The following is a 101,888-nucleotide window of genomic DNA, read 5'->3' as shown; positions in this document are numbered from 1 at the left end:
TAATCTGAATTGGCATGTCTGACCAAATTCTTGCCTTTGTACTATATCTAAAATCCTAAGAGATGAGAACATCAGACTCTATTTATTATCTTTGGGGGAGGGGAAGGATATTTTCAATTCAGAATGAGGCAGATCTATATTGTCTGATATAAAGCAACTTCCAAGATACACTATTAAACATTTAAAAAATGAAAGTTTCAGAATGGCATGTATACTGTGCCATTTGTACTAGTATATAACACACAGAGAAGATATGTGTGCATACATGGTTGTTCTAGATTCTAGAAGAATTCATTAAAAAGAGGTAAAGATAGCTGCCAGGTGGCTCAGTTGTCAGTTGGTTGGAGCGTCATCCCATACACCAAAAGGTTTCAGGTTCAATTCCCAGTCAGGGCACATACTTAGGTTGCAGATTTCATCCCTGGTTGGGGTGTATATAGGAAGCAACCAATTGATGTTTCTCTCCCTCTCTCTTTCTCCCTTCCCCTCTCTATAAAAAAAAAATCAATAAAAAAACATACCCTTGGGAGATGTGCCCCTACATTTACACCTTGAAATTTTACATGGTCGGAGTACTGTGCAGAAATAAAGTCACCCAATGATGTTTTACACAGATAGTCAAGCTTACCACAAGAAGATTTGAAAAGTGCAAATGTCAGTTTATTTTTATTAAATCTGCTCTTTTTGGGGGGAGCTGCTGAATTAATTTGGGTGACATTGGTTAATAGAATTATACAGATTTCAGGGGCACAATTCTGTAACACATCATCTCTATACTGTATTGTGTGTTCACCACCCCAAGTCAGGTCTCCTTCCATCACTATTTATTCCCCCTTTAGCCTCGTTGGCTGCTGTTTGAGTCTTTTATTTCCTCCTCAGATTTTCTGAAAATTAAAATCTTCATAGTAGTGAAAGACAAATTACAAAAACTTTTAAAGAAAAAATGTGTTATTGTGTTAGTTATTAAATAAAATTGCTCTTTTAACTCTCTGGAGAGAAAGTTACAAAGAAAAGCTGACTGAAGTTAATATAAAATTTTTGTTGCATAACTACTTGTGAATATGGATCAAGATTGACACCCAGTGGCCAAATTTAATCCTTTTTTTCTTCATTGAAATTCATTTTCTATGTGATTATTCATTTTCTAAAATTTTTCTTCACCTGTCTTTGATTAAAAATTTATTTAGCCCTGGCCAGGTAGCTCAGTTGGTTAGAACATCATCCCAAAATCCCAAGTTTAATCCCTGGTCAGCATGCATACAAGAATCAATCAATGACTGCATAAATATGTAAGTGGATATAATGAATCAATATTTCTCTCTCTAAAAGCAATAAATAAAATTTAAATCTGATAATTGCTTTAAAATATATATGTATATAATTTAAATCTATGACTTGTTCACTGAAAGTAAATTATCCTATATAATAAAAGGCTAATATGCTAAGTGTCTAGTCGTCTGGTCAGCCCTTCAACCAATCAAAGTGTAATATGCTAATAACATGCTAAGGCTGCTCAACTGTTCGCTATGACGTGCACTGACCACCAGGGGGAAGATGCTCCAACTGGTAGGTGAGCTTGCTGCTGGGGTCTGGCTGATTGGACTGAGTGAGAAGGGCTGGACGCACCCTGGAACCCTCCTGCAGTCCCTCCCCAGCTGGCCAACCTTCCCCATCCCTTCCCAGCCCCAATAGTGCACCAGTGGGGTCCCTTGACCTGGCCTATGACCTCTCACAATCTGGAACCCCTCGGGGAATGTCGGAGTGCTGGTTTTGACCCCACGGTGGAACGACCAGTTGCTATGATGCACACTGACCACCAGGGGGCAGATGCACAATGCAGGAGCTGCCCCCTGGTGCTCAGTGTGCCCCCAGAGGGGGAGCGCTGCTCAGCCAGAAGCTGGGCTCAGAGGGAGCCTCTCCCACCTCCATGGCAGCGCTAAGAATGTCTAACTGACATCCCCTGAGGGCTTCCAGACTGCAAGAGGGCTCAGGCCGGGCTGAGGGACCACCCCCCAAGTGCACAAATTTTGTGCACCGGGCCTCTAGTATTTTATAAAGCCAGAAAACATTAGTAAGTCTTGTTTCACACATAATTAATATATTTATTTCTGTGTCCTATTTGTCTGCATTTCTTTTTAAAGCAAAGCATGGGAGAATCCCAGGAATTTTCTCTCTCTCTCTCTCTCTCTCTCTCTCTCTCTCTCTCATCAATAATAATAAAATAAAATGTTTATCACAGTACCTGGCAGATAAACATATAATGGTAGCTATTATTACTTCCATAATACCAGAAAAAGCAAGGTTACAAAAGTCATACCCACACAAAGCAGACATCTCTTCTTGAATCACCTGCCCGGTACCTGTTTCAAGGCAGGAGAACAGTGGCCCCAGAAAATCTAAAAGAATAAATAATCCAAATGTTCAAATAATCCTAATAAGAACATTTACAAGTGGGTTTTTGTGCAATATTTTTATGGCTTATTTAATTTCACAATTATTTTTATATATTTAAAATTAGATTGAAATACAGAATTCTCCAAACTTTTTTCCTTTCAGGGAAAAAGAAAAGTCTAGTGCACTCCCCACAAGTCTTTATATATGATATATGTAAATTAACTTATTGATGATTGGGCACAAGAGACAAACAAGGACTCTGAGGACCCCAACCCTGCACTGAGCACTGCTGGTGTGGCCATGGCATGCCTCTTCATCTCTTTCAGCTTCGGGGTCCTCTTCGATCCAAAGCAGGTGATTATACCTACGCAGGGTACTGTCCACAAAGCACAGTGCTTAGAGTGCAGTACTATTATGACTTAGCGTTGAAAGAAGCTTTCAAGGATCACTTAGGATAGTAGGCTAGAAGGACAGTCTCCAAATTCTTAAGTCTGGGACATCTGCCAAAAGCCACACAGCTGACAACTGGCAAACCCAGAAACATCTTGTTCTCTTTACTGACCTCAAAAATTATCCTGTCAGACATGGTCTCCCTGGGACTGGAAATTTAAATTCTGCCATAAAATGTCCCATAAATTTCACTCCATATGTAAATAACATGGAGGTACAATTAACAGTTACCCATATATTGTTGTTATTACATTGTTTTAAAAAAAATTCCATAAGGTCGGTGCAGGGTGGAGGAGGTCATTGGGGGGAAAAACAACAAAGGGAAGATCTTTACTACTTTAAACAATAAAGATAATATTTTTTAATATAATTTTTTTAAAAAAAGAATCCCACAAGCCCTGGTCAGTGTGGCTCACTTGGCTGGAGCGTCATCCAATGCACCAGAAGGTCATGGGTTTGACTCCCAGTCAGAGTACATACCTAGGTTGAGGGTTTGATTACCAGTCAGGGTACATACAAGAATCAACCAGTGAATGCATAAATGAGTGGAACAGCAAATCAATGTTTCTCCCTCCCTCTCCCTTTCTCTCTCTCTCAAATCATTTTTTTTTAAAAAGAAAAAAGATGGAGCATCTGCTTTGGCTCACCTGTTTGGAGCCCTCATCCTTTACTAGACCTGATGTCTTAACCAATTAAAGAATAGATGCCATAATACAGGCCTACTACTGTGCTGGGTATTTTACATAAGGTATTTCCAATCCTTACAACAACATATGAAGTGGTGATTATTATTCCACTTTGCAGTTATGGAAACTGAGACTCAGAGAGGTTAAGTAACTTACTAAAGTCAGACAGCTAGGATGAGGACATAGCCTGATAACCATTTCAGTCTGGCTCCAAATCACATACTTTTTCTAAAACATTTCAGCCCTAGCAGGGTTGGCTCAGTGGATAGAGCATTGGCCTGCAGACTGGAAGGTCCTGGGTTTGATTCCAGTCAAGGGCACATGCCCAGGTTGTGGACTCGATCTCCCATGCGTGCGTTCAGGAGGCAGCCAATCAATGATTCTCTCTCATCATTGATGCTTCTATTTCTCTCTCCCTCCCCTTTCTCTCTGAAATCAATAGAAATATATATTTTTTTAATTTCACATCCTGATTCCCTGTCTAGTTGCTGCCTGATCTACCCCTAGATTCTGGTTCTTATTTCTTATACCTTTGCAGGTGTCCTGGCAGGAATCACTGCATGGCATACACTACAATATCCTGCTTTTAGACTTACCTACAAAGTGGAAGATATATATTGGAGCCCACAGAAGCCTACTCCTACACATGTATGTACCTTGATTTACTAATTGTCCAACAAGCTCATACTGCTATACCCTTTAGGCCCAGGGCATTGTGTTGCATGGCCTTCCCATTTATACACTTCCATTTCTCTCTCAACTCAGTCCCAGCTTTCTCCTATTTCATGCCAGCTGATGTTCTTGAGATTCCAGCATGCTTCACATCTGAGCCTGCTGTAGTTACATACAGTGCCTTATTATCTCCCTAAAATGATGACTTCAGGAACTGACAAATTTTTCACTACCTTAGAAAATACCATATTTCATTTGGATGGGCTCAGTGGTTGAACATCAACCTATGAACCAGGAGATCACAGTTCAATTCCCGGTCAGGCCACATGCCTGGGTTGTGGGCTCAATTCCCTAGTAGAGGCCCTTCAGGAGGCAGCTGATCAATGATATGATTCTCTCTCATCATTGATGTTTCTATCTCTCTCTCTCCCTCTCGTTTCCTCTCTCTGAAGTCAATAAAAAAAAAAAAAGTATACTTTTTAAAAAAGAAAGAAAAGCAGCAGACATTTAGGCTTGCCTTTAAATACAAAATAAACATTTGAATTAAAAACATTTGTGAGTATCAAAAAAGCAAAAATCTTTGTAATCTCTATAGATACACAGGGATCAGACTGGGATGGGCCCACCAACACCACCCTTTTTTAAACTCAGGGACATATCAAGTGTCAGTAAGGGCAATAATCCACATGAAATTTTAATTAGTTCATCCTAATTCTCCAAGAATGGAGAAATGGAAAAGGCAACGCAATCACATTGTTACTGGCATTTGGAAAAAAATATTTAGAAAGCATAAGTTAACTATGATGTCCTAAAAATGAGCCTTGCAGATCTTGTACAATGGAATGATGCCATGCATTTGCTCCAGGTCACTTTACTGTAGACTTAAAGTCCTGATTTAAAAGAAATGTCCTGCACTTTCTTATGCTCTAGTGAACAAAGCTATCTTCAAAGTTGGAAATCAACTTAGCAAAATTCAGACCAATAGCAGAAGGTACGCACAGGGCTCTTGCAAAGTGCATTCAACTCCTAGATTAAAAATAAAATGTGAATATATTTTACATGAGGCAACTGTGCAACAATTACTTAACTATTATTGATGTTAGATGGGGGTAATTCTATTTTGATCCCTAAGAAAGTGTCCAGAGAAATGTGCCAAGGTCATTTGATACTTTGCTCTAATTAGATTTCAAGATCACACACAACACTTTCTCCCTTCCTGTTAGGGACTGAGGCAGAATGACTCAGTCAGATTAGGGGAGAACATCTTCTCTTAAAGAACGTTTATACTTCAACAAGTAACTGTGCTTCTCTTCAGTTGACATTGTTTTCTTCTGTGTCAGAAACTATAAAGCCAAGTACTCTACCATATTTGAAACACAGAGTTTATTCCCATATTATTATTCATTTAATAATTATTGTATTTATTTATATTATTGTTATTGCTATTGTTATTTCATATCATTACTGGTAATTTATATTTTAGGTAATGATGGCTGGTAATTTAACCTACTTTTGCCCACCCCTGTATTTGTGAGAAATGGTAGTACATGCCCCTGGCAGCACTTGTACAACAGCCAAATTGCTAAGAGAATCTCAAAGAGTAGAGATCAGAACTAATCAGTGTCAGGGCCCTAGCAAAGAACTAGAGTCTATTCAAAACTTCAGACTTCAAAGAGGACAAAAGTTGGTTTCCACACAAGTTCCCATCAATGTTGACAGGGTCATGGATGTCAACCTATGTCAGGTCTTTTCATGATTTGCTGCTACAGTAATATTGTGTCTTTAGAGAAGATTTTCATGTCAAGGAAACACTCTGATTCTTCTTTTCTTCTTTTAAGTTAAAAATGCATTTTATTTTTAAACAACCTATATGACATGTTTTTCTAAAAAAAAAAAAAAAAAAAAAAGACTGCCTCTGCTCCAAATAAATCCTGGTCAAAATAAAATGAAGAGCTCAAGATAACATCAGTGCCATTGTCCTGGTGTGTGGGTGACAAGCAGTAGCCAGTTATGATGACAGGTGGTAGATCCAAACTGCCAAATTTGTGAACATTTTCCCATTTCTAAACCATCTTTAAAGAAGATCGTAAATGGGTTACACCATCCTCATGGTCATCCAGCAGAGCAAACATGCCATCTGGATTCATGTTTTCACCAATAAGGAACTGATAGATTTGAAATTACCAAGGATGTGCAAGATCTGCAGCGCCTGTCATAAAAGGCTTTTTGTTTGTTTTTTCATTTTAATTCTTTTCTTTCTTTTTTACCTTTTTAAAAAACATTTTTATTGATGTTTAGAGGGAGAGGAAGGGAGAAGGATAGAGAGATAGAAACATCGATGAGAGACAATCATTGATCTGCTGCCTCTTGCACGCCCCGTACTGGGGATCGAGCCAGCAACTTGGGCATGTGCTCTGACGGGAATCGAACAGCGACCTCCTGGGCAGACACTGAGCCACACTGACCAGTCTGTCATAAAAGGTCTTAATCTTTCTAATCTCTGTACTCCAAGTGTCCTTTTGATTGATTTCATGTAATCCTTGATGTACTCCTTGTAGACTTCTTTTGTGAAAATGATGGTTCATGACAATACCAACACCATTGATACTGAAACCTTTACTCTTTAGCCTTCAGCGAGTTATCAATGTTACCCCTGTCCTACTGATTACCGTGCTCTCCACCTCCAGGCACAGCCCATCAGCAATCTCCCAGAACTTGCAGATGCTGGAGAACATCTCATCATGGCTAATGAGGTCCCAGTAGATGATCATGAGGGAGGGAGGGAAGGAAGGAAGGAAGGAAAGGAGGAAAGAAGAAAAAAAAATTAACCTAGCATGTGGCAGACTTCATATCCTCCAGGTGTCACCTGCTGTCCAGGAATCTCAAAATCCTCATAGCTGCACCATCTCCCACTCTGATCTTTTTTGTCCTCAGTCATGTTCAGAAAAGTTCTAATCTCAGCTTGAGTGGGGGGGAAAAAAGAGATAGATATTCCTTTTTAATAAAGACTCAATTTTTCCTCTCAGAACTTAAAACAAGTGAGAGGCAGCAGTCAAGATTTTGTTTTTAAATCATTCCTTTGCCTCTGTGTCTGAAACTGAAAAGGTAAAAACTCGGGAGATCCATGCAAGTCTCAGTCTTCGCTGTGATGTGCCCCTTGGTGACCCACATCGAGGCAACACAGGGCTGTGGGCTCCCATTGTTAAAGTAAATGGGACCTTTCTTACACAGGGGGATTGTGGTTTTGATCAATTGAAAGGGCCTTGTGGGCAGCCAGGGATCAGCATAAAAGGTGAAAAGGTGAGCAATAAATATGCCAGTGCATTAACACAATTAGTTTATAAAAAAGTCACGGAGGCAAAATGGAACATCGGGGGTTTACAAAAGCAGCTGACATGTTCTATGTTTTAGAGATGGATTTATGGGTAATTAACTGTCCAGAACCATTCTAACTCCTGTACATAGGAAAACATGAGCTGAGACAAAGAGTGATTGATTTTAGTGGGAAAATCCTGTATTGTGAAGTGAAAGAAAAAAAGGACAGTATAAGGCAATTAATTATTTGGAAATGGAGTTGGCACAGCTTACATGTGGAATCAGTATTTTGTAAGAGACCAGGTTTTGTTGCTGCTGTTATTATTCTTATTGCTGTTGTTTGTACTATTAAGTATCTTGTGGTAAGGTGGTAGCTATATCTGCCATGGAAAGGTGGCTGGATCACAAAATTAAACAGAATTTTTAAGTTACTGGCATTGGAATCCAACAAGAAAAGCTATTAATCAATTCTCATTGTTTACAGATTATCACGCTATCATTACAAGAGAAAAATGAAAAATGTTTGGCATTAACAGTAATTATTTTTTTCCATAATGAAAATTTAGCGTTTCATTTGGATTTTAGGGGCACTGAGAAATTCCTCTTAATAATATCATATTTTTTAAATGTGAATAATTTCTGTTCAAATTATTCTGTGTCCTGAAATAATTTTTTTCTGCCTGTGGTCCCATATGCATCCATTTCCCTAGCCTTGAAACACAGTCAAACCAAGAGTGTGTATGCCACTCATAAATATCAGTCTAATACCAAACATCTACATTCAGAGTAAGACCTAAGCCTAGATAATAGCAACAGGATTAGGATTCATCATCTCTCTGCTTCTCTCTTGCCTCTAAAAATCAATTGCTCTGGCTGTGGTTACCCACTTCCTCCCTCTAAAAGAACTCCTAAGAGATGCAAAAATATAACCAAAGGAAAAGAAAGAGTTAACGTCTAACAACAGAGAAGACATGGAAAATAGAAGACAGGGGGGATCCACCAAGAGGGAAAATGGTTGGAAGAAGTTTAAGTTGGTAGAGGGTATTTAAAATTAAAGATAAACAAATAACTTGCTTTTTTTAAAAAAAAAATAATTATATATTTTTATTGATTTCAGAGACGGAGAGGGATAGAAACACCAATGATGAGAGAGAATCATTGACCAGCTGCCTCCTGCATGCCCCCCACTGGGGATTGGACCAGGAATCCAACTGTGACCTGGTTCATAGGTGGACACTCAGCCACTGAGCCACACCTCATTTTTAATTCAGGAAAGGAATCCAGTATCTTGCTTTTTTGAAACAGAAAATCTGGATCTTAGATTCTATCAAGTAGCTGATATCAAGCTCTAAAAAACATAAACTGGTTCAAACATAGAGTGAATTAGCACTTAGAAAAGAAACTGGAGATAAATCAGAGCAAGTTTCGCAAATTAACCTCCGGGGATATATTTTCTGCTAGGGTGTCTACATTGGTAGATCAGGGATAGATTATTGATGTAGTTAGGGATGTCATAAAGTCATGTGACAAAACCTTTCATTATGGCCTGGTAGGCAAAGTTAGAGAATCAAGGCAATGTGATAGTACAGATAAGACTGACAACTTTATGACAGGGATTGTCACTGACTTGTTCACTGGCGCATCTTCTATAGGCCTCACAGAGCCTGACCCAGGGTCATTTGTTTTGGGTTAGTAAAGTTAAGTGCATTCACGGATGATTGAAGAGCACTAACTAAAGTGCATTGTTTTTTGGATCTTTGTCAACAGATTTTATTCTATTTGCTTCCATACTCCAGGGCATTAGAAAGTACCAGGCATATAGTAGGCACTTAATAAAGTGGATAAATTAATGAATAAACCTATAGATATTTTATAACGTTCTTCCAAAGTTCTTTTCTTAGTCTTAACCTAGCCAATGTTTTAATCAAAGACTTGGCTGAAGATATATTAAAAGAAGGAATTATTAGTTATTGTAATTGTACACATTAAAACAATGAGTAGATGAAAAACAATGAATCAAAAGGATCATAGTCAATACCAATATAACACAATTTAATATCACTAAATGTATATTCAAAAAAAGCACAAATGAAGGATAAGAGTGTTCCCAGAATGAAATCATTTACCTTTTTAAAAGATATGACAGTCTCCATCATCTACTAGTACCTGAGCCACACAGCTATAAAACCTAAACAGAATGCATAGAGCACCTTTGTGAGACCACTGAAAAATAAATAATGGCAGAAAGATTTGGGAAGGAGACCAGAATTGGAAATGTCACTAACCAATATTGATTTTCCTTGTTATTCCTTCTAGTGTCTCTGGCCTGGACTCAAGGCAGCCTGAAACTCAGGATTGGGCACCTAGGGGGACAGACAGAGTTCTCTAGGAGAAGCTTTCTAGTTTTTGTTTTTTGTGGGGAGATATATATATATATATATATATATATATATATATATACACATTTTAGAGAGGAAGGGAGAAGGGGAGAGAGACAGAAACATCAACGATGAGAGAGAATCATTGATTGGCTGCCTCCCGCACGCCCCCGACTGGAGATCGAGCCCACAATCCAGGCATGTGCCCTTGACTGAAATCGAACCCAGGACCCCTCAGTCCGCAGGCCTGCACTCCATCCACTGAGCCAAACCGGCTAGGGCCCACTAGCCATTCTTTTAACCTCCATGAAGCCCACTTCCATGCATTGAACCAAATGAAACAATAAAGCTTTTTGCAGGGTGGGGGGGGGGGGGGAGAAAGAAAAAAAGAACTAGAATAGCCACAACAACTTTGAAAAAGAAGTATCAGGTTGGAGGGATCACACCACTCTATTTTAAGATTTACTACAAAGTTACAATAATCCAGAGAGAGTATTATTGGCAAAGGAAAAGAACAGAATAGAGTCCAAAAATAAAAATCACACATACGTATATTGACTTTGACGAAGATGCAAAAGAATTTTCTGGAAGAAATAGTTGGTTTTTTTGTAGTTTTGTGTTTTTGTTTTTGGTTTGTTTTGTTTTTTCAATAAATGATGTTGGAACAACTGGGCATCTGTATGCAAAACAAAAATCAAAATGAAAACCCTCCAACCCATATGTTGAAGTATGTTACAAGATTAACTCAAAATGGGTTGTAGATCTAAATGTAAATCATAAAACTAAACAATGCCATATATATATAAAGAGATTTGTGGTCTGAGGTTAGGCAGACTTCTTGGACATGACACTAACAACTCAATCTATAAAAGAAAAAATTGATTAGGCTTCATGCAATTAAAATACTGTAGATGTCTAGTGTCCTATTTGAGACATTGATAAAAATTAACACTAGAGGAAGGAGTCCGGGCTAGTTAGGGAATGGTGAAAAGAATTGCGTTATTTAGCCTGGAGAAGAGAGGAATAACATGGTAACTTTCTTACTGTATATGAAAATTTGCCAATAGTTTATTAAGTCTTATCTGTATTACTCCTGAGGAAAGAATTTGGTTCCCTGGAAAGTAGTCACAGAAAGGCAGACCTCAAATCATTATAAAGGAGAGTATTATGATCATTCAAACTGGGAATAAATAAAATGACCTGCCTAGATAAGCAGTGAGTTTCCCATCACTGGAAATTATTGAAAATTTTCAAGCAGATGTTAAAAATCCATCTATCAAGGTTATTGTCAAAAGGATTACTTCACTGAGTAGGAGATTGATCTCTTTAACCTCAAAGGTCTCTTCCAACGCCACCTCCTGTATTCTAAATTGTAAAGGATGTTGTAAATCACACTCACCCTATGTGTGTCTTCAACTCCCTGCAACTCATTATGTTGTACATTACATATAAAACCCTACAAAATCCTCTAGGACTCCTCCTAACATTGGCTGTCCCAAAACAGCATTCTAGGCTGTCTTAAAGATTTCCAACCAGCAACAGGGGAGATGTGCAGAACATGTGAAAAAATTAAAATTGTGCACAGAAAGATAAATAACTTCTAACAAGAATGTATAGGGAATTTTTGACTCTGATTTAAGTGTGAGGAGTTAGTATATCATCTTAAAAAATAGACTAATATGAAGTTTGAGACATATTTTGACTTCCCTGATTTGGTTTTTGCTCTAGTCTAGACAAGGTAACTGGGAAGTTCCATGTCTTAAAAATTATCAAAAGAAAAAAGAAAAACACCTATACATTCCTATCCTTTTCAATTATTTGACTTTTCCATCTTATATTTTATTCTCTAGTTTTCTAAAGTCTTACCACAAATGAGGAGCAATAGTGCCTAGTTAAGGTCATAGTGGGCAGGATCAGGGCAGGCAGCAACTTAGCAGTCATCAAGCAGACAAGGATTGGGACAAGGAGCAGGCTATGGAGATTAATTCTGACTGGCAGGATGTGAATTAAAGCAACTGATCAGTGTTGGTATATTGAAGCTGGACGGGCAAGATTTAAAGCAGTAGATCAGGGCCCTGGCCAGGCAGCTTAGTCGGTTAAAGCATTGTCCCAATATGCCAAGATTGCAGGTTACACCCCCATCAGGGCACATACAAGAATCAAGTAATGAGTGCATAAATAAGTGGAACAACAAATCGATGTTTCTCTCTCCTTTCCTCTCTCTCTCTCTCTCTCTCTCTCTCTCTCTCTCTTAAAAATCAATAAATAAAACTTTAAAAAAAAATTACAATAATAAAAGAAAGCAGTAGATCAGGCATGGGTTGGACAGGACTTCAATCAGAGGTCATGTGACATCCCGATGAAGCCAAGAGAGCCAACTTGCAATACCAAAAGCTACGGCTGTAATGATGCCTTTCCACGTCAGTCCACAGGCCTCATCCCCTTGGTGGAACTCAGTGGATTCTCGACATTTTAAATACAAATCCTTTATCAGACATGTGTTTTGCAGATATTTTCTGTCTGTGGCTTGTCTTTATTCTCTTAATGGTCTCTTTTGCATAGCAGGAGTTTTTAACTTCAATAAAGTCTAACTTTTTTTTCTTTCATGGATCGCACTTTTGGTTGTATCTAAAAACTCATCACCATCATTCAATTCTTATAACAATTCTTTGATATCAGTATTTCCATTTCACAGATGAGGAAACTGAGATTCAAAGGTCAGCTAACTTGAGTAAGCTCAGATGGGCAGAAGGAATGGATTTGGACTTATTGATATTCCAATATTCTCTCCACTGTGCAATGTTACCTAACTCTATTCATCTTGCCTTTTTGTTTTGTTTACCTTTCTTTCCTTTTTTCATTCAAGTCATTTAAAGTTTTTTTAACCTAAGGTGAATGTGGTTTGCCAGAAGAAATGGCAACTTCCAGAGAAAAAGAGATTGATGAAGCTAGTCCAAAGTATATCATAGCAGCATTGTTAGAAACATACAGTTAGGTAGCAATGTCAAGTGTCATGGGAGCATGGAACCCATGTGAGCATATTATAAAAGCTAAGGACCCATTTCCCTAAAGACACACATTTTGCATATAATTTTAGGGGTTTGGATGCCATAGCTGCTCTATGACATTAGTACATGCAGAATTAATTTAGTGCCTAGTCATGTGGGGGAAATATAAAATAACATAGAGAAATAATATCTATGAAAGTACTATCATAGTTCCAGTGCATAGTAGGTACTCAGTAAATTCTTATTTAATCAGGTCTGGCCCTGACCGGTTTGGCTCAGTGGATAGAGCGTCAGCCTGCGGACTCAAGGGTCCCAGGTCCGATTCCTGTCAAGGGCATGTACCTTGGTTGTGGGCACATACCCAGTGGGGAGTGTGCAGGAGGCAGCTGATAGAGATTTCTCTTTCATCTATGTTTCTGACTCTCTCTATCCCTCTCCCTTCCTCTCTGTAAAAAATCAATAAAATATTTTTTAAAAAATCAGGTCTGATTAATGGTTAACAGTACTTTTTGCCTTCAAATAGGGAATCCACACCCACCGTTTAATGTAGTCGAGTACAAGAATTTGCCACCAGATGTCACTATTGTTCTAGAGAAACGCTTACACATTCTCCACCCACTCCAACTTCACCCCAACCTTCATAGTCCCCATATGCCAAGGTTGTGGGTTTGATTCCTGATCAGGGTATAAACAAAAATTAATCAATGAATGCATAAATAAGTGGAAAAACAAATAGATGTCTCCCTCTCCCTCTCTTTTCCTCTCTCTCTAAAATAAAAATTAAAAAAAAACATTAAAAGGCGGAGGGGAGGCCAATTGAAAGGTAAAAAGGATCCACTGGCATATAACAATTCTGACATCCATCTGGGCTAATGTTGGATTAGACCCTTGATGGGTCAGAAAACACAGCTAGGCCCTGCTGGCATGGCTCATTGGTTGAGCGTCAACCTAAGAACCAGGAGGTCACAGTTTGATTCCCGTAAAGGCATGTTCCCAGGTTACAGGTTCAATCGCCCCTGTGGGGCATACCAGAGGCAGCTGATCAGTAATTCTCTCTCATCGCTGATGTTTCTCTCTCTCTCTCCCTCTCCCTTCTTCTCTGAAATCGATGGAAATTATATATATATTTTTAAAAACAAACAACTAGCAAGCAAACAAGATGGGGTAGAAACCCAGGGTGGGAAAATAGGCTCATGTTCCATTCTTTGGAATTCATGTAAAAGGAATATGCATAATTAAATGTCTAAACTCAAAAAAAAAAAAAAGGAAAAGAAAAAAATCATGAATTGAGGGAAGGAAAGCACATTGATTTATTCAAAAAGTATTTCTTGAGTGCCTGCATTGGGCTGGGCACTGTGCAGAGTAACTAGATGGGTCAGGCCGGGTCCTCAGGATGCTCACAGTAAGTGGAGGGAGGATCAGGGGCCCCTCAGTGGACATTTGAGCTGAGGCCTAGGCGACAGAGGGCGGGCCATGCTGAGATCTGAGGAAAGTGAGTTCCAGACAGAAAGGGGGCCTCCAAAGGCTCTGAGCCCTGCCTGGCTGGAGGGCAGGCACAAGGAGCGAAAGTGGCATGAGGTCCTAGAGCAGTGGTTCTCAACCTTGGCTGCACATTAGAATCACCTGGGAATCTTTTTAAAATCCTGATTTCTGGGCCTCCTCCTCCGGAAATTCTGTTTCTTTGTTACTAATGTTGTGAAGGAGGCCCAGAAATCAGGATTTTAAAAAGATTCCCAGGTGATTCTAATGTGCAGCCAAGGTTGAGAACCCCTGCCCTAGAGGTTGGCAGGGCCGGATCCCAGCGGGGCCAGGAAGGGAACTTAGAGTTTTAAGGCTACACTTTTGACAGTGTAGAGAAACGGGGGTGAGGGGGAAGGCCTAAGCATGTGTGTTCGGAAGCCAGGACGATCATTCCGAGGCCAACCACACGCTGCTGGGTCCGGGGCCAGCTTGGCGAGCCTGAGCCCGGAACCCTGCCTGGAGCCTCCAATCCGCTTAAGGACGCGACGGGGCGGGGAAAGCGCGCGCCCGCCTCAGCGAAGCTTGGGCCTCGGGGCCCGCCGTAGACGTAGCGACAGAGGCGTCCCGTTGCCTTGGAGCCGGCGAGACGCCGCTCGGCCTCCACCTCGGGGGAGCGGGCCCGCCGCGGGCCTCGGTCACCATGTCGGTGCTGGACGCGCTTTGGGAGGACCGGGACGTCCGCTTCGACGTGTCCCCGCAGTGAGTCGCGGATATTCCACAGCGGCGTGGGGCCCAGAGGGCGCCGCGGCGCGTTCCGGGCCAGCGGGCGGAGCCTGCACCCCCACAGCTGCGGCCCGGGCGAGGGTGCCCGGGGTGTGAGCCTGTGGTGGGCACCTCGGGGAACCCTGGATCGGCCGGACACGGCGGCGCTGCCGGGGCCGGCGTGACAGCCAAACGCGTCTAAACGACACGGTTTCGGGCCCGCGCGATGTCTGGCCCGGGGACCTAGGGCGCCTGAGCCCCAGCCCCGCGGGCACCACGCAGGACCCGGCGTCCAGCACCCCCGCGCGAGCCTGGGGTGGCCGTTTGGGGTGGTGGGAGGAAGAGGGCAGGGACGCGGGAAACGGGTTCTGAAACTAGGCCTAGAATAACGACACACGCTGCGAACCCTTGGATAAATGACTGCCGTCCAGTGCTTGAGGCTTCTGTCAGTACAATGAGGGGGTGGGCGTAAGTAAGCATCCCCCAAAACTCCTCACCGCGCAAACCTTATTTCCGGGGTAAGCCCCCGTCTAACTATTCATCTAAATCGCCAATAGGAAGAAGGAGCCGCTTTCGGAGCCTCTCAAACGGAAGTTTTTGGAAGATGCCATGCTTTAAAGAGAGAAGAGTTAGAAATCTCTTGCCCACAAAAGCCCAGGAAAAATGCCCATTTGGATATTAAATGTTGGAAAACAGTAAAGCTAAGGTTCTTGGGTTAATGACGTGGGACTTATTAGCCACTTATGATTCCTTACCATGAACAGAACCTAATTAGATGGAAAAATGAAATGTTAACTTTGAAGACTTACCGTATTCGTGACTAAATATGTAATACTAGCATGATCTTAGAACCTTTAAGGAGTTAAAAGGGAAGAGAATTTATGAAATTATAAACCATAGTTACATATTACACACATTCTATGACTTTTTCTGTTATTCTTGGGGGATTCCTGATCCAAGAAAACATCCATTTTGTGAATATTTTTAGTTATTAAACATTTAACAAATGCTTGCTATGTTCTGGTTACTGTGCTAATAGCTAGATACAAAATAATAGGAAATTATTTCCCATCCCTACCCCCATTCTAGTGCAGGAGATATACATTGACAATTATTTTTTTAAATGTGATAAAAACTATCAAAAGTGGTCAGAGCCTAGTCAAGGAAAACAGGAGGAAAGTATTGGGGGTGGGGGGAGGCAGAGTCTTGGAAGTATAAGCTTCATTGGCGAGAAGGCAATGTCTGGCAGGTAGAGGGTGGAGGTTAGTACAAATAGAAAAATAGGTTAGTCCGATTGTGAAATGTTCAACTGGGGATTTTGGACTTCATTTTCCAGGCAGTCGGGTGACAGGGAAGACTGAAGCAGGGAAGTGACATGATCATATCTGTGTTTTCAATATGTAATTGAGTTGGTTCTATGGAGAATGTCTTAGAAGACTCTCCTACATATTTTGCTAGGTTTTGTTTTTGCTGTTTTCTTTGATATACTGGAGTGCGTTCTATCGGCAAACCATTCTTCATTACTTTCTTTTGTCTCCTGTTTCTAATTGTTTACAAAGTCTTGATGATGCTTTGCTTTCCTTCCATACTTTCCTCTATTCAGAAACCTCTGGGGGTTCTCCACTGCCCACAGGATAAGGCGCATTCCTATCTGACTAGCATTTAGGGTTCTCCGGTTCTCCGTAATCTAGTTCTTACCTCCTAACCCAACTATATTTCTCACCACCTCTCAGTATGGACCTTCTTCTCCAGCCAGACCAGTTTCCTCACATTCCTTATCATTTCTTATTCCTGTGCCTCTCTCCCTCTCTTCCTTCTCTCTCTTTCCCCTTTCCTTCCCCTCCAAGTCCTACCTCTCTTTCTAGTTTTGGCTGCTCTACATGTCCTGGTCATTCCAGTCACACATCTCCCGGTTCTTGGAGTTTTGATTGCATGAGCATTTGGTACTGTATCCTTTATACTATTGGCTGTTTTATAGGTATATATATGTCTTTTTTCTCCCTAACTAGATTTAAGTGGGTGTATTGTAGCTTTAAAATTAAAGTATTTATATTTATTTTAGACAAATGAAAACAAGACCTGGAGAAGTCCTTATTGATTGTTTAGATTCAATTGAAGACACCAAAGGAAATAATGGGGATAGAGGTGAGTATATTATCTAATACATTTTATATTTCTGGTTTATATTAGCTGGAGAATAAGATATGAAAAGCATTGTATGTAATTCTGAGAGTGGGAGCCTTAAACCCACATAAGACTTTTCTTAGACTGAAATGGAAGAAAGGGTAGGTATTAAACCTGTAGCCAGGGAATACAGGTTCTTCCCTCAGAACTCTGGTCGTTCGGTAAGCCCTGATTCTGACATCAGCTTCATCCAATGTAGCTGTTAAAAGTCCAGGAGCTCTGTTTGCAAGGGTCATGGGATAGTTCTGACTTTTGGATCTGCCTCCCCCCAAAAAAAAATATGGGGTAGTGGAACACAATAGGTCATAGCTGTGCTACATGGAGCTATGCTTCCTTTTAAGAAACCCAAGAGTAATGCACAGTCCCTAATGACACTTAGAGACGGACACGTGGAGAGCAAATTCAATGCCGTATTATGAAGTCTAGTTATAGGTTAAGGACAGAAAATACTGTGAGACATCTGTGCATGTCACTGAGGAGCAGCAGGGCTGGACTCTTGAGTCCCTCCAAAACAAATTTTCCCAAGCAGCTGTATGGAGCCAATGACCGGTGGTCAGCAGGTGTTAGATGCATCACTTACTGTTCTTCAAGATAAAAATAGGAAATAAGGAGTGGGAAGCTTAGTGTATCTAAAAAGATCTTTGGGGGGAGAGGAGATTTAGTAGGGTGGGACATAAACCTCTTATTGAAGAGAAAAAGTGAGGAAAAGGAGCAGACCTCATTCACGTAAGAAGGATCAGTAAATCCTAGAGATAGAACAGTAGCCCTTACTGGCATAACATGCTCACTGCAGCATTTGAGTGGCTGATTCCTCTCTGAGACTTTCTTCTGGTCTGTTCTGGGATGGGATGTGAACAGCAGGTTCATTTATGAGCCTTTCTTCTCTGTGAGAACCTAGCATCATCACCAGCTACAGGTGGATCCTGTCAATAGCTAGAGCCCATCATTAAAGGAATCTTAGATCACATTTCTGAAATGCTTCCTAGTAAATGCCAAGACCAGGTAAGAATGAGTATCAAGACCTAGTAGCAAACAAGAAGTCTTAGTGTGTGCCTTTGGGGATGGAATAATAATCTCTAGAATCTGGAGTCTAGATGGTCAGATCTTGAAAACACCTGAATTAACTTAAGGAAGCCAAGAGAAAGTTTTGGTCTCATTCAGATTGGCAGGAGTTCTGATATGACATTCCATTCACTAGTCCAAACAAAGACTAAGGGTACTCACTGAGTGCAGTAACCTACACTAGCACTTTGAGGTAGGGAGGAAAAAACATCTTCCTGGCCAGAAATCTTACTATTAATAAAAATAACACACCTCAGAAACAATTGCTCAGAAAATGGAATTTTACAGGAGTGTACAGAGCTTCTGGCTAATAAGAAGGTAAAAAAAAGGAAGGGGCCCTGGCCAGGTAGCTCAGTTGTTCGGGCATCATCCTGTACACCAAGAGGATGAGGGTTTGATGCCAGGTCAGGACACATACTAGTATCTAGGTTGTGGGTTTGATCCCCTGTTGGAGTGAGTACAGGAGGCAACCAATCGATGTTTCTCTCTCTCTCCTCCTTCCTCCTTCAGTAAAATCAATTTTTAAAAAAACATATTTTCGAGTGGGGATTTTTTAAAAGGGGGGAGGGGAGAAGAATCCTGCCTTCTAGCTATCTCTTTCTCCTCCTTTCCAGAAGTGAGAAAATGACCAAGCTAAGTCACTCTCAAGTTCAGAAGCCCCATGTTAAAACTATAAATATCCCAAAAGATTAGCACATTTAATCCACTTCAACTGTAAGTGTTCTAACATGGAATTATCAGATTAGCTTTACGCACTGAAGCTATATGAGGATGAAACAGCCATATTTCAGTGTTTGGGAGATTAAGAGAAATAGGGAGAATTCTATTTTGGTGTTTGGGAAGACAGGGAGAAAAGTCCATACTTGGAATACTGGGTTTGGATTTGTACGATGGGGTCCTTTAGCAGGACAAAGGCAACATAAGAATGCTGGAGACTTGTAGGCGATATACCAAGAACAGAAAAACAGATGATCAGAGTTGGTCAGTGGTTTTATAAGGCAAATTCTTTGTCTGCAAACAACCTTTCTTGCATGCGCTACTGTCCTCCATTTGTCCCTCCAGACTCAGCACCTTCTCCACCCTTTCTCTTTTCTCCTGAGAAACTGTATAGACTACATCAAAGGCCTCCTGTGCACTCTAGCTTCTGGTGGAAGAGCCACGGCAGAAGATCAAAGGGAGGCAGGAGAGTGCAGTCTGGGTGTTTATTCCCCACATTCTTTCCTCTCAACATTTGGCTCTTTAACACCTTGTTCCTTCATTTGGTAAACTGCTCCCTATCCTTGTCCCTCTGGGCCTGGGTGGTACAGATCTGCTATTTCACTTATGGTTCCTGACAACCCACCCGTACCTTTGTAATAAATCCTTTGTATAGAAACCTCAATTATTCTAATTTGAGTGTGCCATCTGTTTTCTGTTTGACCCCGACTGATAGATGCAATGTCTACTCTTCCATGATCTTGTGTGAACCTTCCACTCTAGCCAGGCTGGGTTACTTATCATTTGTCAAGCATACCATGTAATGTTCTGCAGCTTCTCTTGAGGACACCTTCCTTTATTTTTGGAATCTCCTATCCCCTCTCACCCCAACATTCATACAGGTTTAGTCTGATTTTAGATATTCTAGGGGTTTTCAGGGAGGAAGGAGTATGACCTAGCTATAGATTACTCATAGAAGAGTTCTATGGTTATAATTTGTTGAAGAAATGTTGTGTTAAACAAAGTTAAGAGAGTTTTATTATTTTAGGGTTTCTCAAAGCTATCATAATATGCTAATTGTATTATAAATCTCTAAGATAGTTTACCATGCTCAGATTTACTTGACTTTTTTTTTCCCTTGGAGCTGCTGATACTGAGCCATTAGTTTCATGTCTACCTTATTTTGTATTGCAAAAATAAGCTCTTACTTAAGGTAACCTATTTTTTTGTTTGCTTTTAGGTAGACTCTTAGTAACAAATTTAAGAATTATTTGGCATTCTTTGGCATTACCAAGAGTCAATCTTTGTAAGTATCTTCATTAGATAACACTAGACAACAACAAAAAAATACTTTGTCAAGTGAACTTGCACAGTGACTTTTGATACCGAAAAAGCTATACTATAAAATATGTGGAAAACTTTATTTATTTATTTATTTATTTATTTATTTATTTATTTGATCCTCAACCCAAGGATATGTTTGTGTGTTTTTTAAATATATTTTATTGATTTTACTGAGAGGAAGGGAGAGGGATAGAGAGTTAGAAACATCAGTGAGAGAGAAAGATTGATCAGCTGCCTCCTGCACACCCCCACTGGAGATGATCCCTCAACCAAGGTACATGCCATGCCCTTGACCAGAATCAAATCAGAACCCTTCAGTCTGAGGGCTAACACTCTAACCAAACTGATTAGGGCCCAAGGAAATGTTTTTATTGACTTTTGGAGAGAGAGGACCTGGGAGGGAGGCGGGAGGGAAGAAGAGAGAGAGAGGGAGAGAGAGAGAGAGAAGCATCAATGTGAGAAAGAAACATCGATTGGTTGCCTCCTGTACTCACCCCAGCCAGGGATTGAACACACAACTATGTATGTGCCCTGACCAGGAATCGAACCCACAACCTTTTTGGTGCACCCCAATCCAGCACTCCAATCAACTGAGCCACCTGGCCAGGGCAAAAACTTTAAACTGATAAAAGTTTCAGAAATCCTTGACTAACCACTGACTGCATCAAAATTTAAAAGAAATGTTTTTTCAGTCCAGTTTATCTCCTGGACATAGGAGATTAGTACTCTTACATTGAATGATTTTGTTTGTTTTTTGTTTATCTTTAACAACTTGTTAATGACCTGTTTCAAATAATCCCTAAAAAGGGAAATCTAAATTGTAATAGAAAAGTACAAACTTTCATTGTGTTAAATTTTGTTTAACTTACTTTAAAAAACTATTTTAGCCCTAGCTGGTTTGGCTCAGTGGATGGAGCATCAGCCTGTGGACTGAAGGGTCCCGGGTCTGATTCGGATCAAGGGCACATGCCCAGGTTGCAGGCTTGATCCCCAGAAGGAGGCATGCAGGAAGCAGCCAATCAATGATTCTCTCTCATCATTGATGTTTCTCTTTCTCCCTCTCCCTTTCTCTCTCTGAAATCAATTTTTTAAAAAACAAACCAAAAAAAAACCACCTATTTTAGATTATCCAGCTAGACATTTTTTCTTAATGTAGTTATGCTAAGATTTTCAGTAAACCAATACTGTGTACATTTTAGAGAAGTAAATTTTCTTTGTCCCATGTTATGAATGTGTTTGTTCAAAGAGGCAGAATTGACTTTCGATTTCTTTTCATTATTTAACTTAAATTTATAGTTGTTTCATGGAAATGTTTAAAAGCTATATTTTTACATTTAATTTTTTAAAACTTAAAAGTTCTGAAGACTGTCAAACTACGGCGGGAAGGCTGGGGGGCGGGAGTGGGGGATAAGAGATCAACCAAAGGACTTGTATGCATGCATATAAGCATAACCAATGGACATAAGACACTGGGGGGTAGGGGAGGCTGGGGGAATGTCGAGGGGTGGGGGGTGGGGGTGAGGAAAGGAGACATATGTAACACTCTTTCTAATACTTTAAGCAATAAAAATTTAAAAAAACGTAAAATTTCTGTATATAAATTTTTTCTCAGTTTACTGTTATTCCATTCTTTAAATTCGTTGCTTTTGAATTTTAGCTATCGGCTACAACTGCATACTGAATATTACAACAAGGACTGCTAACTCTGTAAGTCTGAAAAACCTTATTGAAATATATATATAGTGAAGAAACATGAGATATTTGAGGTTGGTGTTTGTTTTCACTGTGAGAAATTGCTTTTAAAATCTGAACTTTTGAATAAATTTGTCCTTACAGAAATTACGAGGCCAAACTGAAGCTCTTTATATACTAACAAAATGTAACAGTACTCGTTTTGAGTTTATATTTACAAATTTGATTCCTGGAAGTCCTAGACTTTTTACTTCTGTGATTGCAGTACACAGGTATGGTAATACTTTGTGGATTATTGAATATTTTTATAATAATTCTATGATATAAAGGTTTAGAGAATAAAGTTTAGAAGTGTGGTGCTATCTTCCTCCAAGCTCTATTGCAAATATCCTGAAGGTCTTTAGAACACATTGTATTATCATTTAATAAACACTTTGAAGGTATTTATAAAGCACATATGACTATTGAAGATTCATAAAAAAAATTTACTGAAGATTCTATTAGCTACAAAGGTCGTTACAAGGAAATAGAAAATTCATTCAATGTAAATAACAAGGTTATATAATTTAATTAATGATTTTAAAAGATTATTCTTCTAATAATAGAAAATATGTCTGGGTGTTTTCCACAAAGAGTTTTGTTGTTGTTTTGCTTTGTGGTTGTTTTGGGCTTTTTATTTGTTTGCCAAATTCTTCTCTTTTCACTATTTCAGCTCTTTTTTTCTTTTTTTTTGATAAATCACTTATTCTTAAACATTTATCTCATGCTCTTTATTGATTTCAGAGAGGAAGGGAAAGGGGGAGAGAGATAGAAACATCAATGATGAGAGAGAACCATTGATCGAGCCCATAACTTGGACATGTGCCCCTGACCAGAATCAAATCCAGGACCCTTAAGTCCGCAGGCCGACACTCTATCCACTGAGCCAAACTGGCCAGGGCACCTCTTTTTTTTTTTTTTTTTTTATCCTAAGTGCTATTATTTTTTTTAAAAGCTTGACTATGATGACAGCAAAATAAATATATATACAAATTTATACACACATAAATACCATTGTTTTAATTTGCGCTTCTTTTATTACTAGTGATGCTGAAATTTTTCTTTTTTTGCTTATAGCTTTCTATTGTAAATTTCTTAATTATGTTTCTATCAGCCATATTATTGCAAATGTATTTCTTAGTTTCCTAGTTTGTTAGTTTTTAATTTTGTTGATTGTTTAAATCTACACAGTGTTTTAGTGTTTTGTTTTTTGTGTGTGTGTTTTACATATATAATTCATATAACATAAAATGTATTACTTTAAAGATCACACTTTGGTAGTTTTGGTATATTCACAAGATATCATCACTGCCCAATTCCAGAATATTTCTATCACCCCAAAAAGAAACTGCCAGGGCAACCACTGATTTACATTATATCTCTATGGATTTGCCTATTCTTGACATTACATATAAATGGAATCATATAATGTGGTCTTTTATATCTGACTTCTTTTTTTTATTTTATTGATTGACTTTTAGAGAGAGAGAGAGAGAGTTTTGTTGTTCCACTTATTTATGCATTCATTGGTTGATTCTTGTATGTGCCCTGACTGGGGATCAAACTCGCAAGGAAGCTACCCTGCCAGGGCCAACTTCTTTTTTTTTAATAAGTCAATTGACCCTTTTTTTTTTTTTTTAAGAGGGAGAGGAAGGGAGAAGGAGAGAGAGAAACATCAATGTGAGAGTGAAACATTGATTAGCTCCCTCCTACACACCCCCTACTGGGGATTGAGCCCAAAACCCTGGCCTATGCCCTGACCTGGCATTGAACTAGCAATCTTTCAGTGCCTGGGACGACGCCCAACCAATTGAGCCACACCGGCCAGAGCTATGTGTGACTTCTTTCACTTACATAATGTTTTCAAGGTCTATCATGTTGTAGCATATATCAGCATTTTACTCATTTTTATAGCTAAATGATACTCCATTGCATGGACGCATTTTGTTTATTCATCAGTTAATAGACATTTTTGTCTATTATGAATAATGCTGCTGTGAACATTCATATATAAGTTTTATGTGAAAACATATTTTAGTTTTCTTGGGTATATATCTAAACCTTAGCTTTTTATTTCACTTAACCTAGAGAAGTAATGTAAAATCAAGTTTGAAGGGAGCATGGAAGCTGCTTTTCTTTAATAGTATAAAAATGTTATGTGTTTCCCCAAAAATAATTTACAGCATAGATTCCATTTCTCCCCTGATTAAATATTGATAATTACAGCATTGAAGGAAATTAAAATTTATAAGCAAATGTTTGTATCCTACTTTCACAATTTATATGTTAGAAGGTTAGAGTAAACTGAGAAAATTAACATTGAGTACTATAATTTATATGAGCGACTTCTAAAGTTATTTAGGCTAAGAAAACCTTTTAGTTTCATTATAAGGGTAAATTAGCCTATATTTTTGTGGAGAAAAATTAGAATTAATTAATCAAAAGTTAAGAATTTTCTTACAGTAGCCAAGATATGAAGCAACCCAAGTGCCCATCAATGGATCAGTAGATTATAAAAAAGTTGTGATACATATGTACAATGGAATATTACTTGGCCATAAAAAAAGTGAAATCTGCCCTGGTCAGATAGCTCAGTTGGTTAGTATCATCCCAATATGCCAAGGTTGTAGGTCCAGTCCCCAGTCAGGGCACATACAAGAATCAACCAATGAGTGCATAAATAAGTGGAATAACAAATCTCTCTCTCTCTCTCTCTCTCTCTCTCTCTCTCTCTCTCTCTCTTTCTCTCTCTCCCCCATCCTCTCTAAAATCAATAAATGGAATTTAAAAAAAAAAAGAGTGAAATCTTTTTTTTTTTTTAAATATATTTTATTGATTTTTGACAGAGAGGAAGGGAGAGAGACAGAGAGTTAGAAACATCGATGAGAGAGAAACATCGATCAGCTGCCTCTTGCACACCTCCTACTGGGGATGTGCCCGCAACCAAGGTACATGCCCTTGACCGGAATCGAACCTGGGACCTTTCAGTCCGCAGGCCGACGCTCTATCCACTGAGCCAAACCGGTTACGGCAAGAGTGAAATCTTAACCATTTGTGACAATGTGGATGGACCTAGAGGGTATGCTAAGTGAAATCAGTCAAAGACAAATACCTTATGTTTTCACTTATATATAAAAAATAAATAAATGAACTAAGAAAATAGAAACAGACTCATAGCTACAGAGAACAGACTAATGGTTGCCAGAGGGGAGGGGGGTTGGGGAACTGGTGAAAAAGGCGAAGGAATTAAGAAGTACAAATCAATAGTTACAAATAGTCATGGGGATATAAAGTACAGCATAGGGAATATAGTCAATAACGTTGTAATAACTATGTTTGGTGCCAGGTGGGTACTGGAAATATCAGGGAATTACTTTGTAAAGTATGTGATGAACCACTATGCTGTACACTTGAGACTGATAGAAAGTAATATTAAATGTAAACTGTAATTGAAAAATAAAATTTTAAAAAGTTACAAATTTTCTTCTGTATTTATTATTTATTAATATAGAGACATGGAAAGAAAACAAAATTATAGAGATTTTATACACACACACAGATACACACACTGTCTGTCCTAGACTCTGTCCTAGGGTTACTTTTGGAATTGGTACAGATTCATTCTAATTCTCTATGTAGAGGTAAATGTGAGCATAATTTCTTCAGGTTGTAGTGAGAAAAAGAATAATGGTGCCTTTTGACTAAAACAAATGAAGGGGAGCATTTTGATAGAAAAAATAATTTTCATGTCTACTATATAGAAGCCTTGTTTCTCAGTTTGAGAGAAAATCTGTGCCCTCTCATTGTGCTGTGTGATAAGTAGTGCCTTAAAATTAGACATCTAAAAAATAGTTTACTGAGATAAAATATGTAAGTGCTACACTAAAATGACAAAATCTACAAAAGACTATAATCACCAAAACTTGCTGAAAAGAAAAAAATTTCAATTTACTGTAATAATTACTTGAGTGATGTATATAAGTACTAACAATTGTATATTTTAACATAAAGAAAGAAAACTGCATTTTCAGTTTGGGTTAGCCTCTTGTTTGTTCTCTTTTATAGAGCATATGAAACTTCTAAAATGTATCGTGATTTTAAATTGAGAAGTGCACTAATTCAAAATAAGGAATTAAGGTTATTACCACAAGAACATGTATATGATAAAATCAATGGAGTATGGAATTTATCCAGTGATCAGGTATTGTACAAAAAACTAATGAATCTTTTGGATCAGTACCTTGATAATCATTTTTCCATTTATCATTAGGTTTATATATTCATTTAACTGTTAAAATTAGCATCATACCTCTTAATAAGTTAACATTATAACTCTTCATATAAAATAATATAATTTTCATATTTTTATGGTTTTGTCCTGTTTAACATTTGCCCTGCATTGCATTTAGAGCTGGAATGGACCTCAGATCATCTCTAGTTTAGCCTCTCTTCACTTATCGTTGTAAAACTCAGGCCCTTAAGAATCAAGTGACCTCACATACCTTGTTCAGCCCAGAGCCATGATCTTCCCCCAATGCTACTACCCTGCACTCCGCATCTTGATAACCTGTACTAATGGAGGAGAGCTAGGGGTTGGACCATCACAGAAGTTTTTAAATCTGGTCTTTATGGAATTAAATATATAATTCATTTGGTGACTCCTGTATCCATTATTGTACTCTTGAAATTATTACTAGTTGAAACATGTAAGCAACTGATAGTTGGAATAAATAACATTAATTTCTAGAGAAAAATTTGTCTCTTACTAAGAATAGTTTCCAGTTTATGGTGTGTTACAACCTAGATTACACTGACAACCACTGTGGTAAAGCTATAGCATTTGAATGACGAGCATCTTGCTAAAATAAACATTGAATCATAAACTTAAATTGTAAATAAACTTTGCTCATTTGAAAAGTTGTAGTTTTAAACTATGATAAATGTTCTATAGGAGATACACATTCCCCATCTGACTAACTACTTTTCACCAGGAGTCAGCAAAGTTTAGTATTGTTTAATGAGACTTGGTCTGGGAATAATGGTGAATAAATTTTTTTGTACGATAATTTTTTACAAGATAAGAGTGGAGAGGAGAATATATGTACTTCTATATATTCTTATTAATTTCATTATAATTGGGAAATAGGTGATCTTTTTTGCTGTTTCAAACTTGGTCATTCCAGGAAAAGGCTTTTTAAGTTTTGGGTTTGTTAGTTAATGTTTTATGTGCAACCTCAAAGTATAAAGTAAAGAAAATTCTTCTAGTGCAGTGATGGCGAACCTTTTGAGCTCGTCGTGTCAGCATTTTGAAAAACCCTAACTTAACTCTGGTGCCGTGTCACATATAGAAATTTTTTGATATTTGCAACCATAGTAAAACAAAGACTTTTATTTTTGATATTTATTTTATATATTTAAATGCCATTTAACAAAGAAAAGTCAACCAAAAAAATGAGTTCGCGTGTCACCTCTGACACGCATGTCATCGGTTCGCCATCATTGTTCTAGTGTATGTGGTGGGGAGGAGGTGGAAAATGATAGATAAGTGATAGAGGCAGATAATTTTGGTGCCATGTTATTAGGTCTTGCAGATTTTTTAGGGCACTTAGCTACTATATTAGGATAATTATGAAAGATGTTGAGGGACCCTGCAACTAGAGTTTGATCTGTAGTTAGTGTGGAAGAGCCACAGTATAGCTCTTGTGGACTAATGAGGGTTAGCACCTGTGTTTTGTCTCTTTGGCATCACAACTCCCTTGCCTTGACTTATCCCAGGTTTTGAATAATAGTCAGAATAAGATCCAGCACTTGATAACACTTACTATGTGCCGGACACTGTGCTATGGGCTTTATTTACATAGGTTATTTAATCAGATATTCATTTTACATTTCATACAATGCATCAAAAAGAAATTTGCCCCTGGGTGAGACAGCTGGTAAGTACCGATGATGTAATGATTAACTCCAGAGCCATGATCTCAGTAATCTAACTGTACTCCATAATTCCTGTACTCAGTTCTGGTATTTGCAGTTGCTCTGATCATTAGAATTATTCTGGTGTTTAGAAAATAAAGAATAAGTATTCAACCAAATGATCATTGATGTATCTCTCATTACTCTCCTTTATAGGGAAATTTAGGAACCTTTTTTATTACCAATGTGAGAATTGTGTGGCATGCAAATATGAATGACAGTTTTAACGTCAGTATACCATATCTGCAAATTGTAAGTGCATGATGCATTTTGATGACCTCATTTTAATGCAGAATAATTAATTTTTGTTCAACAGTTAAGAGGATTTTTGGGATTAGATGAGTTATCTTTCTGCCTTTTTAAGTGGCAGCAGTTTAACTGAGAGCATACTTTTAAAATGTTAATAATTTACTATTTCAACATAGAAAAGATCCAATTGTACTTATAGTCAAGGGAAACAGCACCATTACAACTTGCTATTAAGAAAGAAATATACTGGATTCTAAAACTTAGTTTTCATACAGATTAAGATGTTCGTTTCTTAGATTCCATTCAAAGGGGTTTGGCTACTAAAGTTTTCCATAACCTTTCTGTGATGCAGGTATATGGTTGTTCCTTGGCATGGGTTCAGCATACTAATCCATACACTTTATTTTGGCTTTCTTCCTACTTTTTGCTTAAACAGAAAGGATATTTTTTTTTAAATCCTCTCCCAAGGGTATGTCTAGAGAGAGGAAGGGATAGAGAGAGGGAGAGAGAAAAACATCAATGTGAGAAAGAAACATCAATCAGTTGCCTCCCGTATACACTCCGGCTGAGGATTAAACCTGCCATCTTTTGGTGTGCAGGATGACACTCCAACCAACTGAGCCACCCAGCCAGGGCTCTGCTCAAACCCTTTTTTTTTTCTTTTTCTTTTTTTTTTTAAAGAAAAGCAAGCAAGAATTTATTGACCAAAGCAAAAACACACTTAGGACAGTGAAACTAGGGAAGAATTAGCAAGAGAGCCTAGACTGGGCTGCTTTGGCTCACTGAGAAGTCAGAGAAAAGGAAGGCTTGGAGACAGGTTCAGGGTTAGCCCAGGACAAGCTGCCGCTGCCCATTGCTCCCCTGGTTGCAAGTCTCAGGGGTCCCTTAGAGGTTAGGGGATTCGTGCCTATGGGGGAAGGAGAAGGGAAAGAGGAGAGGGAAGGGCATGGGAGTGTTCCCTGGAGGGAGAGTGCTGTTCAAACTCTTTTAAAGACAGAATAAAATCATTCATTCTGTGAATGAATTGTATTCTGATACAGCTTTGGTGAAAGAATTCAATATGGTTTTTAATGATAATGGTTTTAACTTAAGTTGAAGCTGTTAAAATCCAAAATAAGTAACTACATCTAAGACCAATTTGTTTTGGGAAAATATAAAAGTGGTTCTTTTTACTCTGCTGTTGCTGTTATGATAAGTATGTGGTATGGTGGAACAAATAATAAACAATAAACTGAAAAATTTCATTTTATATACAATCTAGTGCAAACTAGATGGAACATAAAAATACTTAATGAAAATCCTGTGAAGTTATTCTATGATAATTGCCTTTAATGTAGTATAAGAGTAGTCTTAAGACTAAGCAGTTTCATTAATAAATATTTATGGAGGAGATACAATGTATGTATATTTGGAAAATGTCATTTTTAAGAGACTGCTTGGCCTATGAGAAGGATGATTCTTTGGAAAATATTCTCAAGCCTATCTTTTGCTAAATTGTTTGATTTCTGAGTTACTTTAAAATATCTAATCATTCATTTGCCTGATATTGAGAAGCTGCTCTGTGCTAGATGCTAGAGATACAATCAGAAAAATCATGAACCAGAACTTCACTGTTCCTGCCATCAAGGAGCTTTCTGTCAGGTGGTGAAAAGCAACACATTAAACAGAAAATCATAAATTCTGATAGGAAGAAAATTATTTCTGGCCATCTAACGAAATACAAGAATTTATAATCATGGCTGGGAAGATGTGACAGAGGCCACATAGGTATTTGATAAATTGGTGCTTCTGGTGTTCATTGCTGTTCTATATTGTATTTACATGTGTTTTGGCTTGCCTAACCTAAACTCTATTATGCTGAATAATTATATGAGTAGTAAATAACCTGTGCTTTCTGCTCTTCAAATACGGTACTTTTTGTTCTTTAAGAAAACAGTTGCCAGTATGGCTTCTGGATGAATTCAGCCAGGCCCAAACAGCTTGCAATCTGATATCATCACAGTCTGTCACTAAGGCAGTCATAGTCTAACTTCAGCTCATTTAACACCTCTGCCATTGCCCTGACCCCATTCCTATGTATATATCCTTGCCAGTTTCCATCTTAGCAGCCTATGTCACCCACAGTTACCTGGTTAGTTTACCTACTGACAATCCAGGTGCCAGTGTTTCATGGTTCTAAACCAGGACTGTGTGCACTACTGGTGGGGTGTGAAGTAGTCTAGATAGAAGGCCAGGTTTTCATAACAATTACCATTTAATCAGTCTCCCTTCCCCCTCTAGTCTCCTATCCTCCCCCCTCTCCAGGCATTTCACCTCTTGCTCCCTCTTCCTCTCTTTCTTCTCTCTCTCTGTTTCAACCTCAAATGTCTGTCTGGAAGTATAATATTCCATCACCTACCACAGACTACCCTTCTCTGTCTGTCGGTCTGCTGGTCATAATGGTAGACCCTCCACTTTTTCTCTCTAACCCCACCCAAGTACCTTTTGTGTCACTCTCCACAGGTCCTACCTGCCTCTTCCCTTCTCCTAGGCCACTGATGTCACTGCTCATCACCTGCTAGGCAAGCTTAGCCTTCATGTTCCGCTTACCTGTGGGTGTTAGCTACATTTGACCTATCCCAGCCTTCCTAGATGCCCAGTGATGAATGCCCTCAACTTGTTTTTTTCTTTTAACAAATGGAACGGAGATTCTTTAAGAAAGTAGCCACCTGTGATGTAAGAAACAGAAGGCACATGTAACTTTTAAAAACTAAAGCAGCCATAGGAGCCACAAAAGACTCTCCCTCTGCATAACTAAAAGTTTGCTGGCCTTTGGTTCAAATTATCCAGAAAGATTTTCTGACTTCCAAGGAAATCAGGGAAATTTGTACATATTTCAGAGATGTCATCCTTATATTGCTTTATAAGTTTGCCACTTATTTCAAATGTGCAAGTTTTTTTTTTACTAGATTTCTGTGGGAGTATAATGAAGGAAAGAAGAAGAATTCTTTTATTTAGACTATGAAAAGTGGTATATTTTGTGAAAGTTGAAAAAATATGCTAAAAATTCACTGCTATCAGATAATAAAAACAGCATCTTTTTTCTTTTTCATTTTACATCTAGCGTTCAATAAAGATTAGAGATTCAAAATTTGGGCTAGCTCTTGTCATAGAAAGCTCTCAGCAGGTAAGATACTTAATATTTTTATTAATCTTCAATAGATTTTTAAAACTATGTAACAGTCTACTTTTAATTTTATTTATACTGTAACCAGTTTACATCCAAGAAGAACTTTAGCTATAACAAGAAGTTATATGAAGAGTGTGAAGTCACTCAGTAATTGTCCCCATAGGAAGAATCCTGGTTATGTTTCTTTGTTGGACAAGCATACTCATTACTATCATTATGATTATTATGTTTAATGAAAGAGTCAAGTCACTGTACTTTTCGTGCATTACTTCAATCTTTACACAACTCTATGATACGGTTACTATTCTTTCCCCATTTCACAGTCAAGGAAACTGGGGCCTGGAGAATTTAGGAGCCTTGCCCATGTTCTCACTAGTAAATGGTAGGGCTAGGTTTCAATTCAGATCTGATTGATTCACAAGACTATGTTTGAGAAACACAGATATTTACAGATATACACACATACACACTTGAGACTTTATTCTCTCACAAGATTATATTGTATCTAATTATAAATTGCTATGTTCATTATACCAGATTTTTTAAGAAATACATTTAAATAAAACATTTATTATTTGTAAAATCACTCCTCTTCTCATTTCTAAGTTTAAATATGAATGTCTACTCACTCCTTTCCTGTGGCCTGTTGGTCAGCTGCCATTTATTGAGTGCCTACTGTGTTCTAGGAATTGTACAAAATGTCATATATATATCATTTTATTTAATACAACTTGTTAACCATTTTATGGTTAGAAAATTGAAGCTTAGAAAGATAATAAAAGTTTCCCAGTATCATACAGCTAGCAAATTTTTTAACAATATTTTTTATTGATTTCAGAGAGGAAAGAAGAGGGAGAGAGAGAGAGAAACGTCAAGGATGAGAGAGAATCATTGATTGGCTGCCTCCTGCATGCCCCACACTGGGGATCGAACCCACAACCTGGGCATGTGCCCTGACCAGGAATTGAACTGTGACCTCTTGGTTCATAGGTTGACGATCAACCACTGAGCCACACTGGCCGGGCCAGCTAGTAAATTTTTCATTCTTCAAGGTGATAGCCTCAGGTAGATCATCCCCTTACCTCTTTTAATATATAGTATATTCCTTTTCAAGGTCTAGCGTAAGAAAAACTTAGTTCCCTTGGCCATCACAATCTACAGTGTATCTTTAAACTTGAAATATCAAGTTTGATATTTACAGATGAAATGATGTGATATCTGGATAGGCTTTAAAATAATCCTGAGTGTGTGAGGGGAGGAGATCTGGGGGAGGGTACGGTTACAGATAGAAGAATTGGCCATGCCTTGTTACTTGTGTACACTGGATGATGGCTGCATGGACGCTTACTGTACTCTTTCTATTTTTGTTTATGTTTGAAGTTTTTCATAATAAAATTTTTATTTTAAAAAATCAGCTTACATATTATGCTCTGAAATAAGACAATTAGAGCTAAAATTTATCATATGTATATCCTGAAATAACATTTCTCTGGCTTGTTTCTTTTTTTTTCATTATTTTTCCTTGTAGAGTGGAGGATATGTTCTTGGCTTTAAAATAGATCCTGTGGAAAAACTACAAGCATCAGTTAAGGAAATAAATTCACTTCACAAAGTCTATTCTGCCAGTCCTATATTTGGAGTAGATTATGAGATGGAAGAAAAGGTAATTTGTTCACTGTGTAAAATACGGTGTTTGCTGAATTGTTTTCACACAATCTATAAAATTCAGATATAAATACATTATGTACAACTTAATTTTAAACTATGTTTAAAAGGTTGACTACAGACTCTGCTCTGTGCTCACCACCTGTCTTCTCACGGGCTGCTTCATCTTTAATTCCTGCCCTTCTCGGTGAGCAGCCTATCCAGAGAAGTCTCCATATGCAAGGCTCCTTGATGTAGACAGACTAGAATCTCTCACTCTGTAAGCTTTGTTTTTATTCTACTTCAGCCTCCCATTAGCACAGGCAAACCTTACAGACACCATTTTCTTCCTCCAAGGCCCTACAGCATAGCAACTGCAGGAGTTTACTCCACTAATATGGTCTGTGTCCACCCCTATTCCTCAGTTCCTGTGCAAGCCCAGTTATGAAATATTTTGAATATTATCCCCACATGTTCACTCTTTGTCTCCCCATGATATCTGGTTTCTCACCAGTTCGACTCTCCAGGTACATCAGTTCTCTTTTGGCTTTACTTTCAGCCTCTCCAGCAAGGACCCTTGTCATCTGACTTATCACTGTGCACTCACCAGCCACTGCATTAGAGACACCCTCTCTGTATTCTATCAGTACCCTTGCCAGAGGCTCTCTCACTGGTACCCTCGCTGACCACTCCATCACAGGTTCCCTTGCTGTCTGTTTTATTGGTCCCTCACTGTATATCTATTGTTGGTGTCCTTGCTATCCACTCTTTCATCAGTGTCCCTACTGGTACTCAGCATGTTGACCCATGTCACATATCACATATATTATCTATATTAATTTCTCATTTAAAAGTTTATCTTAGCCCTAGCCGGCTTGGCTCAGTGGATAAAGCGTCAGCCTATGGACTGAAGGGTCCCAGGTTCGATTCCGGCCAAGGGCACATGCCTGGGTTGCGGGCTCGATCCCCAGTGGGGGGCATGCAGGAGGCGGCCGATCAATGGTACTCTCTCATCATTGATGTTTCTGTCTCTCTCTCCTTCTCCCTTCCTCCCTCTGAAATCAATAAAGAAATATATTTTTTAAAAATGTTTATCTTAGTAATTAAATTAGGTAAATAATTTTCCAAGTCAGTAAAATACACTAAGACTTGGTAGAGTATCTCAAATTCGGCATACCTATAATGGCAGCGTTTTTCTCAAAAGCAGCATCCTGCCGATTTACCTATTTATTTACTACTTACTTATTTTTAGCATTGTCAAAGTTGGCTATACTCAAAACCATGGAGTTCCCCCCCCCCTTTATTTATTTGTTTATATGTTTGTTTATTTTAGAGAAAAACATTGAGTTGTTCCACTCATTTATACATTCATTGGTTGATTCTTATATGTGCTCTGACTGGGGATCAAACTCACAACCTTGGCATATCGGGACAACACTCTAACCAACTAAGCTACTCAGCCAGGGCTTTTCCCCATTATCTTATTTTATACATTCAGTCGAGTATACCAGTCTCTTCCCTGTTCCTATCTCCTTTTTTCCATACAAACCCAACTTCAATCCTAACTTCACTATTTATTTTTGATCCTAGGCAAATTGAGTTTCAGTTTTCTCATTATAAAATGAAGATAATACCCCGGCCAGTTTGGCTCAGAGGAAAGAACATTGGCTTGTGGACTGAAGGGTCCGGGTTCTATTCCAGTCAAGGGCACATACCTCAGTTGCAGGCTCAATCCCTGGCCCCAGGTGGGGCACATGCAGGAGGCAACAGTCGATGTGTCTCTCTTACATCAAAGTTTCTCTCTCTGTCTCCTCCTCTCCCACTCTCTCTAAAAAAAATTAATGGAAAATTAATAAATTAATCCTTGGGTGAGGATTAACAAAAAACAAACAAATAAAATTTTAATAAAATAATAAAATGAAGATAATCTCTCTTAAAAAGTTACTGATTACCTAAACAACAAAAAAAGGTATTGATAGCCTGGCAGGCATGGCTCAGTGGTTGAGTATCTATCGACCTGTGAACCAGGAGGTCACAGTTCAATTCAATCTCTAGTATGGGGCGAGCATGAGGCAGCAGATCAATGATTCTCTCTCATCATTAATGTTTCTCTCTCCCTCTCCCTTCCTCACTGAAATCAATAATATATATATACTTTTTAAAGTTATTGATAAAAATGTTATTGATCATATCTATAAAATGTTTGGCACCTGGGAGATACTTGGCTTGTTAGTTCTACCCATTCTTTCTCTCTTTCCCCCTTCTTTGGCCCCAGTACATATAATAGCCAACCATAATAGCTCACTCTGTCACCTCATATAAATCCCTACTCGAACAGCCACCACTCCAGGGAGGTCTTCCCTGACTATCCATCTAAAATGGCAACTCCACCCTAGCCAGTTTGGTTCAGTGATCAAAGGGTCCCGGGTTCGATTCCAGTCAAGGGCACATACCTTGGTTGCAGGCTCCTCCCCAGCCTGGGCCTTGATCAGGGCTCATGCAGGGGGCAACCAATTGATATGTTTCTCGCACATCGATGTTTCTCTCTGTCTTTCCCTCTCTCTTCCACTCTCCCTAAAAGTCAGTGGAAAAAATACCCTCAGGTGAGGATTAACATTAAATAAATAAGCAAACAAATAAATAAAATGGCAACTCCCGTCACTTTTTTGTCCCTCATTCTGCTTACTTACTTTATTTTTGGTAACACTAATCAGTCTCTTCTGCTTCTGCTATAAATAAACTCCATGAAGTCAAGATTTTTATCTGTTTTCTTTAACCATTATATCTCCAGCAGTCTCAACTGGTACATAACAGATTCTTAGTGAATATTCAGTTGTTGAACACATGTTTGCCATTCACTGCTCTAAGAACTTTATATGTATCATCTCATTTAATCCTCTCAACAATACTATGAAGTATATTATCACCTGCATCCACAGTTAAGGAGACCTTAGGTTAAATTACTTGTAACAGTCACACAGCTCTGAACATAACTTCAAACACTGAGGCTAACCTCAGAATATGAAATCAGTTCACTCTCTTATCAAGCAATACCCTTCTACTCTCAGCCCTCCCCCACCAAATACTTACCAATAAAGTCCAAATTTTTTGAGCTAATATTAAAGAATTTCAGTAGACTTCAGTCTACCTTTCTCACCTTATCTGCACAGCCACAGTATCTGGTTGTACATGCACACTGTTAACTCTAGAGAACATTGTTCACATGAACTTTAGTGTGAATGATGCTCCCTAGTGTTTTTCTCCAGCCACATCCTGTGATTTTTCACCTTTGCTGATGCTGATCCCCTCTGCCAGAAATACCCTTTCCCCTAATCTCCTTATGAATATCATCCTCATCCTAAAAGCCCTAGATCAAGACCTCTATATCATGAAAATTTCTGGGATTCACAATTCAGAAGTTGTGCTTTCTCCAAACTCTTTGATTATAATAGATATTGCTTTTGTTACAGCTCCTTTTGTATGTTAAACCAATGATATTAGTAACATTTTACCATTTTCAGCTAATAAAAATGGCAATTTCAAATGGTTCAACCTAATATTTAGTTATTTGTAATTATATTTTATCCTTTGCCCCACCTTCCACTATATTAAAAGCCTTTCGTGGTTAAGGTCAGGGACTTTAAACCCTTGGTAGCACTAGCATAGTACCTAATACACCAAGGATACTCCAGTATTTGAAAAATAAGTTCATAAGTAAAAGTATTATATTATGTTTTACCTTTTATAATATTCCCTACAAAGCTTAGTTCTTTTACTTTTCACAGGTTCTACTTAATGATTATTTTGGGGGAAACTTTGTTTTGTTTAACTGTATGAAAGAAAATCAGATAAAGTTCAATGAGAGTTTTTTCTTTTAGAATATCTGTATTATTTTAGAATTCTATCTGTAAGATTTCTTTTAGAATATCATATTGAGGATGTGTAAATTTGTCATTTTAATTCTTTTGATGATATCAATTTCAGATTTAAAAGCTTAGGTTTAACTGACTCATTTTATTACCCAAGTTAGTTTTAATAGAATATGTTATACAATGAATTTTATAAGACTTGAATAGTTTACAATTATGTTATCCATTTATAAATTTATAATTCTCAGTAAATTTTACTAAAATTATTTGTTTAATTAACATTGTCTCTTTAATGCATTTTTTTGTTTGTTTAATGCATTTTAACACCTGATTTTCAGCCACAGCCTCTTGAAGCTCTGACAGTTGAACAGATTCAAGATGATGTAGAAATAGACTCTGATGATCACCCAGACGCTTTTGTGGTAAGCATCCCAAAGGAGGTTACTCAATTTCTTGTGATTCTGAGTCACGTTTTATTAAATAATAGATTAAGTATATAAATACCATTGAACTTGAGACTTTTGAGAGTATTTTAAACATGAGTTGGAGTGTAATTTTTTTTTTAAGTTAGGGGTTTTGTGTGTGTGTGAAAATATTTTTTCAGATCGCAGGCCGGCGCTCTATCCACTGAGCCAAACCAGTTAGGGCCTGAAAATATTTTTTAATTACCAAACTGGGAAATAGTTTGAGAACACAATTATTCAGATTTCAGATATGTGAAAAGTTTTCCATACTTTTAGAATAATAGAAAATGCTAAATATAGTTAAATAAATTAATTTAATATCTGTACTTTCTATTTATAGGTATTACTTTCAATTTATAGGTATTTTATCTTAAAATGAATATCTATTTTAACAATAAACTTTCCTGTTTCTAAATTTGTATTATGTAATTAATAGTCAAAATAATAATAATGCTTACTTTATATTGTGGTCTAAGAATCTGACCAGAATACCTCTCTGAGAACATATATTTCTAAACAAAAATGTGAAATTAGTATAAAATATTTAATTATAAACTTCTACTATTACCTTAAACTCTATGCGTTTTCTGACTGATTACTTTGTTTTGTTTTGCCAGCATCTTCTTGTAAACAAAAATTAGGGATGATATTTCACTACTCTCTAAGTCATACTTTTTATCTTTTAACAAAGCACAATTTTTAGAGTTTAAAGCACAACTCTTGAAGATCTTAATAATGACGGACTGAAAAAGCAAATTCTGCTACCAGCATTGTAAAGATAATTAAGAAAATCGTTAGACACATAGTAACAGAATATAAAATATATTGTCATAGAATTGTTCTGTAAATTAATTACCTGTTCCTTAGCTCACTGACCCATTATAATATTATGTCACATATGTGAAATATAATTTTCTTTATCTTATAGGCTTATTTTGCTGATGGCAATAAGGTAAGGATATTTTATCTATAGCATATGAAAAAAATACTTTCTATTTTCTAACATTTAGTATTCACAAACTTATGTGAAACCTATTTTTTGTTTTTTCCCTCTTCTATGCCTACCTTCTCTATTCCCATCTCATCCTCTTATCTCCCAAAAAGCAACAAGATCGTGAACCTGTATTTTCAGAAGAACTGGGGCTTGCAATAGAGAAATTGAAGGATGGATTCACCCTACAGGGACTTTGGGAAGTAATGAGTTGATCTTGAGTTGAGCTGGATTTTTATTTAAAGATATCTCAAGATTAAAGATACTAGTTGTCTTCTATAAGGCATGGAATAGTTTTTACGTTTACAGAAAAAGCTTTTAAGAAAGAGTTTTTTAATGATTGAAGAAAATTTCATTTAGGCTTTTACTATCAGTTTTTTAAAAAATTATATTTGAAACTGTAATCAAAATGTATTTGGTTTGTAAATATGTCTATTTTGTTCCTAATACTTGTAAACTATTAGTCTGTGGATAGTAAATGAATGTATCACATTGGGTTTAATAAAAAGTTTATGCAGCACCACTTAATGTTTTGAAAGTATTATTTAAAAGAATAAGACTATTCTTATGGAGGAATCAAATTACAACTGTTAATTATAAAAATCTGCTTTAAATATATTATCATATAGCTCCAATGTAAGCCAACTCTAATATAAATTATAACCCTTAAATTTGTCATTTTTAAGTAATCATGTCTATAAAAATTGTAGCTAACTCTGGAATATATCAACTCCTATGTAAAGTTTTGAGCAATTTTATAAATAATTTCAATATAGTTTAGGCAAGAACACATTTTATTTTGTAAGTAAATCATTTTAAATAATTTATAAATAAATAGTTCATTTATTGACTTCATCCTTGTTTGTATTAATTGAAATTTCTTTGAAGTTTTCAAAAATCAGTTTTCTGATTTCTTGGTTAGGTAAGATGTGGTGACTTCTCTGGCCTCAATGCTTTTTGCCACTGCTTTGTATAAAGAAACGTCATAAGGAACCTTTGTCAAATCATTGAAATTAGCCAAAGGAACCCTCTTTAGTCTAGAGCAGTGGTTCTCAACCTTCTGGCCCTTTAAATACAGTTCCTTATGTTGTGACCCAACCATAAAATTAGTTTCGTTGCTACTTCATAACTGTAATGTTGCTACTGTTTTGAATCGTAATGTAAATATCTGATATGCAGGATGGTCTTAGGCGACCCCTGTGAAAGGGTCATTCGACCACCGAAGGGGTCTCGACCCACAGGTTGAGAACCGCCGGTCTAGAGGGAAAGGAATAAGCATGTAAAAACATTTAAGATAAGGTTCGAGCAAGTGCTGATTTGCATCTAATAAACAACAATGACTAAAAGCTATAAAATACTTTATTTAAATAGGAAAGGATTTCTACATTTTATGGGGTGGGGTTATATGATAACCTATATTAAGGGAAAAAATGGTTGTTGGAAAAATTTATAAGGTCACCAAATGATACCAGGAATATTGTTTAAGTAGTTTTTCAAGCAAAAGTGACTATAAAATTGTCAGCTAGTAAGGAATAATCTCAAATAACATTATCATGGTGTTTGTATCTGACTCAATCTTTTCAAATGTTAGGTGTTATGTGTAGAGAGAAATGAGTCACTTATTGTTTAAATAAGGGAGCAGCTGTGAGTTTTTCCTAGTGTGTTAAACCGTAGTGCCGTCTATAAATGGAAAAAGAGTCAATGAGCTCTTCTTTCAGCTGTTGTTTTAGCAGCTGACGGTACCACTGACTTCACTATGATGTAAATAAGAGAAAAAACCTTTACTCATGGATAGAGATCTTGAAGTTTAAAAATACATAATTCTCTAATCTGAAGGCATAGCACTGAACAAAACAACACCCCCCTGTCTCCCCCCCAAAAAAATTCCCTATCTTCATGGAGCTTATGTTCTTTTGAGCATGTTTAAGAATATCAAGAAGTGGTACATATATGCAATGGAATATGAAAAAAAAATCTTGCCATCTGCAACAACATGGATGGACCTAGGGTGTATTGTGCTAGTGAAATAAGTCAGAGAAAGTCAAATGTCAGATGATTTCACTTAGAAAACAAAATAAATAAGCAGAACAGAAAGAGACTCATAGAGAACATTTTGATGATTGGCAGATGGGAGGGGAGTTGGCAGGTTGAGTGAAAAAGGTGAAGGGATTAGGAAATACAAATTGGTAGTTCCAGAATAGTCATGGGGATGTCAAGTACAGCATAGGGAATATAGTCAATAATATTATAACAACTATAGTGTCAGGCAGGTACTAGATTTATCGGAGTGATCACTTTGTAAGTTATATAAATGTCTAATCACAGGGTTGTACACCTGATATTAATATAATATTCTACATCAACTGTAATTGAAAAATAAAATATTATTTAAAGAAAAAGATACTAACCATTGATATTACAGTATTTCTACAGCCCCACTGAGTTCAGAAAATGTGACAATATAATTTTGTAATAAAATATTTCATAAGTATACGATGCTATCTGTATATAAAAAAATCAATTTTCTTTCAAATCATGCTTTCTGAATTCCATAATTAATATGGTGTTCTATTATAATAAACTTAAATTATGGTTCCACTTATACATTCTTTTTTTTCTTTTTCATGTATTAGACCTGTTTTCCAAATTTATACAGGTGATGTAGCATTTCATCCTGATTTTGCTATGTTCTGTTGATAACATTGTTCTCATGGGGTTACATCTGTTCTTAACTTTTTCTTTAATGAAAAATCATCTTAAACACTTTACATCATAGGATATCTTTAGTGATCAAATTGTTTGTGTATGGGTTTATTTCTCTAGTATTGACTTTAAACTATTTCTTTTTCTTTTTGGTCTTGATGACAGCTTTTATTTTACTTATTTTATTGCTATTGTTTGCCACACCAAATACTATGTAGAGTGAGGCAGAGTGTGAATAAAATAATTTTATAATGTAATTCAATACCAATTATACTTTTTCCATTTAACAAAGATAATTTAGAATGTCTTAGAAAATTAGCAGTTTCTCTATACTTATTATTTCAGTTATGATGAGGGTATTATTTTTAATGTTTTTGTAAAACCACTATAATTATAGAACATAAGTAGAAGTCTTTTGGTGTCCTGTTTCTAAAAGAAAAGTATATACCTCACTGTTGTAAGTTGAAAATAAAGCTTTGTAACAGTTTTTGGAAAGGGGATCTTGCTTGAGTATTCAAATGAACTCACCCCATATTCTTGACCTTTGCATGATTAATCAGATAGCCAAGTAGCTTGCCACCAGGCCATTTTTAGTGGACTGACTCATTTTTATGATTCAGTTTTCTGTTAATTCAATAAACATTTTCTTGTAATAGCCTTTATTAGCTGACCTCCTAATGCTTTATGTATTTTAAAGCTTTCCACTTCATTTAAATCTCTTGTTTCTGAGCTATTTCCTTCGTGATAAAAAGTTTCAGTTGTTCCTTTCCATCTATAACAGCTGCAAGAACCACTCTTCTTTCCAAACCAGCTCTCCTGAATTCCCGTCGTTGGAGTTGGTATCTATATTTAGCCGGTGGGATTAAATTGCAAAGGCTTCAGGCTGGGCAAAGCACACTGCTCTGCCTCTGCACAGCTAGACCTGTGTGCTGCGCGGAGCTACGGCCTTCAGTGTCCCCTTCCTCACCCAGGTGACTCCCAAAATGGAATCGCAGCGGGAACTCGCCGAGGAACTGCGGCTTTACCAATCCACCCTTCTTCAGGATGGTCTAAGAGATCTCCTGGATGAGAAGAAATTCATCGACTGCACCCTAAAAGCTGGCGACAAAAGTATTCCGTGCCACAGATTGATTTTGTCAGCGTGTAGTCCTTACTTCCGTGAGTATTTTTTATCTGACATTGATGAGGCGAAAAAAAAGGAGGTAGTACTAGATAATGTGGATTCTGCCATGCTGGATTTAATCATCAAGTACCTCTACTCCGCCAGTATTGATCTCAACGATGGAAACGTGCAAGATATTTTTGCACTGGCCAGCCGCTTTCAGATCCCCTCCGTGTTCACTGTCTGTGTCTCTTATCTTCAGAAAAGACTGGCTCCTGGTAACTGTCTAGCCATCCTAAGATTAGGACTTCTCCTTGACTGCCCCAGACTTGCCATCTCGGCCCGGGAATTTGTGTCTGATCGCTTTGTACAGATTTGTAAGGAAGAGGACTTCATGCAACTGTCGCCACAGGAATTGATCTCAGTCGTTTCAAATGACAGCCTAAATGTAGAAAAGGAAGAAACAGTATTTGAGGCGGTGATGAAATGGGTGCGAACAGACAAAGAAAGAGTTAAAAGCCTTAGCGAAGTGTTTGATTGTATCCGTTTTCGCCTGATGACAGAAAAATATTTTAAAGATCATGTTGAGAAAGATGATATCATTAAAAGCAACCCAGAACTCCAGAAAAAAATCAAAGTTCTCAAAGACGCTTTCGCAGGCAAACTTCCAGAACCCAGCAAGAATGCAGACAAGGCTGGGGCTGGTGAGGTGAATGGAGATGTTGGTGATGAAGATTTACTTCCTGGTTACCTGAATGACATTCCCAGGCATGGAATGTTTGTCAAAGACCTCATCCTCTTGATTAATGACACAGCTGCAGTGGCTTATGATCCCACGGAAAATGAATGCTACCTTACTGCATTGGCTGAACAGATTCCCAGAAATCATTCCAGCGTCGTTACCCAACAAAATCAGGTATATGTGGTAGGAGGACTATATGTGGATGAAGAAAATAAAGATCAACCTCTACAGTCATACTTCTTCCAGGTAAGAAAGGCAATTTTTATACAAGTGGAAATATAAAGGCAAGGTGGTTACTCACCATCCACTTAGCTGATTTGCAAATTATTCAGGCTGCTTGCATTTTATTCTACTTGATGTCCTATTCCAGTCCAAAAAAGCTATAATTAAACAGATCTTCTAATTTCTTCCAAGTTTCCTGAAACTAATTTGTCACCTCTTATTTATGGTTGCTGCCTATAATATAATTTTGTTGAAAGTGATAAGAACTTGTGTGTGTATATTTCGCACTTTGCATTACCTTCTAGGAAAAACTGTCTGCACAAGTGTCACAAATTGGAATTGATTCACAATATTAGGAATTTACAATGACTTTTTATATGTGATAAATGATCACATTTATTTGGATCACAGTTATACTTAGACATTATTACAACTTAATCTGTTTTGTAAAACCACAGAAGTTTCTTAGAAAACAAATCCTAAACTAATAGACTCTTTGTAGTTTGTCTGAAGGGAGTTTGTTTCATATTATCAACACCTTGTACTTGATCAGTTTATGAAGGAATCAGTGGCTTCATCTTTATCTTCACTAATGCCAATGCCAGTATTTTGCAGCTTACGGCTAGCTCAAAGAGTTTGTTTAGTCATGGCCTGGGATTTCTGGGCACTTGAGTTGGGAAGGCTAGAGCTAAGTAAGTGTAGAATGTCATACCACAGTAACTACGTACTCTCAAAGTGTGTGAATACTGTGCATTCACAAATATGGCATTTAAACCAGCTTTTTCTAATCTTGAAAAATGTAATAATACATGTTAACCATGCTTCTTAATTTTCAAAGATCTACTGAAGAATGTTAACTAGAAATAAAAAAATAAAATACAAGCTGTAATCATAAGTATTTGAATGTGGGACAGAAAATTTCCTAAGCCCTCATTTTAATTTCAAAAAGGGCAAATTCAATTTAAAAGAATAATTATATATCTAGGAAGTAAAAATTACATCAAAATACAGATAGATACCTAGAAATAATAGATCCATGGAATATTTACAGCCTTATCTGTATTTTCTTCCATCCTGTTACTACCCTTACTTTTATTGACTTAGCCTCTCATTTCTGGTTCAAGAAAACTGCTTGATGTTTTTATAACCATAAAAAGTTATACAAAGTTGAAAGGGTCAGCTCCCTGTCATTGCCCATGCCTTGCTCCTTTTAAAAGGCACACAGAGTCGAACAAAATGCCAGGATAAAAACACCTGATTGTCCTGCCCAGACCTGTGGACAGAAACTCTGGAGGGTGAGCCCCCTTGGTGATTCTGATGCATGAAACCACTGCTCTAGGGGACATTCAAATGAACTTAAATGAAATTCTGTCATATTGATTTTTCTTACTATGAAGTTTTTAGTTAGCAGAAGTCTTAGCATTGTAAAATAAATAAATAAATCTCTACCCAAATAACAATTATTTTATAGGAGATTCTCTTCTACTGGATTCCTTAATATAACTATGAATTATTCATACTATCATAGGCTCATTATTAAGTTTCTTTTAATGCATTAAAGTAGAAAAAATCCAATCATAAAAGAGGGTAATGACTCAAAAGAAAATTTAGGTATGAGAATTTCAGGTGTTGCATTTTTGCTTGTTCACATCTATTTAAAAAGTACTAAGTTAGGAGTAATATGGCCTTTGATTGTATACTGTAAATAGATTATGAGAATTTTTTTACATAGGTAAGAGAGGGTTGTTTTTTTTCCATAGAGTTAATAGATTCGTCAAATCTTTGAACAGCACCACATCTTAAAATAATCTAGGTCCAAACCCTAATTTTAAGGATGAGGAAACTAGAGCCATAGTGGTTCAATAGCTTGACAACTCATGTATCAGAAAGTCTGGCAGGCAGTCTACTGTTCCTTCTGCTGCAGGAAATACCCATTAGGAGTGGTAGGGGATGTAGACAGTACTGCAAAGTGTGGGCAATAAACCCACCCGCATGGGGTCAAGAGGGTTTCTGTTCCCATTTTAAGACAAAAACTATGGATTTATGTAGCTTGCATTCGGATATCCCTTACAAGCTCTGTGAGCTTGGGCAAACTGTTCAACCCTTCTGTGCCTCAGTTTCCTCATCTGTGAAATGGAGACAATCGAAGTGCCTATCCTGGAGAACTAAATGAGATTACCCGAGTAAAGCATTTAGTACAAACCCTGTCACAGAGTCAAAACTCCATAAATGTTCATTATTCTTTCTACTATACTGCACACCACTTTCTTGATCAAAGGATTTCTTTTTTTCAAAAATGAAAACATTAGTGATCACAATGTAGATATCGAAATTAGTAAATGCAAAGCTAATGCACATATGGGGATTAAACCACTCGTCTCGTCTAGTCTTAATTAGTACTTCGCTTTAACCAAGGTTCCTAGACCAGATACTGATGGGCTTCCACAGGGACTCCTCCCTATACCACAGCCATTAGGGCCTACATCTGTTCTTGGTATCCAGTTATTCTGGGCCCTATTTCTTTTTCTTCTGCTGCACAGAAGTAGCACTAGAGAGCTCAACAAGCCTATGATGACACTACCTTCTGAGAGCAGTTTTCTTGTGCCTTGGTGTCCTAAATGCAAATTGGAAAATCTTAAAATTACCAATAGTAAGTTGTAGTAGTAACAGTAAGATGAAACTGATGCCAGACATACCAAAATCACCTCCCCCAGGGCACGGACACTTAGAAGGCGATCTTAGGCTTGCAGAAGTGGCAATAGCAAAAATAAGCAGTTACTTCCTAATATAAATTTTTTAAAAAGAGAAAGGTATTTCAGTTGATGCTCAACAAAAGGCTAGGAGGTTATAAGCTAGAACACCTGCCTATCTCATAAAGCAATAAAGCAAACCTGAAAAGTTTTGGAAGGAAGAAAATACTGCCTAACGTTCCAGTTGTCTGTGGACTGAGCGACAGGTCCAGCTGTCCCGGATGCCGGCTTGGGGAGCATGTTAAATATAGCATGCGGGGATCACTCACGTACTGTGACCCTCCCTGCAGTGAAAACCTTTCTTTCGCCAGTGTCCTAAAAGTATTATGATTCCCTGTTCAAACCTGAATGAGCGATGAAAATTTGACAACTAACTTCACAGTTCTAACCAACCTCCTGTGACTCATTTCATTCTCTTTCCTTTCTTAAAGTCCTACACATTTTGTTACTTTCAGCTATTTTGTTAAACCAAGTAGATTTTCTCACTTTTCTAAGTAAAATATAATACTTTTGATTTATAGTGTATTTTACTTGCAAGATCTTTGACTACCTCAGAAAGTATAGATAGTTTCTGGTACATCTGTAACCTTTTGCTAACAAGCTCCACATTTCCTCTTTTTTTTTTTTTCTTTCAGCTTGATACCGTTGCATCTGAGTGGGTTGGCCTTCCACCTTTGCCTTCAGCGAGGTGTCTTTTCGGTCTGGGAGAGGCAGATGACAAAATCTATGTAGTTGCAGGCAAAGACCTTCAAACGGAGGCTTCTCTGGATACAGTATTATGCTATGATCCTGTGTAAGTTTGCATGACATTCCCATTTCCTAAGCATTCAGGTATATGAGTGTCTAGAACATTCATATTTTTACTGAAAGCTTATAAATAAATTCTTTCATCTTCTGATTTTAGGGCTGCAAAATGGAATGAAATAAAAAAACTTCCTATCAAAGTCTATGGCCATAATGTGGTTTCACATAAGGGGATGATATACTGTCTAGGAGGAAAGACAGATGACAAGTGAGTACCCTGAACCCGCCTGGTGTTTTACATCCAAGTGGTTTTTTATTACAAGGGTTCCTTCCTCTTTTCAGTTAAGTCTCCACAGTGAAATAGGACTTGGTTCTCACCCTTAAGTCTTTGGGGGGAAATTTTTTAAATTTTAAAAAGTTATTGGAGTATATTATAAACTAAAGGCTCAGTGCACAAAATTTGTGCACTTGCGGGGGGGGGGGGTCAGCCTGGATTGCGAGAAGGCACAGGTCTAGATGCAGGAGGTTGGCCAGCTGGGGAGGGATCGCAGGAGGGCTCCAGGGTGTGTCTGGCCCGTCTCGCTCAGTCCCAATCAGCCAGACCCCAGCAGCAAGCTAACCTACCGGTCAGAGTATCTTCCCCCTGGTGGTCAGTCAGTGCACGTATAGTGAGCGGTTGAGCGGCTTTAGCATATCATTAGCATATTACACTTTGATTGGTTGAATGGCCAACCGGACGACTGGACACTTAGCATATTAGGCTTTTATTATATAGGGTGATTTCATAATACCTCCAACATAAGCAGTCTTACAGTAGAAAAGGAGTACTTAGGAGCATCCTATCTAATAAAAGACAAAAAGGGTAATTGAACATACCTTCGCTACACTTCCCATTGGCTGGCTAATCAGGGCAATATGCAAATTAACTGCCAACCAAGATGGCGGGTGGCAGCCACGCAGCTGAAGCAAGCAGGAGGCTTGCTTGCTTCAGTGTTGGAGGAAGCCAAGGTTCCCCGCCTGCCGCGGCCTGGCTCTGAGCTCTGAAAGCAACTAAGTTTCAATTATAGAAGCTAAACAAACCCCAGATACCTGCTTTCAGCAGGCTGTGGCTTCAGAGCTGGAGCGAGAAGCTCTCAGCTCCAGTGACAGCAACAAAGTTTCAATTATAGAAGGTAAATAAATCCCAGAATAAAAAGAAAAAAGAAAAAAAGGAGAGGATGGGAGCTTCAGTCGCTGGCCAGCCTGAAAACGGCCCTCAGCCCCTCACCCAGGCTGGCCAGGCACCCCAGTGAGGATCCCCACCCTATAGGGGGTGTGGCCAGCCTGAAAACAGCCATCAGCCCCTCATCCAGGCTGGCCAGGCACCCCAGTGGGGACCCCCACCCTGAAGGGGGTGTGACCAGCTGCAAACAGCCATCAGCCCCTCACCCAGGCTGGCCAGGCACCCAAGCGGGACCCCCACCCTGATCCGGGACACCCTTCAGGACAAACCAGCCGGCCCTCACCCATGCACCAGGCCTCTATCCTATATAGTTAAATGGTAATATGCAAACTGACCCTAACAGCAGAAAGACTGGGAATGACTGGGCACTGTGACACACACTGACCACCAGGGGCAGACGTTCAATGCAGGAGCTGCCCTCTGGTGGTCAGGGTGCTCCCACATGGGGAAGCTCTGCTCAGCCACAAGCCAGGCTGATGGCTGCCAGTACAGCGGTAGTGGTGGGAGCCTCTCCTGCCTCCTCAGCAGCGCTAAGGAAGTCCGACTACAGCTTAGGTCTGCTCCCCGCTGGCAAGTGGACATTCCCCAAGGGCTGCCAGGCTGCCAGAGGAATGTCTGATTGCCATCTTAGGCCCAAAAAATCCCCCGTGGAGCAGGCTTAAGCCAGCAGGTGGTCATCCCCCAAGGGGTCCCAGACTGTGAGAGGGGAGAGGCTGGGCTGAGGAACCCCACCCCCTGAGTGCACAAATTTTTGTGCACCGGGCCTCTAGTAATCAAATATTTTATTTAGCTATTTTATAATTATATTTTACTGCATTAAAACCGATGGGCTTTTTTAATTCATTTGGCTAGAAGGAGATAAAAAATGAAGTATATCTCTTTAATTTAGAATTTAAAATATAATTACTAACAATAGTGCATAAAAATATCATGGATTTGTACTTCACATTCATAAAAGAGGATTTAGATAGGTGAGCTTAAAACTGAAAAGCATGGTGACTGAAAATAGGGCAGTTATTTCTTCAGCAATATTTCACTTTACTCCTGGACAAAGGGAGTATTCACAATATTTAACCCTGGTATGCCCACTGGTGCCCATTCGTAAGTTTGCATGACATTTCTAGGCACTTCTCAAGGGATAGGAAATAAGGAAAAATATCATGTAACTCAAAGGGAGACCTGAATTCAGATATCCTAGAAGTCAGTCAGCTAAGACAGTAGCCTGTCTGGTAAATTGGTAATTTTCTGTTTAAAATAGTGAGAAATATTCCCTGCCCCTGAAAACTCTAATTTGAATTGAGAATTATTATTAAAAAAAAAAAAAAAGAATTATAAGTGCAACGCCACACACAGAAGGGTCCAGGTTTGATACCCAGTCAGGGATACATGCCTGGGTTGTTGATTCCCTCCCTGCCCCCAGATTTGGGAGTCTGTGGGGAGGCAACCAGTCCATGTGTCTCTCACATGGATATCTCTGTCTCTCTCTTTCTCTTTCTCTCTACCCCTTTCCCCCATTCCACTCCCTCCCTTCCACACTCTCTGAAAAAGCAATGGAAAAAATATCCTCTGGTGAGGATTTTTTTTTTTTAAGAATTATAAGGGCAAACAGGAAAGGAGAGTGAAATATGGAAATGTGCTAGAAGTAAAGAATTCTATGTTCTGGAGTTAATGGTTAATATTCAATTAGAATGACAAACATGGCACCTAAAATGTGATTCAAAAAGCCAATGAGTTTTTATACAATCATTTTATAGTCAAAGGAAACATTCTGAAATTTTGAAGTCCTCCTCAATCCCAGCTATTACCGTCAAATGAATATTTAAAGGAAAGCCAGGAGAAACCAAGATGGTGGCATAGGTAAACACCGGAGAATGCTGCCTCACACAACCACTTCAAAAATACAACTAAAAGACGGAACGGACATCATCTAGAACCACAGGAAGGCTGGATGAGTGGAAATTCTACAACTAGAAGGAAAGAGAAAAGCATACCGAGACTCAGAGGAGGCACAGTACTGAAATAAAATGCTAAGGTACAGCGGCGTACGGAGAGCGAGCTGGCGGCTGAGGGCGCAGTTGTCGTTTTCAATCGGAAGGGAGTCTCAAGCTCTGAGCTCCAGTTCCGGGCAAGTCTCTGGGGACCCAGACTCATACAGGAGAAACTGGACTATCTGGCATTGGTCGGAACTCAAGGGCAGCTTTCTCTCGGGGGTGCTTGCAGCAATTGCAGGACACTGAGAAGCAGGGCCTCTGAGGGCAGGAATGAGAGCAGCCATAACTGCTCGCTCCGCCCTGTTGATTCCCTGGGACTCCGCCCTGCCCAAGCCACAGAGGCCCTTTGCAATCTGATAATTACCTAACAAACTGCAGCTGGCCCAAGGCCCCAGGGCAACTTGCATTGCGTCACAGCTGGCTCCTGCTGGATAGCCTCAGGCAGAGGCTAGATTAGCACCTCCTTAGAGATCCAGGAGCCAGTGTGCCCAGTGGTCAGAGTGGGATCATCCAGATTGCAGCTCCTCGGATTCATAAAGGACACACTCAGGGGGCAGACTCAGTGAGCACCAAAGTCCCATTGAAGCAAGTCTTGCCCTGGAGGGGTATCTCCAGCACAGAAGTTCTCCCACTGCAGACACAGCTGATTCTCACAGCCAATTGGCCTGGATGTCAATCCCTCCCAGTGTTACCTACAACAATCAAGGCTTAACTACAACAAGACTGTGCACAAAGCCCACAAGGGGGTGCACCAAGAGTGTCTACCTCAGGCAATTGGGGAGGCTGAGCCACTGGGCCCTGTAGGACACCTAGTACAGAAAGCCACTCTATCAACACAGCAAAGCATAAAAAAATGCAGAGACAAAGAAACAGGACACAGATGACAGAAATGGAGGAAAGCAAACTACTGGATATAGAGTTCAAAACCACACTTTTAAGGTTTTTCAAGAATTTTCTAGAAACCGCCAATAAACTTAATGAGACCCTCAAGAAATCTAATGAGACCCTCGAGGTTGTCATAAAGGACCAACTAGAAATTAAGCATACACTGACTGAAATAAAGAATATTATACAGACTCCCAACAGCAGACTAGAGGATCGCAAGAATCAAGTCAAAGATTTGAAATACGAAGAAACAAAAAACACCCAACCAGAAAAGCAAAATGAAAAAAGAATCCAAAAATGCGAGGATAGTGTAAGGAGCCTCTGGGACAGCTTCAAGCGTACCAACATCAGAATTATAGGGGTGCCAGAAGATGAGAGAGAGCAAGATATTGAAAACCTATTTGAAGAAATAATGACAGAAAACTTCCCCTACCTGCTGAAAGAAAGACTTACAAGTCCAGGAAGCGCAGAGAACCCCAAACAAAAGGAATCCAAAGAGGACCACACCAAGACACATCATAATTAAAATGCCAAGAGCAAAAGACAAAGAATCTTAAAAGCAGCAAGAGAAAGACAGTCAGTTACCTACAAGGGAGTACCCATACGACTGTCAGCTGATTTCTCAACAGAAACTTTGCAGGCCAGAAGGGAGTGGCAAGAAATATTCAAAATGATGAATACCAAGAACCTACAACCAAGATTACTCTACCCAGCAAAGCTATCATTCAGAATTGAAGGTCAGATAAAGAGCTTCACAGATAAGGAAAAGCTAAAGGAGTTCATCACCACCAAACCAGTATTATATGAAATGCTGAAAGGTATTCTTTTTTGGGGGAAAGGTATTCTTTAAGAAGAGGAAGAAGAATAAAAAGGTAAAGATAAAAATTATGAACAACAAATATCTATCAACAAGTGAATCTAAAAATCAAGTGAATAAAAAATCTGATGAACAGAATAAACTGGTGAATATAATAGAATCGGGGCATAGAAAGGAGTGGACTGACTATTCTTGGGGGGGAAAGGGGTGTGGGGGATGCAGGAAGAGACTTAACAAAAATCGTGCACCTATGGATGAGGACAGTGGGGTGGGGGGCGGTGAGGGTGGAGGGGGGGGGGAAGGGGGGAGGGGAGCTATGGCGGGGGAAAAAAGGAACAACTGTAATAATCTGAACAATAAAGATTTAATTTTTAAAAAATTAAAAATAATAATAAAGGAAAGCCATATTATAAACCCACCCAGTGTAAAATCTTATTTTGGATGACCAAAATTTCTGTTCAAGATTAACTGCCAAACCCACTGTATCTGAAATGAAAGTTCTATAGCTCAAAAAAAAAAAATCTTACTTGGGGCATTTTTTCCTAAGTAAATGAAATGGAAAATCTATTAAGCACTTCTGATTTGGGAAACATAATGACCCTGCCAAGTGGCTTAAATTGTTTCCTTCAAGTATTAGTAACTAGGAAATTGATATGTCAGTAAGAAGCATACAAGTCTTGTCAGTAAGAATATAGTAACCTTGAGAATATGATTAACCAAGGGGTGGCTTGGCAAATGCCAGTCAAGAACTTTGAAATGAGTCATTATTTAAAAATAAGCACTGAATTGCACTAGTTATCACCACTAAATGTGAAGAACATGACTTTGTATCATGTTCTAGTCAAGAAATCTTAAATGTTTTTTCTTTTATTGATTCCAGAGAGAGGAAGGGAGAGGGAGAGATAGAAACATCAATGAGAAATATCAGTTGGCTTCCTCCTGCACGCCACCTACTGGGGATTGAGCCTGCAACCTAGCACATGCCCTGACCAGGAATTTCACCTGTAACCTCCTGGTGCATGGGTCAGCGCTCAACCAGAGTTACACTGGAGGGGCAAGAAATTCTAAAGTAATATTCATAGTCAAATATTAGAAGAAATACTCCTACTTCAGGTATCTGGTCTGTTCTAAGACTGAAGAAAAAAATTGTCCTCACAAAAAGTTGGAATTTTGTTTGTTTGCTTTTTGGCTACAAAAATATATTCAGTTAATCAATTATTATTAGGAATTCTAAACTTTCATCAGTGAATTGTGGATAACTTTAACGAAACATAAGGAACATACTAAGAAGAAGAATTCAGATGAGTCCAAGTTTTTCTGGTAGCATTTAGCATATAAAACTGTTCTCATTACTCATCAACTCAGATGATTAGTTGTCTAATCTATAGTCCCAGGGTTCTTAAAATACATTGGTTTATTAATGATGAACTGAAATTAAATGAGCCATCATATTACATAGTTAAATTTTAAAATAGGTACAGTCTCACCTAATTACTTTTTTTTAGTTTTATATTCATTTTTTTATTTTTTTTTTATTGCTTAAAGTATTACAAAGAGTATTACATATGTCTCCTCTTTTTTTTTTTCCCTTGACCTTCCCCCGGCCTCTCCTATGCCCCAGTGTCTTGTGTTCATTGGTTATGCTTATATGCATGCATACAAGTCCTTCGGTTGATCTCTTACCCTCGCCTTCTCACCTAATTACTTTTTTTTTTTAATATATTTTATTGATTTTTTACAGAGAGGAAGGGAGAGAGATAGAGAGCTAGAAACATCGATGAGAGAGAAACATTGATCAGCTGCCTCCTGCACATCCCTCACTGGGGAAGTGCCCGCAACCCAGGTACATGCCCCTGACCGGAATTGAACCTGGGACCTTTCAGTCTGCAGGCTGACGCTCTATCCACTGAGCCAAACCGGTTTCGGCTGATTACTTTTTAAGTTAACTGATTCATTCTTAGGATATTCAGATAATGAAATAAACATTTTGTTACTAACACACAATGAAGGTCTTATGGTTTATATTTTGCTCTATTCATTTCTTCTGTTGAATTCAGTAGCAGGATTAAAATATACTCTATGTGGGTATCCTGCCCTGGCTGGTTTTCTCAGTGGTTAGAGCATCAGCTTGCACACTGAAGGGTCACAGGCTTGACTTCTGGTAAAGGGCATGTACCTGGGTTGCGGGTTCGCTTCCCACCTCCTACCCCCGATTGGGGCACATGTAGAAGACAACCAGTTGATGTGTCTCTCACACATCAATGTTTCTTTCTCTCTCTTTCTATCTTTACCTCTATCTCCCTCCCTTCCACTCTCTCTGAAAAGCAATGGAAAAAAATATCCTCAAGTGAGGATTAACAACAACAGAGTAAAGGTGTTCTACCTTCCAGTACTATCATTAAATTATAAAATAGTTTTGGTCCTCACATTTGAAACTGTCCTTTGCTTGGTGGCATATGTTCAGATTAAGTATACTTTGGGGTTGATCAGTGCCACCCCAATAAATTCAATAAAAAGAAAAAGAATACTTTGGGGGTTTTCTGATCCTCTGCTGTACTACATATTTCATATGAGAAGCAAAGCTAGATGACTAGTGAAGTTGCTTCTTTCAAAAAAGAAAGGTTCTATAAGGATCATTTTGTTGTCTCTTATGTTTACAGAAAGTGTACAAACAGAGTATTTATCTACAACCCAAAAAAAGGAGACTGGAAAGATATGCCTCCAATGAAAACCCCACGTTCGATGTTCGGAGTGGCTATCCATAAAGGCAAAATTGTGGTTGCAGGAGGTGTCACTGAAGAGGGTCTTTCAGCATCTGTTGAAGCTTTTGACCTCACAACCAATAAGTGAGTTACTGCATATGAATCACTATACATTTTAAGTGTTAACTTTGGATAAATGTCAAGCTTTCTAGAACATGAGAGAGGAGGACAGGAAAGTAAGGCTTAAAGAGAAAATATCTTCATCTGGGTTTCTTTTCCTGTTACTGAGTGTAAAAATGCCTAACATTTTGCTGCATTACATGTGTTTGTAATTTGGAACGCATGACCCTCAAGGTAATGTTGAAGTACTTAATTCGTACTTGTTATTAACTTCGTGAATTTAGTCATGCAAAGGTAACACTTCTGAGTAATTATCTACACGTAGGTGGATATACATGTCTCTATAAAGTTATTTGATTTGAAACAGGTAGTTTCATTAAGGATGAAAAAACCTCCACCTTAGCTTGTGATATTTGTAAAGCGTGAGTGCTTCAGAAGTTTAATTCTTTTATGCTCTTTATGATATTCTTAAATTTTTAACTTTTAAGCTTTGGGGGGGGGAATGGGAGGCAAGACGAAGAAGAAGCTTTTATTGGCTTAAAGTTAATGTGAAAACATTAGACAAATACTTACATAAAATTAGTATTTTTAAAATTTTTGAGCTCACACATCTGGATGAATATATAGTTTTATACTCTCAGTTTAGCAATGAAGAAAAAATTAGAGTAAACTATTATTACATTTTTAAGAAACCATGTATGCCTGATTACAATAGACTTTAGTATCTGAAAATTACAAGGAACTTCTATGGCTAGGACTTAAATAATCATTGAAAATCATGTTTTTGAAGACTATATAATATGGGTAAACTCATGATATAAAAAGTTAAAGAAGCTGCACACAAAATTGTAATTATTTTCTTAGTTTCATTCATATGTATGAATGGATGTTTATATTTAAGTGTATCCTTTTATAAAAATGACAAAATTACACCAAAATGTTGCTTATGATTAAGTCTGGGAGGTATGATCATAGGGGATATTTATTTTCTTCTATACCTTTCTGTATTTTCCAGATTGTCTACAGTATACATGTTATTGTCATATTGAGAACTTTATATCTAATCTGGTTATTTATTTCAAAGAAAGGAATAATATTTAGATATTTCCTAGTAGCAAATTTCATCTTCTAATTTTGGGTGCCCATGCTACTTGAATTTCTTTATAATTACCTATAATTGGTCAGTAAATACAGTTGGCATTTCTTTAGTTTTAAATTGATTATTTTCAATAATTCCTAGATGGGAAGCAATGACCGAATTTCCCCAGGAAAGAAGTTCCATCAGTTTAGTCAGTCTGGCTGGATCCCTGTATGCCATCAGTGGTTTTGCCATGATTCAGCTGGAATCCAAAGAGTTTGCACCCACTGAAGTCAATGATATATGGAAGTAAGTTCTCTCCACTCCGATTTTCCGAACCAAATATCAAATTCAGATAAGTGATAACTGATAAAATGAACAATTTTTAAGTAAATAGTAAGCCAGACTTTCCCAACATGTAAACTACTTATTGGTGGTAGACTCGGAATCTAATTGAACTTTTGCACATGCTACTTCTTCTAACCAGAACTTATCTGGGCTTGTTCTTAACCAATTAAATGAGAATTTAAAACAGAGTTCTGAAGAAATATTTAACCTCTTGAGTTTTCCACCAATTCATGAATTCTATTTTAAATCTAATTTCTATGGTTTTACATATTTCCTGAGGATTTAGTTACAAAAGCTTTTTTATAAAAAATTTTATATTTTTAAATTAATTTCAGAGAGGAAGGGAGAATGAGAGAGAGATAGAAACATCAGTGATGAGAAACATCCCTGATAGGCTGCCTCTTGCACACCTCCTGCTGGGGATCGTATGTACCCTTGACCAGAATCGATCCAGGACCCTTCATTCTGTAGGCTGATGCTCTATCTACTGAGCCAAACCAGCTAGGGCTAGAAAAGCTTTTTTAAAAAGTAAAAAGTAGCCATCCATTTTACCTCCCAGATAAGTGTTGTGTCATGAAGAGTCACATAAGTCAGAGGCAGGGTGTACAGTGTATAGATGTCTGGTCACCATCAGAAAACCACATGCCTGCTGCCTTCAGCCCAGGCATTGTGCTTGGGATCTAAGTTTACAGGAAATAGATCTCAGTTGCCCGAGGTGAGCATACGTGAGTTCAGGCTGAACATCCAGAAACTGCCGAACTCATGCTTTTCCCCTCAGCTTAAAGACTAGCCCAGCCGTGGGCAAACTACGGCCCACGGGCCGGATCCGGCCAGCTTGAAATGAATAAAACTATTGGAAAAAAAGAGCGTACCCTTTTATGTAATGATGTTTACTTTGAATTTATATTAGTTCACACAAACACTCCATCCATGCTTTTGTTCCGGCCCCCCGGTCCAGTTTAAGAGCCCATTGTGGCCCTCGAGTCAGAAAGTTTGCCCACCCCTGGACTAGCCCCTACCCCCAAATCTGGATGGCCTTGCCTGGCCTGTCACCAGATTATCCACAGCCTTGGTACTCAAAGAGTTGGCAGCTCCTGGGAGCTTAGAAATGGAGAACCCCAGGCCCCACCCTAGACTACATCAGAATCTGCACTTGAACAAGATTCCCAGGTGACTTATTTGCATGTTTAAGTTTAGATACAGCTTGGGAAGAGTGATCACTGAAGGCATACCCCTGAGCCTGAAAGTGAAAAGTGATTATTTGTTCCATACCTAGACCAGCACATGCCTTATTCCCAGCCAGTGAACTGCTGCCGTCAGCCCAGGCACTGTGCTTGGGGATCTAAAAGGCCAGTAGCTTAACTGAGCAATTATTTTGTACATCCATCATTTCCTTATGTTGCTGTAATAGTAACCAGCTGTGTAGAGAGCAAGAAAAAAGTGGCTATAAGAGGAAGTTAACTATTACCCTTCTCTTCCCCAAGGAAAGGAAGAGGAAGAGAAAGAAACTGGAGATTCCCAGGCAAGAGGCTAGACTTAGCAAGAGGATGAAATGGGGAAAGTCTGGAAGCAATAAAAAAAAAAAAAAAAAGAGGATGAACTAATGAATGGTTGGAAGGGTTAGGGGTTTTAGAAAATGGGTAGGAACCAACAATAAGTAGGTAGTTTCTCAACCCTGGCTCTACATTATAAATCACCTGGGATGCTTTTAAAATATACCGGTTCCTGGGCCTTAACACAGAACAATTAAATCCGAGTTTCTGGAGATAGGGCCTCGGCTTCACTGTTTCCTAAAACCTTCCCAGATGGTTCTAATGCGCAGCTGCTGGTGTTAAGGAAGGGTGCTGTCACAAGATGAACTCCACATGAGCTACTCTGGTTCCCAAGAGCAGTCAAAAGCCAAGTTGCTTCAGCAAGAGGAAGTTGTAGGCAGCAAAGGAAAGTACATCTCCTGCTAAAGGTATTGCTGAGAGGAACCTGAGAGAGGGATCATCTCTGATTATGGTTTATTTTACAGTTAGGGCAGCAGTTCCCAAACTTGCTTGCTCACTGGAATCACCTAGGGAGCTTCAAAAAATACTGGCACTCTGTCACACCTCTATTGATTGTGACTTAATTAGTCTCAGGTATGGTTGGGGTTTTGTAACTTTCAAAAGCTCCCTGGATGCTTCTAATGTGCTGACAAGTCTGGGAGCCACTGGATTAGGAAAAGGCAAGAGGGGGCATTCACCATTGTCTGCTCGACTGTAAAATTTTAGTTGTAGGTACTGGTATTTTCCATTTGGGTAATAAAATCTAGAACAGGGATTCTCAAACCTTGCTGTGTATTAGAATCACTTGGGGAACTTTTAAAAACTCATGCCCAGGCCAATTAATTCAATCTCGAGGGTGGAACCCAGGCATCAATTGTTTTAATGTCTCCAAATGGTTCCAATGTGCAGTCAAATTTGAGAACCAATAATCCGCAGTGGTTCCCAAAGCAGCAACAGCAGCACCTGGTGTTGGCCCAATATGCCAGTTCACAGGCCTCACCTCAGACCTACTGAGTCTGGAGGTGGGGGTCCAGCAATCAGTGTGACTTGGTGGAAAGCCACTGATCTTTGGAAAAGTGGCTGCCCATTTGCCCTCAACTTCATAGTGAGGTTCTATTCACACATGCAGAGATGTAAAAAAGAGATGACAATGATCAGTATAACTGCCAGGAAGCAAACCTTTTCAGCCTCATTTAACTTCTACTTCCTCGTGCTCAAGTGTCATTTTTTCATTAGGTCATTTAAAAACCATCCTTTCTTGCCCGGCAGGCCGGCATGGCTCAGTGGCCAGGAGGTCATAGTTCGATTCCCAGTTAGGGCACATGCCCAGGTTGTGCTCAACCTCCAGTGGGGGTGTGCAGGAGGCAGCCAATCAATGATTCTTTCTCATTATTTTTTTTTAAATATATTTTATTGATTTTTTACAGAGAGGAAGGGAGAGAGATAGAGAGTTAGAAACATCGATCAGCCGCCTCCTGCACATCTCCTACTGGGGATGTGCCCGCAACCCAGGCACATGCCCTTGACCGGAATCGAACCTGGGACCCTTCAGTCCACAGGCCGACACTCTATCCACTGAGCCAAACCGGTTTCAGCTCTTTCTCATTATTGCTGTTTCTATCTCTCTCTCTCTCTCCCCCTTCCTCTCTGAAAGCAATAAAAATAAATTTTTTTAAAAAAAACATTCTCTTAATTTGCTGCCCCAAATTTTGTTTAGATAATTAAGGTTCTTCCCTTTATTAGTAGTAAAATATTTTTTGCCTACTTTTCTCTACATAAAAATCACTTGGTGTATAATACAACTGTTGAGAATTAAATTTGGACTATTGAAGAAATTAAGTCACATAGTGCATATCTTACATAGGTACCAGCTAATTATTAATCCTCACGCAAGGATATTTTTTCCACTAATTTTTTTTAGAGATAGTGGAAGGAGAGAGGAAAGTGGGGGGGGGGGGGGAGCTGATTGGTTGACACATCGATTGCCTGCCTCCCACACGAGGGGACCAGGCTGGGATCAAACCTGCAACCCAGGTACCTGCTCTTGACTGAGAATGGAACCCTACACCCTTTGGTGCTTGGACTGACACTCTCACCACTAACACACCAGCCAGAGCTCGGGTATTCCTTTATGCCAAGTAATGATTGCTTCTGGAAGGAAAACAATGAGTAAGATATAAGGGTGTCCCAAAATTCACGCAAGAAGTAATTTTGATAGAAAACACAGGTTTATAATTAAAAATTGTAAATTTTTTATTGATTCATAAAGTATACAGTATAGGGTTATGTATGGAATAGCATATTGGGTAAATGGCCTCCATGGCTTTGCTGGCACATACGCACTCTTTTGTTGGAATTTTCCATGACCATTTTGCATAAATGTGGCTGAATTTCGATGAGGCTCATTTTCATCTTGATGGCTTGGTTAATTGACAAAATTGTCGCATGTGGGGCTCAGAAAATCCACGAGTGATTGTTGAGAAACAAATGCATCCCCAACGTGTCACTGTTTGGTGCGGATTTTGGGCTGGAGGCATCATCGGACCATTCTTCTTCGAAAATGCGGCTGCTGCCCTAACCAGTTTGGCTCAGTGGATAGAGCATCAGCCTGTGGACCGAAGGGTCCCGGGTTTGATTCCGGTCAAGGGCATGTACCTTGGTTGCGGGCACATCCCCAGTAGGGAGTGTGCAGGAGGCAGCTGATCGATGTTTCTCTCTCATCGATGTTTCTACCTCTCTATCCCTCTCCCTTCCTCTCTGTAAAAAATTAATAAAATATATTTTTAAAAAAATGCGGCTGCTCAGGCACTAACAAAAGAATGCATATGTGCCAGCAAAGCCGTGGAGGCCATTTACCCAATATGCTATTCCATACATAACCCTATACTGTATACTTTATGAATCAATAAAAAATTTACAATTTTTAATTATAAACCTGTGTTTTCTATCAAAATTACTTCTTGCGTGAATTTTAGGTCACCCTTTATTATTTCTCCTCAAATGCCCTTGAGCTTGTTGAGAACATAAATATAGGAGGGGGAATAAAACAGAATAATTGCTATAAAGATACTATTTTTTAAAATAAATTTTATTGATTTTTTACAGAGAGGAAGGGAGAGGGATAGAGAGTTAGAAACAATGAGAGAGAAACATTGATCAGCTGCCTCCTGCACACTCCCCACTGGGGATGTGCCCGCAACCAAGGTACATGCCCTTGAGCAGAATCGAACCTGGGACCCTTCAGTCCGCAGGCCGACGCTCTATCCACTGAGCCAAACCGGTCAGGCAAGATACTATTTAAAGGACAATGTGAAAAATGAAGAAAAGAAGGCAAGAAATACTTCAGAGAGAAGGCAGCATTTAGGAGTTTCTCATACAAAGAGAGAAAAGCATTCCAGGCACCAGGCAGAGGAATTCGAGTTGTCTGTAACTTGATAACCCTGAATATTCACAGGGAACAACCAGATCTTAACATCAAGTGCAGTCAGAGTAGTACTCACACAGGGGCAGGAAAACAGATTTTTATGGTGTAACCACTAGTGTCAGGGTCTGTGCTGAGCACTAGTGTATGAGAACAAATGACATTCATAACCTGCTCATCCAGTTCTTACATTAAGGTAGAGTCTGTTGGCCTTGATTCATAAAAAACCAGCCATATCTATCTATCAGTCCAAAGTGAATGATTCATTGCCTGTGTATTACTCCTCATCTCTGGATAGTCTGATTCCCAGGTAAGACTTAACTGCTTAAGCATCCAAATTAAATACTGGCAGTTCAGACATAGCTCATTCAAAGGATGAATATTTGGGAGAAATTCAAGTATTATTCTACACTGGTCAAGGGCAACCTCCTCTGGCTAAGAGCCAGTGGGGTTTCCTCAAAGATTCACATTTGTGTATTTAACACATAAAGAACTATCTACTTAAAAATTGCTTATTGATTACTCTTTTTTCTCTACCAGGTATGAAGATGATAAAAAGGAATGGGCTGGGATGTTGAAGGAAATACGTTATGCTTCAGGAGCTAGTTGCCTCGCAACACGTTTAAATCTCTTCAAAGTGTCTAAACTGTAAACAAGGAGGTGAAAAAATGTAATAGATTGGGAGGTGGTTTGTTTGGATAACAGGGCTTTAATTTATTCTGTTGTTTTTCTTTAAGCCTATACAGAGATCCATGTAGAAATTATCCACTAAGTTACTGTGCAAGAGGTTAGCAGTGGGTATCAAAACCTCAAAGTCTGAATCTTCAATGTAATGATCATATCTTAAAACCATTTTCTAATGAAAAATTCAATATTAACTTGAACAGATTATTTCTTTTGAGATCTCTCACTCAATCAATGACTATAAAGCAGGTTCCTAAATTTGAGTTGCTAATCGCTTCATTTGCATTTTTAGGGTAACTTTACATGTTTCCCATTACAAATGAAACTGGAGAATGAGATATGTACATCTACATTTTTAAATGTTTAAAAACATCAAAAACATTCCCTCCTAGTGCTTCAAGATACGACAAGAATCCTGTGCATTATATTAAAGATTACATACCAAGAGACTTCCGAAATGCTATTTAAAGAGTATAATAAATGGGTCTCACTTGAAGGGGAAAAGTCTCTAAGTAGTCAAATTCAAGTGATCTTTTTCTCCATTCTTTTGTGACACTGGTATACTGTTTGTGACTTAAATAAAAAAAAAAAAATTTTTTTTTCAATTTAAAACCAGCCAATCACAGTTTTTAAGCCATTAACAAAAGTATCTGTGGTGAGAGGGAGGGGAAGTGTCCTTAAACTGCTGAGGCAGAAGTTGGGGCCAGTGGGTGGTATGGAGGAGGGTGTGTATTCATTGGTTTATCTATGCTTTCCAGGAAAGAGCTATTGCAAATTTCTGAAGGGAAGATGACTGTATTATTCTATTTTTCTGAGATATAAGACCCTATATTCAAGCTGTTTGTTCTTAGTGTAGTAGTATACAGGGTGGAGCAACAGGTTTACAGTTGTTCATATGAAAAATAATTCAATAATTAATAAATAATGCAAGAATAAACTCTGTGTTTCACATACTCACAACTGTAAACTGACTTGTGCCCCACCCTGTATGTAGTAAGTTGACTGTCCAGAACCATCACATTCAATGCTCTCCAATCATCAACTAATTATTGCTATGGGCCTCACGTGCTTTCATAGACATGTTTAACATCTGTCCCGACATGTTATTTTCTGAGAAACCTGATTTAGGACTGATTTGGAGTATCCTCTGATTAGGAAGAATGCTGAACTCTGTAGACATGAGATTAAGTTGTAAAAATAAATGCTTTGAGATAAGGAAAATGTTCAGGAATTAGATAGTGGTGATGATGGTTGCACAATCATGTGAATGTACAAAAAACTACTGAACTGTACACTTATAAGAGTGGATTTTATGATATGTGAATTATATCTTAATGAAAAAAAAATGCTTTGTTTAGACAGTTATTTAGACAGAAAAATCACCAAACAAAAATATAAATAGCCCTAACCGGTTTGGCTCAGTGGATAGAGCGTCAGCCTGTGGACTAAAGGGTCCTAGGTTCGATTCTGGTCAAGTTAATACCTTGGTTGTGGGCACATCCCCAGTTGGGAGTGTGCAGGAGGCAGCTGATCAATATTTCCAACTCTCTATCCCTCTCCCTTCCTCTCTGTAAAAAATCAATAAAATATATTAAAATATATGTATATATAAATACAAATATATTTATATATTCTTTGAATCAGGTAACTTAGAGAAAGGAAAGGAAGAGATGTGGTATATGAGAAGTCAGATTTTGTGTGACAATAAGTGAAAGGTATATCCGGGTCATTTAATCAGGGGTTTTTGTTTGTTTGTTTGTTTTGTTTTGTTTTTAATATATACTGTCTGGGTTTTCATTTATACCTGGTTTATAACCCTTGTCAGTTTAATTTCTAACTCTCACTAGTCTAATCATTTTATTCTAAAAGTTACACAGTAAAATATTTTAACCTGTTCAAGGGGTTTAGTCCTGGCAATCATTTGCTTTAGAAATAGGACACATTCATAAAATGGATAATAAACACTCAGCATTAAGTGTATCAGCTAATACAAATGAATATCATGAGGAAATTCAGAATTAAGAAACTAAATAAGGAGAAACATCTTTCATTTGCTTACTGTTCTGATTCTGTTTTGCACAAGAGGTTCTGTGAAGTTCACATTTTGTAATATTAAGAACTGGAGCTCGTCATGCAAAATAATTGGATATTTTAAATCTAAACTAAATATCAGTGGAGCAAATTACATGCAGGGCACATATTTTAAGATTCAAGGCACTCTAGCCACCAACTTTATTTTGAGACAGAATGAATTTAGAGGGTCATGGAGTCAGAAGATAACAAATTTCAGATGGTCAATTACCCACATCCCTCCCACCACCACCAGGTGGCCTAAGGGTCCTTACAATATGGTTTTCCACTGAGCACAAAGATACCACTCTTGGAAGGGCTAGGGATTATATCACATAGTAGGCCCTTAGTAACTATTTAATTGAATAAATGTGTTGCAAGACAGAGAGGAAATCAGTATTCCTTCCTCAGCATCTGTTGGATCAGACCAAGTCAAGATTCACTTCCCCCTCTGCTATCTCCCCATTTCTTTGCTTCCATTTATAAGAAAGTCTTGTCTCCTCCCACTTTCTCTTAAAACCAGTCAGACTTTCAAACTCATCACTTCACCAAAACTACTCTTTTCAAAGTTACCAGTGATTTTTTAAAAAAAAACATATTTTTTTATTTTTAGAGAGAGGAAGGGACAGGGAGAGAGAGAAACAGCAATGTGAGAACAAAACATCAATTGGCTGCCTCCAAGGATTGAGCCCACAACCAGGGCATATAACCTGACCAGGAATCGAAGGGGCAACCTTTTGGTGGAAGGGATGACACCCAACTGAGCCACACAGGCCAGGGCACCAGTGATTTTCACATTACTAAATTTAATGGGTATTTCCCAGTTTCCATCTTACCTACTTGGCTTCCTCCCACCCCACTGACCAATCCTGTCCAGTCTCCTTTGCTTCTTCTTGACCCTCTTCCTCTTCACCCCTTCATGTCCAAGCACCTGGAGCTCAGTCCTCAGACCTTTCCTTCAGTCACACTTTCCTCTAATCACTTTTAGTGATTTCTTCTAGTGCTTGAAACTTCCAAATTTAAATCTGAAACCGGCACCTCTCCCCTGACCTCCAAACTCATTTATTCAAGTGCCTATTTGATATCTTCACTTAGATATTTAAATGGCATCACAAACTCAACATGCCTAAAACAAACTCGTGATCCTCACCCCCACCACCACTTGCCACCTTCTTCTTCCCCTGGACTTCCCCTTATCAATCAATGGCATTGACATCTTTTCAGTTGCTCAGGACAAAAACAGAATTGTCCTTAAACTCCTCTCTTTTTTTCATACTACGTACCCAATCTTTGAGCAAATTCTGTTGCCTCTGCCTTCAAATACATTAAAAAATCTGACCACTTCTCATTACCTCCAAGCCTCTATCCATCTCTTGTCTGGATTACTGCAATGATCTTCTAATGGGTTTCCCTGCTTATACACTTGCCCCACCGCAGTCTTTTCTCATATCAACAGAGTTGTCAAAGTGATCCAGTTAGAATATGAGTACTTCATTTCTTTGCTAGAAACTCTCCAACGGCCTCTCATCTCACTCAGAGTAGCCATGAGATCATATATATTTGACACTGTTATCTACCTTTCCTCTTATACTTCCAACCCATTTGTTCTGCTCTAGCCACAGTCAATTCTTTGTTATTTTCAAACATAGCAGGCATATTCCTACCTCAGGGTCTTTGCACCTACTCATCTCTTTGCCTAAAGTACTCTACCCTGAGTCAGCCTCACCTCCTTAAGTCTTTACTCAAATGATAACCTCGTCTTTTCCCAGTTCACCCTATTGAAAACCACACGCACCCATAATGTTCCTATGAATTCTTCTCCATATCACTTAATATCATCTAAGGTGTGTGTATGTATGTGTATATATATATATACTAGGGGCCCGGTGCACGAAATTCGTGCACTGGGTGTGTGTGGGGGGGAGTGTCCCTCAGCCCAGCCTGCCCCCTCTCACATACTGGGAGCCCTCAGGCGTTGACCCCCATCACCCTCCAATCGCAGGATCGGCCCCTTGCCCAGGCCTGATGCCTCGGCCAGAGGCGTAGACCCCCATCACCCTCCGATCGCCTGATTGGCCCCTTGCCCAGGCCTGACGCCTCTGACAGAGGTGTCAGGCTTGGACAGGGGACCCCCATCACCCCCCGATCACTGGCTCTGGCCCCCGCCCAGGCCTGAGGCCTCTGGCCCAGGAATCATGCCTGGGCAGGGGACCCCCATCTCCCTCTGATCGCTTGCTCCACCCCCCGCCCAAGCCTGACGCCTCTGACCCAGGCTTCAGGCCTGGGCAAGGGGACCATCATATCCCCCCAATCCCCGGCTCCGCCCCCCACCCAGGCCTGATGCCTCGGCCAGAGGAGTTGACCCTCATCACCCTCCGATCACCAATCACCGGATCGGCCCCTTGACCAGGCCTGAGGCCTCCGGCAGAGGTGTCAGGCCTGGGCAGGGGACCCCCAGCTCCCCGCGGTTGCAGGCTCCGCCCCTGCCCAGGCCTAACGCCTCTGGCCTAGGTGTCCGGCCCGGGCAGCGGGGACCCACAGCTGCAGCGGCCCTGCGATCGTGGGCTCCGCTTTAGGCCCAGGCAAGGGACCCCTAGCTCCCGGGACTGCCAGCTTTGACCGTGCCCAGCTCCCATCGCTGGCTCCACCCCTACTTCCTGCTATCACTGGCCAGGGCAGCAAAGGCGCCTGATTCTCCGATCATGGCCCCAGGGCCGCCTTTGCCCTGCCCCCCAGCTCTTAGCTCCCCCCTGGGTTTCCGATCACTGTCAGTGGCAGGTGGCTTCTTCCTGCTTTCCCTTTCGCCTCCCTGCATTGTGCCTACATATGCAAATTAACCGCCATCTTGTTGGCAGTTAACTGCCAATCTTAGTTGGCAGTTAACTGTCAATCATAGTTGGCAGTTAACTGCCAATCATAGTTGGCAGTTAATTTGCATATAGCCCTGATTAGCCAATGAAAAGGGTATCGTCGTACGCCAATTACCATTTTTCTCTTTTATTAGATAGGATGTGGGTGTGTGTGTGTACGTGTGTATATATACATATATATGTGTGTATATATATATACATACACACACACTAGGAGCCCAGCGCACGATTCAAAATCACACAGTGCCGCCCACCCTACGGTCCAGCTCTGCCTCCCTCTCCAGCCCTTGAAGCAGCTGTGGCTGCTGCTGATCAGGCCCTCCCCCAGCGCAGGCGCCCGAAGGCCCCTGCCACCCCACCCCCGATGCTGTGCGTGCAACCTGCTGTCTGGTCAACCCGTTACAGCATCCCGGTTAATTAGCATATTTCTCTATTTTTTAATATATATATATACACACACACACACACACACACACACATATATATATATATACATACATACACACAAACACACACATATATACATATGTGTATATATGTGTGTGTGTATATATATACACACACATATACACACACACTTTTTTTTCCCCAGAAAGGAAGGGAAAAGGGAGAGATAAAAGCATCAATGATTAGAATCATTGATCGGCTGCCTCCTGCACTCCCCCTACTGGGGGTCGAGCCCGTAACCCGGACATGTGACCTTGACCAGAATCAAACCCGGGACCCTTCAGTCCACAGGCCGACGTTCTATCTACTGAGCCAAACCAGCTAGGGCTAAGGCATATTTTATTCATTTACTTTGTTTGACTCCACTCCTGAAGATACAGTGTACTCACTGCTGTATTATCAATATCAAAAACAGTTCCTGACAATAGCATGTACTCAAAGATGAATTGTAAACTATTTAAGTTTCTTAAAAGCTACGTGTCTTTTATATTAAGAATGTTAAACAATTTCCCAACAGACAGTGGAGAGGATATTCTATTGTAAAATGTCTGTTTATTTTAATATGGATTCAATTGACCTTAAAACCAGTCAATTCTATACTATTATTTAACTGAGTCAGACCACTTAATTAAAATAAGTTTATATGTAACACACTCTGGTAACTAATTTTAAATAAAAACTACTATCATGATTTGCCATCTCCAAATATACGTTCTCTTAGGTAGTCCATTCGAGCATTCTTTGTTGACAGTGCCATAGAGTTCCATTCTAAATGCGGGATCTGTGAAAAAATAAGTAATGCAGATTGAGTGGATTTTAAGGCAACAACAAAAAGCATCAGGGAAGACTTCTAAGCACTACTGAGCACAGCTGTAGAAACCCTATGAAGTTAGTTTACATAAGTATAGCCTTTAAACCCGTTTTGGAAGCCAAGTGGGTCCTTCCTCCTGGTGGCCCAGAAGACCTTTTTCTGCCTCACAGGTCTTTTCATCCTTCTGTTCCTATAACACCAACAATGGACAGTTTTTTCTAGGCACCTTTCCAACATTCATACTCAAGCCTTTTTCTCTTACAACTCTATCCATTTGGTAAGATAAATGAAGACAAGTCAACAGGTCTTCTAGGTACAAGTAATGATTTTTATTTACTACGAGGGGCCCGATGCATAAAATTCGTGCAAGGGGCTCGGCCCCGCCACCGCGGCAGCTGCCTCTGCTGCGGCTTCATCGGGACAGCCGTCGGAAAGATCTGGTCTAATTAGCATATTATGCTTTTATGATTATAGATTCTTCCAAAAAATGGAGGATATTTTGTTTCAGATATTTTAGTACAACTTTTTTAAATATTAAAAAGATGTAATTCTAGAACTTCAACATTAAAAGGAAACACATGTACATTTTTCTGTCTAAATAACTGTCTAAATCAGGGGTCCTCAAACTTTTTAAACAGGGGGCCAGTTCACTGTCCCTCAGACCGTTGGAGGGCCGGACTATAGTTTAAAAAAACAACTATGAACAAATTCCTATGCACACTGCACATATCTTATTTTGAAGTAAAAAAACAAAACGGGAATAAATACAATATTTGTATTTGCATGTGGCCCACGGGCCGTAGTTTGAGGACCCCTAGTTTAAATGAAGCATTTTTTCACTAAGATATAAATCACATACCGTAGGTATTTTAAGAAGATGATTTACATGAGTATCTCATACCTGAATTACACGATAGCCCAAAATCTCCAAATGTCGTTTTTTCATAGCAGATTTTCCTTTTAAATGAGGAATGTTTCTACAAAAAGCTCTTAAATCCAAAAATTCCAAAGCAATTCTATATAAGATAAAAATAAATATTTGCTCTAAAATCAAAATGAATAATTATAAGCCTTCCAGGAAAAGGTTGTATTTTATAAACTAACAAAAAATCAAATGAATATAAATGAGTATACCAAGTTATCTTCTGTCTAAATTATTAATGACAATTAAGCCTATTTCTTAGAATTATAGCAATTATACTAAATATCTCCATGCTTTCACCCATTTGTTTCTCTATCCAATATATATTTCTTTTTTTAAAATATATTTTATTGATTCTTTACAGAGAGGACGGGAGAGGGATAGAGAGTTAGAAACATCGATGAGAGAGAAACATTGATCAGCTGCCTCCTGCACACTCCCCACTGGGTATGTGCCCGCAACCAAGGTACATGCCCTTGACCGGAATCGAACCTGGGACTCCTGAGTCCGCAGGCCGACGCTCCATCCACTGAGCCAAACCGGTTAGGGCTCCAATATATATTTCTTATGAACCTTCCATATGTAAGGAAGGCACTGTGAGATGCAAAGATCAAATGACATAGCTTTAGTAAGAAATGGCGGAGGGCTATCAGAAAAGCAGAAAGGTATGGAGGCTCCAAAGAAGATACTATTTGCTTCTGCTGAAGTCAACTAGGGGATTAGCACGTTATGCTAGGCTTTGGACAATGAAGGATGGACATTAAAGCAGAAAGCACAGTAAAAGCAAAGGTATAGAGGCAGAATGCATGAGATGGATGAGAAGCAGATTCTGCTACTCCATAAATCCTTGATAAATGAATTCATTAGATTATGCCAAATATAACATTTAGATGACAAAATCTGAAACTAAAAAATAAGTTACCTTTCAGCTCCTGGTGGCAGTCTTGATCCAACTATTTGGGTATTTGATTCCCAGTGCATTTCTGGCAGTTTTCCCAAAGTTATATTATGGCTTCCATAAGGAAGAGGTTTTTTTCTTTTATCCAAGATACACTCAAAATCTATAAGCAAGTACAAGAATCAACAGTATGAGTTATCCGACTGATTTTATAAGATCTGGTCCAAAATCAATCAATACAAATCAACCAGCAAGTATTATTAAACTATAACTAGTATTTAGCATGGGCTATACTTAAGCACTAGACTAGGCCAAATCACATTAAAAAGTTTTTTTTAATCCCCTTAATTCTGTTGGTCACATTTGGAGGGAGCTAAGCCAGCTCATCTGAAAACTAGTAAAGATTCAAGCCTGTATCCTGTCTTTCCTATATGAAGTGTACATAAGCATAAATAGTTGACATTGAAAGTTTTTAAATTCCAGCCAATAAATTCAGAAGGAATGATAGATGTAGAATATCACTACTTTGCCCCCCCTCCAATGAATGATGGATTTAGGCAATGATATTTTTTTTAATTTTTTGTTGTTAATCCTCACCTGAGGATATTTTTTCCCATTGATTTTTAGAGAGTGGAAGGGAGAGGGGGGAAAAAAAAAAACATCAATATGAGAAATTTTCAAGATAACTTAAAAAAAATGCAAAAAAACTTCTCTTTAAAATTCCAGTTGATGAGATGATTAAAGACTTACCTATTGGGTGGTAATAAGGTGTAAGAACGGAGGCTTTTACACAATTGATTCCTCCTAATACCTCTGCTAACATTTTATAAATCTGCTGCTGCGCTCCATTCAGGCTGCCAATATCTTTATAAAAATAAAAAGAATTACTTCACTTAAAATAATCAGTTTTTGAATGAAAACCATCCAATTCTATAAAATGAAACATAAAGATTTATATTTCCAACAAGGGCTTCAATGTAATATTATATGCAATGACACTAGATTCAGTATAACACAAGTTCTTTGCTCTCTACCAAAAGGGTTTTAGTGTCATAAATATTAAGAAATTCTTATAACACAAATCTCTCCTACAAAAAGGTCCCATTAAACAGGTCATGGCACTGTTGGAAACTCTGGTGTCATGGTTAGGTCTAAAAATAATAACAATGTACTATCTAATACTTGAGAGTTAAACTTCACTTTCTGACCCAAAGAAAACTCAAACCTTTATTATAAAGTTGCTGACAGAAGCGGTCATGAAACCATGGAATCTGATACTCAGGACATTCCAAGCAGACTGCTCTATTTAATTCCATAAGACGAAATTGGACCTTCCTATTTAGAGTTGAATATAAAACTGAAATAAAAAAAATATATTAATGGATTTTGATAGCTTGAACCTAGCAAAGACAATCCATTTTTCACATTCATTTATCCTCACTATTGGTTGACACTTTTATTCTGATAAAATCATTTCAGTTGCACACACATGCTTTATGTTTTTAACTTATTACATTCAGTGGCATGATTAGAACCAACTCCTATGTTATTTCTACTAATTATTAATATTAAATCTATATTTTTAAAAATACTACCAAAGAATTTTCATTGGCCTATTATTCTGCATTTTGGACTCTATCCACAGGAAACAAAAATGAGGACAATGATTCATATATAACAAGCATTATTTATAACAGCCTCTAAGATAAATAAACTTCATTACATCTATATAATGGCAGAATATTTAGACACTAAAAAAATCATGACATTTCATGCTAAGTGAAATAAGCAGCCACCGAAAGACAAGTAGCATAGGATCGCACTCTGTGTGGAATCTAAGTAACAAAATAAACTGATGAATGGAGTGGATCCAGAGACATGGAATCATGGAACAGAGTGGGGAATCTCAGAGGGAAGGCGGGGAGTTAATCAACCAAAGACGCTGTATGCATATGTGCATAACCATGGACACAGACAGGGTGCTGAAGGCTTGAGGCAGGGGTGAGTTGGAGGGTGTCAATGGAGGAAACAAGGGGACATATGTAATACTTTCAACAATAAAGAATTATTTTTTTAAATCATGATATCAAAAGATATTTAATGGCATGAAAAATCATTCAAAATACAGTTCAATGACTAACGGCAACATATAAAAGTGAATACATAAATAATCCAAATTTTGTTTTAAAATAGGTATCTTCTATATATATAAAAGCCTAAGCGACCGAACGACCAAACCACCGGATGACCAGTTGACTGGTTGCTATGACGCGCACTGACCACCAGGCGGCAGACACTCAATGCAGGAGCTACCCCCTGGTGGTCAGTGCGCTCCCACGGCCAACCTCCAGCAGCCAGCTAACCTTCCACGGTCCCTCCCCCAGCTGGCCAACCTCCCGTGGTCCCTCCCGCAGGCCTGCCGAACCTCCTGCGGTCCCTCCCTCCAGCAGACCGGCCCCATCAGTCCAGATCGGGCGGCTAGCCAACCCCCTGTGACCCCGATCGCGTGCCAGGCTGAGGGACCCCACCTGCATGAATTCATACACCGGGCCTCTAGTAGATATATAAACATATACAAAAGAGCAGGAGATAGAAAAAAAAAAGAAACAACACTCCAAAACATTAAAAGTAGTAGTTTCACTTGGTGGTAAGATTGAGTAATCTTTTACTTTCTGTTTTATATTTTCTGTGTTTTCCAAATCTTCTACAATAAGCAGGAAATACTTCTATAAGCAAACAAAAAATTAACATTTAAGTGCTTTGGTACAGGTAGAGCTGAAACTTGGATATAATGTACAAATGATAACAATAAAATGCAGATACATACTTTCAAGTTGAGAATCCAATCTGCTTAAAAATTTGATGTTAAAAATTGTCTTTAGCAGATCTTCTGGAAAATATTCAAGTGTGGCCAAAAAGAAACCAAGAAACACTATCCTGAGAGGGTCCAATAGACCTGGAACAAAATTAAGATTTTTTAAAAATTATTACAGCCACCTCACATGTACATAAGCACACATTTTGTTCAGCTAAAACCAGGTTTTTAAGAAATGATACAAACACATCCTTGCCCAAAATAATCTATACTACCAGTAGTTAAGTAGTTGCCTTTGGGTGGGGGTAGAATAGAAAAGGGGAAAAGAAAGAAGGGTACTGTAGTAATATTGTTTCTTGATCTGTGTACTGATTCCATGGGTGACTCAATTTGTATAAATTCATACAATATGCTTCTTTATTATTATTATCCTTTCATTAAAAGTTTTTAATTGCCTTGAAAAGAAAAAGAATTCAAAACTAAAGGTCAATAGTGTACAGAAAACTAATTGATCCCAATCTCTATATACTGATGATCAATAATAATAAAAGTGTAATATTCCAATTAGACCGGATGTCTTTCCGGATGACCTTCTGGACGAAGCCCAGGCTATGAGGGAAGCCCAGGTCCCAGGTGCCTGCTGGCGGCCGAAGGGAAGCCCAGGTCCCGGGTGCTGGAGGGAAGACAGTCAGGGGAAGGAAGGCTTATTCCTGCACGAATTTCGTGCATCAGGCCTCTAGTAATAATACAATAGTGCTCAGAATTGTTAGGTATCACTGTAAGCACTTTACAAATATTAACTCATTTAAATTTCACTTCAGTATACAGCAGAAACGGTTACTATTTCCACTTTATAAATGAATGTACAGAAATACAGAGAAGTTAAATGACTTGCTCAAAGCCACACAGCTAGCAAGTGGAGGGTGAGATTTAACCTGGAGAGTCCAGCCTGGAGCCTGGACCGCTACCCTGTGCTACTCTGTAGGGATCTCAGATTTCTAGGCTGAGTGCAAACATGCAAAAAGCTCAGATCTCACCTAGCACCTCCTCCCTTACCTGTCACCCAGCAGCATGGCACATATCCCAGAGTGTAAGGCTTGAGGTAATTTAGCTGAATTGCCTCATCCAAGAGACATTACTGATGAGAAGCAAGGAGTCATCCAAAATGCCCTACTACAACAGTATTTTTACAAAGTACAAAAAGAATGAAATATTTTTTATTTTTTGCTGAGTTTATTTTAATAAAGCAAGATCAAGATAAATGAGGCATTTACTGATCTACCAAAACTAACATTTATTCAAAATAAAGAGAATTATTACTGCATTAGTTATTTTAAATTATCTTATAAAGGTCTCCAAAACTCTTCATTCTCAGAAACTCTTTTAAAAAATCAACCTTTCTTCTCTTATACCCTTAATTTAAAAAGAAATTCTATTATCTAAGCCTCTACTTAGAGAATATGAGAAGAGATGTATTTTCATTTCCTTCTGAAACATGACTGAACAACCAGGAGAGCATATTCTAAGTCTCAGTTTCAAGTCTCATCTTTCTACATACACTTGTGCTACTAAAAATGTTATATGCGCTATTCATATATAAACATACACAGAATACAGTCCCATTTTACTTGTCTATTAGCAGACACAATAGTGTCAGACATAGACACTATATGACCTATAAATCCCACAAAAATGTAGTAAAGTCTATGAGCATGATACTGATAAATTAATGTATACTGGTCTCACAGCAGCTTAACTATTAAAATTGATAGAAAGAATCAGATATTATGTGTCTCCAGATGTGATACAAACATCAGGTACACAGCAAAGCATACAAGGCATGTTTGCTAAAAATATTTAATCTGAATCTAATCAAGCACCTATTCCTAATTTCTATATTACTAGAAATACTGCAGATGAAGGAGCATGGTTTTAATAAAAAGCAATCAGATAAATCAATAATCTGAACATTCAACAATAAATGGCCAATCTCTTAAAATAATAATAATACCAAGGGGAAAAAAGATAGGGAGAAAGTGACATAACAACTCAATATTGGTTGCTTTTTAAAAAAGTCATAAAGACAATTTGGTGAGATTTGGGAAAATTTGATTATGGTATAGGTGGTACTTAACTTTTTTTTTTTAAGTGTGATACTGAATGTTCTTATAACCTCAAGTATTTAGAGCTGACTCAGTGGTTGAGCATCGACCCATGAACGAAGAGGTCACTGGTTTGATTCCCGGTCAGGGCACATGCCCAGGTTTTGAACTTGATCCCCAGTAGGGGAAATACAGGAGGCAGCAGATCCATGATGTTTCTCTCTCATCAATGTTTCTATCTCTCTATCCCTCTCCCTTCCTCTCTATCTAAAAAAATAAAAAAAATAAAAAACATAAAAAAAAATAACCCACAAATAGGCCCTAGCCAGTTTGGCTCAATGGATAGAATGTTGGCCTGCAGACTGAGGGGTGCCGGGTTCGGTCAAGGGCATATGCCCAGGTTGTGGGTTCAATCCCCAGTGGGGGGGGGAGGGGGAGGGTGCAGGAGGCAACCAATCAATGATTCCCTCTCATCATTGATGTTTCTCTCTCTCCCTCTCCCTTCCTCTCTGAAATCAATAAAAATCTATATACATAAAAGCCTAAGCGACCATTCAACCGATAGCTATGATGTACACTGACCACCAGGGGGCAGACACTCAATGCACAGGCATGGAAACATGGAACAGACTGATAAATCTCAGAGGAAAGGGGGGAAGGGGAAGGGTGGGAAGAGATTAACCAAAGATCTTATGTGCATACTAGAGGCCCAGTGCATGGATTTGTGCACAGGTGCGGGTCCCTTGGCCTGGCCTGCGGGGATCAGGCTGAAACTGGCAGTCTGACATCCCCCAAGGGGTCCCGGATTGCGAGAGGGTGCAGGCCTGGCCGAGGAACCCCACTAGTGCATGAATCCGTGCACTGGGCCTCTAGTATATATATAAAACAACAACAAAAAATAATTTATCAGACATAGATGAGTATGTACACACAAACACATATAGCAAATGCGGTAATTAATCATTATTCAAAAGCTAGATTGTGGGTATACAGTATAGAGATGTTTGTTATATTCTTTCAATTTTTCTGTACATTTGAAAGCTATGATGAGAATATTAGAAAAAAAAACAACCTTTCTCCCAAATCAATCTCAAGCAAAATATAAAACCAAAGCAAAACCAAAAACCCAGAGAATATTCTAGACCCTAAGAGATCAGCCACACAATGAGTGAACCTTGAATGGATCCTGGGTAAACAACCACAGTACTTTGTACTTTGGGAATAATAAAGGTCATTTACACATGAACTGTGTATTATATAGTAGGAGACTATTAATTTTCTTAGTTATGATAACAGAATTGTGGAGATACAGAAGATGTTCATTATTTTTAGGAAGGTGTATGCCTGAGTAATTAGAGATGAAGGGTCACAATGCCTACAAATTACTTTCAAATGGCTCAGAAAAAAAATAAGAGCAAGAAAGATAAACAGTAAAGCAAATATGATAAAATGTTAATGATTAGTGAATCTACCCTATGAGTATACAGTTATTCCTTGTTCATTCTTTCAATTTTATCCATACGTTTGACATTTCATAATAAAGTTTCAAAATTGGATATAAACTTTTTTATAGAACTCACAGCTACTATGGTTATCCTTTAAATGAGAAACATCAGCAACAGTATCCTCCCACCTATTCATTCAATTTAGTGCCAAATAATATACCTACTTAAGTAAGAATTAAGGTGTTGAATACAAGTTCCAAAAAATTCATCCCTTTGAGGTGGATCATAGTTCAAGGTGCTGAATGGGAGAATAATAGCAAAGATTGCAAAAGGATGGATCTGTATAAACAGAACAAAAATGTTTACTTTAACTTCAGTAAAACAAAATTTTAACCTAATTATTTTGGATAGAAGTCATTTTCTAACATGCCTATAGTTAAATGATACATGCATTACTCTATTTAATTTTTCTACCCCGCTATAATCTATTTAACCCCACTAATTTCTAGTAACTCTAAAGAAAATCAGATAATGTACGAATTAATCTTGTTAGATTAAAATCCCATTCCAGAAATTCACTAGTCATTAAAATGAAGAGGAAGCCCAGGCAGTATAGCTCAGCAGTTGAGGTCACCGGTTCGATACCTAGGCAGGGACAAGCCCCCTTGCTGGCTCAGTCCCCAGAAGGGGTGCATGCAGGAGGCAGCCAATCGACGTTGTTCCTCTCCGATTGATGTTTCTACCTCTCTACCCCTCTCCCTCCCTCTCTCTCTATAAAAATCAATGAAAAAATATTTTTAAAAAATGAATAGGAAATGTCACTAATTTATATAATTTATATGATATCTGTGCATTTTGGACCCATAATGTAATTACAGGGGTTTCTTAGTTTAAAATAATCATAATTTATTTGTCTTTCATTCACTATTTTTCACTATTCAACTCACTCATCCAATACTACCAAGAAATATGCTAAACAGATAAGAGACTTCTATTTTCATTTGAGAGAATACGAAGTAAAAATCTTATAAAAACAATAACCCAAAAAGCAGCATTTCATAAGTAAGTTCCAGAAATGAATTTGTAAGAAAACGCACTGATAATTTAAGAATACAGCAGACCTGCCCTGGCCAGGTAGCTCAGTTGATTAAAGCATTGTGCCGATACACCAAAGTTGCAGGTTCAATCTCCATTTAGGGCAAATACAAGAAGCAAGCAATGAATGCATAAATAGGTGGAATAATAAATCAATGTTTCTGTTTCTCTCTCTTCCTCTCTCTAAAAATCAAGAAATTTTAAAAAATACAGTACACCCTAAACAATATGGGTTTGAACTACATGGATCCACTTATATGCAGATTTTTTCAATAAATATTGTAAATGTATTTTCTTTTTTACAAAATTTTTTTATTGATTTCAGAGAGGAAGGGTGAGGGAGAGAAAGATAGTAATATCAATGATGAGAGAGAATCATTGATCGGCTGCCTCTTGCAAACCCCCTACTGGGGATGGAGCCTGACAAGGAATTGAACTGGTGACCTCTTGGTTCATGAGTCAATGTTCAACCACTGAACCACACTGGCTGGGCTGATCTTAGTAACATCTTCTTTTCTCTAGCTTACTTTATTATAAGAATATAGTATATAATACATATAAGATACAAAATATGTTATTCAACTGCATAAAAAAATGGGACAACAAATCAATGTTTCTCTCTCCCTCTCTCTAAAATCATTAAAATTAATTTAAAAAACCAACACAGTAAACTATTAGTAGTTAAGTTTTGGAAGAGTCAAAAGTTATATAAGGATGTAATGATAACCCCCACATTGTTCAAGGGTAAACTGTACTGAAGTCAGTATAATTTTCTGATTTCACACTTTTCTCACACTTTTAAATATAGTTGTTTTTAAATAGTAAAAGTAGTATCACAGGATTACAGAAAATAAGAAAAAGGGAAAACAAAAAATTATTCATACTCTAATATCCTTCTTAATAATAACCAGTATTGCTTTTAGCAAATGAATTTTGATTACTGATTTTAACAATGTGTCCATATCTGTAATGCTGGAGAAAAAGGGTTTAAGAGGAGAAACAACAAATTGCTGAACCAAAAATTAAAGTTTAATTTTTAAACTTCAAATTCCAATCAAGGTGTCAAAGTACTTACGATACACATTTGTTTTTATAAGTTGACAACTATATAAAATGGTGTGACATTTCAATTTCACCTTTTCAATCTGCTGAAGGACCACTGAGGCTATCTTGTCAAGCAGCAAAGTATTGAGGTAGTTAGTTCTAGAAATAAAATATGCAATTCCCGCAACATTTGTGTAATTAATTTCATCCACCAAACGCTGTAAAGTAGCAAGTGTTTCTTCAAGAAGAGACTCAGAAAACCAGTCTCCTTTTAAAGATTTAAGTTCTTCGCATAACGAATTCAAATTGTTGTATTTTTGTAGTCTCTGATGCCCATAGTGATCTAATTTTTGAAGTAGTTTCAGCTGTTTTCCAGTAGTGTTATCTGGATACACATGACCACAATGAATCCATCTTAAAACAGATGTGGCAAAACTATTCAGGTCATTTAGGTCACACTGTGGTAAAATTGCTTCAATTCGAGATATTCCCACTTCATCTAAGTGAGGAGATGGAAGTTTAGAAATGGCACAGACCAGGATGGAAATCTCACTAGTTCTGACACTAATTTTCAAATAACTATAAAGAAAAGGAGGGAAAGTAAAAAGAACAAAATTAATACATTAGCAACAAAAACCAAAATATACATAAGTATTAAAATACAAATATGTATTTTTATTCTAACATCCATTATTATTCTAATGGATGGAGGAGGCTTAAAATACAAGTTAATTAAAGAAGGGTTAACTAAATCAAAGGTCCATAGAGTTACTAAGGGAAGCCTTAAGATAATATAAAGCACATCCCAATTTTTTTAATGCAAAAATAAAACCATAGTCCCTGAAAACAAAAAGGTCAGTATCAGAACAATGTTTTTTTCCCAGTGCTATTGCTAGAGACAGAATTTGGGCTGAATTTCTGATATGACCTGTCAGGAGTTGGTAGTTAGTACAGGCACCAGCAGACAGCAATCACTCAATTATACTGGTTCACATCCTACTTCTATCTAGGAAGTGAAGTCTTAAAAAAAAAAAAAAAAAAAAAAAAAAAAACAGAATTGACTCCATTCTTTATGTCTCCTTTCCCAAACATCCATGGTAAGATTCTTACCACCAGGACAGCAGTTGTTAAAATAAAATAAAAAACTGAGAGCTTTTAAAAATCTTTAGGGCCTTGGCCGGTATGGGTCAGTTGGTTGAGCATCATGCTGTGCATCAAAATGTCATCAGTTTGATTCCCAGTCAGAGCACATGTCCAAGTTGTGGGTTCAATCCCTGGTTGGGGTGTGTATGGAAGGTAATCAATGTTTCTCTCTCTTTACCTCTCCCTTCTCTCTCCAAAATCAATTAAAACATATTTTAAAAGAAGAGTTTTTAAAAATAAATACATAAATAAAAAATCTTTAGGCTCTGGCCAGGTAGCTCAGTTGATTAGAGCATACGCCAAGGTTGTGGGTTTGATCCCTGGTCAGCACATACAAGAATCAACTAATGGCCCAGCCAATGTGGCTCAGTGGTTGAGCATAGGCCTATAAACCAGGAGATAACAGTTTGATTCCCAGTCAGAGCATATGCCTGGGTTTCGGGCTTGATCCCCAATAGGGGTCATGCAGGAGGCAGCCAATCAATGTTTCTCTCTCATCAATGTTTCTATCTATCTCTCTATCCCTCTCCCTTCCTCTCTCTTAAATCAATAAAATATCTTTAAAAAAAAAGATAAGAAGTCAAACTGAAGGCCCCTAAATATGAGTTTTGCCTTTTTCAGCAGCTCCAATATTTTCATGTTATGCTATTCCTGCCGAAAAGAAGAACGGCTTGGCTTTTACTTTATGCATGCCCTACGGAACTCATCACCCGACTGGCCTCATTTCCATTTCAAAATATACCAAGTATAAGCATTGGCAGAATGGGCATGGGAAGAGATAAGTGTCTTAACATCAACACTAATAAAAGAGAAAAATGGTAATTGGCATACGAGCTACCCTTTTCATTGGCTAATCAGGGCTATATGCAAATTAACTGCCAACTAAGATTGGCAGTTAACTGCCAACAAGATGGCGGTCAATTTGCATATGTAGGCACAATGCAGGGAGGCGAAAGGGAAAGCAGGAAGAAGCCCCCTGCCACTGACAGTGATCGGAAACCCAGGGGGGAGCTAAGAGCTGCCTCCCAGCCATGATCGGAGAATCAGGTGCCTTTTCTGCCCTGGCCAGTGATAGCAGGAAGTAAGGGTGGAGCCAGCGATGGGAGCTGGGCACGGTCGAAGCTGGCAGTCCCGGGAGCTAGGGGTCCCTTGCCTGGGCCTAAAGCGAAGCCCACGATCGTGGGGCCGCTGCAGCTGCGGGTCCCCGCTGCCCGGGCCGAACGCCTCAGCCAGAGGCGTCAGGCCTGGGCAAGGGGCCGATCCTGCGATTGGAGGGTGATGGGGGTCAACGTCTGAGGGCTTCCAGTATGTGAGAGGGGGCAGGCTGGGCTGAGGGACACTCCCCCCACACACACACCCAGTGCACGAATTTCATGCACCGGGCCCCTAGTTTTTAATAAGCTATCCAATTCTACCTCCTAAAGTTCCAACAATTCTTTTTTTTTTTTTTTTTTTAATAAGCCATTTTTCAGTGAGCACAGAGGTGAATGGTACACTCAGGTCGACTTAAACACACACCACCTAATAGAAGCCACACAAACAACGCTTGTCGGTTGGGTTGGGTCCATTCTCTAGTCAGAGTCAATGGAATGAGGATGCTGCCAAAGGCTCAGAGTAGTCACAACTTCCTCAAGCAGAAGGAACAGAGTGCCTGGCCAGTGTCGCACAGTGGATAGAGCATTGGCCTGTGGAGTGAAGGGTCCCGGGTTCAATCCCAGTCAAGGGCACATGCCCAGGTTGCAGGCTCGACCGCCAGTAGGGGGTGTGCAGGGGGCAGCCGATCCAAGATTCTCTCTCATCACTGATGTTTCTAGCTCCCTCCCCTTCCTCTTTGAAATCAATACAAATATATTTTTAAAAAAAGAAGAAGTGACAGAGGTCATCCTCCCCGTGCTTTAAGCCACAAAAATGGACATCAATCCGGTATTAGCCCTGGGCAGCGTAGAAAGTGCAATGAAGCTCTTTGGAGGTGCTGGTGCCCGGCCAGCATCTCAGTGGGTAAGCGCTGACCTGTGCACCGGTTCCAACAATTCTTTACATAATTAAACCAAACTAGATTATAAATTGAAAGATTAGATTACAAAATGAAAGACTCAACAAACAGTTCTACTTTAATCTTACCTAAGCAATAATTCTCTGAGTTTCACAAAAAACTCTTTACTTTGGAAATGTAGAACAATCAATGCTTGAGTTATCTTCAATAACTCCATTGGTTTATAGTTCTCCAAATTCTTATGCAGAATTGAAGCAATTCTAAAAAGAATGATAAAACATCTATTATAACCAGTTCACTCGTTTACTTATTAAACATTTACTGAGGAGCTCCTTCACGCCAGACACACTCTGTGCTGGAGAGACAGCAATGAATGAGGCAAGGTTTTCTGTTCTTGAAGAACTGTCTCAAGATGGTGATAGAAATGGTGCCAGGCGAGTACTAGACTTATGGGAGGGGGGATCACTTTGTAAGTTATATAAGTGTCTAACCAGTACACCTTACACCTGAAACTAATATAATATTGTTTCAAATGTCATTGAAAAATAAAAATAAATTAATTTTTTAAAAGATGGTGATAGAAATGTAACAAAATAGAATGAGCTATCATCAATAAAGCATGAATGAAATATTTAATTATCAATAGTAAAAAGAGAGAAAAGCATAGTTTTACTTCCTAAATAAATAATCTCTCCAAAGAACCACCAAATTCCACATCCTCCAAAAAAATATTTACCAAGAGTTACTAACAATTATCAAAACTTATTTTTCGCCCTGACTGGTTTGGCTCAGTGGATAGAGCATTAGCCTGCGGACTCAAGGGTCCCAGGTTCGATTCCGGTCAAGGGCATATGCCCAGGTTGTGGGCTCAATCCCCAGAAGGGGGCGTGCAGGAGGCAGCCGATCAATGATTCTCTCTCATCGTTGATGTTTCTGTCTCTCCCTGTCCCTTCCTCTCTGATATCAATAAAAATATATTTTAAAAATAATAATAACGTGTGTGTGTGTGTGTGTGTGTGTGTGTGTGTTAAACCATGAATTTTTTTCCTTCTTAAATCTCAAGTTAACAAAAAGTTAATATGTGGTAGTATGATTTCAAGGTAACAACTGTGGTGTGAAACCAAGCTCACAAAGATGTCAACTATTTTTCAGAAACTGTCCTTTTGAAAAGTTGGATCCTGTTCTATGCTCTCAACTTTCCTAGATTATGATACTCTGTTTGAGAATAACAACAGTAGCAAATGAAATGAAAAATACTATAAACAATCTCAGAATTTCTATTTTGAAAAACAAACGGAAATAAATAATACCTTAAGTGTTAATTCCTTATTTCTTCAAAACCAACAGCTAGATTATGGGGAAAAAAATGTAATTTTTCCTCAAAAACATAGCTACTTATGAATGACAACTAAACTTAACACCATGAATTTCAGGAATGACTACTTTTTAATCAGACGTAAATTTCTGCTTTCCATCTCTTCCATTGCTCCAATCACTGCCAGGGCTTGCTGGCTGGTCAGCTCCTCTGACATCAATAATATAGTTGATTCAAGTCTAGAAGCAAAGAAGAAATTTTTAGGTTGAAAAATGGATAGTTTATTAAAAAATGTTAAAGTAACAGTTCTTAAGTAACAAATAGAAAATATGAAAAACTTAATTCAAATATGCTTTTCATAGCTTTTCCCAGCCACTTTAGTCCACATTTTTCTCACTTTTCTGTCTGCCCACAGCACTTACTAACTGTATCACTAATTTGAGTACTTATTCATAAACTATTTTGCAGAGTCATAGTATTTACATATTTCAATTATATATTTCTATCCTCCCAACTGGAATATAAAATCTTTGAAGGCAGGGACCCAGTTAAATTCAACTTTTGTACTGCTTTAGCATATGAGGTTTTAATAATATTTAGTGACAAAAAAAAGAGATTCCAATAAAGGTTTCTTAAATAATCATCTTGTTCTCATCGTGATAGTCTCTTAAAATGTATCTTTAAATTTCTCCATATATATTTCAAAGGATTCTTAAAAATAAAACTCTCCATGAAGTTTTGGCTCACAGAGTAATGATGTAGATACCTCTATTATGCAACTCTCTGGAACACCTGCTTAACTAATCCACTAATAGTACTTACCCATTTGCTCATATCAGTGATCATGTATACAGTATTTGCTCATTTTTTTTAATCTCTAAAATTTCTATCTACATTAATATCTAGCAATACTGGAAATTCTTCTAAGATGGGAGATAGATCAAATTCACTCAAACCTGGCATGGGAATATATGCCACTGTACATAATAAAAGCTTTTGATGATGAATGGGAAGACAAAGCAAAAAATGGTCTTGTTAACTACTATAATTCTGAATAGTCCACAGCCTACACTGGGCAGGGCAGTCTTATACCTGTTTTAAAGCCAGTCACATGACCTAGGAAGGGAGAATAAAGGTCCTTAAATAGTGTTCTCCCTCATCTATTGCCACAAGGGGGTACTGGCTCCCTTTCAGAACACAATAGCAGAGTGAGAGTTTGAGATGTAAATTAGGATAAATAGAGAAAGAATCAAGGAGCAGAGCATATGAGAATATTTTCCATTCCACAGTTGATTTTTGTGCCTTCCAGAACTACAAGATCTCAGCTTGAAGGCTCCATATAGTCTCCACAGAAAAGTAAAGCATTTTTAGCAGAACTTACTGTTTCTTTTCTTCAGGTCCTGCCACAGGTCCCAATACTACAAACAATTTGACAAAGGTAGCAGGCTGATCAAACAGAGGAATCATTTCAATTAGCCTCTTTTTAGTTATTAAAATAAATTCAAAATTATGAAATTGTAGAGAGTGGTATAGACTAAATATTTTACTGATGAAGTCCAAATCAAGGTCATTCACATTGCTTAAAAACACTTTATTACACCTTTCTAGTAGTGGATAATAACTATATTTAATATTTCTAAGGAATTGAACTATTCTTCTTGCAATGTTGACCTGGGAAGAATCTATGGTATCAAAAAGAAGTTCTGTTTTCTTCACTAATTGTTCTTGAAAACATTGGGATGTTAAAGAAGATATGCTGACCATCAAAACAGACAAAGACCTGAAAAAGGAAAAAGGAAAAAAATGTTTACATTATTTAAGAATAATGAACAAATCTAAGGCTAAAAAACTAGATATAGAAAGGAACTGGTAAAAATATCAGTTTTATAACATAATTTTTTTAAAATACTAGTAGAACTTGGCTCAGATCTCTGAGTAATTGAACCTCTTTGGATCAAAAAAAGCAATGAAATAATATTTTTTATTGAGTACATATACTATCTTGTTCTATAGATATCTTCTTTGAAGAAAAATGTTTTTTTTTAATTTTTTTCTTTATTGATTTTTTTTTGAGAGATATTAATTTGTTGTTCCACTTATTTATGCATTCATTGTACGTGCCCTGATTGGGGATCAAACCTTGCTGTATCAAGATGATGTTCTAACCAATTGAGCTACCAGGCCAGGACTAAAGGAAAATATTTTAGTGAAATTTACTCATAAATCACTGGACCAACAGCCCATGAATGTAACATTAAAAGTCTCATTTTGTATTTTTGGTAGTAGAACTTTGCTTTATTATTCTTGTCTCTGTATACCTGTAATCCTATATAATAAAAGCCTAACACACTAAGTGTCCGACTGTTCGTTCAACCATTCAACCGTTCAACCAGTCACTATGATGCACACTGACCATCAGAGGGCAGATGCTCCAACCGGTAGGTTAGCTTGATGCTGGGGTACGGATGATAGGTACTGGGCGAGATGGGTCGGACATGCCCTGGAGCCTTCCCGTGACCCTTCCCCAGCCCCGACTGTGCACCGGTGGGGTCCCTTGGCCTGGCCTGTGGGGATCAGGCTAAAACCCACTCTCTGACATCCCCCGAGAAGTCCCAGATTGAGAGGGGGCGCAGGCCAGGCCGAGGGACCCCACCACTGCATGAATCCATGCACTGCGCCTCTAGCTTACTAATAAAAATCTTGGTAAAATATATCTAACTAGGGGCCCGGTGCACGAAATTCGTGCACTGGGTGTGTGTGTGGGGGGGGAGTGTCCCTCAGCCCAGCCTGCCCCCTCTCACATACTGGGAGTCCTCAGGCGTTGACTCCCATCACCCTCCAATCGCAGGATCGGCCCCTTGCCCAGGCCTGACGCCTCTGACAGGGGACCCTCATTTCCCCCCATCACTGGTTCTGCCCCCAGCCCAGGCCTGATGCCTCTGGCCCAGGCGTCAGGCCTGGGCAGGGGACCCCCAGACCCCTCCGATTGCTGGCTCTGCCCCTTGCCCAGGCCTGATGCCTCGGCCAGAGGCATAGACCCCCATCACCCTCCGATCGCCTGATCGGCCCCTTGCCCAAGCCTGACGCCTCCGCCAGAGGTGTCAGGCTTGGACAGGGGACCCCCATCTCCCCCCTATCACTGGCTCTGACCCCCGCCCAGGCCTGAGGCCTCTGGCCCAGGAATCACGCCTGGGCAGGGGACCCGCATCTCCCTCTGATCGCTTGCTCCACCCCCCGCCCAAGCCTGATGCCTCTGAACCAGGCTTCAGGCCTGGGCAAGGGGACCATCATATCCCCCCAATCCCCGGCTCCGCCCCCCACCCAGGCCTGATGCCTCGGCCAGAGGAGTTGATCCTCATCACCCTCCGATCACCAATCACCAGATCGGCCCCTTGACCAGGCCTGAGGCCTCCGGCAGAGGTGTCAGGCCTGGGCAGGGGACCCCCAGCTCCCCGCGGTTGCAGGCTCCGCCCCTGCCCACGCCTAATGTCTCTGGCCTAGGCGTCCAGCCCGGGCAGCGGGGACTCGCAGTGGCAGCAGCACCGCAATCTCCCGCTCTGCCCCTGCCCAGGCCTAATGCCTCTGGCCAAAGCATTAGGCCTGGGCAGGGGACCCCCAGCTCCCCGCGGTAGCAGGCTCCGCCCCTGCCCAGGCCTAATGTCTTTGGCCTAGGCGTCCGGCCCGGGCAGCGGGGACCTGCAGCTGCAGCGGCCCCGCGATCGCGGGCTCTGCTTTAGGCCCAGGCAAGGGACCCCTAGCTCCTGGGACTGCCAGCTTCGACCATGCCCAGCTCCCATCACTGGCTCCACCCCTACTTCCTGCTATCACTGGCCAGGGCGGAAAAGGCACCTGATTCTCCGATCATGGCTGGGCGGCAGGGCAAAGGCGGCCCCAGGGCCACCTTTGCCCTGCCCCCCAGCTCTTAGCTCCCTGCTGGGTTTCCGATCACTGTCAGTGGCAGGGGGCTTCTTCCTGCTTTCCCTTTCGCCTCCCTGCATTGTGCCTACATATGCAAATTAACCGCCATCTTGTTGGCAGTTAACTGCCAATCTTAGTTGGCAGTTAATTTGCATATAGCCCTGATTAGCCAATGAAAAGGGTATCGCCGTACGCCAATTACCATTTTTCTCTTTTATTAGTGTAGATGATTTTATATATTTTAATGTTTCATGCTAAATTAATATTAATATATGACAGACAATACCAAACATGAAGTAGCATTTAATATTTCTTCACTCAATAAACTTAAAAAACATATATCAAAAAAAATAATAATTAAAAAAACAAACACATAAATCACTCTTCTGGCACTTGGGAGACACCAAAATTACAAAAGTGAGGTCCCTGCTTTCAAATGACAGTTCTTACATAATAAAAATCATCTTGTTCTCATCATGATAGTCTCTTAAAATGTATCTTTAAATTTCTCCATATATATTTCAAAGGATTCTTAAAAATAAAACTCTCCATGAAGTTTTGGCTCACAGAGTAATGATGTAGATACCTCTATTATGCAACTCTCTGGAACAACTACAAGAATGCATTCATAATGATGAATAAATGCAAAATGGAAAAGACACATAACAAGGACTCTGGTTGGGTGCTCAGTTGGAGGACGTCTCAATGTGCCAAGATTGTGGATTGGATCCCCAATTGGGACACACACAAAAATCCCTTCCTCTCTCTCTAAAAATCAATAAGCAAATTAAAAAAAAAAAAAGACATATAACAAATACCTGGGGCCCTAACCAGTTTGGCTCAGTGGCTAGAGCATCAGCCTGCAGACTGGAAGGTCCCAGGTTCGATTCTGGTCAAGGGCATGTACCTTGGTTGCGGGCACATCCCCAGTAGGAGGTGTGTAGGAGGCAACTGATTGATGTTTCTCTCTCATCAATGTTTCTGACTCTCTATCTCTCTCCCTTCCTCTCTGTAAAAAATCAATAAAATATATTTTAAAAAAAACAAAAAACAAATACCTGGGGATTATAATAGAAAACAACCTACAAAAAAAGATATGAAAATATAAATCTGAAACTATCGCAACCATTAGGATAGTGGAACTATTTACATATTCTTGTTTCCAAATTTCTTTTAATCTTTTCAAGAAAATAAATCTATTTTTAAAGACCCAGTTGTACAATACTTTGGCTTCTCTATTCAAATGTTTAATGTTAATATTAGCATTAGTTAGTAACCTAACATTGCTATTTGGTTTAACTATAAAGACGCCTAAAATTATTTTTCAAATTATATATATATTTGTAACAGCAGTTTGGAGTGAGGAAATGTCCAAATATTTCCTTAGATTTTCTAAAGAGGTCTATAATAATTTTTAAAGTTAAACAAAATTTACTTTACAATTTTTATTGTCTGCTTTTACGAGCTATTTTCATGTGTGTAGAAAAATGATAAAATGTAAAATTTACCATTTTAAACATTTTTAAGTGTACAGTTAAGTGGTATTAAGTACATTCACATTGTTGTACAATCATCACCACCATCCACCTGGAGAATATTTTCATCTTCTCAAACTAAAACTCCTTACTTATAAAATAATGAATCTCCATTTCCTCTCCGCCCAACCCCTGGCAATAGACATTCTACTTTGTTTCGCTGACTTTGACTACTCTAGGTAATCCGTCTTAAGCAGAATTTGTCCTTTTGCATCTGGCTTATTTCACTTAGCACAATGTCTTTAGGGTTCATCGATGTTGTAGCATGTGTCAGAATTACCTTCCTTTTTAAAGTTGAATGATATTCTAATGTAGATATATACCACAATTTGATTGTCCATTCTTCTGTTAAAAGACATTTGGGTTGTTTCCAAATTTTTTGGCAACTGTGACTAATACTGCCATAAACGCTGGTATATGTAACGGAGTAAACTGTTACAATATTGTGTTATACTTTAAATACTTTATCTTTAATTCCCACAACAACATTGCAAAGTAGATACATTACTATCCCTGTTTTATAAATGCGGACAGTGAACTTCTCAAAAAGTTAAAGTCACATTATTAGAAAGTGGCCAATCTAAGTGTGTATGCATACAAAGCCCAGAACCTTTCCACCACAACGCAAGGGCTTTCTAAATAAACTTACCTTAAGTCCTGTATGGTTTCCAAGTTCCTACTTACAATATCAGCTATTTTTCCCATTAATGGACTAAAATGTAAGTGTTGATCTACTAGGCAAGTGGAAAATTTTGCCAGCACATTCATATCAAACCTATTGAAGAAATATACAGAAGAGATCATTAGTATTTACTTTCTCTTAAAATACATAAAAAGTTGTAAAATAGCTGAAACCGGTTTGGCTCAGTGGATAGAGCGTCGGCTTGCGGACTGAAAGGTCCCAGGTTCGATTCCGGTCAAGGGCATGTACCTGGGTTGCGGGCATATCCCCAGTGGGGAGTGTGCAGGAGGCAGCTGATCGATGTTTCTCTCTCATCGATGTTTCTAACTCTCTATCTCTCTCCCTTCCTCTCTGTAAAAAATCAATAAAATATATTTTTTAAAAAAAAGTTGTAAAATACAAAATTATAAAAATATTATTATATTACTAATACATTACTACTTTAAAATGAATTTTTCTAAAATGTTATTTGTTATTTTTAAAGTAACCCATGCTGCCCAGCTGGCGTGGCTCAGTGGTTAAGCTTTGATCTATGAACCAGGAGGTCACGTTCGATTCCTGGTCAGTACACATGTCCAGGTTGCCGACTTGATCCTCAGTGAAGATTTGCCAAAATGAGCTTTGTTTTTCTCTCAGCTCTCTTATAAATGAAGAGTTCTCATATACTCTTGTATAATATAAATTGTATAGACTTCTCAATACTCAAGAATACCCTGAATAAATTTCACATTTTTTAGATGATTACTGATTATAACAACATGATGAAAATAGCTGAGTTTTGCCCTAGCCAGTTTTACTCAGTGAATAGAATGTCAGCCTGCGGACCAAAGGGTCCTGGGTTTGATTCCCGTCAAGGACACGTACCTTGGTTGCAGGCTCCTCCCCGGCCCGGGCTCTGGTGGAAGTACATGCAGGAGGCAACCAAGTGATGTGTTCTTCTCCCATCAATGTTTCTCTCTGTCTTTCCCTCTCTCTTCCACTCTCTCTAAAAAATCAATGGAAAAATATCCTCAGGTGAGGATTAACCAAAAAAAAAAGAAAGAAAGAAAAAAAATAGCTGAGTTTGTAGTTTAGGAAATAAATCTGAATTGATACTGCTTGCAGCGATGGACCTGAAAGCTTCTAAGTCACTGGTGAACTCTGCTCACTGCCTTTCCATAAGAAAAGAGAGATAGGCAAGTACCTACAGATGCTGTTAAAGTGTTTTTCTTTCTAGTAAACTGGTGTCTTCTTTTTTCTCTTTTTATTGCTCCTGAACATCTAGGTTTTAATTGACTGCCTATCACTCAGAAAATCGTTCTGAAGTAGAACTCTTCCAGAAAAGAAAATTCAAAAATGCCAGTCCATGATCTAATGAACAAAATAAACCGATAAAATAGAAACAGAAGCATGGATACATGGAATAGACTGACAGCTATCAGAGGAGAGGGGGGAAAGAGGGACTGGATGAAAGAAGGTGAAGGAATTAGCCAAAGAACATATATGCATAACCCATACACAGACAACAGTGTGGTGATGGCCAGAGGGAAGGGGGGCTGAGGGGAAGCTGGGTGCAGGTTAGCAAAGGGGGAAGAAGGGGGAGAGGAAATGGGGACACCTGTAATCATGTCAACAATAAAGTTAAAAAAAATGCCATTCCAGGAATAGCTGACTCTACCTTATTTATATTTTGATTAAGTGTAAATGTGGAAAAGCACATTATGTTCCCTACTCTCTTTGTTTTATGGTTGTCAGAAACAAATTACAGATGTCTCCCATGTTATTCCTTTTGCCTTCCTCCACCCAACCCTGCACCCCCCACCCCCCCAGGCATTCCCCATACTATTGTTTGTGTATGTTCCCGACTCTTAATTTAAAGAAGAAACATTTGAAATACTGTTCTTTCTCCCTCAAGGAAAAACACGCTCCCCATTTTTCCCCTACAAGATTTCACTTTGCTAACCCTGAAAAAAATAACCCTGATCTTAGGGGAAGAACTCAGAGTACTTGCCTTTCCAGTCTTCTCCACGCTTCTGTCACTAATGCTTCAACTAGTGGGTCATGGGACTCAACAGCAAACCTCAATAAAAACAAGAGAAAATAATTTTCTATATCTATGCATTTTAAAATTACTAAAAACACATGTAGTAAGAATTATAAGGCAAAAGTGAACTGCAGGTTATTATACTCTTAGACAGTCAGTCCTTATTTCTGATCTGCTTTCATTTCAGTATTCTGATCTCTTAGTACAATCTAATAAATATCTATACTTTATCTCATATCCCGTTAACCTTTTATCTGCTTGTGTCAATGCGCTCCACTGAACAATGAAAATGCTCAAAGATGCATTTCATGTTAAAAGTGCACATAGCCCTAGCCGGTTTAACTCAGTGGATAGAGCATCAGCCTGCGAACTGAAAGGTCCCAGGTTCGATTCCAGTCAAGGGCACATGCCCGGGTTGTGGGGGATTTGCAGGAGGCAGCCAATCCATGATTCTCTGTCATCATGGATGTTTCTATCTCTCTCTCAAATCAATAAAAATATATTTTTAAAAAACCCACAAATGTATTATTTAATAAACAAATAAATAAATAAATAAATAAATAAATAAATAAATAAATAAAAGTGTGCATAACCTGTCTTACTTTGCTCTGATTATAAAAATATTTCTTTAGGATAAAGTTTGTAAAATAAAGAAAAATTGTAATAGGGTAATAAAAATCAATTCTAACTCCGCTACTCATAAATAGCCACCATCATTTATTTGGAACAGTTCTCTTCAGTTATTTTTTCTACACACATGAAATATACAGACTTCTTTAACATTTCTATATCCTGCTTTTTTCAATAAGCTAATATTATATTGTAGGCATTTGTGTAAATTATTACATAGTACTCAGAACATAATTTTTAAATAGGTTTTTATTGATTTCAGAGAGGAAGGAAGAGGGAGAGAGAGATAGAAACATCAATGATGAAAGAGAATATTGACCCACTGCCTCTGATACACCCCTACTGGGGATCGAGTCCACAACCAGGTATGTGCCCTTGACCAAAATCGAACCTGGGACCCTACCATCCACAGGCCAAAGCTCTATCCACTGAGCCAAACCAGCTAGGGCAACATAATTTTTAATGGTTGTATATTATTCCATTAAGTGAATATAGTATCGTTTGGTTAAACATTCACCTATTTGAATTTTAGTTTTTCAATATTATAAACAACTAGTGGCCCAGTGCACGGATTCATGCACATTGAAAGGAAATTAATTAGAAGAAAGATTTGTGCGGTAATTACATTACCGCAAAAAATCACATATCAAAATAGTATATATAATATAGTATTATAAAATTAAAATACAAAATATTTTAATATTGCTATTCACCCTTTCTCTATAATAGAAGTGCATGGCTCAACGTTTATTTTTAAATTGCCAGCGTGTGTCATATGTACCGGCCAGTCAGTCGGTCAGATGAATGGACGGTCAGTCACTTGGCCTTTTATAGAGAGAGAGAGATAGAATTCATGCTGAGATGAATTTCCATGTACAAGAATCTTTATATGTATCTCAGATTACTCTTTTATGATAAATCACAGAAGCAAAATTATTGGATCCAAGGGTAGATTCCTCCCCCCCACCCCCCAACGGTAGTTTTAAAGTTCATGTTATACAGCATGGATGGACCTAGAGCAGTGATGGTGAACCTATGACACACGTGTCAGAGGTGACACGTAAACTCATTTTTTTGGTTGATTTTTCTCTGTTAAATGGCATTTAAATATATAAAATAAATATCAAAAATATAAGTCTTTGTTTTACTATGGTTGCATATATCAAAAAATTTCTATATGTGACATGGCACCAGAGTTAAGTTAGGGTTTTTCAAAATGCTGACACGCCGAGCTCAAAAGGTTCGCCATCACTGACCTAGAGAGTATTATACTAAGTGAAATAAGTCAGTCAGAGAAAGACAAATATCATATGATTTCACTCATATGTGGAATCTAAAGAACAAAAACAAACAACATAGAAACAGACTCACAGATACAGCGAGTAGAGTGGTGGTTACCAGAGGGGAGGGGAGGGGGGGGAATGGATGAAAATGTGAAGGGATTAAGAAGTACAAATTGGTAGTTACGGCTCTGCTGGTGTGGCTCAGTGGTTGAGCACTGACCTATGAACCAGGAGGTCACAGTTCAATTCCGGTACATGCCCAGGTTTCAAGCTTGAGCCCCAGTAGGGAGCATGCAGGAGGCAGCTGATCAATGATTCTCTTTCATCATTAATGTTTCTGTCTCTCTTTCCCTCTCCTTTCCTCTCTGAAATCAATAAAAATATATTTTTTAATTGTCACAGGAATGTAGAGTACACATAAGGAATGTAGTTAATAATATTGTAATGACTATGTATGATGCCAGGTGGGCACTTGAAATATCGGGAGGATCACTTTGTAAAGTATATGATTGTCTAACCACTATCTTATACACCTGAAACTAACACGAAATAATGCAGAATGTAAACTGTAATTGAAAAATAAAATAAGCCGAAACCGGTTTGGCTCAGTGGATAGAGCGTCAGCCTGCGGACTGAGGGGTCCCGGGTTCAATTCCGGTCAAGGGCATGTGCTTGGGTTGCGGGCACATCCCCAGTGGGAGATGTGCAGGAGGCGGCTGATCGATGTTTCTCTCTCATCGATGTTTCTCGCTCTCTATCTCTCTCCCTTCCTCTCTGTGAAAAATCAATAAAATATATTAAAAAAAAAAAAAAAGAAAAATAAAATAAAAAATAATAAAGTTCCTAACACATATTACACTATCAGCAACATATACGACAGGGGTTCTCAACCTTGGCTGCACATTAGAATCACCTGGGAATTTTTAAAATCCTGATTTCTGGGCCTCATCCTCCAGAAATTCTGTTTCTTTGTTATGGGGTGGGGCCACAACATTAGTAACAAAGAAACAGAATTTCCAGAGGGTGAGGCCCAGAAATCAGGATTTTAAAGATTCCCAGGTGATTCTAATGTGCAGCCAAGGTTGAGAACCACTGATATAAGAGTTCCTGTTCCAGTATAGCTTTTTTCAAATAAAATTATATTTTTTAGAAAAGAGTTCCTATTCCAGTATATCTTTACTAACAATGGATATTTTACACATGTAATTAAGCCACATATATCATATATTATATGTATAAAAGTTTTTCTTTTTAACCAATTTCAACATCTTTATAATGTTAATAAGGCTATATTATTTTATCTCCTAAAAATCAAATTTCAGGTTGAGTCTGAAGCAAAAATCAAACTACATCCTGTTTAAAAATCTTGAAAACACAATTACATTACTCTTGAAATCCTTTCCTTGTTAAAATACTAGAGACCCGTTGCACGAAATTCATGCACAGGTGGGGTCCCTAGGCCTGGCCAGCGACCAGGCCTATCGGGGCCATCTCGCCTGCCAGCCAGGGGGAGGGACCCGAAAGGTTGGCTGACCACCAGGGGCAGCTCCTGCATGGAGCATCTGTCCCCTGGTGGTCAGTGCACGTCATAGTGACTGATCAACCGGCTGTTCCAGTCATTCGGTTGTTAACAGTCGCTTAGGCTTTTATATAAATAGAGGACTTGAGGGAAACATAGAAATGCAGTTTTTAGGCAAATTACCAAGCAGCATTTCTCCTTCTGTGCCTGACACACACATCAGTGTTGTGAGATGTTCAACACAATGTTTTGTGGTTAAATAAGTTTGGAAAAGGCCCACTCAGAATTCAAATATACACTAGCATATTAATGGCTCGGAGGAGTCCTGCAATAAAGACCTGTTTAATTTTGTCTGGTTCGGCATGTTCCAAACTAACATGACCACTGAGAAAGCAAAACTGGTATTTTGCCCATCATCATTACATATTCTCTTCATGTACCTCAGAGAAAAAACTTTGCAATCTGAGAAAGACCGCCAAAAACAAGGGAGAACCACTCTTTTTTATTCTTACACATATCTCCCAAATAAGTAAAGCTTTAGACCTCTTTACTGTATGCTGACTCCCTAATAAAAACAACTTTATCTCTGCTTTGTGCAATGTCAACATCTGCAGCTACTTAAATAGCCCTTGCAGGTTGGATAATCCTGTGAGAAAACTATTTTTCCACCACTGAGACTAACAAACAGACTAGTTATAACTTTTGTGTGCTTTTTTACCCTTTATATAACTGCTGAATCCTTTATTTAGGGAGTTCAGTTCTTCTGAGGGCTTGATTCCCTTGCAAACAATGTAGCTTTTTTCCTTTTTAAATTTCTTCCCACCTTTATTGAGGTATGATTAACAAATATTGTATATATTGAGGTTGCACATGATGCTTTGAGACGCAAATATTGTGAAATGATTACCACAATCAAAGAATATTCTCTAAATAGCTTTAAAATATTAGATGATCAGAAAAACTATAAGAAAAAAATATAGTTTTCCATTTTAAAGAGATGTTTAGAAAATTAAATATAATCATGTTTATAAAATCTAAAAATACATTACTTACTGTTGTATCTGGTACAACACATTCACCAGGTTATCATCATTCATAAATTCCATTTTATTTGTGGTTAAATTATAAAGAGTAAGAAATTGGGGATGGTTTCTGATACATTCAACACTTTTTAACAAGCCAGTCTTCTGCTTCTGAAACTGCCAAAGTATATTAAATGCACATCCCACTTCCTCTTCTGAAATTATGGCTTTGTTTTCTTCAATAAGATCAAATAGTTGCTCTTCATTTGTACACTTATCCATCTGGTTAATTAATGGTTCACAACCGAAGAGTCGAAAACGTAACACTCTCCAAGAGAAGGAACAAATAGCTCTTAGGCGAAGCATATTTGTAAACAATGAGTCTGGGAAAAAAAGGTGCTTTTTCATTCACATCACAAATTTTCTTGGGTAAGGAAAACCATTTACAACTAGTAGCCAGGTACAATATGCTGGTATAAAAATAACTGTTTTTCCTTCATATTTTTTGCTTCCATTATGATGACTCCAAGTCCCACTCCAATATACAGCACCTGTAAAATAATTGGTTTAAGATGGCTATACTGAAATGATAAATATCAAATTAATTCCAACATTCAGATTAAAGTAACAAGTTTTTTTGCACTAACTAGAGATGTTGTTCTTAGTCTAAACTAGATAGTAGGGTTTGATCCAAAACTGAATGTCCAGAAAACAAGGCTTCTTTCTGCATTCCACTTAAAAAATGTTTGTTAGGAAATATAGTCAATAATATCGTAATAACTTTGTACGGTGGCAGACGGGTACTAAAGTTATCATCGTGATCACTTCATAAGGTACATAATTGTCAAAACACTACGTTGTACACCTGAAAATAATATAATATTGCATGTCAACTATAACTTAAAATTATTTTTTTAATGTTGTTACATCTAACATTTATTTTTTTTTAATATATTTTATTGATTCTTTACAGAGAGGAAGGGAGAGAGATAGAGAGTCAGAAACATCGATGAGAGAGAAACATCGATCAGCTGCCTCCTGCACATCTCCCACTGGGGATATGCCCGCAACCCAGGTACATGCCCTTGACCGGAATCGAACCTGGGACCTTTCAGTCCGCAGGCCGACGCTCTATCCACTGAGCCAAACCGGTTTCGGCTACATCTAACACTTAGATAGAGTTTTCAAATTTGACCATAACAGCAACAGGGTAAAAAAGTCTCAAATTCAGAACTGGTGTTTGGTGTGTTTTTTTTTAAGTAAAAGAGTGGCTCAGCTGGTTGAGCGTTTTCCTGTGCACCAAAGGGTTGCTGGATTGATTCCCAGTCGGGGCACATACCTGGGTTTACGATTTGATCCCCATTCAGGGAGCATACAGAAGGCAACCAATAGATCTTTCTCTCTTACATCGATGTTTCTCTCCCTTCCTCTCTAAGCATGTCCTCAGGTGAAGATTAAAAAAAAAAAAAAGAGTAAAACTGCAATAAATAAATATATCACCTTTAAAGTTTCTACCAAGAGTAATCATTAATTCAGAGCCATAATAAAAAAAAAATTCAGAAGGCTAAGTTTCTGGTATACTTGCTTTCAGCATAATTTCTTGTTCTTTTCTCCTGGTGCCCCAAAGTAACTCAAACAATTTATTTTTGACCTTAGATATACTAGTAGGTTTTAACCAATAAGCAAGATGATTAAAGGTCCAATCAGAAAATATGAAAAAAAAAACCCACAAGTAACGTAACAAGCTATGGTGAAGCAATACATGAACTAAAGATAATTATGAAAAATAATTTGTTTTAAAAATATATTATAGGCCTTGCCGGGTAGCTCAGTTAGAGCACTGTCCGGATACTCCAAGGTTGAGGGCTCGATGCCTGGTCAGGGCTCATATAAGAAGTAACCCAAAAAAGGAGACATACGTAATACTTTCAACAATAAAGAATTTTTTAAAAAAAGAACTAACCCAATGAGTGCATAAATAAGAGGAACAACAAGTCAGTGTTTCTCTCCTTCCTTCCCTCTTTCTCTCTCTTAGAATCAATTTTAAAAAAATAATTAAAACACAAATGCTTATATTTCTAGTTGAGAAACAATGGTTTTAAAGCTGGGACTAAAATCACATCATCTAATACTTCTGCAACATTCTAAAAAGGACTTTCATAATCTATTACGCCATTAAATTTTCCGGACCTGCCAGGTAGATATTGTCGTTTGCATCTTACAGATAAGAAAAGCTAGGTTGAAAAAGATTTAAAAACTACTCTAGTACTAGTGAAGCTCGGGCAATCATACCCATTATTTCGACTCTTTCAACTTGCACCCCTCATTACACTAACAACCCAACACTAAACGTACGCTCAGACTCCTCTCTATGACTGTGCCAAGCCCACAAGAAAAAAAACGGTAAGACCAAGTATTGGCGACTGTGTGGCAATCGGGACAGCGACCTGACCCAAGGCCACCTGGGTCACACACAACACAGAAAACCCTGCACAAAGCAAAGCTATCTTCAAGATTCTCCCCTCTCTCCACCACTGAAAGTGGAAGCAACTCAGTGATTACAATACCAGTGTCAAGTCTCCAGCTCAGCCCCAAGAAGTAACCCTGGGGAAGGCATTTAACCAAAGGAGGGACCTTGGGGCTATCAGTGAGAGATAGGTGCCATCTGCCAACTGGTTTAGATTATTCCCGGTCACTTTAGTATAGATGGTTCAGTACAGGGTAAGTGGTGATGCCCTTCGCCAAGTGACGGGCACCCTCCGCGCCCCGCACACAGCAGCGCTGAACGAATAAACGTGGTCTCTCGGCTCGGCCGGCGTGGGCTCAGCCCCGGCCCGGGATCTCGGCGCTCTAAAAATATCCAATCACCCAGAAGGCCTCGGTTTCTCAGGTGAACCCTGTGCCCGGGCCTGAAAACATGCTGGTGGGAAAGGAAAATCCACCGCAGCGACCTGACCCTGACTTGCCCGCAAATACTTCCTCCAACGCCCTGCAACTTTTTAGAAGGATCCACGCGAAAGCTGGTAACGATAGGTCAGAAGTAAAGGCTATTCCTGATCCCCAACAATAGACACAACGGGCTCAGTGGTGTTGCTCACCCTTCCCTCATAGCACAGTTGTTAGTCTTTACTCGAGAGACATCACCTTTCCTCTGGTGCTGTGCGTCCCCAAACCGGAAAAAAAATGCCGGTGAGCACAGCGTGCAAGGCGGAATGCAAGCACTACATGCCCCAGAGGACGTCGCGGCAAAGTCGGGCGAATAGATGTCGCTTACGCGTTTGGAGGAATTATGGGCATTGTAGTTCCTCTTTGAGAGAGGTGCTGGGCCCCGCATCCAGAGTTGTTTAAGTGTTGCAGGTCGTTTAGGTCAGTGTATCTCAGCTATCTGAGGTTTTCTCTCAGTCATGGAAGACCGGCATTTTTATAATATACAATAAAAATTAATATTTAGAAAAATAAAATTTGAAAACGTAAACATGGAAAAGACACGTGTGGAATTTTGTTTCTTACTACAGTACAGGGATGAAACAGCACGACCTATGACAATGCCCTTCAATCAAAGACCACCAGGAATACACCTACAATTAAACAAATTTGACTGGTTGCAATGAAGCAGAACACACCCCAGGGGATGTTAAATTAAGGTGTTAAGAGGAACTTATAGTTTTTAGCCTTGTGTTAAATGATTTGGGGAAGACTTAAGAGGGGCTTTTCTCTACATTGGGTGCTATGAGGAAGCAAGGGTAAATGTATTACTAGGTTTTTAATTGTGTTTTGTGTTTTTTAATCCTCACCAGAGGACATTTTTCCCATTGATTTTTAGAAAGAGTGTGTGTGTGTGATGTGGGGGGGTGGGGGGAGGGGAGGCGGGCGGGAGAAAGAGAGAGAGACACATAGATTGGTTGCCTCCCACACTCTTCCCCACAGACCTGGAATTAAGCCTGCAACTCAGATACATGCCCTTGGCTAGGAATCAAACCTGAGGTCCTTCAGTGCTCCAGCTGATGCTCTAATCCTGAGCCACTTGGGCCAGGGCAATTATTATTAGGTATTTTAGTAAACTTGATCTAGAAGGCAGGAGAAAATATTTGCAAATATTGTATCTGATTAAGGGATTCATAGCCAGAATATTTAGAGAACTCCTACAACTCAATGATAAAAATATTTTATAATGTGCAAGGAACTTGAGTAGACATTTCTCCATGACCATAAGGACATGAAAAAATGCTCAACATCAATAATCATTAGGGAAATTCAAATCAAAATTAAAATGAGATATTGTGGCAGGATATAAGAAGCTTGGGAAATTCTTTGACAATTGGAATAAAGAAAACTGAGACAAAATAAGTAAACAATGCTAAACAATTTACAGCCACTTAATGAATCACAAGGTTTTATCTTCCCAACCAAGGACACTTAGGAGCAAATGGTTTACATGGTCCAGACCCTCCCTGGGCACACCTGTCTTGTTCCTAATTCTTCTTCAATAACATTCTTTAAAAATAAAATTACCGGAAACCAAGATGGCGGCATAGGTAAACAACGGAAATTGCTGCCTCCCACAACAACTTCAAAAATACAACTAAAAGACAAAACGGACATCATCCAGAGCTACAGGAAGGCTGGCTGAGTGGAAATTCTATAACTAGAAGGAAAGAGAAAAGCACACTGAGACTCAGAGGAGCTGCGGAAGTAAAGTGCAGAGGTACTCGAGCGCTCGTGGAAAGGGGCTGGCACCTGAGGACTCGGCTGTCTTTTTGAATCGGGAGTGAGTCACAAGCCCCCGACTGCTCTGAACTCTGGTTTCAGGAAGTCTCTGGGGACCCAGGACTCATATGGGGAGAAACTGGACTGTCTGGCAGCAGGCAGAGCTCGGAACTTGAGGGCCGCTTTCCCTCAGAGGTGCTTGCAGCAATTACCAGGACACTGAGACTCGAGGCCCCTTAGGGCAGGGCTGAGGATCAGCCATAGCTGCTTGATCCACCCTGTTGATTCCTTGAGACCCCGCCCCACCCAGGCTGAGGCAGAGGCTTTTGCATATGAATGCCCTGGCCCTTTGCAATCTGAAAATTACCTAACAAATTGCAGCTGGGCCAGACAGACCCAGACCTTCCAAGAGAAGGCCCAAGGCCCCACAGCAGCTTGCATTGCTTCACAGCTGGGCCTCATCTGGGCACCTCCAAACCCCCAAAAAGGAAGGGGAATCTGCAGATCTCTTCGTAGCTCCTGCTGGGAAGCCTCAGGCAGAGGCTAAATTAGCACTTCCTTAGATCCAAGAACCAGTATACCCAGTGGTCAGTGTGGGACCATCCAAATTACAACTCCTCAGATCCATAAGCGACACACTCAGGGGGCAGACTCAGTGAGCACCAAAGCTCCACTGAAGCAAGTCTTGCCCCAGAAGGGTGTCTTCAGCACAGAAGTTCTCCCACTGCAGACACAGCTGATTCTCACAGCCAATTGGCCTGGAGGTCAATTCCTCCCAGTGATACCTACAACAATCAAGGCTTAACTACAATAAGACTACAACAAGACTGGGCACAAAGCCCACAAAGGGGTGCACCAAGAGTGTCCACCTCAGGTAATTGGGGAGGCTGAGCCACTGGGCTCTATAGGACACCTAGCACACAAAGCCACTCTACCAACACAGGGAAGCATAAAAAATGCGGAGAAAAAGGAATAGGTCACAAATGACAGAAATGGAGGAAAGCAAACGACTGGATATAGAGTTCAAAACCACGGTTATAAGGTTTTTCGAGAATTTTTTGGAAACCTCCAATAAATATAGTGAGACCCTGGAGGATATGAAAAAAGACAAACTAGAAATTAAGCATACACTGACTGAAATAAAGAATAATATACAGAGATCCAACAGCAGACAAAAGGATCCGAAGAATCAAGTCAAAGATTTGAAATACGAAGAAACAAAAAATACCCAACCGGAAAAGCAAAAAGAAAAAAGAATCCAAAAATATGAAGATAGTGTAAGGAGCCTCTGGGACAACTTCAAGCGTACCAACATCCGAATTATAGGGGTGCCAGAAGAAGAGAGAGGGCATGATATTGAAAACCTATTTGAAGAAATAATGACAGAAAACTTCCCCTACCTGCTGAAAGAAATAGACTTACAAGTCCAGGAAGCGCAGAGAACCCCAAACAAAAGGAATCCAAAGAGGACCACACCAAGACACATCATAATTAAAAAGCCAAGAGCAAAAGACAAAGAGAGAATCTTAAAAGCAACAAGAGAAAAAAATTCAGTTACCTACAAGGGAGTACCCATACAACTGTCAGCTGATTTCTCAACAGAAACTATGCAGGCCAGAAGAGAGTGGCAAGAAATATTCAAAGTGATGAATGCCAAGAACCTACAACCAAGATTACTTTATCCAGCAAAGCTATCATTCAGAATTGAAGGTCAAATAAAGAGCTTCACAGATAAGAAAAAGCTAAAGGAGTTCATCACCACCAAACCAGCATTATATGAAATGCTGAAATGTATTCTTTAAGAAGAAGAAGAAGAAAAAGGTAAAGATAAAAATTATGAACAGCAAATACATATCTATCAACAAGTGAATCTAAAAATCAAGTGAATAAAAAATCTGATGAACAGAATAAACTGGTGAATATAATAGAACCAGGGGCATGGAAAGGGAGTGGACTGACAATTCTTGGGGGGAAAGGGGCGTGGGGGTGCAGGAAGAGACTGGACAAAAAATCATACACCTATGGATGAGGACA

General features: G+C 38.8%; 3 protein-coding genes and 1 pseudogene across 9 annotated transcripts; 2 read left to right on the top strand and 2 right to left on the bottom strand.

Annotated features, from left to right (window-relative positions):
- Window positions 1-6,167: 6,167 nt before the first annotated feature.
- On the bottom strand, window positions 6,168-6,973 carry LOC132238840 (translationally-controlled tumor protein-like; annotated as a pseudogene).
- A 7,977-nt stretch (window positions 6,974-14,950) lies between these two features.
- On the top strand, window positions 14,951-39,357 carry BBS5 (Bardet-Biedl syndrome 5). Of its 5 annotated transcripts, XM_059704189.1 has the most exons (12): window positions 14,953-15,123; window positions 17,189-17,271; window positions 20,309-20,374; window positions 22,070-22,119; window positions 22,249-22,376; window positions 26,209-26,344; window positions 28,273-28,368; window positions 31,469-31,531; window positions 33,063-33,197; window positions 37,386-37,469; window positions 38,440-38,463; window positions 38,616-39,357. In XM_059704189.1, exons 1-12 carry the CDS (start codon window positions 15,065-15,067, stop codon window positions 38,715-38,717), a joined length of 1,026 nt encoding a protein of 341 aa, XP_059560172.1. In that variant the 5' UTR covers window positions 14,953-15,064; the 3' UTR covers window positions 38,718-39,357. The 5 variants fall into 5 exon arrangements, with proteins under 5 accessions (XP_059560176.1, XP_059560174.1, XP_059560173.1 ...); XM_059704193.1 differs by lacking the exon at window positions 33,063-33,197 and having other exon boundaries at window positions 14,951-15,123; XM_059704191.1 differs by lacking the exon at window positions 28,273-28,368 and having other exon boundaries at window positions 14,952-15,123.
- A 2,738-nt stretch (window positions 39,358-42,095) lies between these two features.
- On the top strand, window positions 42,096-63,166 carry KLHL41 (kelch like family member 41). The gene is made up of 6 exons (XM_059704188.1): window positions 42,096-43,295; window positions 46,657-46,814; window positions 46,926-47,033; window positions 54,341-54,526; window positions 55,743-55,889; window positions 61,422-63,166. The coding sequence occupies exons 1-6, from the start codon at window positions 42,189-42,191 to the stop codon at window positions 61,531-61,533; spliced, it is 1,818 nt and encodes a 605-aa protein (XP_059560171.1). The 5' UTR covers window positions 42,096-42,188; the 3' UTR covers window positions 61,534-63,166.
- A 4,318-nt stretch (window positions 63,167-67,484) lies between these two features.
- Window positions 67,485-98,369, bottom strand: FASTKD1 (FAST kinase domains 1). Of its 3 annotated transcripts, none has more exons than XM_059704186.1 (15): window positions 98,292-98,369; window positions 95,179-95,698; window positions 90,661-90,729; window positions 88,638-88,763; window positions 83,917-84,315; window positions 82,664-82,774; window positions 81,349-81,480; window positions 78,177-78,663; window positions 76,170-76,284; window positions 72,411-72,539; window positions 70,809-70,940; window positions 70,334-70,447; window positions 69,608-69,746; window positions 68,665-68,779; window positions 67,485-67,733 (listed from the first exon to the last, which is right to left on the bottom strand). In XM_059704186.1, exons 2-15 carry the CDS (start codon window positions 95,553-95,555, stop codon window positions 67,638-67,640), a joined length of 2,541 nt encoding a protein of 846 aa, XP_059560169.1. In that variant the 5' UTR covers window positions 95,556-95,698; window positions 98,292-98,369; the 3' UTR covers window positions 67,485-67,637. The 3 variants fall into 3 exon arrangements, with proteins under 3 accessions (XP_059560169.1, XP_059560168.1, XP_059560170.1); XM_059704185.1 differs by having other exon boundaries at window positions 98,246-98,351; XM_059704187.1 differs by lacking the exon at window positions 95,179-95,698 and having other exon boundaries at window positions 98,246-98,336.
- Between the last annotated feature and the right edge of the window lie 3,519 nt (window positions 98,370-101,888).

Source organism: Myotis daubentonii, chromosome 7 (genome assembly GCF_963259705.1).
Source record: "Myotis daubentonii chromosome 7, mMyoDau2.1, whole genome shotgun sequence".
Lineage (NCBI taxonomy): Eukaryota > Metazoa > Chordata > Mammalia > Chiroptera > Vespertilionidae > Myotis > Myotis daubentonii.
This window is presented reverse-complemented; position numbering and strand designations above follow the sequence as displayed.

Excerpts from the sequence above, each read along its gene's own strand:
- KLHL41 (XM_059704188.1), top strand. The coding sequence starts at position 42,189 with ATGGAATCGCAGCGGGAACTCGCCGAGGAACTGCGGCTTTACCAATCC. Across the intron at positions 47,034-54,340 it reads GGAGGAAAGACAGATGACAA|AAAGTGTACAAACAGAGTAT; the intron begins GTGAGTACCCTG and ends TTATGTTTACAG. Across the intron at positions 55,890-61,421 it reads GAAGTCAATGATATATGGAA|GTATGAAGATGATAAAAAGG; the intron begins GTAAGTTCTCTC and ends TTTCTCTACCAG.
- FASTKD1 (XM_059704186.1), bottom strand. The coding sequence starts at position 95,555 with ATGAAAAAGCACCTTTTTTTCCCAGACTCATTGTTTACAAATATGCTT. Across the intron at positions 88,764-90,660 it reads GCGTGGAGAAGACTGGAAAG|GTTTGATATGAATGTGCTGG; the intron begins GCAAGTACTCTG and ends TTTCTTCAATAG. Across the intron at positions 84,316-88,637 it reads GAAACCATACAGGACTTAAG|GTCTTTGTCTGTTTTGATGG; the intron begins GTAAGTTTATTT and ends TTCCTTTTTCAG.
- BBS5 (XM_059704189.1), top strand. The coding sequence starts at position 15,065 with ATGTCGGTGCTGGACGCGCTTTGGGAGGACCGGGACGTCCGCTTCGAC. Across the intron at positions 22,377-26,208 it reads TCTGTGATTGCAGTACACAG|AGCATATGAAACTTCTAAAA; the intron begins GTATGGTAATAC and ends TCTCTTTTATAG. Across the intron at positions 37,470-38,439 it reads ATCACCCAGACGCTTTTGTG|GCTTATTTTGCTGATGGCAA; the intron begins GTAAGCATCCCA and ends TTTATCTTATAG.